The following is a 144,179-nucleotide window of genomic DNA, read 5'->3' as shown; positions in this document are numbered from 1 at the left end:
AATGCATATATGGGATATGGATTTGCCTTCCTTTCCAGTGATGCCACATTTAGCAACACAAGCTGAGGGCTCATAGTCTCTGACTGGTCATCGTGTAGTCATGGGATTTCAAATTGCCCTGGACTAAAGGACATTATATCAAAGGGGTGTGGCAATGGGCATGTGGCCATTAGCTGCAGTACACTGATCCTCATATATGTACATAACATTAGCCATAGCTAAACCCACAGCTAGAGCACTAGTTTAGGAATGACACTTAATGAGATTGAAGAGCTGCCCCTTAAGATGGTGTTGTGTCCCTGTTAGCTGCATGCATGGATCTGGAAACCAAGGGGTAGAAATAGGACTTTCTTGTATGAACTCTCGCCTTTGTGCTTCCAGTTCCCCCAAGTGTGGACTCTGATGGGCTAGAGGTCATGTTTTTCTTTGGGAAATGGAGGAAGAAGGATGTTCCAACCAGGGACACAGGTTTTCATCAAACTAAACGTACCGCTGCCACCTGGAAATTGGGACTCCTCAAACCAATAGAGAAGAAAGCAAAGAAAGATATTATTATACTGGCAGGAACAATTGACTCCAAGAATCCTAAATAGGAGCTGGAAAAATATTTCTAAAACTCAGGGGTCTCACTGAGATGCCTTTTGGTCATTCCAGGCCTAGGATGACTATAAACAAACAAATCATTGTAGCAGCTACGGCCTGACAAGGACAGAATAGCCAGGGGCTAAGCCTCTAGTGGATGAAAGTCTTAATCACTTCCCTGGGGATAAAAACACCCTAGATCAATAGAACTCTCGGCCAAAGGCGAGAAGAATCAAGAATGGGTGGTTTAGGATGTAGATGGAGGGAGACAATAAACATGAATTGTCATCTTGGTATCAGCTGCAGCAACAGTGACTTGTCCCACTAACCCTCCTGTTGTCTTACTTTTTTTTACGAACACACACTGAGTGTCGCCTACTGAAAAACTTGGCAGATTTGAGGACTATTCTCTGGCCAGCGGAGCACATACGGCCCATGGGCAGGGTCAGCCAGAAGTGCCAGGGAGTGAGTGCTCCAGAAGCATCCCTCAACCAGTGCCAAGCAGCAGGGTTTGGATAATTACTCCTGCAACTTCACGCCTCATAGCGGATAACTCCAAAGGACAGAACTCTGTGTTCTATCTGAACTAGGCTTCAGTTACCCACAGGAGCAACTGGCTAAATGACACATCTTGGCTGCCTCCCCTTCCAAAATTCACTTCCCTACTCACCTACCAATATTTCCTAGAATCATCTGACTAATAAGCTACTTACACACAAGGCCTTGGGTTAGGGTTGACTTTTGGGGATCTGAAACCAAAACACATTCCTTCAAATCAAGGGACAAGAATGGAGAGGCTCTGCTTCCATTCCCTTCAAGCTGGACTTTGGATGCAAGGGATGTTTAGTGGCCTCACTAAGTGCTAAACCCAGCTCTCACAGCAAACTGCACATCTCTCAGGGGGAGACTGGGCCGCCTACCTCTATGTTACAAAGAACTCGAGCTCCCTAAGCAGTAGCCAGAATGTAACAGGGCCACTACCCGTGCTCCTAACTTCAGGGACTCCAACTCTTTGGTTACATAGTATCCCTGCCACTCCCTCTGAAAACTCAAAATTCTAATGAATCGTAGTAAGGGTTCTAAAAAGTTCTTTGTTCACAATATTTTCTCAGCTGAAATGAGCGATGGGAACAACCTGTAACATGAGTTTTTGTAGGCAATTCATTGTTAATGAGAACTTCTGCCATAATTATTTCAGAGCTCACTGACACAACTAAAACATGTCATAAAAAAATTTCTCCATCGAAAATATAAGCACAAACACTAAATGCCCTGCTTCTGCTTACCTCTGAATTTGATCAATGCTCTCTTCAATCTAAAAAAAAAAGAAAATTTAAAAATATTTAAAATTGAAAACATTAATATAGCATATGAATTCTCACCACTCCTATTGAATTGCTCACATTTTACCATGTTTGCTTCATCATCTTTATAAAAATGAAAAGAAAAATTACAGACAAAACTTGTCATTCTTGCAAATGAACCCTGTTACTTTTGCCAACCGTAGGAAGTCTCATTCTCATCTCCAAGATTAGTTTTATCAAAGATAAATTTGCCAGCTCTGTTTCCTCTTGAATTTAGTCCTGGAATAAAAAGAAGTCAGAAAACACTTTTCATTTTCATTTGATAGTGTGACTATAGACTTATTTTCTGAAAGCCGAAAAGATATTGGGAAAGCTTTTCTCAAGGAGACATGATGGCCCACCCACCTGTCGCACCATTTCCTGCTCTGCAGCAGGGGTGTCGCTGAGCAGAGATGAGAAGCCAGATTGGAGCGGGAGGCTTTTTACACTGCAGAAGAGCGGCCAGCATGACACCTGTCAGCCTGCTGTGGGTTGTCACGGCCGCCACCTGCCTTGGTAAGAGTGTCACCGGTCTTCCTCTATGCTGGTGCCTAATAGGACTGTGAAGCAGGAGAGGACATTAAGGAACTCCCTTGGCTCACAGGGCCCAGACACTGGGGAGCAGAAAGCTATGATCTGTCTGGGGTTGGAGGAAGAGAAAGAAAGGTGGTGGGGCTGGAAACCAGCCTGTGAGTCTGTCTGCTCTGCTCTCGGCATTGACACCTCACATCGTACTTTCTCTCTCCTCTTTCCCACAGGATCCAGCGTGGCCCGGACAGTCACTCAATCTCAACCACAAATGTCTGTACAGGAGGCAGAGACAGCGACCCTGAACTGCACATACGACACGAGTGACACTAATTATTATTTGTTCTGGTACAAGCAACTTCCCAATGGGAAGATGATTTTCATTATTCGTCAGGATGCTTATAAACAAGAGAATGCAAGTGAGAATAGCTTTTCTGTGAACTTCCAGAAAGCAGCCAAATCCATCAGTCTCAAGATCTCAGACGCACAGCTGGGGGATGCTGCAGTGTATTTCTGTGCTCTCTTGGAGCCCACACCGAGCCAAGCAGCAGGGAGAGGCTTACAGAAACCTCAGACTTCAGCAACTGTGCAAAGTTTAGGGGTGAGGAGTTGGGGGGCTGGGGTAACAGCAACCTAGAGAGGACATCATTGACTTCTCTGGAGAAAAACAAAAAATATTATCCTCTCTGACTATCAGAAACACAGATAGGATGTCTAAACACTGTAAAATCTTAAAATAATAGTAAAATTAATGATAATGTGTAGTGCTTCCAGTTTTACAAAGTGCCTCACACGTATGATCTCATTTAACCCTCATAATCTGGAATTGTCTATGTAACAGGTCAGACTTCCTAAGCATTTTCTCTGTCTTGTGCATCTTTCCAGCTTGCCTGGAAGCTGTTGCCTCCAGGAATCAACCTTTTCCATTTTTAAACTGGAGTTTGTATTTTTAACTGCCTATCCATATACAAAACTGAATTCATTAAATGTTCCAAAAACTTGCTTATCCTCCTTTTGCCCCCCAATTGTTACCCTAATGAAAGCAATTCTTTCCTTAGCCCAATCCAAGAATTCAGGCAGCCAGTTAAAGAACTGAAACAAGTCTCTCCATCTAGGGAACATGTTCATTCTCTGCCTTCCAACCTGGGTTTTGTGTTTGTTTGGTTGGTTGGTTTCGCCCACTTGTTTATTTCTAATTTAAAAAGCTAATTCAGGTTCAGTGCAAAAACTTAGATATTCAAGCCAAGTAAGCATAAAAGATAATTGCAAACATCTCCCATATTCCCAAATCCCAAATAAACCCACTGTTAACATCTTACAGTCGGTCTTCTTGTTATACTATGTATATATACTTATAAAGATGCTATTATGTTTGCACATGCTGTTTTGTAGAGTGATTTCTTTCACTTAGTAGCCTATCATTAATATTTTTCCAGTGAATTCCTATACTTACTGCAGCTTAATTCTGCTGTAACACTCTTATTGGCTACAAAGTATTCCCAGGTAAGTTGTTTAACATATTTTGCTAATATATATAAAACTGTGGTGGGCATGCTTTTATAAACATTTGCACACATCTTGGAATAATTCTTTAAATTAATTCCAGAAGGGAAATTGCTAAGTTGATGGGTACTCATATTTTTAAGGCTTCAATGCACACTGCCAGGTTTTCTCCATATCAGTCAGAGTACCAGTGGGAAAAAAGAAACAACAGTTTCAAATCAAGTAAACTGAGAAGAAATTAATTAGGAGATTATGCATTATGGTGTAGTCAAGTAGTAGGAAAATAAAAAATGAATAGTACAGCACCTCAGAGGTTGGAAACACTTTCTTCTCTAGGGATGAAGGGAAAGCAGTGTTTACTGAAAACAAGACAGAGAAAGCAGTACAGAGAAACTGTGGCTCTGGGTAAAGGAATGCAGCCAGCATGCAGTGACTCTGCAGAGAAGAACCCAGGGGAATAAATACTATAACTTCACTCTCTTCCCTGCCTTCAGCCTCCTGTTACTTTCATCACTTTGGACCAAAGCTGCTAGATACAGTATATGAGCTGACACTGCTATCAAGGGATGTGAAAAAACACCTGCGCCTCCTTACAGAGAGGGGACTTATGGAGGTCAGGAATAAGTGGTATCCTGGCCCAAGTCCATCTCAGAGTGAGTCCACCCTGTCATTTCCCCAGTCCCTGAGAGAATTATTCAAATGAATAAACTAAATTGATGATAAAGCCCTTTGGTTGGTTCCGTGTCCCGAGAAGTGAGCTCCACGTGGACGGAAGGATTACGTGGAAGCCCCTGACAAACAAGTAGTGAATTAGAAGTGATAAAACGACCTTGATCGAGTTGCATGGATTAGAGACACCCTCAAAGACATTCATTTCCAAATGTTTTCCCCCATTCTGAAGATTGTCTTTTTAAATTTAATGGTGAAGTCCATTGACTTTTGTGCATAAAAAACTTTAATACCCAGGATATACAAAGAAATCCTACAACTTTACCACAACAAGACAAATAACCCAATTTAAAAATAAGCAAAAGACTTAACTAGCCATTTCTCCAAAGATGATATACAAATGGCCAAAAAGCATATGAAAAGGTGCCCAACATCACAAACTACCAGGGAACTGCAAATCAAAGCCCCAAAAGAGATCATTTCACACCCAATGGAATGGCAAGTATTTTTAAAAATGAATAAGAGTGTTGGAGAGGATGTGTAGAAATAGGAACATTCCTTCAGTTGTTGGAGAGAATGTAAAATGGTGTAGCCACTGTGGAAGACAGTCTGAAAGTTCCTCAAAAAGTTAAGTATAGAATTACCACATGACCTGGCAATCCCACTTCTAAGTATATACCCAAAAGAATTGAAAGCAGGGACTTGAACAGATATTTGTTGACTAATCTTCATAGCAGCATTATTCACAATTGTCAAAAGATGGAAGCAAACCAAGGTGTCCATCAACTGATGAATGGATAAACAAAATGTAGTTTATTGTTCAGTCATAAAAAAAGAACAAAGTTCTGATACATGCAACAACATAGATGAACCTTGAAGACATCATGTTGAATGAAATAAGCCAGACAGAAAAAGATAAATAGTGTATGATTTCACTGATATGAAATAATTAGAATAAGCAAACTCACAGAGTCAGAATCTAGAATATAGATTACCAGAGGATGGGGTGGGGATAGGAAATGCACAGATTTCCTGTTTGGAATGATGGAAGCGTTTTGGTCATGGATGGTGGTGATGATAGCACAACACTGTGAATGTTATTAACAGCCCTGAAATATAATTTGAATGTGGTTAAAAGGGGAAATGTTAGGTTGTGTATCTAACAATAGAATGAAAAATTTTTAAAAAACCAAATCTATAGAACTGTACTACACCAACAGTGAACTCTAAATTAAACCACGGACTATAGCTACCAGTACAGTTATTAAAATGTGCTTTCATCAGTTGCAACAAATGTACCATCCCAATGCAAGGTGTTAATAAGAGGGTGGTATGTGAGAATCTTGTATTTTATGTATGATTGTTCTGTAAATCTCCAACTTCTCTAATGAAAAAAAAAACACAATATAAGAAAACTTTAACCTATGGAGTCTAAACTCTTTTAGCTATTACCCATAGCTGCCATCCTACTCTGAATCTCTCTCTCTTCTATTGAAACCTCCTTCCTACTTCTTCACAAAGCATGCCTCCCTTCCAATCAGTTTACTCTCTTCACTGACCCAGAAGCACTTCATGCTTATTTCCAGCTCTGGCATTTTTTTCTGTTTGTTTCACTTATCCAAATTTCCCTTCTGTTTTAGTTTGCCAGAACGCAATATACCAGAAATGGGTTGGCTTTTACAACGGGGATTTATTCACTTACAGTTTACAATTCTTAGGCTGTGAAAATGTCCAACTCACGGCATCCACAGGATGTCACCCAGATTCTGAAGATAGGCTGCTGGCATCTGGGATGCCTCTGTCACACAGAAAAGCACTTGGCCAGTGTCTGCTGGTTCATCTCTCCCGGGTTTCATTGCTTTCAGCTTCTGGCTTCATTGGCTTCCTCTGTTTTCCATGGATCCTCTCTTAACTTCTCCAGGGCTTTTCTCTAAACTTCTCTGGTTTTTTCTATTTTTTATCCTCTTAAAAAGGACTTCAGTAAGAATATTAAGACCCACCTTGAATGAGGTGGGTGACATCTCAATTGAAATAAACTTAATCAAAAGGTCCCACTACCACACCTTCTATGTATATTTCCGGCTGTTCAAATCATATCAATACTATAATAATGCACACCTTAAAGCTCTGTCTCTTCCAGGGATTCTTCTCTAATATTTACAGAACCTTGAATTCATTCCCCTCTAATTTCATACAGAACTGGATCTGAGCCAAACAATTTGACACTTAGTGACGTTCTGTATTGAGGCATCTCCTCTTGTTTCCTCCCTCAAATGTTCTACAGCCTCCCTAAGGACAGAGTTTTGCCTTGCACAGTTCAGCATTCCTCACTGTTCTTAGCACAGTGCCAGGCACTTAAGTGCTCGATAAAGCCCTAGGATGATGTTTAAAACTTATTTTATAATCACTCTATATTCTTGAAGGAAAAGAATCATTATGCCCTAACATAGTCATGGAGGTCTTATTCAGGAGATAAAAATAGCTAGTATTTAAGCAAGCCCTAATAAAGGGAAGGATAAAGTATACTTTAAATATCAAGGTCTCTTGATTGAGTGTAAATGCAAATCTGAAACACATTTCAAAGGTTTACGTCCAGAACAGATTTTTTTGTTCTAACCCAACTTTTTAAAATTAAACCAATTTTGTTCTATGTAAAGGAATAGGAATTGTCTCAGCAATGATCTCTATGACCTGAAGAGGGCACTGCTGGCTTCCATTAACAATTATTTGCAGAAACCTTTCTCATGTCTGCTAAGATCCTAACACTTATAAAAGAACTAGGGGAAAAAATTCCTGTATCTGAAAAGTTTAGATCAGACTTCCAAATTTCAGAACCGAATCCTCACTGAATCTGGGAGGGTCAGAGCATGGAGGAACTTCTAGGAACCACATTCATAAGCGGATGGCTTCAGAAGCGATGTAAACTGAAAGAATTCGTGTCATCATGAACCCCAAGGTACCATAAGGCTCTGAAGAGCCTATGGTATATTTTAAGACTATGGTATATGGTACCTATAGTATATTTTAAGACTATGCTTAAAATTTTACAGAAGGGGCTCAAAGGAGAAATGAATGTTTTAGCCCACTCTTTTTTTTTCTAACTTTTTTTATTAATTAAAAAAGTTAACAAACAAAACATTTAGATATCATTCCATTCTACATATACAATCAGTAATTCTTAATATCATCACATAGTTGCATATTCATCATTTCTTAGTACATTTGCATCGATTTAGAAAAAGAAATAAAAAGACAACAGAAGAAGAAATAAAATGATAATAGAGAAAAAAAAAGACTATGCATACCATACCCCTTACCCCTCGCTTTCATTTACCACTATTTAAAACTGAATTTGTTTTAACATTTGTTCCTCCTTTTATTTATTTTTATTCCATATGTTCTACTCTTCTGTTGATATAGTAGATAAAAGGAGCATCAGACACAAGGTTTTCACATTCACAGAGTCTCACTGTGAAAGCTATATCATTGTTCAATCATCATCAAGAAACATGGCTACTGGAACACAGCTCTACATTTTCAGGCAATTCCCTCCAGCCTCTCCACTACATCTTGAACAACAAGGTGATAGCTACTTAATGCGTAAGAATAACCTCCAGGATAACCTCTCGACTCTGTTTGGAATCTCTCAGCCATTGACATAGCCTACTCTCTAACATTAATGTTTTAAGGAAGGATTAGCTACCAAAAGAAGGAAGGGGAAAGTCCTTCCTAACAGAACATCCAAGAAAAAAAGAATCTTATTAACTACCACTATTATTGGAACAATATTTCGGATCCAGGGATCTAGGACATACCCAGTGCCTTTGTTTCTGTTCTTGTTAAATCGGGTTTGGAGGCACAAGGGAAGACGAGCAGTCTCCTTTAGTGCTACTCCAGCTCCGCCAGCCCCTGCACATCAACCGCAGAACTCCTCTGCTGCCTCTGCGCCCAGGAGCCCGCCCGCTGCCCCCGCACCGCGGGCCCCCAATGCTGGTGAACAATCCCCAACATCTCCTGATGACAAAGGAAAGTTGTGATAAATAGAGTGGATCAGAGAAAGACTTTTTAGAAAAACTTGTTAAGCATTCATGTTCGCTCTATTTCCAGATAAAGAATTGTGCATCAGGAGAACATTGAACAGGAGACATCTGAGGGCATTAGGACCCCTCAAGATCCACCCAACTGAGAGTGAATGTCTTGATGTCTGGGACAGCCTAGCCCATTTGTGTTATTAATTGTTGATGTGTCTTAGTGTCTGCATTGGTGGAAGTTCTAACACATGACTAGTTGTGTGATGCTCACACACACACACACGCACACATATATATACGTATGTATGTATGTATTTTAATAATATGGCTAGCTAACTAACTTCTGTGAGAAATCCTATGACATCAGTTGACAGGCAGAGTTGACATGACAAGGGAACACATTGGAATCTCTGTTTGTCCAGAACAGCCTCTGCTTCTGGAAAAAGACAGCTTTCCACCCACTCCACCCCGTATTTGCCCATTGCACATTCCTATTAAAGAACTTTCATATACATGATCTTATTTGGCTGTCAGAGTTCAACACCCTGATTAACTCTCTGTGGGAGCTGGGACTGGATGACAAATATGAGATACTAAAATTCTAATTGGCTGGGCCCAGAGGAACTGGAAAACATCTAAAACAGCAGGATAGATCCTGAGTGCAGATTCCCTGTCAGCATTTCCGGTGCAGTGAGCCCAAGTAAGAGACAGAAAACGTTTCCTACTAACAGCCCGTTATAAAACTTATAGCTTTAACTCGGCTGGGATTGGGAGAAAAGACAGTCTTGCCACCAAGAGTTTCCTATATATACTCAAGAAGAGAAAGGGTATATTGTAGAATAATGGCATATTTACCAATATTCTGTGACCTTGGCCAGAAAATGCTAGATTCAGCAGAAATTCAATCACTGAGCAAACAAGAGAGAGAACTGTGCCAGCTATAGCAACTCATCAAGCTGTCATCTAGGAAGTCCTCCAGAGTTAAAAATCTGTGGTAAAAGGCCCAGTGTTTACCACATTTTTCAAGTGGAATTAATAAATAGGAAGGGAGAGAAAGGCTATGCTCAGTAGTGAGGTCTTCCACTACCCTCTGCATGGCAAAGCAGTTTTTTAATTTGGTCTTTTATTCTCCTTCTATAGGAAAGAAAAAATCCACATCATGATGGACCATAGACATGGCCTTGTCTGAGGTTGGATACCATAAACTCAGCATGGGGAGAAAAGTCACGCAATGAGACCAGTGGTTCCTTGCATTGTTAGTTTTCCTTGCAGCTCAACTGAATCTTCTACGATAGGAGGACAGTAATCCCTCTGAAAAATAAAAGACTTTTTCTTTCTCAGGAGAATGCATGTAAAACAAACAAAAAAATGAGATGCCAATGAAAAGCTTTCAGATTTGAAGTACCAAATGTTCCCAAATTAATTCTATTTTAAGTATTCTTCATTCACAGAGTCATTAATAAACGTGCATGAAATTCCTTCTAGGAACATTTGCCACAGATAACGTAGAGCTCCCTGACACAGCCCCAAAAGCTAAGTGTTCTTTAAAGAGAAAAAAAAAATGTCTTCAAACAAGGCATTACTGCATTTAGATATCAGGATCCTGGTTCTGATTTTCTCTAGGTTATTTAAGTGTCGTGGTTGTCATCTTTTTTATTTTTTAAAGCTTTGAGGAGAGATTGAAATACAGCATCAGTCAAAAAATAATATAACCAATTCCTGTGTTCTCACAATGCACAAACCATTTTATGACATTGGTTTTAAATCTGCAAAAAGAAAGAAAGGCAAAAAGAAAGAAGAAAAAATCTCAGAATAATGAAGGGATGGTCTTTTCCCACCATCCGTCCCATTCTCCTCTCCAAGATTACATCTTTACAAAAAGAATTTACCAGCTCCTTTTCCTCCTTATTTTAGTCCCAGAAAAAAATCAGCACCCTGGCAATATTTTCTTTTCGTTTTTTTCTTTGACATTCTAACCAAAGTTTTATTCTCTGAATCAAAAGACAAAAAAGTTTTGATAAACTCTAAGTGAGACATAATAAATGGCCCACCTGACGTGTCATTTCCTGTTCTGAGGCAGTGATGTAACTGAGCCCAGCTGAGACCCAAGTTTCATATGAGAACAAGAGACTTTTCATCCTGCAAAGGAGAAGTGCCAGCATGACGTGCCCCGGCTTGCTGTGGGCACTCGTGGTCTCCACCTATCTTGGTAAGGAAGGAACCTCTATTTACTTTTATGAGCGGCCAATAGGATGGGAAGGAGGAGGAAGGATTAATGGCACAGGGATCTAAGCTCTTCATTGGGCCCATGTATTGGGACCAGACAGCTGGTGGGTTTTGCCTGAAGTTTGGAAGAAGAGGAAAAGTGGGTGGGTGTGGAAACCAGCTTGTGAGTCTGTCTACTTCGCCGTCGGATTGACACCTCACATGGTGCTTTCTCTCTCCTCTTTCCCACAGGATCCAGCGTGGCCCAGACAGTCACTCAGTCTCAAGCACAAATGTCTGTACAGGAGGCAGAGACAGCGACCCTGAACTGCACATATGACACGACTGACACTACTTATTATTTATTCTGGTACAAGCAACTTCCCAGCAGGAGGATGATTTTCATTATTCGCCAGGATGCTTATAAACAGGAGACAGTAACCGAGACTCGCTTTTCTGTGAGCTTCCAGAAAGCAGCCAAATCCATCAGTCTCAAGATCTCAGATGCACAGCTGGGGGATGCTGCAGTGTATTTCTGTGCTCTCTTGGAGCCCACACTGAACCAAGCAGCAGGGAGAGGCTTACAGAAACCTCAGACCTCAGCATCTGTGCAAAGGTCGGGGATGAGAAGTTGGGGAGCTGGGGTAACAGCAACTTAGAGAGGACATCATTGACTTCTCTGGAGAAAGACAAAAAATATTGTCCTCTCTATCAAAAACACAGAAAGGATGTCTAAATGCTGCAATTTTGAAAATAGTAACGAAGATAATGAATGTGTCCTGTTCCTCAAGTGTTTTCACATGTTAGTAGTTCATTGAACCCTCACATCCCTGTATGTTACATAAGAGAGGTTTGACATTCTAAAAGTCTCTACACTCCAATGAGATTCTGAAAACTATATTCTTTTGGAATCGTACCTTAAACTTTTCACCTTGTTAAGTACTCAAATTACAATCCATCTGAACGTTCCGCAATTTTATCAAAGTCAGCATACAATTAGATTCCCTTTCTTCCCCCTAAATCTCATTTTCTCATTATTTTTCTCTTCTCAGTTTCCTCAAGATTCAGGCACCCAGTACAAATCTGTTATTGTGGTCTTTCCAGTTTGGAGAAGTTCTCTACCTTCTGCCTGGGCTATCTGATTTTTTATGCACATCTTGTTTCTTTCTAATCACAAAACAGTGCAAAAAATTATGTCATGTCCAGCTCACTGTTTTCCTAAATGATCTATCCGTCCTTCATTGTGACTTTAACCTGGTTTCACCCTATATTTCTTAAAGTCCTTAGTGTTCCATTTGTCTGACCTAAGAAGATGAGGAAAGAGAGCGACTGTCAAATAGAATTTCACATGCTGCCAGGGCTCATCAACAACAATTTTTTTTTTAAGTAGTTTCTGGCAATGCTCTAATTGCTTATGATGAGGCAGCTTGGGAAGAACGGACCATTTAGCAGAACCACGTCTAACAGTGGGGCCGAGTAGCTGCCATGGCCAAGGTCTCAGGTTTCACACTCCTGAGAAATGATGAGGCCAGGACTAGGAAAGGATTCCTCCTTGCTGAAGCCAATGGAAAGTTAAAATAAAATAGAAAAATTAGCGCCACCATTCCTTTTTCATGTCCACAATTCCCCCAACACATAGCTTTTACCGTTGACTCTTTGTAGAGCATTTAATTCCATCTGCCCACATTGAATGAGGGAGAGAGAGCTGGGTAAGATACTTCCTGTGGTGATTCAAAACGTATGTACCCCAGAAGACCATGTTCTTAAATCTAATCCATTCCTGTGGGGGTGCACCCATTATGAAAGGATCTTTTCATGATGAGGCTCCTTCAGTTAGAATGAGACCCACCTCATTCAGGATGGGACTTAATCTTATTACTGGAGTCCTTTATGAAAGGAATGAATACAGAGAGAGAAAAAAAAATCCTTTGAAACAAAAAGCTGACAACAATGAAATCAAAAGAAAAGGGAGAGACCAGCAGATGATACCATATGCCTTGCCATGTGGCAAAGAACCCAAGGATTGGTGGCAACTAGTCTTTAGGAAGAAAGCAATGCCTTGATGATGCCTTGATTTGGACATTTTATCAGTCTCCAACTGTTAGTTAATAAAGTTCCGTTGCTCAATCCAAATCATTTCATGGTATTGGTTTTAAGCCGTTTAGGAAACTAAAACACTTCCAGACCTGAAACAGTTAAGTCCCCGGAGTGAAACCAGCAACCATGTTCCAGTTATGTTTAGCATGAGTGGTGGAAGTGACTGGAGTTGGGAGAGGCCAAGGGGAGGCCAAGGTCAGATTGTTAAATCATAACCAAAAATAAGCAATCACAGGAATACTCCATAATCCCTTAGTTATTGGTGTTGGCACGTGGGATTTCCTACCCAGACTCAAATTAGGACTACTTTTTTACCCGAACAGTAGAAGGAACTTTGGTATTTCCTGTGGCTTGTCCACTGTCTTCATTGAGAGCACCTCTACTGCCTGCCTTAGACCTGTGTCCTCATAGCTAAGGGCCTCCCTCTTATACCCTGTCGCTGCTTAGCAATTCAGCACTATTTGCTGCCATTTTCCCACGTCCCTTCCACTCTGCACTCCTGTCATCTCAACACGTGAAGCTGTTTGCTGCCTGTATGTCTTTGTTGACTGTGTTCCTTTACCAGGGAATGCCCATCCCTGCTTAACCACTCGACTACTGCTTAAAATGTGCTCAGCTCCACCTTTCACTGAATCCTCTCTGTGACTCTTTTGCCCAGGCAGAACTGAACATTTTCTCCTTTTATGCCCCTAACTGAAACCCTAACCATATTTCAAGTATAGCATAACTAATACTTTATGGAATTTACATGTTTTTCACTATCTCCCCACTCTGAGCTTCTGTTTTCAGGGACTGTGTTTTTTTTGTTGTTTCCGTAGCAACATTGCCTGCAACATTTCTTAATGCACAAATATGGTTTTTTCAAGTTTTTTTTAAATGAAGTTAGCTAATTAATGACATTTTCCTCATTAAACATGATAAAGTAAAAATTGATATCTTTTCTTTATATTTGTCATCTCCTCTATAGCTTTGTCACCATGGAATTCTGAGCTAACTCAGAGGAAAGCAGAAACCAGATGGTGGGCAGAAAACTAATAGTTATGATAATATAATATTGATAATACTTTACTGATAATATTATATTGATATATGCAAAACTTATTGAGCATGTATGTGTGCCCCATTTTCTGATGAGTTGCATAACATGTATTATTACATGTACTATCAGTAGTCCCAATACTTCTTGCTGTATGCACTATTGATATCCCAATTTTATATAAGAGGACATTAAAGCTCAAAGAGATTAAGTTTGCATAGAAACCCAGTGTATATGGCCCCTTAATCACTGGACCCTTTCACTTCCCAAAGAATGGCAAAATGCTACAGTCTCTCAGTCTCACTAATTTGACAGATAGATAGAATATTAGAAAGAAAGAAATGCATGAAAATAGTGCTATACTGTACCGACCTTTGTAGCCTGTTCTCACTTTTTACAGGGTGGTAATTACAAGATGGGACTGCTATTATTCACTTGTTAATAGAAATTAAAAACAAAAGTAACACTGCTACCATTATTTTTTTTTTACATAGGGAATTTGTGCCTCTTTAACGTTACTGTATAATTATTTGACTTGTGACTATCAATATTTTAAACTTCTTCAATACATCTTTTAATAGTATTTCAAATTTAAATAAATTTTCGGCAGGGTATTGATTAATGCTCCAAATGTCACTTTATACAATGCGATGAAGGATGCAGCATTTTGAAAGGCATATCCAATCTTTCCAAGTTATCACAGAAAAAGATTCTATCTTTGTAACTTTCTAAAGTTTCTTTCAGGTGGTCAGAAGTTTCTGTGAATGTTAGTTTCCAGTTTTTTCCTCCAGTGAATAACTAGTATTAGGGGAACATTTTCCCACATAAATTTACAGTTTTCTATGGCATGAATTCCATGGCAATATATTTTATGTCTTTGAAATATGCCTTAATTTACTCAGTCAACAACTTTTACAACTGAACCTGATAAATATATTGTTTCCAGACTGGGGCTATTATAAATAAATATGAGTGAAGGAAAAAAACGTATACATAAATCTGTAAGCAAGCAGAAAAGATCCCAGATCAAGAAGCAAAAAGATAATTTTTGTTTGCTAAAACAATAGAAAATTCCAGGCTAACTATTTCAGGAAGGGCTGGATTCAATTGTTCCTGTAATGTCACCAATAAAATTTCTCCATCAATTGGCTCTTCTTTACTCTATATTGTCGTTTTAGTTTCTGGGCTGCTAAAGCAAAGCTTGACAGCAGGAATTTATTAGTCACACTCTCCAAAGCTGGAAGGTTTACTTCCTCCCAGGGTCGGTACTTTGGGAGGAACAGGGTCGATACCTCTTCCAGGTTCTATTGACTTCCAGCTTCCAGCTGCGCCCTGAGGCTTCTCTCTCAGTGTCCAATTTCCTTTGCTTATAACAACTTCAGCCCTGTTGGATATATGAGGTCCACCTGCATTCAGTTTGGGCACACTTTAACTAATAACATCTTCAAGGTCCTATTTGAAAAGGGGTCAACACCCGCAGGAAAGGGATTGAGACCTCAGCATAGCTTTTGTGGGGGCCATGATTCAATCCCCAACACTGGCCTTATCCTAAAGCACAGTTCAGCTGAAGTGGTGGTAAACACATGTAGCAGAAGCCTCAGACTTATGTTCTGCTGCTGCTGTTACAAATTACACCGCCCTTAATGGCTTACACAATGCAAATTTATTATCATGCAGTACTGGAGGCCGGAAGTCTCACTGTGCTGAAATCCAGTTGTTAGCAGACTGCATTCTCTTTGGAGGTTCTAGAGAAGACTGAGTGAAACCTGAGCCTTTTCCACCCTCCTGCATGCTGCCTGCATGCCTTGGCTCATGGCCCTCTTCCAAATTCAAACCCAGAAATCACACTTGAAGATGGTTAAAATGAGAAATTTTGGGTTGCATATATGTTACTACCATAAAAATTTTTAAAAAAGTAAAATAAAGTTTTTAAAAGTGTGTAAATAACAAGACATCATTAAAACCAAACAAACAAAAACAAACATCAATCACATCATGCTGTATCAGCACCGCTTCTCTGACTCTGACCTTCCTGTTTCCCTCTTATAAGGATCCTCAAAATTATATTGGACTCATGCAAGTGTTGAAGAATAATCTCCCCACCTCAGGATTCTTAACTTAATCACATCAGCATAGTCTTTTTTGCCATATAAGGTAACATTCACAGAGTCTAGGGGACCCTTCTCCTACCACATCAGGGGCCCCTTCTACCACAGGTGCCGACCACGCCTGCAAACTTAACACCAGCAGAAGGAGCAGACTTCGTCCCCGGCGACTCCAGAAAATACCCCCAGCTGGCTTTGCTTGGACTGCCTTGTGCAGAATTGGGAAATGGAAAGAGGTGGTTCCCCGAGGCAAAGTCAAGGTGCTATCAGAAGAGGAATGAACAATGGAGGGGCAAAAATAAAAGATGAACATAACACTATTTCCTTTCAAACTCCTTTTGCCATAAAAAGCAATAATAAACTCACATACTAATCCCCATAAAATAATTATAATTACTTAAATCTATACTTCAACAAAGCAAGCAAAAACCAATGAAGGAAATTGCTCTGCAAAACTACAGAAACTATATTGACCAAAATTCAACATAGAGAGTTATTTGAGATTATTTTAATGTGTTCATCACTAGGTAAAAGGATGAATAAAAAAAATTAATGGTAAATTTAGCTGAGGAATGTGCTAAATTGTATGTTTGGTACACTGAAACTGAAGAATAAAAGAAATAACCTGATATAATTTGCTATGCCAAACCTGACATGATACTCTAAATCTTCAACTCCAGAAAATGTTCAAAGGCAGCACATATACACAGAAAAATAGAAATGAAACCAACATCACCACTCCCAATTAAACACACACACGTTCATAATCACGGTGTCCAATAAAGCATTTTATTCATCTTTAGCACTAAATAAATACTTTTGCTCGAAAGATCCACTGGTTAAAGGAAACACTGTATTCCAATTCATCCATCTGCCCAAAGGAGAGCTCTACTCATAACACAATCACTGGTGCATTCATTGATCTGCCTTTGGTCACACGTGCAAGTAACACCCAACAGGGAGAAAACAGATAGCAAATGCCAACCTGGTCTCATTTCCATTCCTGCCTCAGGGATCAAAGACTTCAGATTATTCATCAAGCCACACTCCAAATGTGTGTGTTCAGGGCAAACTCAATCTCCAGTTCCCATCCATAGAAGCAACTGAAGCAAATCTGTCCATATCCAGTGTGCCCAAAGGCCACCCTTCTAAGGAACTCTGGGTAGAAGGCTACTTACCCTGGATGGCTGCCCCACTCCTCTCCTTTTATATGTACCATCTACTGAAATTAAGCACCTCAGCACTTTGTCTCAAACAAATCTGTGGAAACAGGGAAAAGAAAGTAAATGATTTCAGGGCTCTCAAATTCATTGTGAAACTTTCTCCCAACATAGAAGCAGAAACTTCTGGTGAGGGAAAGTGGCAGCCATTGAATGTCGGCATAACCTTCAAAGGCAAAGAAGGCGCCCTGAGTTTCACTTCCAACCTCCACCCTCCCAAGGAGCCCTACGCTGGAGACATTCACGGGAATAAGGGGGGGGAAATCAATTTGTTGCCTCCGATCTCAGGTCTTAAGGTCATGGGAATGAGGTGCCAGAAATCTGAGTGAGACTCTCAGAACTGGTCTCTGAAAATATCCCAACTTGAGGCCTAAACAACTTCCTGTCTTATTTCTTCTCGTCTTATAAATCTCTTCTTGAGTAACTTTATTGGATGGAGCCTCATGAAACCTCTGAAAATAGGGAAACAGAGTTATAGAGGTTAAAATTAGGAGGAAAAAAAAAATCCTCATTTTCACCTAAGGTAGTATATCAGTTTCCTGAGGCCACTATGACAAATTACCATGAACTACATGACTTAAAACAATGAAAAATTAGTCTCAAAAAAAAAAAACAATTAGTCTCTTATAGTTCTGGAGGCCTAAATCTAAATTGGCAGGGCCATGCTCCCTCCCGGGGTTCTAAGGGAACCTGTTCCTTGTCTCTTCCAGATTCTCTTGGCCCCTGCTCCTTGACTTGTGGCTGCATCACTCCACTCTCAGCCTTCTCCGTCACACGGCCTTCTCCTCTTCTCTGTGTTTGTGTCTCTTTTTAAGGACACTTGTCATTGGATTTAAGACTCACCCAGATTATCCAGGTTGATCTTATCTAGAGATCCTTAAGTTAATGACGTCTACAAAGACCCTATTTACAAATAAGGTCACTTTCATAGGTTCCAGGGGTTAAGACATGGACATATCTTTGGGGTGGGGGGGCATCACTCAACCTACTTCAGGTCATCAAGATCTAGAGAAGTTCTCTCAACCTCCTCTCTTCCCCGAATCTTCTCTATACCTCAGATCTGGCACCACATATTATGCAAGATTAGGAAAGAGTCAAAATAGCAAAATTAAAAAAAAAAAGTAGTAAAAGAAATAGAAACATTACCATAAGGAGAAGAGGGAGGGAAGATGAGCGGGAAGGTTAGTCTCACTCACTATGAAGTCTATAATGAACCTTGTCATGTCTGGATAGAAGTAGTGATTGATTGAACACCATTCCATAAAAGGTCATCTGTTTAACCAAACAACTCTGTGTTTTGTAAAAAAAAATAATAATAATAATAACAAATAGAAAAGTATGTCAAGCGCACTTAGTTACTCACATCTGGGTACAATGAGTCTAGTAAGGAACTCTTCCACCTGATGGCGAGATTATGTGAATTGCAGGCAGAGTAACTACTAGTCTCAAGGCTGATGTTCTATAAGGATATACACTAAAACCCATATTGGTTGTTAGACAGTGAAATGCTTCCATACTGGTGTTGTCAATTAGCCACTTCCCAAAGTGCTGCTCTCCAACCTTCACCAGGGTGGGGCCCCTGCTCCTCCCCCAGGTTTGCCTGTAATTCAGTAACTAAAGCCTTCATGCCCAGCATGGCAGTGTCCCCACCACAATTCTCTTCTAGCACTATGACCCCTGACCTGTTCGGATGTCCATACCAAATACATTATTAAAATTGAGGCTAAAATTTGGAACTTCATCTCGGCCTAGAAGAAAATAATAAAGTTAGCAACAAAGCAAAAGGAAAAGATAAAAGACAAAAAGCAAAACACCTGACATCCAGAGGTATTCATAAGTCTAATTAAGTAAGTATGCATGTTAGTAGGTATGAGCTAATCTGACCCTCAGGTCAGCTTCAAATTATTTTTTCTGCCCACAGTCTGAGCTAGAATTTCCACTCCCTGCTCCAGCGCCTGTATTAATCTTAATACTTCCCAAAGAATTTAGTCAGAGAGGCACCTTTTGGTGTCAAGACTCCATCAGTTAATCCCTATAGAAATTTGCTTCCTACCAATATGCTTTGCTAACACTTGGAGACTGCTTTGTTGTTAACTAAACCAGCAGTGTGGAGCCGCAGTGCTTTCTCTCCTTCTTTCTCTCTCTCTCTCTGACTTGAGATTTTTGTCTTGACTCTCTTTAGCAGCTGCATTCTCTTTGTGATACCAGATATTAGCATTCTACTTACTGCAGCAACCAAAATGTAAACTTCTTTTGACAGGAGGAAATACTTCTTGCTTAATAGAGGAGCTGAAGCAGATAATCCAGTGAGTATCTACCACAGAGCTCTCCTCTACAGAACTCAGAATTACACAGTTTGATAGTTTCTTACACACAATATCCACAAATTCAGAAAGGTGAGCAATGTTGGATCTAAAGGTCCCTTGTTCCAACTTGCTTCATCTGAATTCAGACCTAAGGGAAACATTCGAGAAGCTGCAGGAATTTCAATTTAGAACTGAGACTTTCCACCAAAGTCTATAAACAATACAAATTCAAAGAGCAGTTAGGTGATTAAGCATAAATATAAATTGACAATTAATTTAATTCTTGCATTGCCATCAAAGCATGTTTATGCTGGTAAGGCAATCAGTGCATTAGAAAAAGTAGTAGTCAGACTCTGGAAAACTACAAAATTTTCACACATTTTCAAGGTGACTTCTAAAATATTTTACCTGTTTAAATGTTTAAATAGCTGTGAAGGCTGTGAATTCCACTTTATTATAAATATTGACATTTTCAAATAAAACTCATGTAATAGCTTTTAAATATATCCAATAAAATCTTAATACCAAAGTATTAAGATTGGATACCCATTAACATCCTATTGAAATTCATGAACAAGCTCTTCATGAATAATTGAAGATTTTATATTGCTCCTTTTATTCCTTGAGATCATATCTCCACTCAACCACTCCTACAGAATTCAGTTCTAATATAATGTATATTTATGTTTAGGAGCCTTTTATCGGCCACCCACATGTCTACAACAAAAATATGTACGAATAAAAATTAATTATATTGTTTCTTCAGACCATACAGTCCTAAGTGTTTAAAAAATGTTCAAGATTGAGTTATAAATATAGTTATTATTAATATACATTTGATCAAACCAAGAAAATATACTATAACGTATAATATGTTTTTAACATAGCAGGCAACATTTTATTGCAAACGCATTTCTTAATAAAATTAATGGGGTCAGATTTGGTGCTTTGATTAAGGAAGGCTTTCTGGTACCTATAAATTGTCCCTCTGCTTAATATCCCGGACGTTTTAAACCTTGGGACAATACTCCTAAAAAGGATTCTTCATTGTGGAACGTTGGAGAAGGGAAATTGTGAAATGAGAGATAGGAAATAAGAAGCATAGTCGGTTGAGTATCTGGAAACTGATACCCTAGAATATCTGTGCTTAATACGCTTGTACACTGCAAGTACAAGTTTCCCAGAATGAAGACCTTCGTATTAAATCACTCTAAAGATTACTGATTCATTTTCATCCCATCTTTATTTGGCGATGAGATTTGAAGAAAGTCAGCAGTTGATTTGAAGGAAAGAGTCTTGAATTTCAATAAACCTGAAAATTTTCCTTTCCTTGTTTGACATTTCTAGCTTGGAGGAATAGCTGCTGATAAGTTAGAAATCCACAGGAGACTGAGCTTTCACATGACGGAGTCCTTTGAACATGTATCCTTATCTTAGAAAAAGCCGTTTATCTTAGAAAAAGTAAAGGAATGTCAATGTCATTCATTAATAACATTGTGGAAGAAAAGAAAATATCCCAAACTTGAAAAAAAAAGAAAAATGATGATTGCTAAATAATTTTCTCTATCATACAAGAGTATTTTCTAGAAAGCAGTTATCTGGCACTCTTGGGGGATGAACTTTTATTATCCCAGCATATTTACCCAGCAATCCATAACTGAGAAAAGGCTCGGGTGGTTTACACTCCTGTGTGTTACGGGTTAACCTAGAGAAACGGAAGAGGTGTTATTAGTACATGGCCCAGAAGAAAAATCAACCCCAAAACTGTTTCATCCAACTACTAACATTTTATTTTACTATCTTCCTTTAAGCACTTGTGGAACTGTAGCGCGAAAACCAGGAATGAGGCTGCAGGCCTCCAGGAACGTTTCGTGAAGTTAGAACAGGCTGAGACTAAGGATCTGTAGTTTCAGGGAGCAGGTTTTATTTGCTATGGCCATAGGGCTCAGCCGAGTAGCCTCTGAAAGTCTGAACCCCGAACAAAAGGCAAGCTTTTATAGACTGTAAGACATGTTAAAGACAAGGTAAACAATTGGCTGATTTAAGTTGAGAATGGCCCAGAGCTGAACCGTTGAGGGGCCCCCACCCCAGGAATGTCTTCTCTTGCCTACCTGCATCTTCACCAGTTCCTGAAGGCTAGGGGAGGGGGGTTCTATCTTGCCTTCAAGGAGAGGGGGTTTGGGGATTTTCCACAGAGAGCACAGCTAAACCAGAAAGAGGGGAAGGCCTGCCTGCTACAGAACCAGTTCTTTTTATTAATGGTTCTCCCCTTGACATCTTCAGTAAGACATCTTGAATTCTTGAATACCAGCTCACTCCCTATTTATATTAGAATTTTGATTTTCGTACATTTAAAGCCCTTCTGGTACTGAACATTGACTCAGATAATTACTTCCTGACAACTAGGCTATAAAACTCTGTTTCCGGATACATCTGGGTTGGGCAGAAAGGTAGTTGGCTGTTATTTATTTATATCCCAATATTTAGGAAGTTTCTTGTCAGAGGAACTCTAATAGACACGATATCTTGAAACATTCCTACTTCTTTTTCAACAACATGAATTTAGCCACAAAGGCAAGCAAAAGTAGGTGATGAGTTCATGTTAAGAGCTTTAATTCCCATGAACTGTAGAAGCTTTCCCACAACACCTGAGCACATTCTGGCTTTGGATACCAGCTTCACGAGAACAGAATTTGTGGGCATGAAGTCGATTTCCTCTAATCTATATCTTCATTAAAAAGTTTCTGATTTCTAGGCCAGAGTCACTACTCGAGATGAAGAAAACCTGTCAAAGGTTAGCGTGAAATTCTCTCCACTGGAAATGGCCTCACTAACCCAAGGTCTTGCGCACAAAACCTGACTCATATAGGAAATAGTAGGGGGTACGTTTGTCGTTAGAATCGTTCAAGAACATGACTTCTCCTCTTCAAAATGATCTTTTCCCTTGGCCTCCAAAACAGCAGTCTATGTTTTCCTTCTACCCCCTTGGCCTCTCCTACTTTCTCTCTCCTTTGAAGGCTCCACCACCTCTATCGATTTCTTGAATGTTGGGTCCTCGGACTTTTGTCCTAGTCCTTCTTTCATGCTATACACAGATTCTAGGCCATCTCATCTACTCCTAAGTCTCCAACAACATTTAGTTGCTCTGGATTAATAAATCAGTCTCTTTAGCCAAGACCTTGCTCAGCACGAATTCTCCCAGACACTTCAACCTTAATATGACCAAAATTGAGCTCATGCTCTTACCATCCAATAGCTCCTTCTCTTCTGGTATCCCATCTTAGAAAAAGGAACCGTTCTTCCCTCCAAGGTATTTTCCCATTAACCTAGCCAGAGTGATCATTTAAAAATGCAAATGTGAACATTTCACTCTCTGGTTAGAACCATTGATGGCTCCCCATTTCCTATAGGGCAAAATTCAAAATCATTATCAAGGCGCACAAAGCCTGCCTTGCCCGGATTACTTCTCTGGCCTCACCTGCCATCTCTCACCTCTCATCCAGACCTGGTGCTGGATTTCTCCTGTTTTGCTTTCCAGGTCAACCTTTTTGTGCCCTGCTCCGTGCCCTACATGGCCGCGCTGGAGTGACCACATTCATAGTTAGCTTGCCCTCTGGTTTCCAGTTGCCTTGGACCTAAAGTGAGCACTTGCAGAGATCAGAGGAAAGGAGGAGAGTAAAGTGAGAGTATTTATTCCCCCTGCTTCTTCTCTGTTGGATTGACACAGGCTGACAGTGACTCTCTAACACAAGGACAGCTTCTTATGACCCCTCTCCAAACAGCCTCTCTGTCTCCAGGTACAGTAACTGCTCCCTCCATTTCCATGTAAGGCCTGGGATAGTGTTAGACCCGGGATATGGCACGAAGTCTTGTATATTCCCTATACCCTGCCTGTAATTTTATTAATAGTACTGTGCTGGTTTAAAAGGATGGATGCCCCCTAGAAAAGCCGTGTTTTAATCAAAATAGCATTTCATAAAGGTAGAATAATCTCTATTCAATGCTGTATGTTTGAAACTGTAATCAGATCATCTCCCTGTATGATGTGATTTAGTCAAGAGTGGTTGTTAAACTGGATTAGGTCATGACATGTCTCCACCCATTTGGGTGGGTCTTGATTGGTTTATTACAGTCCTATAAAAGAGGAAACATTTTGGAGAATGGGAGATTCAGAGAGAACAGAGAATGCTGCAGCACCACAAAGCAGAGAGTCCACTAGCCAGCGACCTTTGGAGATGAAGAAGGAAAATGCCTCCTGGGGAGCTTCATGAAACAGGAAGCCAGGAGAGAAAGCTAGCAGATGATGCTGTGTTCGCCATGTGCCCTTCCACTTGAGAAAGAAACCATGAACTTCACTGGCCTTCTTGAACCAAGGTATCTTTCCCTGGATGCCTTTGACTGGATATTTCTCCTTAGAACTGTAAACTAGCAACTTATTAAATTCCCCCCTTTTTAAAAGCCATCCTGTCTCTGGTATATTGCATTCTGGCAACCAGCAAACTAGAACAAGTACCATGTTAACCTCTCCTCAAATTACCCAATCTGTTTGCCCTACGAATTTTCTGTCTGAACCCTTACTGGTACAGGTTGCTTTCATATTCTAAAATGTGTCACCCTAACTTTAAATGTTCCTTTTCAGGGAGGACTTTCCTAGGCCCCTTGGCTCAGTTGACTTCCTGCTAAACCTCCTACAAGACCCTGTACTTCTGTCCCAACATCCTTCACCCCTAGCAGCAGTCATTGAATGAAGGTTAATGTTCTCCTTCTCTAAAAGACTGCACACACGAAATAAGGAACAGGATCTGCCTTTTAGACTGTGGCTGGAAAGCCCAGGCTGAAATGTGGAACATAATGAGATCTCAATGGTGATTTGTTGAATTCATAAGTGGCTGAGTGAACGAATAGCTACTTTTATTAAACAAACAACTCTGCATCAGAAAAAATGTAAAGCAAAATTTGCTGGAAATAGAATAATAATTTGGCAATATCATATTCTTTGTGGAATACTTTAATATTGGTTTCTCAGTGAGAAAGAGCATGAGAGACAGAAAATAACTTTGTATTAAAGATACAGCCAAGGAATAGTTGACCCCTCCCTCCAAAAAAAAAAAAAGTGCATATGATGCCTCAAAGAAACAGTAGGAAAGAATCACACAAGCTACATTTTCTGACCATAATACAATAAAGCTAGAAATTAATAATTAAAAGACAGTCAATAAATGTGTAGGAAGGAAATTAACCAAGTGCAGTACTATCAATTTTAGGTTAAAGAAGTAAAAGCTAAAATTGTAGGTCATTAAAAATTAACACTAATGATAACATTGCATATAAGAGTCTATGGATTTGTACAAGCAATGCTCACAAGAAAATGCGTAGCCTTAAATTCATTCATTAATAAAGAACAAATAAATAATAAATAAATTCATTAACAAAGTAAGAAAAATAAAGGAACCAAACCTTCAAGGCAAGAAATCCTGAAAAAAATCAAAATAAGCCAAAAGAAAGAAGGAAAAATCAATAATAAAAACAGAAATTAATTTAAAATCAAAACAAAAATAAGAATTTACAAATAAAGCCAGGAATTCTAGAAAATCTATTAAGAAAAAAAGAGAAAGCACACATACACAAGAAAAGAATGAGGAAGGTGATTTATTACCACATAAGGAAGGAATTTTTTAAATCATCAGTTAATATTTTGTGAAAATAGATTTCATTACCTAAATAGAATGGATGTTTTTTTAGAAATACATAACCTTTTCAATTAAACTTTGCAAACTTTTAAAAATTTACATTATTTTATGATTCCAAAGTTATGATTCCATCTATATACATATATATATATATATATACAACACATACCAGGTGTCATATCCCAACTAAACTACATTACCACTTTTTCAAAAATCATATTCATCCCTATTTTGTGCCAATCACTGTGCTAAATGCTGGGAATTCAAAAATGACTAAGAGAAAATCTCTGCCCTCAAAGGAGTCCCTCCAAAAAGATGGCATTAAATCCCTGCAGCCTCCTGTAATCTCCTTCCCTTGTGAATTCACAGAGAGCCTATACCACAGGGGGAAATGCAACCCAATGCTATGTTGTCTTTTAGAGCCCACGTCTGTTCTGTGCGTGTTAGCTTTATCTTCCTAGATAACTCACAAGCCCGTTAAGACCAGGACTAGATCTTGTGAGAATTTTAAATGCCCCACCCGCCATTTATCACAGCACTTGAGACTTGGTGAGTGTTTGGCACACAAAAATCTTTCATTTCTTCTAATGTCTTCCATTTTCTCCTTAAGCATTCTTAAGGAGGAATGTTAGTGTAAGATGGTACTACTGGTAATGGAGAGCTCGTGTATGACAAAGGATTTCAGCGGGGCTTGCTTGAGAAAGTAGAGAATTGAATTCAGCATTGAAAGGTAGAGAAATTACACGTAGAAAGTTGTCCCACACTGGCTGTTGTGAATGTAATGGGTGAAAATTTACTGCCCCCATGAGTCGCCCCCAAATTCTCAGCAGAAGTCTATTATAACACACCTGAAAGCACAGAAAAAAACATCAGCCCTAAAATCAGACACTAGGGTTGAATCTCAACACCACCCCTTCCTAGCTGCATTATTCTGAGCTCCTTATTTACACTCTGAAAGTCCCGGTTTCCTCCTTTGTAAGATATAGATGTTGTGAGAATTAAATGAAATTATGCATGTACCTAGCACAGTGCTTGGCATACAGAAAGGCTCCATGCGTACGAATTATTTTCATAGTTTGTTATTTTTCCTACAGCTTCGGGAAAGAGGTGCTTGAGGAACTACAGAAACTGCAGTGTTGTTCTCTAAGAGTCAACATGGTACAGAAAAAATGCAGTTTATGCCAAAGGACAGGATGATTCACAGACTAAGCCAGTTCGACAAAAATAGCCACTCATGTTTAGAGGAGACCTGAGAAAGTTTTCCCCCATTCTTCATCCCTCTATCGAGTCCACAGAGAGTCGAGATAACCTCATTGTTATTTTGTGTGCTCAGAATAGCAACTCCCTCTGTAAACGGTAAAATCAAACTATGTGGTCGGAACGGGAGCCTTCTTACCTAGCCACCCAGGGAGCTCGTCACATCACTCACACCCCGCACCAGTAACAAATTGCATCCCCTCCCCACCCCCACCCCACCCCGCCACTGCAGGAAACCTCCCTCAGGCTGAGGTCATCAAAGCCCTACCCCGGAATTTCTAAATCTGGGGTCAGAAGGAGGGAGTCTTGGTCCTGCTTTGGTGGCTGCACTGTGAGAGAAGCCCCGGTCAGAATGCATTTGCAATCGCATCTCCTGCTCTGTGGTGGGATCTAGTCTAAGGGACTGAAGCTTATACAAAGGGAGAAGCACAATGAAAGGAGACTCCTCGGAAGAGACAATTCCTTGGTGCTCAGGTCCCCTGTGCACGTGCCAAAGTTATAGGAGAAAATGCATTCTTTTCTTGCCTAAATTTACTGGAATTACATTTCTGTCATTTGGCAAATATCCTGACTAAATCGATGAGATTTTAATTTACTAATAAATTTTGGGGAATACTTTCTTGGCTTACAAGAAGCAAATGTCACCTGTTCACAACACTTGTCTTGGTTAACTTTCTCAGTAGTTTCTCTGAATATCCTCAAGAGGGCACTGTTTCCATTCACAAAAAAAAAATCAGCTTCATTACAAAATCCTTTTTTTTTTTTAAATTTAAATAAAAGGGAGGGACCGAATGAACTACATGAAGTGATTCTAACTGGTTGGGCCATCATGTTAAACGCATTGTTTCTCTAGAGTAAAGAAAAAACTTTCATATTTGAGAGTTCTAGCCAACTTTCCAGGCTCCCAAAACTAAGCCCTCAGGAAACTGGACAGGAACAGAAAAATGAAGACGCTACTTGGAGTGATTCTATGGCTTCAAATGAAGTGTGAGTTGGCAACTTACTGGAAAAGGGAACTGGGGAGGCATAGGAATTGTCCATGCAACGTTCATGGGTAAGAGATGGGATTCAGTCCGACTCATTTGAGGTTCCCTAGGCAGGAACTGAAATACAGATTAATCAGAATTCTCCTTCTGAAATGATCTCTTTGAACAGGGTTAAGGGGAGAAGTGAAGGTGGAGCAAAGGCCTCTGTCCCTGAGCACCCAGGAGGGAGAGGACTGTGTCATCTACTGCAATTATTCAGGAACCACTTCAGCCAGACTGTACTGGTACAGACAGGATCGCGAGAAAAGCCTGGAGTCTCTGTTTTTATTGATATCAAATGGAGCAGAGAAGCAGAAGGGACAGCTAACAGCCTCCCTTGATACCAAAGCTGGTCTCAGCACCCTGCACATGGCAGCTTCCCGGCTTGGACTCACGGCCACCTACTTCTGTGCAGTAGAGACACAGTGCTCCCCCAACGCTTTCCCTCTGTACCCAAACCTGCAGCTGCGGCTCCAGCTGCGCCTGCTGCATGGACTACAGTTGCCAGGGCTCGTTCCCTGTCTCTGCATCTTTTTTCTGCAAGGAAAATTCTGAAACGAATGAATAATACGGTGTTTTTAATTTACACCTTCTTAACTTTATGGATGCATAAAAAAAATTTCTTAACCAAGTTTTTCCTGAGAATATGAGGTCACATCCTTTACTGCTTCATAGTCAAAATTCATTAATTTCCTGTTACAGAATGATTTTGTATTTCTTGCAGCAGTCACAAATAATTCCTATGAAATATGGAATCACTGTTTGTTTTGCATATGACTATAACGTAGCATTTACCAATGGAGAAAAAAAAGAATAAACACTTTATGAAAATATTCTACGAAGGGCTCCTTAACTCATTTTTCCTCTAAAATACTGATGGCAAAAAATAATAATAATAAAGTATTGACTGTTGTAGTTAGAAAATAGCCGAAGTCTGGAGAAATCCTTATCACAGGATTTTAAAAAAGGCTTAATTGAGAAGGCCTGGGCCCACAATATTGAATGACAACTTTATGCACATAACTGGTTTACAAACGCAGGAATCAAATACTCTCTGGTCTCTTATTTTTCCAATTAATTGTTAGAGTCTCTATCTGCCAAATAAGCTGGAAGGTCATTATCTCTACTTTGAGGTCTTCTCCACTTTCATTCTTGACTGGTTTAAGAATTCTGGAGTCAGGCAGTTCAACGGAATTAGTCCAGTCCACGAGTCCCCTGCGGCCTTGTTTCTTGCTGACACCCAGTCTCTCTGCAGATCCGAGAGGGAATGTGAGACCACCACTGATGTAGACTCTTGAAGTGTGAGCTCAAGCCTTGGTGTCAGCTTGGCCAAGGATGCCCCATGCCTGGGATCCTGAGGTTGTGGAAGTCTGAGTTCATCCCCTTCAAAGACACACGGCCACCACCCAGGCCCCAAGTAACCAGCAAATGCTGGGCTGGGATTGGTTGTGGCATCCTTACCCTGGGCCCAGAACAATGGACCCTTTTCCATCTTCTGGGATCCATACCTAGTGACAAAGGTCTTTTATTTTTTCATATATCAGAAACAAAATCTCTGATTACACTCATTTTCTCCTAGAATGACAATAGGGTTATGCACTGTGCTGGTTTGAAAGGATTGTACCCCAGGAAAGCCATGTTTTAATCCTGATCCATCTTGTGGAGGCAACCATTCCTTTTAATCCCTATTCAGCACTGTAGGTTGGAATTTTGATTAGATTATCCCCACAAAGATGCGATGCACCCATTGTGGGGATTGACCTTTGATTAGAGGGAGATGTGACTACACTCATTCCAGGTGGGTCTTGATTAGTTTATGGGAATCCTTTAAAAGAAGGAACATGTTGGAGAGATCCATGAGACCTACAAGAGCCCGTGCAACCAAAGACCTTTGGAAATAAAGAAGGAAAATGCCCTTGGGGGAGCTTCATGAAACAGGAAGCCTGGAGAGAAAGCTAGCAGACGTCGCCATGTTCACCATGTGCCTTTGCAGTTGAGAGAGAAACTCGGAATGTCATCGACCTTCTTGAATCAAGGTATCTTTCTCTGGATGCCTTAGATTGGACTTTTCTATAGCCTTGCTTTAATATTGGATGCTTTCACAGCCTTAGAACTATAAATTTGCAACTTAATAAATTACCCTTTTTTGAAAAGCTGTTCCATTTCTGGTGTATTGCATTTCTGGCAGCTTGCAAACTAGAACATGCACCAATCCTCTTAAGAAAAGAAACTGTTAGTAACCTCTGAGGTCTGCAGCCTCCCTCTGATGAAGACTACCTTCAGTGGCTCAAGGATGATTTGTCCCCAAAGGAGACTTGCCAATGTGATCTATGTCAGTTTTCTAAGAGAAGCCACCAAATGATTTCATGGTGTCAACACTTCCTTTTCTGAAGCATGCTGCCCTCAGTGAGTCTACGGTGATTTCTGGAACTTTCTTACAGAATAACAAAATTAACCCAAACTGTACTACTGGTAAACATCTCGTTATATGTTTTTGATGATATAAGTGAGTTAAACACAATTTAATATCAAAAAATAAAACTGCATACTAAGTCTACTCTCTTTGTTAAGACTTTGGTGAAAACCCTTAGCTTAAGGGCAAAGAAAGTGGCATCAACTTTAAAATAAACTAGATTTATCTTCTTCTAAGTCCTGTTACCCTTCTGTTCATCCAATATCATTGTTGCCCCCAAACAGTTTATAATGGGAGGTCACTCCCTGGTTAAAGGACTTTATGAAACCCCAGAGTGTTTCTGATCTTTGTTTATAAATTTTCTCAACATTATCATATCAATTTATGGATATTCATATCAACTCTTGATTGTGATACAGACTTTACATGTCAATTCGTTATTGTTTTGAGGCTTCTTTTCCTCCAGTTACTTGCAAAATGTTCCTAACTGTATTTCTGCATTGCCCAGGAACAGTGACAGTGCTACATTCAACCCTGCTCGTCTCTTGGACCAGGGCGCTGTGTCCTGAGTCTGCTGATTTGTTCTGCTCCTCTCTTGTCTTTGCAGTAATGCTTGTTGGTGGGCTGAATTGGTTACTAATAGAAATAAAAGCTCAAAACAAACATATCCCTGCACTATGCATAATTGTGGATCTTGTGAGATTTTGGTGAAACCAGTAAAATTCTCATAGGCCACCCAAAGTCAAAGATTGTATTCCTCAGGCATTTCATGCCCCAAAGTGTTTGCGTCTGAAATCGACCGTCCATTTTCTTCATTTCTCCAAAAATATTGAGGGTCAACATCTGGCTATAAACAATAAATATATATGTTTGTTTTTGTACATTTAATTTGAAATTACTCTTCTTGGGTAACACTCAATCTAGGCCAAGCATCAGTGCCTCCACTTTTCTGTTCTTTTCTTTTACTATTTGAAACTCTTAGCAAAGGAACTTTTTTTTTAATTGTGAATGAGGGTGTCTATTCGGTTTATGAATATGGAATAATAGATCAAGCTTATTGACTGGGTAGATAAGGGAAGGAAAATATGCTACAAGAGAAGAGAACTTTTGGCTACAAAGTTCTGGCTGTTCTCCAAAATTCATAAATGTGGAAGCATCATAAATGATATTGCGGCTTCAACTGTGCTGTTAGCTGCAAAGACACACAGCCCAGACCCATTCAGATTAGAAATCTTGTAGATACTATGAAGAAAGAAATCAAGTCAGAGAATGATGCACAAAATCCTTATCTGGGGCCGGCCACAGTGGCTCAGCAGGCAGGAATGCTTGCCTATGATGCCAGAGGACCTGGGTTTGATTCCCGGTGCCTGCCCATGTTAAAAAAAAAAAAAAAAAAATCCTTATCTGACATGTTTGATTGTAGCTTTTGGGAGAGTTACACACAAAAGGAAGCAGAGTTTCCTGTTAAATAGTAATATTCTGCAAAATTACTCAGGCAGCCTTCTAAATAGAATTCCCTAAAACAGGAGGAAGCCTTCACAGCTAATTTGGTATTTTTTTTAAAGAACAAGAATCAAATGGGGGAGGGGAGTAAATAGTGAAACTTACTGTATTATAGCTAATCAAATTTTAAATGTCTTTTTCCCCCTATTTGTATTTTTGGACACAAATAAACAACAACAAAACAGGAGGGCACAGACACACCCTGAGCATGGTGGTGTCTCATTCTGACAGTTGAGATGCAGAACAGGGAGAAATACTAAATGAACACTAGCTGTCTTTGAACTTGAAGTTGATTGCTGTCTCTCCACTATGGCATCCCCATCTATAGCATGGGGTCAGTGAGTGTGCGGCTTTCTCATCCCTAGGAATGAGTTTGGAAAATGAGATGCTCCCTGACACTATCAGACATTCAACAAAACTACACTAGGAAAAGCCAATCTAAATTTGGCTATTTTTTCACCACCCATCACTGGCAACTTTCCCACACAGTCTCAACATTCCCTCAACACAGGAATGCCTCCTAAAGAAAAGTTTCAAGTTAGAATCGCAGGAAATTTTATCCTTTGTATCTTACCTAGATTATCTGAGTCAAAAGATATATAATAATATATTTTGCCAATCAAAATATGATATTTTCCATACAATAATTTCCTATTCTCTCCCTCTCTCTCCATTTTTCTTTGGTTTTATTTTCTTATATTGTGAAATTAATTTACACTTTGCCTTTTGCAGGCTAGATTAGAAAGTTTCACTTTCAAGAAAGTCGTCCTAATAGAAATACCCAAAATGAGCATCATACAAAAAAAATTGAAAATCTGATTGGACAAGAGCTTATCTGTACCCTTAAATACCAGTTTCATCAGATTTTCTTCCCAAACTTTGAGAAAAATAATCATCTTGATTCGGTAGGCTTTTAAATAAACGAAACTATTCCAGCAATTACCATTACAATGTAAAAGCTGACCTCAACATTTCAACATTTGGACCCTCCTAAGCAATAGCACATTTATAAAACTAATCAGAAAAAAAAAAGTTTCTCCAAAGTGCCCTGAGTCTTCCCAGCCTAATCAGCATCTGCAGCAACTTGCTGGCACCATAGGAAAGGTCAGCAGTAGCAATGTACAGACCAAAAAGCTCCTGTCACCACTTGCAGCCTTCAGCACTGACTATAATAACTCCCATATTCAGACAAAATGAAATTTGACATTAAAAAAACTGACTTCGTTCCATCTTCCTTTTAGTCAAGCAGAAGCTCCACTCTTAGAGAGTAGGCTGAGAGAACTTTGACCTTGTATTTATAAATATTCATAATGTATCTTGAATTTTACGTTTCTGAACTGTTACCAAAGAAAGTTTCCTTGCTAGTGACTGCTTGTCAGATTTTTATTTTGCATTTATGACCTCAGTCTCTGTATTGCTACATAATCAGACAATAGGGTTTTATATAAATTTTTCTGTGAGAATCATTTCACAAGGAAATCATTCCTGACAGGAGAAGGCATTGTTCAATCCAATCTAATTTACTAAAGGAACAAATATTCACTCGAATCCCCAGATCTCTTCTCACAGAAGACTTTGGATTCTGAATATTAGGTCCTCACAAAGCCAAGAATACAAATAACCCTAAAACAGATTAAAATGACTCAGACACTTCAAATAAATCCAATAATAAAGTCCAAGTTCCTCCCACCTCTCTTACCAAACCCTTCCTCACTTATGAGTATATAAATTTTTATTTTCTTTACCTCTTTTCTTTCTTTCTTTCCCTGAAAATATGTCACTACACCTCATCCTAAAAGATACAAACAAGTGTTCTGTAAGCTCACTAACTTCTCTAATAAAAATAAAATAAAAAGATACAATCCAGGCATTCGAAACCAAGTCTGTTGATTTTAAGGGTGTGATGACTCAGTAGGGCAATATTATTAAAAGTGATCATTTCCAACACACTAGATCATGTTAAACCAAAGTATGTTCACACAGCAGGACCTGCAGGTATGTTTTCTAGGACATTAAGCCCAGCTTCTGGCAGTTTACCATCAATGATCAGTAGTTTCACTAACCAGAAGTTCCATAAAACACTTGGTGCTTCCACCTGAATCAGATACACCAGTTTCAAAGTCCACTTATTACAAGAATTAGGAAAGGAGAAACTTTTGTCAGTTGTGCTACTTATATTCCAGAAGAGTTACTGATTGGCTAGGAAAAAGTAGTTTAACAGTGTGGGTGATTAAATGAAAACAGGCAGAAAAGGAAGCGAAAACTCACGAAGTAGCCAAGGGGTGTTCAAAGATAAGACAATGTCACGCAGAAAGGGGGGGTAAGATGGCCTTGGCAAGAATCTGAAAAAAAGAGAAGCTCTGGCCAGGGACCAGGTCAGAAGAATCACTGCCTTAAAACACCACAATTGGCTTTCCACTTGGGATGGGAAGAGTCAAATGATATACATTGATTTAATAAGTCATGTGACCCCTGGAATAGGAAGGGATCTGGAGCAAGACCCTGTAATTCATGAAAAGCCTGCAAGACCTGGCTCATCATCATACCATCTTCACAAGTGTCTTAATGTGCAAAGATGCTGTGTCTCAACTTGTGTCTTAATTCACAAAAGTGTAATAAGCCAACAAGTACTGACCTTGGACAGAGGAGTTACACAAAAATCCAATACTACTGGCATTTATATTTACCCTTTACCAGCAATCTCTATTCCTTCCTGTGCTTTTAGTCCACTGTTTAGGGTCCTTTCCTTTCAAACAGAAAAATCCCCTTTAGCATTTCTTGAAAGGCCAGTCTGTTGGTGGTGAAGTCCCTCTGCTTTTGTTTATCTGGGAATGTCTTAATCTCACCCTCATTTTTGAAAAACAGTTTTCCCAGATATAGAATTCTTGGCTGGCAAATTTTTTTCAGCACTTTAAAAAGGTCATCGCACTGCCTTCTTGCCTCCGTGGTTTCTGATGAGAAATTTGCACTGAATCTGGAGCTATTTTTCTACTATATTAATTTCACTTTCTACATTAATTCCCTTTCCCAAGTTTCATTTTGCTTAATTTCTTGTTCATTGTCAATTTTCCCAAGATAAACACTAATTGCTTTAATTCTGATCCCCTTAATAATGAAGGCATCTAAGACTAAAACTTTTCATTTGAATATGCCTTCCACTCTGTCCCATAGGTTTTAACTCTTCTCTTGTTCATTGCCTTCAGCATAGTTGATTCTTTTTCTTTTAATTTTGTCTCTGCTCCAAGGTTTATCTGGGAGTTTGTTTTTAAATTTCAAGAGTTAAACCTGTTTTCATTTTTCCATTATTACATTTTATGTTTATTGGATTATGATCACAGAAGATGCTTTTAAAAGTGCTACTTTCTTAAAAAGTTTAAGATTTACTTTGAAGCCAAGTACACAATCATGATTAATTTTGCTTGAAAGCTATAACTTTTATATATGTGTGAGTCTATGTATTAAAATTTATTGATTATACTATGACTTTTTTATTCCTTGGTTTTTATTCTATTACATCTATGACATTCTGAAAGAGGACTGTTGAAATCTTCTCCTTATTTTTATCAGGTTCTTCTTGCAAATTGTTTTTGCTTCATTTATTTAACTGCAATGCTTTCGATGGGTATGGCTTATGACTCCTAGCTTCATAAAGTTTACCCCTTTTAGCATTACATAATTTCCAGGAAATCATTCATTTCTTCTTGATTTTTATCATTGTACAATGTTCTTCTTTATCCTAGGTGGTGCTGCTTTCTATTTGTCCCTAAAGGTACATTTACCGTCCTTCCCACCTTTATTTTGCCCCAAAATTAAGTCTGTGTTTCCCAGGCTTCCTTGTAGCTCTATGTGGTCGTGAGCCAAGTTTTGATCAATAAAGTGTGAGTATAAATATCATGTGGCAGCTCCTAGGAACTTTCTCTAAGACTCAGCATGCAATTGTCCATAGCTGCCTCTTCTTTGTTCCTTCTTCTAACTGGCTGCTTAGAACACAGATGTTGTCATCTTGGAGAAAAAGCCTGAGGCCACACACACAGTGGGATAAAAAAGTATCTGGACCCTGAATATCTGTCACATGCCAGTCCTGGACTGCCTTCCCAGAATTTACATGAGAGAGACATAAATTCCTGTTATTTCTAGTTTTATATTACTTACAGCTGAATTTCATCATAATGAATACTCCTTGTTTTGTACTTTAAGCCCTGAATTCTACTTTGGTAATATTTCAATTCCTCCTTTTTTGTTTGAATTTTTCTCCATAATTTATTTATCCCATAGATTTCGACTTTTCTTTAGCACTTAGTTTTAAGTGTTTCTAGTGAAAGTACATAGTTACATTTGGTGTCTTAACTCAATTTTCGTGACACTGTCCTCAAGTGAGAGTTCAGGCCACTCACATACAGAAAGATGCTATTTATTTTTAATTAATTGCCTCTCAGCTCCAACCCACCCTTCTATGCTTATGGGGGCTACTGGACTTTGGAAACACATTCTTTTCAGCCAACTGACTCTATATTAGGCTTTATCAACATGGCATCCTGGAGGGACACTGCCAGCCTGGAGGAGGAAGAAGGGATTTGTTTCTTGTTTGGATTTGCCAAAGCCACAGAGGGCTGGCTCTGAGCTGATGGTTCAAGTGAGTAGTCTCTAGCAATGGTTGTCTTGACGGTGGTGGCGGGTGGTGGGACGCCCAGCTGGTCCTCACCATGCCCCTCACAGTAGACAGCTCTGCACGTCAGGGTCCCAAGCAACAGCTGACTTCACCATGGGGGTGTGTGGCTCGGCGTGAAGCTCGTCCCTGCAGCACTATCATATTTCTTCATCTGGTTCTCCCAGCAGGGTTTTCTGGGTCCCCACAAACAGCAGCCAGCATTTCTCCAGCAGCTGGGCCTTCTCCTCGGAAGTCTGAATCTCAGCCCAGAGAGCCCCTTCTCTAAGCTTCTAGGTTTCCCCCCGTCCTCCACCTTCTTCAGCATTAGAGGTGGCAGTCACCTTTTAACTGTGACTCTGTTAAAACTTAGAGTCCTCTTTATACTTTTAATAATTTAACCACAATTCTTCAAATCATATTTTTCTGTTCAAATGGCCACTGTGGTCTCCTGATAGTACACTGACCAAAGCAACGGAGCTTTTAAGTTGAGTTGTTTTTTATGTAGTCCTTGCGTGAAAAAAGAAGAATCTTCTCTGTGTGCTATTGCCAGCTTTCAATGCTTAAGGTCTAGTTGAGTAGTTTTGTCCAGCTTGATGCTGAGTATACCTTTCCGGTCCCTCGTTTGTGTGCTTTGCTGGTCCACTCTGAGAAGTGGGCAGTGGGCAATTGCAGAAGCCTTGAGTCAGTCGTTCCTGTAAAGGCTCTTCAGACTTTCTCAGCTGCTGTGACCCTCACCTACTTTCTTGTAGGAGTTGTTGAAATTCTGGATTCAGCCACATCCTTCACTTCTTCTCTGTACCATGGACCTTCTGTAATGAGGTTTCCTTGGCAGACGTAGCAGTTCTGAATTCTCAGCTACCTTCCATGAACCCCCTCAAGCGAGCAAAATATTTTCAGATATTTTTGGAAAACAGTATTGACATAAACCATAGTGCCATTTCTGTTCTACTATGCCTGAAATATGTGAGGGTTGGGCATTTTGCAAATCTGAATCCTCCCAGAATTCCAGAAGGGAACCTGGCATTAGCTCCCTTGACATCAATAGCCAACCCGTCTTGGTGGTTTTTTATCATCAGCTCTTCCAGCCTGAAGCTTGGGGCTCAGGATCCACAAGGAAAAAAAAAAAATGCCCTGAGACCCTTTGTTCTTGATATACAAATTTGCGAAAGAAATTTTTTCAAATGCCTGGCTTTTACAAATCCTAAGTGCTTTAATTTCTAAGATATTTTCTCCTCTTAAGACTTCTGAAGTTTATTTTGAAAGATAAAGCCAAGAATTTGATTCTTTGGGTCTCATTGGATTTTTTCTAATCTGCTTTTCATGAATCAATAATATTCATCCCCAGAATTTATGGCAAAAAAATTACCAAAAAGAAAAAAAAAGAGTTTTAAAGGATGAAAATAAGTCAGATGATATTTGAAACTAGAGCCCTATTGCATATAGAATTGAAGATTCTGATAATATAATAAAATGAACACCAGAACATCAGAAGGGATTCCTTGATATTAAAATTCTCATTTTTGTGAGCACTATGCCCTTAGGCAAGTTACATAATGTACCTGCTCTCATCTAAAATCGTCGAAAAATAAGTCACTTCACAAAGGTTTTATGATATTTAAAATGAGACAGTATATTTGTCAAGTAAACAGCACACATACCAGATCTTCTAGAATAGGGCTTACTGGAAGAAAATCATACAGACAAGAGAAGAAACAAGTATGTGGTTGTAGCCTGCGGCAGGCTATAGCAGTCTGGCAGAACCAATGTCAAGCTCTGAGACATCAGACTGTGTGCCATGGCGCTTTTAATCAGCATTATTGAGGAAGCACTAAGCCTTAACCCTGACATGATCAGGGGCCTGAGCTCCAAACTGTGTGATTGCAGCAACCAGTAAAAAGTGATGGAATATCTACCACCTCAGCACTCTTACAAAATTGATTGACTTAAGCACTAGTCTAGAGCACTACACAAAACCAGCTCCTTCTCTGGAAGACCAGTTTACAGGAAATCAGTCTTAGACCAATAACCCTTGCCTCTCAATCTGCAAATTTCCACTAGCACAGTGCCTGAAAAACAGGTAGTATAAATGTTGAACAAATACCTGTGTGTATGGTCATGGGAGACAATGTCTCCAGTCACTTTAACAAGAAGAAAGTATTTTTTTTAACTTTTTTTATTAATTAAAAAAAGATTAACAAACAAAACATTAAGATATGATTCAATTCTACATACACAATCAGTAATTCTTAATGTCATCACATAGTTGCATATTCATCATTTCTTAGAACATTTGCATCGATTTAGAAAAAGAAATAAAAAGACAACAGAAAAAGAAATAAAACGATAATAGAGAAAAAAAAAGATTATACTTACCATACCCCTTACCCCTTGCTTTCATTTACCACTAGCATTTCAAACTGAATTTATTTTAACATTTGTTCCCCCTATTATTTATTTTTATTCCATATGTTCTACTCTTCTGTTGATATAGTAGATAAAAGGAGCATCAGACACAAGGTTTTCACATTCACAGAGTCTCATTGTGAAAGCTATATCATTGTTCAATCATCATCAAGAAACATGGCTACTGGAACACAGCTCTGCATTTTCAGGCAGTTCCCTCCAGTCTCTCCGCTACATCTTGAACAACAAGGTGATATCTACTTAATGCATAAGAATAACCTCCAGGATAACCTCTCGACTCTGTTTGGAATCTCTCAGCCATTGACACTTAGTCTCATTTCACTCTTCCCCCTTTGGTTGAGAAGGTTATCTCAATCCCTTGATGTTAATTCTCAGCTCATTCTAGGGTTTTTCTCAGTCCCTTGATGCTGAGTCTCAGCTCATTCCAGGATCTCTGTCCCACATTGCCAGGAAGGTCCAGACCCTTGGGAGTCATGTCCCATGCAGAGAGGGGTAGGGTGGTGAGACTGCTCATCATGTTGGCTGGAGAGAGAGGCCACATCTGAGCAACAAAAAAGGCTTTCTTTTTTGAGAGATGACTCAAAGATGATTTTGGGGATGACTCTTAGGCCTAAATTTTAAGTAGACTTGACCTATCCTTTGTGGGGTTAAGTTTCATATGAACAAACCCCAAGACTGGAGGCTCAGCCTAGCTTTGGTGGTCCGCACTGCTTGTGAGAATATCAAGAATTCAACTTGGGGAAGTTGAGTTTTGCCCTGTTCTCACCATTCCCCGAAGGGGGCTTGCAAATACTTTTCCAGTCACTGATCAAATCACTCTGGGATTCATCGGGGCATCACTCTGGACAAACCAACAAAATCTCATGTTCAACTGAGATTCCAAGTATTTATGACATTCAATCAAACTATCTACATGAGTTATATTAGGAAATGCTCTAGTCAAAATATAAATTTTGTAACAAATAAACATTTTTTGCTTTAGTCTCACACATAAGATGACATTTTAAAGTATTAATTATCATCTATTTTCAGCACCCTGCAATAATGACATTCCTTTGCTCTTCCTCATGCAAAAACATTTTTAAAGTTTGTACATTGTACATTTCACTATTATTATACACTCTAGGCATTCCTAGATTATACCATCTCAATCTTTAACGTCTATCTTTCTTTCTGATTTCATTTATGTCCCCAGCCCTCCTCCCTCTATCATTCTCACATGCAGCTTCATTCAGTGTTTTAACATAATTACATTACAGTTAGGTAGTATTGTGCTGTCCATTTCTGAGTTTTCGTATCCAGTCCTGTTGCACAGTCTGTATCCCTTCAGCTCCAATTCCCCAATATCTTACCCTATTTCTATCTCCTGATGGTCTCTGTTACCAACAACATATTCCAAGTTTATTCACTAATGTCGGTTCATATCAGTGAGACAATACAGTATTTGTCCTTTAGTTTTTGGCTAGACTCACTCAGCATAATGTTCTCTAGGTCCATCCATGTTGTTACGTACTTCAAAAGTTTATTCTGTCTTAAAGCTGCATAATATTCCATTGTGTGTATATACCACAGTTTGTTTAGCCACTCGTCTGTTGATGGACATTTTGGCTGTTTCCATCTTCTTGCAATTGTAAATAATGTTGCTATAAACATTGGCGTGCAAATGTCCGTTTGTGTCTTTGCGCTTAAGTCCTTTGAGTAGATACCTAGCAATGGTATTGCTGGGTCATATGGCAATTCTATATTCAGCTTTTTGAGGAACTGCCAAACTGCCTTCCACAGTGGTTGCACCATTTGACATTCCCACCAACAGTGGATAAGTGTGCCTCTTTCTCCGCATCCTCTCCAGCACTTGTCATTTTCAGTTTTGTTGATAATGACCATTCTGGTGGGTGTGAGATGATATCTCACTGTGGTTTTGATTTGCATTTCTCTAATGGCCAGGGACATTGAGCATCTCTTCATGTGCCTTTTGGCCATTTGTATTTCATCTTCTGAGAAGTGTCTGTTCAAGTCTTTTTCCCATTTTGTAATTGGATTGGCTGTCTTTTTGTTGTTGAGAAGAAAGTATTTTTGTTCTCAAATTAAATAATTGATTCATCCAACGAGTTTTATTGAGTGTCCACTGTATGCCAGGTTCTCTCCTAAGCACTTGAGATACATCTGTTAACAAAATGCACAGATACCTATTTTGGTGGAGATTACAGTCTAATAAGTATTAAACATAATAAATAAGTAAGTTGCATTGTATATTAAAAGATGACAAGTCTATGGAGATGAAAATCAGAAGAGGGAAAAGTAGATAGGGAGTGCTAGGTGGGGCCAAGGAGGGTGGGTCTACCAACTTTAGGTCAAGTGGTCAAGATAGGCTCCTTGAGAGGATAACATTTGAGCAAACATTTGAGGAAGATGAGGGCATGAATCTTCAGGATCCTAGCTCAAGAGTTTCCTGGGCAGAAGGAACAGTCCAGTTCAAAGTCCTAAATTAAGAGATGCCCACCATGTTTAAGGCCCAGAGGAAATGGGGAGCCACAGGAGAGTTGAGCAGATTAATAGGGTCTGACTCCTTTCCAAAAGTTTCACTTTGGCTATTGCATTGAGAGTAGACTACAAGCGGTCAAGACAAAAGCAGGAGGGTAGAATTCTTGCCTGCCATACCAGAGACCAGGGTTTGATTACCAGCCCATGCACTGTAGCAAGCAGCCCTCCCCCCTCTTTCTGGTTTAGCTGTGCTCTCTGTGGAAAATCCCCAAACCCCCTCTCCTTGAGGGCAAGGAAGATAAGACACATTCCTGGGATAGAAACCCCCTCCCCTATCCTTCAGGAACTGGTGAAGATTCACATAGGCAAGAGAAGACATTCCTGGGGTGGGGGTCCCTCAACAGTTCAGCTCAGGGCCATTCTCAACTTAAATCAGCCAATTGTTTACCTTGTCTTTAACATGTTTTACAGTCTATAAAAGCTAAGATTGCCTTTTGTTCGGAGCTCAGACTTTCAGAGGCTACTTGACTGAACCCTATGGTCATAGAAAATAAAACCTGCTTCACGAAACTACGGATCCTTAGTCTCAGCCTGTTCTAACTTCACGGAACGTTCCTGGAAGCCTGCGGCCTCGTTCCTGGTTTTCGTGCTACAGCTCCTCTAAACAAACAATAAGCACTGTGAACAAAATTCCCTATGATATATATATCACACCTCCCTCTGTGTGTGTATGTCTATGTATAAATACAGAAATACACATATGTGGGGAGACATTAAAAAAAAAAGAGAGAGATGAAAGCAGAGAGGATTGCTGCACTAACATCAAAATTGATGGTATCTAACCCAAATCAATAGGCCATGCCCTTGACAATGAGGCTTACTCTTGTGAGGCTTATGTAGGTAGCAGAGAAACTTAGACTACCTGTAGGCATGCCTAAGAGTTACTTCTGGAGGACCTCTGTTGTTGCTCAGATGTGGCCTCAGTCTCTCTAAGCCCAACTCTGCAAAGTGAAATCATTGTCCTCCCCACTACGTGGGACGTGACATCCAGGGATGAAAGTCTCCCTGGCGACATGCGAGAGGACTCCTAGGGATGGTGCCAAACCTGCCACCATGGGATCAATAATTACATCCTGACCAAAAGTGGGAAAAGAAGTGTAATTAATAAAGTATCAGTGATAGAGAGAGTTCAAATAGAGTCGCGACGCTACTCTGGAGGTTGCTCTTACACAAGCTCAGGTAGACCATGCTACCTATCATAACCTGCCAACCCCCAACCAGGACCATTCCAGCCAATCCTAAAGAACACCTAGGGCAATGTATAAGATTCCACAAGGCTTCATGCACTAGAGTAACTTTCCAGAAACCTGCAGCCTCCAGATGGATCCCTGGTCCAGATAAGTATGAAACCTAGCCCATCCTCTCCAGAATATCAAATAGCTCCATCTCCCTACCCCATATTAGTGACAGACCCTTCCAATATCAAAAATTTAAAATTACCATAGCCCAAACAACCCCAAAGAGTGGCATGGAAAGATCTGAGGTGATAATGAAATTATACATAAAGATAGGACTTAACAAATGAATATGAATGCTGAAATCATTAAATTGATATTTCTTTTAGCTTCCAGTATTTTAGAGCAGCTAGAAGTAAAAACCTAAAATTGTGAAATCATAGCCCATGTCAAACTCTGAAATATGTTCTACAATTAATTGTGATGCTGTGCTTTGAAATTTATAGCTTTTTTGTACATATGTTATTGTTCACAAAAAAAGAAGGAAAAAAAGTCAATTGTGATGATTTAAAAAATATCTAATCCCTCTAGCCTCCTGTATTCTGGAGCAGCTAGAAGGAAAAATATGAGAGGATTGTATGGTCGCCCATGACAAACTCTGGGATCTGTCCTGTAACCATTTGTTGAAGAGTGCTTTGAAAACTATCGCTTTTTTTTATTTCTTTGCTTTGTATATATGTTATACTAAACCATAAAAAAAGTTAAAATAAAAAATGATTTAAAAAAAAATCGATGGTATCTAATGTTACTTTGAGCTCAGAAACTTCTTCCACAAGAAAAGTCGATTCAGGAGCAGCTATTGTTTCTGCTCCTGCTGATGGAAGGAGGGGCACATTTGATAGCCTTGCTTGCTAAGAGGACCTGTGAGTTTGGAAGGAAATGAAGACTTCCAGGAGACGGGGGCCTTTACATGTGAAACAGCCCAGAGGTCAAGCCATGATACTGGGCGATTTGAACTGCCGTGGCTCAAGCAAACTGTTCAGATGTAGATGTCATAGACAGGAACTTGAGAAAGAGCTTGTATGAATTTAAAAATAGCTGAACCTAGAGGAATAAGGGGTGAAGGAAATTACACCATTTGGTTAGAAAAGAAGCACATCACCTCCTCTGCCTGCCTCTGAGTATAAACATTTCAACAAGGGTCCCACCAGCGGCAGAGACCTTGAGGCTAGGAGAAATCTATCTGCTGAGACAAAAAAGGCATATGTGTTTAAAGGGGTTATTAGAACTCAGGATGCTAAGGTTCACCACCAGCTCTTTTACAATGCCCCAATAAAGAGCATTCATAGCCTTGATCCAGAGCTGCTGTCTGCAAATATGTCTTCTGGACATGTTACTCAAATTTGTTCTTTCCTGATAACATCTTGGAGTTCTCCCCTCATAGAAGAAATGTCAACATCATTGAAAATCATTTAGCACTGTCAAACTGGGACCTTTTCCCCAGGGCCTTTGTTGGCTTCTCTTTCCACTTTGAGCAGTGTGTAACTTTGGAAAATGTATTTAATGTCTTTTATTATCAGTTCCCTCAACTGTAAAATACGATGGTAAGAGTATTGACACCTACTTTTCATGGTTATATGGATTGATCTATGTAAAGCTTCTGGTTCAATGCCCAGGACTTATTAAGCCTCAGAAAATATTAGCTATCATTATTTTCATCACCAGTGGTATTGATTTTTATTGACACGTGGACACAAAAGGAAGCGTGTTTCTCACAAAGCAAGGCTACTCTCTTCTCACCACTTATTCAAAAACAATTATGAAAGATGCTCCAAGTTTATTCCCTTGCCCAAAGTGCTTTGCTTTGGCAAAGGGTGCCATTGTGCTTTGCTTTGTTTTGCTTTGCTTCTTCATCCAATGCAAAAGCACTTGGTTTTGGTTTATCTAAGGTATGAAAGATTCCTACTACTACATATAAGTACAACAGTACTTACATAGTTCATTTAGTGGTCTAGGTGCCTCACGTTTTAAAAAGAAACTACTGATGAAAAAAAATAAATATATAAGCAAAAACAAAAAAAAAAACAAGCGATCAAAAAAATTCCCCAGAGCCAATAGAAGGGACGTGCTGCATCCAACAGTACAAGTTAGCCCTCACATCTGCTGTGTGTCACTTCTGAGACAGGACAGGTCTTAGGGGACAGCCACTGCAAACCAGGAGGAAGTCAAGCTCACCACAGTCCCTGGAGTAGCCATGGTCTTCACTGTGATTCTTATGTCACTCCTTGGTGAGCAAAGTGACAGTTTACAAAACTTCTGGCTGGTTTTGTAATTTCTCTTACCTCTTTGTTTCATTTATTGTATTCAATGTTCTTTCTATTCAAGCAAAAGCCTTGTTTTCTCTGGAAGAATCACTGGCGACTCAGTGGCCCAGAGAAAGGGCCGTGCAGCTCTCTTTTAAGGGGCATCCGACTTTGAACTGTACATACAAAACCAGTGGGTCCCAACCCCTATGTTTGGTTTGTCCAGTATCCTAAACAGGCACTGAAGCGCCTTCTCGCTGGAGCATTTGGGAAGCATGAAGAAAAAGATCACAGTTTTCAGACTTACCATGTCAGGAGTAAAAGCTCCTTCCACCCCCAGAAACCCTCCATCCAAACACCAGACACCACTGTGTACTTTTGTGTTCCTAGCAACACAGTGGGAGAAGTTGAAAGGGGAGATGAGCGCAAATCCCAAGGGGCACGGGAAGGGGTGGGTGTGAGCAGTCATGGGCGGGAAGTTTCTTTCTCCACTCTAGACAAGCCCTGGAGTGGGAGGGGATTTCTGGGAATGTGGACAAACGTCATGATTTGCTTCCCTAGAGTTTCATAAGAAGCATTGTGATAATGCATCTTGGAAATGGTTGAAGGAAAGATTCATCAAAATCCTGCCTGTTATCAAGCGGGGAACCAATTATCCTCTAATCAGAGCTCATTGATCAAACTTCACAACCTAGTAATACAGTGAAGGAATGTTCTTTTCCATCAGATATTTAAAATATGTTCCATATGATCTTCCAATAATACTATTATTATAATGTCAATAAATCAATAATAGAAACATTAGCACCCTTGGGGAAAAAATGGGCAATTCACAAAAAGCAGTACAAGTGAAAATAAAAATAAATAAATATTCCCGGATCATGCATCCCAAAAAAGAGTAAATAAATCAATCAATAAAAGACAAAAACAAAAGAGGTAGTAAAAGTGACCAGTAAATTTACAGAGGTATACAAATTCTTCAGCAATGAAAGAAACATAAAATATAACCACATAATATATTTTTCTATTTATCAAATAGAAAATGTAGTTAACAAAGATCACACACACATTCATGGAAATCCCTTTTTGGCATTCCAAGGAACTCCCCTGGCCCTTCCCGAATGGACATGGCCGGTCTTGAGTCCCTCACTATGTAACCAGAAACAGGACTAAAATACTCTACTTTTCAGCCCAATCATTTCTGGTCTAAGTGCAAACTTGCACACTTACTGATCAATTTCTCCCAGTTCTGAGAAACTAGATAAAATGATGCCAGGCTGAGGAAGAAAGGAGGAGGCAAGAACACACAGACAAGATAATCAGAACAATATTAAGTGTACAAAATTCCACTTTGTGGGCCAGCTACAGTGAAATGATCACCATTGACCAAAGCATCGTGTCCCAGTTTAAAAAAAAAGGCATAAGTGTATTCTCAGCAGTACCCTATTCTAGATAAGAGAGCTAAAAAAATCTTTCTTCACCAGCATTTTCAGTAGAAAATTTTGCAGATGCAAAGTAGAGTGATAATAAGAGGAAACAACAGAGAGAACTGAAAAATTATTCTTCCTACATTGTAATTAAATTTGAATGATAAGATTTTTAATTATAAAATTTTGTAATAGTTAACCTTGTGATAAAATTTTGGATTTATTCTTGTATTCTAGAAGTTGATTCTATGTTGTTGATATTCAGATTCAGCTTTAGCTTTGGCCAAATATTGACTTTGACATCTGGCATTTGGTCAAAATGTGTATTCAGTGGATCGTATTTAAAATAAATACTCAGATGTATGAACGAGGTTCATGTAAGCCTACATTTATCAAAACATTATTTCTGAAAACTGGAAAAATATAATATTAATTATAAATATTGCATTATTTATTAAAAATGGAAACAATCAAACTGCTTAAAATATTGACATAGTTGTAATGTCAAAGTTCTAACGGGGAGTTATTCTCCTTCATTACACATGTCCCAGAAACACAGACTTATTAGGGATGCAGTAGCTGCCCTTTGCACCAAAGGGCTAACTTGTACCTGTGTCCCCTACAAACGAGAAAAGTAATGAGGACACAGAAGATTAACGAGAAGAAGACTGTTTCATAATTTGTCCATTAGTTTGTCACATGGAAGTGCTGTTCTCCAACACAGTCATAATTGATGCATGAGTTCTGAGCAGAACAGTGATCTCTTTGTGTGTTCACTTTCAACAGTGATCTCTTTGTGTATTCGCTTTAGACATCGATTCCCCCAGTAGACCAGAGGCACTCACAATGACCTTTTATCTGGGCTCCCTAATTCTTAGCTTAGTGTTTGGTAAGTGTGTTTTACTTAAACTTTTTAAATTATTATTGTTATTATCTCAGGAAAATGAAAACTTTCTCCAAAAGATGCAACTTTGTTCAAAACCATGAAGCCTGCACTTTTTCCCTCTACAGATGGAACCAGGGGCGATTCAGCGAACCAGACAGGACCAATTACCACCCTGGGAGACGCGTCTGTGACTCTGAAGTGCACATCTACATCCACAGGGCACCCCACTCTTTTCTAGTATGTCTAATACCCCAACAAAGCTCTGCGGTTTCTTCAGAAAGAGACAAAGGGAGAACAGCAGCAACTTCAGAGGCAGAAAAGTCAAAGAAAAAAACTCCCTCATAGTGAAATACTCAGTCCAGGAGTCAAACTCAGCCATGTACAACTGTCTTTGGAGAGACACAGTGTTAAGAACACAGAGGTTGCTGAACAAAAACCTAAAGAGCCCAGACGAGACATGTAGTGAGGCTGAAAGCCGAGGTTGAGGAGCCTTGTTCTCTTTCCCAGATTGTCCCATTGGGGCATTAGTGGAAGATTGGGAAAAACAATTTCAGCTTCAGCTGTCTCTGACTCCAGAGGCATGAGGGTTTCTTTGGCTAAAAATGGGGTCAGGGGAAAGGGTCTCAGGTAATGCCCCTACTCTCAATCAGGTCTGTCCTCTCTTGTCCTTGAGGCTTCTTTGAACGATGTTGAGAAATTACAATCTAATGACATGGATGCCTGTGCTGGCATTAGTTATGCAATTTTGGCCAGGTTGATTGATGTCTCTGAGCTTCAGCTTTTTCATCTGTGAAGTAAAAATAAAAATAATCACACAAATATAACATGGAGATCAAGTGAGAAAAAAGTAGGCTTAAAGGGGTGAGTTGGGTGTCAATGTCTCCTTAGAACTTAGCAAGCCCCACCAAAACAGTCCTGCCCTCTTAAGGCAAACTTTCTCCCTGATCCTAACCTTTGTAATAGGCCCTTCCCAATTCACTGATTAATCACTAGACGCACACCCTGCCACCCCCCAGTCTGTTAAATTCAATGTATGCTCTTGTTTCTCATTGGCTCTTCTCTAAAAGACCCAATAAAAACTGAATGGAGTTATACAAGATGCATAGGTGAAAGATGATGATGATGATGATGATGATAGATAGATAGATAGATAGATAGATAGATAGATAGATAGATAGATAGATAGATAGATAGATGGATGGATGGATGGATGGATGGATGGATGGATGGATGGATGGATGGATGGATGGATGGATGGATGGATGGATGGATGGATGGGTAGATAGGTAGATAGATAGATAGATAGATAGATAGATAGATAGATAGATAGATAGATAGATAGATAGATAGATAGATGATCACATATTATAAAACTGTCTTCCTTAGAAGAATTTGGTAGTCCATAGAAATTGCAATAGTATTTGACTTCATTTAGCACTCATTTATACACTTAAAAATGAGTTAACCCTCATGTATACTCTCAAAAAATACCTTTTAAAGCAAAACATTCAATATGAATGTTTACTTTTTTATTTTCAAAAGCAACATACACATTGGTATTCCTTCTCGAGCTCACTTGAGCACAGGCTGACCTTGTCTCTCTTTTCTTCTACCTTCACATGGAGATAAAACAACAAACAAATTTTTTTTTGATATTAGAAAGGCTTAACATGAGTATTTCACAGTCATTCTCCAGCTGGTTGAGTGGTTGCAAACTGGCAGAATTGGCCTATACCAACACTTTGGAAGGAGGTCTAGAAAATAAAGTATTATGTACTAGAGAAAAAAACTTATCAGGCTCCTAATTCAAGAAGGGAATTTAACATGTCCCTTTATCTCCTGCTTCTAGTGAGGCTGCAGTAGTACAGGAGGGTAAAAGGCAATAGCTTAGCAGACACATCACACAGCTTAGCACAGAGAGAAGCTGACACAAGTCCCACAATTAAGGCCAGTGCTGCTGTGATGACCACCTCCAGGGGTAGCAAGAGGGACAACTTGGAGTTTCCTGCAGCAAGAATAATTCTGTTTTCTTAATTATGCCCTAACAGACCATGCTGACTTGTTTCTTATCAAGTTATGAAGTACTTCCCAAGTCAACTATCCCAGAATATTTTCCATCACCACTACTATCACCACTATCATCGTTATCATTGATAACATTTCTTGCATTCATTATAAGCTCTGAAAATTTGCATGTATTATTTCATGTGATCTTTACTGCATTTCTATGAGTTGGATGCTATAAAGATTCCCATTTTAAAGATGAGGAAACCAAAGCAAAGAGAAATAAAGTGGCCTTCACAAGACCACTTACCATGAAGAGTAAAATAAAGTCCTGAGGTTCTAGACAGCCTAGCTCACTAGTCATTCATTCTTTGGCAAGTTTTTTTTTAATTCAAATAAATATTAGTTGAACCCCTAAACATTCTTGGTGGTTTCTTAGGCAGTGGGGCACAAAGGTGAACAAGTCAGAAATGGCCCTTGCCCTACTGGAACATATCGTCTAATGGGAGAGAATGATGTTAATCAGTTATGTCAGAAATTAAAATGGGATACCTTATGTCTTAGGTTTGGCTGAGACCTCAGAAAGACAAAAATGAACAACTGGCGGAACATATTCCCATACTGCAACATACAAGGAGCCATCTAACAACAGTTTGGTGACCCCTTAGCCTAACACCCACCTTCAAAATATAGGAGAGTTAAATTTGAGGAAACCCAAAAACTATATTACACTTATGACAGTACATCAAGACTTTCCATGCCCTTTCCTTCCTCCATCCCACCCTGGGGGAACCAGAAGGAGCCTAAAGAGTGAGAGAGAAGGAGGGAAAGCATTTTGAGTATTTAGTTTCCTTGGGCCACTCAAGCAAATACCATAAATGGGTTGGCTAAAACAATGGGAATTTTTACAGTTTTGAGACTAAAAGAAAGACCAAATCAGGGCAAGATCAAGGTGATGCTTTCTTCCCAAAGACTGATGTTCTGGAACTGGCTGCTGCCAATACCTGGTCCTTGCTCTTCTGACATATGGCAAGGAACATGGTGGTCTTTCCCAGCCTCTCGCTTCTCTTCCAGGGTTCATTGAATTTCAGCTTCTGGCTGCAACCTGTGGCTTTCTCTCCTCTCTCTGAATTTCATTCTGCTTATGAAGGACTCCAGTAATAGAACTAAGACCCATCCTGATTGAGGTGGCCCACACCTTAACTGAAGTAACCTCATCAAAAGATACTACTTACCATAGATTCACACTCACAGGAATGGATTACATTTAAGGACATGTTTTTCTGGGGGACATACAGCTCTAAACCATATAATGGGAACTGGACGAGAAAGAAGCCAAGTCGTCTTCATTAACTTCAGGCTCCAACTTGAAATAGATCAGGGTGGGAGAGGGTCAGGAGGCAGAGGGAAATGCTTGGATTCAAGATGAAATTCATAATTTTGATAACTACACAGTCTAAACATTTTAATTGACACAGTGGGATAATTCCTAGAGAAATTATGTTATCCACAAACAACTGTATCAAAGAGAGCAGGGAGAAAGATCTTGTGCTGGTTTGAAAAGATTATGCACCCTAGAAAAGCCATGTTTTAATCCTAATCCATCTTGTGGAGGCAGCCATTCCTTTTAATCTCTGTCCAGCAGTATAGGTTGGAAACTTGATTAGATTATTTCCGTGGAGATGTGACTCACCCAATTGTGGGTATTAAGCTTGATTAGATGGAGATGTGACTCCACCCATTCCAGGTGGGTCTTGATTAATTTACTGGAATCCTTTAAGAGAGGAAGCATTTTGGAAAAAGCTTGAGAGCCACGAGAGAGCAAGAGAGCCAGGAGAACAAGGAAAGCCCATGCAGCCAGAGACCTTTGGAGATGAAAGAATACACGCCTGGGGGAGCTTCATGAAATAAGAAGCCTGGAGAGAAAGCTAGCAGATGTCACCATGTTCATCATGGGTCTTTCCAATTGAGAGAGAAACCTTAAACTTCTTCAGGGTTTCTTGAGTGAATGTAACCTCTTGCTGGTGCCTTAATTTGGACATTTTTATAGACTTGTTTTAATTGGGACATTTTCACAGCCTTAGAACTGTAAACTAGTAATGTAATAAATCCCCCTTTTTAAAAGCCATTCCATTTCTGGTATATTGCATTCCAGCAACTTGCAAAGTACAGCAGAGCTTATATACCAGTTCTGTACGGACAAGTGTGAGAAAAGTTAAAGGTGCTTCATGATTACAGCCTATTGAGCTCTTCTTATCAATGAATAGTTATACAAATAACTATACAGAGAAGGAGTTAATTACAAATGTAATGAGTACTCAGAAGGAGACTTGCAGGTAATTGTTTAAGAGTTTAACAACCCAACCTGGAGTTTGGGAGACCCCATATCAGAGAAGCCCTCATGAGAACCTTGGAGAGAGGACAGTGGAGGCACTGAAAGAAAGCAATTGTGGCTGCAGCCCAGGGAGCTAGGAGATGGGAGGACTTGGAACACATCAGGTATGACTTTATAGGTCACTTTAAGATAGTCCCTACTTTTCATAAAAAGTAATGAATGTTTTAAAAAGATTTTAAGCCAAGAAATGGAACCATTAGAGCTGTGACTTCAAAAGTCCCAGCTCCAGAGCCAAGAAAATTAAATAGAGAAAGAATAATCTTTTCAAAAAATGGTGCTGAGTAAATAGAATGTCCACAGAAGATTGAATTTGGATCCCTCCCTTACACCATGCACGAAACAGATCATAGACCTAAATGTAAGAATTAAAACTATAAAGTCTTTTTAAAAAAAATCACAGGAGTAAATTTTCATGATCTTGGAGTAAACAATGATTTCTTAGATGTGATACAAAAAGCACAAATGATAAATCAGAACATTGATAAACTGGACTTCAGCAAAATTAAATTTATGGGGTCTTCAAAGATCACCATTGAGAAAATGAAAAGGCAACCTGCAAAATGGGAGAAAATGTTTACAAATCAACCAATAGGGGACTTGTGTCCAGAACATATAAAGAACTCTTACAATTCAATAGTAGGAAGAAAAATGGCCCAATTTTAAATTGAGCAAATTATTTGAATTGATATTCCCCCAAAGAAATAAATGAACGGCTAAAAGCACTTTTAAAAGATGCTCATCAATCATCAAGGAAATGCAAGTCAAAACAACAATAATGTACCACTTCCTGCCCACTAGAGTACTATATAAAAAACAACAACAAGAAAAAAACAGACAACAACAGTACTAGCAAGGATGTGGAGCAACTGAAACCCTCATACATCCCTGGTGGAAATGTAAAATGATGCTACCACTTTGGAAAACAGTCTGGCAGATCCTCAAAATGTTAATCATAGAATTACCATACAATCTAGCAAGTCCACTCCCATGTATGTACCCGAGATATATATGTTCATAGGAGAATTATTCATAACAGCTAACAAAATGGACACAACCCAAATAGGCATCAACTGTCAAATGGATAGCCAAAATACGTTACTTCCATATGATGAAATGCTATTCAGCCACAAAAAGGGATGAAGTACTGATACATGCCACAACGTGGATGAATTTCAAAATCTTTATGCTAAATTGGAAAAGATCAGTCACAAAAGACCACAAAATAACACTTTTTATATAAAAATGTCCAGAACAAGTAAATCTGAGGGACTGAAAGTAGATTATAGATTGCCTAGTGCTGGGGTGGGGGGTCTGGGGGGTAATGAACAGTGACTGCTGATGGGTACGAGGTTTCTTTTAGGGATGATGAAAATGTTCTAACCAGAGATTGTGGGGATAGTTGCACAACTCTGTAAAATGATTAAAAACCAACAAGCTTTACACTTCAAACAGGTGAATTTATTATTACATTTCAATCAAGATGTTAAAACAAAAGAAAATTAAAAATTATGGAGGCAATATGGATAAGTTTAAACTAGAAAGGAGCTGTGTTAGTTAGATTCAGTTGTCAACTTGGCCAGGTGAGCATACCTAATCTTGTTGCTGCGGACATAAGCCAACGGTACGTGAACCTCATCTGTTGCCAATTACATCTGCAGTCAGCTAGGAGGTGTGTCTGCTGCAGTGAGTGACGTTTGACTTAATTGACTGGTGCTTAAATGAGAGATCGCAACATAGCACAGCCTAGCAGCTTGGCATTCCTCATCTCAGCACTTGCAGCTCAGCCCAGGTCCTTGGAGATGGAGAAAGAAATCACCCCGGGGAAAGTTGTTGGAACCCAGGGGCCTGGAGAGAAGACCAGCAGAGACCATCCTGTGCCTTCCACGTAAGAAAGAACCTCAGTGGAAAGTTAGCTGCCTTTCCTCTGAAGAACCAACAAAATAAATCCCCTTTTATTAAAAGCCAATCCATCTCTGGTGTGTTGCATTCCGGCAGCTAGCAAACTAGAACAGGAGCCAATTTTTTCACATTATTAGTGACTAATTTAAAGTGTCAGGTTATGTTATTTCTCTCGCGACACTTTATTTTTTTTTCCTCCAAACCAATTATCACAATTTTAAGTGTTGTGATTATTTGTTGATTGGTTTATCTGTCTCTCCCTTTAGAGAGTAAGCTCCATGAAAACACAAGCTGTATATCCTTTGTTCTCTTGGCATAAGTAGCGCCTAGAAAAGTGCCCGCCCCCTGGTGAGTTTTCCATCAATATTTCTGGAGTAAGTGGATGAATTGACGTGTTTCCCATGGTGGAATTAACTCATCAAAGAATATCATTAGCTTTGTCTGCAACCTTTACTTTTATAATATTACTCTCCAAGAGTATAACCAAAATACAATGATCTCAAAGAACTGTCCCAAGTGGTTGCTTCAAGTAATTGTCAAAATTGAAATTTGCCTTTTTATAAATACAGATTAGTGAAGTACAAAAATGTACTTACAAGGTAATAAGATATATTGTTGAAGAACTTGGGCTTTGGGCTTTAGAGTCGGAATGCTTCCTAAAATGTGTTTGATCTTTGGAAATCCACTTGACCGCTTTAATTCAGTTCCTTAATCTGTAAATTAGGGAGAACAACAGTACCTGCCTTAGACGGTTATTACAAATGTTAATTGGTAAAGCAAAACTGTGGGATGAGAGAAATAAATCAATAAGTACAGGTAGATATTTTTAAGCACCCCTTCCAGAAACTGACATTTCAAGGAGAAAAAAAAAATGAGTACATTATCTGAATTAATAGTCTTGAATTAATAGATATCTATAGAACACTACAGCCAAACAAATAGAAAGATAGCATTGTTTTTTAGTATGCATAGACATCCACAAAAATAGATCATGTACTAAACCACAGAGGAAGACTTCATAACTTCCGAAGATTCAACAACAATTTAGACTAGGTTCTCTGATTATAGTGCATTAAAATTAAGAATGAATAAAAAGAAGATAGCTTAAAAATCTCATATGAATTGAAACTAATAACATGTTAAATAGTATATTAAATAACCATTGAGCTTAAAAAGGCATCAGAAAGGATATTATTAAATATTTAGAACTGACAAGCATAAAACCCCTATATATTAAGTATTGAGGAATGCAGATAAGTCAGTACCTAGAGGAAAAATTATAGCTTTAACTGTGTTTATTATAAACAAGAAAATATTTTCTGGCCAGCAGAAATAACTAATTGGTGAAAACTATTCCTATCCAGAACCCTCACTACATGGGAATCTCAGGGAGATAGTTTTTAGCTTTCCAGGCTCTGCACACTGAAAGACACTCTAGGAAGAGCTAAGCTGGATGTTGAGGAAACAAAACCACCATTTGCCCCATAGTTCCTAACTCATTTTACGAAACTATTCTACCACTGAAATCTGCATTAGTTACCCAGGGCTGCTTTAATAAGTTACCATATCCTGCCTGACTCAAAACAACAGGAATTTATCCTTTCATGGTTCTAGATATCAGATGTCCAAAATTAAAATGTGAATCCTAAAATATTCTACCCTATGTTATTTAAAATAGTACATCAATGTCAAACAGAATTTACAGATGGTTTAACATAGAAAATATACCAGTGTAAAGAACCAAGAGCTCATTAGCCCAATGGACATAAAGTGGTTGAGAATGTTCAGCCTTATGATCTAAAAACCAGTTCTTCTCATGTACTAGGAAGAGAGTTTCCTGAACTTGTCAACAGGCACACTTTATACTTAATGGATAAATTTTAGAAGTATTTACTTTTAGTGAGAAATAAAATAAGGATAACAACTATCACCGCTTAAGTCTAATGTGTTACCAAGATATATCAGACCAGCATTTTTTTTTATTTTTATTTTTTATTTTTTTTTATTTTTTTTATTAACGGAAAGAAAAAAAAAGAAATTAACACAACATTTAGAAATCATACCGTTCTACATATGCACTCAGTAATTCTTAACATCATCACATAGATGCATGATCATTGTTTCTTAGTACATTTGCATCGGTTTAGAGGAACTAGTAACACAACAGAAAAATATATAAAATGTTAATATAAAGAAAAGAAATAAAAGTAGTAATAATAATAAAAAAACAACAACAACAAACAAACAAACAAGCAAACAAAAGCAAAAAAAAACCCTATAGCTCAGATGCAGCTTCATTCAGTGTTTTAACATGATTACTTTACAATTAGGTATTATTGTGCTGTCCATTTTTGAGTTTTTGTATCTAGTCCTGTTGCGCAGTCTCAGACCAGCATTTTTAAGACAAATAAAAATAATTAGAAACACATGGAATAAACCAATAAAGCTAAAGCAGTCACTTCTTTGAAGGCATGAGCGCTAACACAGAAAAGTCAACCAAATCAATAACTAATAGAATTAATATGTGAGTTCAGTAAGATTTTTGGAGACAAGATAAACTCAGTAAGACAAATAGAATTTCTGTATTCCATCAACAACCAACTACGAAATATGAGATAATACAATTAAACTAGTGGCAGTGGACCCAATCCACTATGAATTATCTTAAAAATAAAACTCAAGAACCGGATGAAGAATGTTTTAGAAGTCTGTCAAAAGTCACAAAAAAACATGCAAATAAGTAGAGAAATACCCCCAAGCACTTATAGGAGAGGAATTAAAATGTTCTAAGATGTCAGTTGTACATGAAATAAATACAAAGCCATCTAAACTGATTTTCCAGCTGTTTGTCTGAAAACTTCAATAATCTGAAATTTACATAGAAAAATAAATATAAGTGAATAACTAAGTTAACTTTGAAAAAGAAGTACAGAGAAAAAGAAGGTATCCTATGAGATATTAAGACAATTTATATTTATACCAGCAATAGCACTATGGTATTTGTATATAAACAAATGGACTAAAGGAACAGAAAGACCAGAGACAAATCCAGTTATATGAGAACTTGATATATAAGTAACACCTTTACACAGCTAATTACGTGTCAGGCACTGTTGTAAGAAATTTACATATGATGTCACATAATCATCACAACAATCCTATGAGATAATTGCTATTATCACCTTCTTCATCATTATAATTATCCCCACTTTAGAACGATACAACTGAGACAGAAAAATTCAGTAACTTGCCTCAGTTATCCCAGGATAACTGAACCAGGATTCAAACTCAGGCAGGACAGCTTCGGCAATAACCTTAAACAATAAACTTACAGCCTCTTATCACAAGTCAAAGGGAAAAGAACAGACTGTTTAAAAGGCCATATTAGGAGAACGAGATAGTATAGGAGAAGAAATAATGCTGGGTCACTACCTTCTGTCATATACAAAGGTGAAAATCCACTGATTTAAAAGAAGTAAACCTGAAAGATAAAACTATATTTTGAATAGAATAAAATGTAGGGGGATATCTTTGCCACCTTGGAAGGAACAGAACTCTTTGAAAAAGATCTATAAATAAAGCAAAACATTTATGGCTTTCATTACATCAAAATTAAGCTTTTCTGATCAACAAGACACCGTAGGCAAACTAGATAGATGATATAACATTGGAAGAAGTTAAAACCAACAAAAAGCTGATATCTAAAACATAATAGAAACCTCAACAAATTGAGAAAAAAAAAAGAATGGAAAAAACAAATTGACTAACAATCAAGCAATGAAATTCAGAAAGTCACTGGTAAACAGAGAAAAGCAAACTAACACAAGGTTTCCCTGGACACACAGGAAACTTCATGCCCAGGTAGAGAAAAACATGTGGCAGCAGCACTTAGTCAAATTAAGTAATAGGTACACACTGCGATCCAGCAATCCCACACGTGATTATACTTCTTAGAGAAAATATCCCCAAGATTATACGAGTGCATGTGCAAAGATGCTCATTGTGGGCTGGTTGTGGTACCGAAGGCTTGCAGGCGATCTAAATGGGCATCACTTGGGAAAATGGGTAAGTAAAATGTGATGAATACAGCTTGTGGGATATTATGCAGGGGTTAAGAACCAAAAAAAAAAAAAAAAAGACATCACCTCAACAATATACGTACCTCTGAAAGGCTAATGCTGAGTGAAAAACAACAAAACAGAGATAGATACCACTTAAGTGTACAGACAATTTCAAGGATGCATACTAAATGTCAGTGCCACTGCCTGTGGGAAGAGGAGACTATACATGGGGAAACAAAAGGGCATAAAAAATAATCATATTAACAAACCCAGGGAGCAAACTTATTCCAGTCTAAACGCTCCAGGGAGCGTTTGAGTACATGTGAGCGCGTGTTTGTGTTTTGGACACAAGTCTGTTAGGGATCTGCTGAGGGAGGAGTCTACTCTTCATACTTGATCCCTCCACTCTGGGGTCAGTTAAATGCTGCTTCCTGGAGTGGGGGTCTGGCTAACTGAGAGGCTGAATGGTGCATCATGGAATTAAAGGAGAGTTAGCTTTGCAAGGGGTAAATCTTGACCAGTGGGAAATAAGAAGCAGGTGCGAACCAAGCACATAAATCTCCCCTTTCCTGTACTTTATGAGCTGTTTCCAGAAGTCCCATGTGCTGAGCACACACACCAGCAGAGCAACCTGTTGCTTCTCTGGCATTTTATTTTAAAGTAGTGGTCAGCACAGAAATGAATCTCATTGTATTGTTTTACATCTTTCCTTGCCTCACATTCTTTGTCCTCAGCCTCACTTCTGGAGACTTGTATCTTCCTTGGCTCTGTTTCTTAAAGATCTGGGCTAAACAGTATGCCATAAACTAGGTACATGAAGCTTAACAAAAGGCTTAATGTAGAATTCACATAGAGTTATAACTTACCAGCTATGATAATTACTTAAGTTGCTTTACAAGATTGAACATTTTATATTCATGTTTAAATTGTTCATTTCCTTTAATCAAGGAATTGGATATTTGCCTTATGTAATCTCATTGATTGGTTAGTTGAGGAATTGAATATGGCTATATATTCAAGATATTAGAGAAATCGGATATATTTTATTACATAAATGCTTTCTGGTTTTACTGTTTTAGTATTTCTTTCATCATTTTGTTGGACATATTTGTATTCTTTAGCTTAGTCCTGATGTACTCCATTATTTTGAAAGTCAATAATGTATCTTTCCTCCATCTACACTGACTACCAATAAAGATAGGAAAAATTTTTAAATTTCGATGGAGTTCAGAAACAAGAGGTAATTACAAACTTTAATGTTACTGTAGCTAATGGGAAGAGAAGCTCTACGAAATTAAACTTAATGTAAACCAGCTCAATAAGACTATGAAAGATGGACTCATCTAATGAAACCTAGAGCAGTACATGAAGTGCACTAACTCAGATCTTAGTTTTAATTAAATATTATAGAAATACAGAGTCTGACACATCATCAAAGAGGAATGGCAAAGATGGCATGACCTTTAAAGAAAGCATTAGAAAGTTAAAACCCAGAATGAAATTAAAGCTTAAAGAAAATGTGAAGTGCAACACAAAGGGCATTTTAGAACGGTTTGGAGAAAAGTTTGTGGCGGGGGAGGCACTGATTCCCACACTGAAGGCAATAGAATAATGTTGGCAGAGAGCAAAGAAAAGGTGGCGTTCCTCAAGTCCTAATTTCATTCTCTATTCATGATCAAGCAGAACAATTCAATTTAGAGAAATGTCTTTATTATTGTACCTCAGGATTTTGTCCTTCATCCTGGCCTGTTCACTATTCACATAAGGTGTGCCCATCAGATGTGCAAACAGCACAATGCTGAGGTAGGCAGTTAGTGTGTTATATCAGAAAATACAGATTGAAATCCTTTCCGCAAACGGAAAGATGGATTGAAACAACCGAGAGGAAATTTAGTGAGGATAACTATTTATTTCTGGATGTAGTTTTATAAAAATCAATCGCAAACATATCTAGGCATATATATAGAACCTTGGATTTACAGTGCTTAAAAAAAAATGATACAGATATATAACCCACTTGAACTTGCTCAAGGGAAAGGAGGTTTGCTGAAAGGATACAGGTAAGTTTCATAAAATCCATTTTCAAAAAATACAGCTGGACCTCACAGGGAGAAGAAATCATCAATTGACTACTCTTTCTCTCTGAATGCATAATCAGTTTTCTTGTTGGAAGGCCAGATTCTACTGTCAGCCTGTTAGTTTCTATTCCACAATAATTTGAGTTTGTACATGCCCAGCTTTCATATGCCAAGGGGATTCTGGCTCCAACACCACATAGTTTTATAGGGACAAATACTGTCTAGCTAATGTTTCTATATATCTATTGCAAATTAATGAACCAGCTATTTAACCAAATCAAATAAACATGACCCCTAGATTCATCCCTTGAGGGGCACTTCCAAAGGAGGGGGTTGGTCAAGAAAGGAATCCCAAAACTGGAAAATACCAATCAGCTCAAAGTAATTCACCAGTGTTGCAAAATCCCGGAAATAATCTTAGATGACAATCAGAGACAAGCAGAAACCAGATGAAAAAAGTAATATTTGGGAACATTTGAAACATATTTGAGGAGAAATTGGCAAATGATAGCAGGTCCAAAGAGAAAGATAGGATTAGGGAAGGAATCTGAAATAAAACCACAGGGAGAAAAAGGAACATGGAAAAACACTGAGATATTTGCAAGAAACACCTAATAAAGACAACAAAGGTGTCCTTGGGTTCTCTGAAAGGTGCAATGTGAAATATACAGGTCACTATTCTATTTGTCTTAGCATAGCCGGCTGAAGTCAAAGAATCATTGGATTTCTATTCCCTACCCCTACTCCCCAAGACTCCTAGTTGGATAATACTAAACTTGGTTCCAGATTGGTCTTGTTTTTTCATCAGGTTTTTGACCTACATCACCGACGACTGAGCATCCTGCCACTAGGTGGCAATGTGGGCATTTTATTTAAAAGATCAAGGATGGTTCATTTTGCAGATAGCCCTAAGCATACGCTTGTACATTTGTGCAGTCTCTGACTGCTCAGGAATCCCCTTTGAGTTCTAAAGTAAACGTATAGAAGTTATAATAATAAAAGAGTCCTTTGACTAAGTACCATATATTCCAAACCCCATAGCAGTCATCTTTGTGCGCCTCAACTGCGGTAATAACAGTGAAAACCCAGCGAATTTCATTGACTATTTTGTGGCTTTGGGTGGGCTATAAATTTGGGGAAAGGCTGGAGAGGAGAACAGGAAGGCTAAAGGGATATTTTTTCAAAATTCTCAGTAGGGGAAACACTACACATGGCTAATCTGAGGTGTCCTCTGAAAACTGTGTAAAGGAAATACATTTATAGAATTGTTGCAACAATGATAATATTCTGTGTTTGACACTGTTTTGAAGAAGAGGGGCAAAAGACGAAAATGAAGCAGGCAGAGTCCTCAGTACCTGAGTTCCCAGGAGGAGAGTTTCTCACAATCAACTGCAGTTACTCCATAGGAATGACACCTCACAGTGGTGGCGGCAGAATCTTGGAGAAGGCATTGCTTCCCTGTTTATACTGAGCTCAGAGATGAAGAAGAAAGGATGGTTAAGTGCTACAATAAACATCAAGGAGAGTCGCAGCGTCCTGCACATCACAGCTGCCCAGCCTGGGGACTCGGCCACCCATCTCTGCCCCACGACGACACGATGCTCCAAGCACCTGCAGCCTGTACCCAGCACTGCCACTGAGACATTACTGCTCCCCATCCTTGTCTTTCCAGGCTTGTCTGTCTCTATCCTTGAAAAGATGATATAAGTTGTTTAAGTTGTTAAAATTTAAGATTTTTCCTCCTCCAGACCAGCTCTAATAAAGAGTAAAAATCCTGGTTCTGCCATTTATTCAATTATGAGCCTACCAAGTTACTTAACTTTTCTATGCTTCAGTTTCTTCAATTATAAAGAGAAGAGTGATAGTATGGGACCTACCTTCTACCTACGGGGTTACATGAGATAAAGCATACAAATGGACAAAACAGTCCATAGCACATAGTTAGCATTATATAAAAGTGGTAGCTATTATTTGCATTATGATTAGATGCTGCATGAGTTTGCTGATCCTTACTGATGAGTTCAGACCTCACGTTGTTGGAGAAGTTGATGGGATAAGAGTGATAGGCACCTAATAATAATTTTAGTCTTCAAATTCTTTCTTAATAATGCCCAGCAAATAGCTGACTTTTAAAATGGTGTTTAGGTAGAAAAAAAATTAAAAGTAGATTTAGAAAACATGGCAGAGGTCTGACTCTATGGTTTGGTTTATGGTAAGGAAATGAAAGCCTGGTAAGGGCTGTTCTGAGGAAGCTCAATAACTTCTTTAGAAAAAATAATCTATTTCTCACGTGGAGATTTCTAATGAAGACTTGCATTTGCAAAGATTGAACAGAACAACAAATCCAGTTGGATCTAAATCAGCAGTTCTCTACCTTTATATCACCAAAGATTCCTTACGTTATTATTCCTCACCTCTATGGAATTCTTATGTGTGAATATAGGTATTATCATTATCAGTCTTGCTGTTATTCAACGATCTAAAATGCACATATTGAATTACAAGTAAATTTTTGTCTTTTTAAAACCAATGTTCCTTTGTTTTTTATCAAAATACTGTCTGCGCTTATCTAAAACGTCAATACTATTACAAAGGTCTGTTCCCCCATACCCCCACCAAAAAAAACAAAACTCAGTAATATCATGTCCACTCACTATTCTCCACTCCATTTTAGTAATTTCTTTTATCTTTTTTTTATATTTTAATTGAAAAATCTTTACATACATACAATACATGTATGGCGTACAATCAGTGGCTCACAAAGTCATCACATAGTTGTGTATTCATCACCATGCTCATTTTTAGAACATTTACATCACTCCAGAAAAACAAATAAAAGGAAAAACTCATACATCCCATACCCCTTACCCTTCCCTCTCATTGATCACTAGTATTTCAATCTACCCAATTTATTTCACCCTTCATCCCCCCTATTATTTATTTATTTTGTCCATATTTTTTTTTACTCATCTGTACATATCCTGTATAAAAGGAGCATCAGACAGAAGGTTTCACAATCACACAGTCATATTACAAAAATTATATCGTTATACTATCATCTTCAAGAATCAAGGCTACTGAAACACAGTTCAACAGTTTCAGGTACTTCCCTCCAGCCACTCATACACCAAAAACTACAAAGAGATAGCTATATAATAACCCCCAGGATAACCTCTCGACTCTGTTTGAAACCTCTTAGTCACAGAAACTTAATTTTGTCTCATTTCTCTCTTCCCCCTTTTGGTCAAGAAGGCTTTCTCAAGGCCACGAAGCTGGGCCCCAGTTCATCCCAGGAGTTCTGTCCCATGTTGCCAGGGAAACTTACACCCCTGGGAGTCATGTCCCATGTAGTGGGGAGGGCAGTGAGTCCACCTGCCAAGTTGACTTAGAGAGAGAGGCCACATCTGAGCAACAAAAGAGGTTCTCTTGCAGTGACTCTTAGGCATAACTCTAAGTAGGCTTAGCCTACCCTTTGCAAGAATAAATTTCATAGGGGCAAACCCCAAGAAATTTCTTTTTTAACTATTACAATGGTAAATTTTATTTGTCAACTTGGCTAGAATTTAGTACCCAATTATGGAGCCAAACATTAATCTAAGTATTGTTGTGAATTAACAACAATGTTAATTTTAATTCATTGACAAAGTGGATTATTGTGGATTGTTGTGGATTAATATCTACAATCAATTGACTTTAACTAAAGGGGTTTATCTTGAATAATTGGCGTGGGCCTGATCCAATAAACTGAACAGCCTTAAAAGCAGAACAAGTTTTCCCTGAGGAAGAAGAAATTCCACCTGTGGACTGCAGCATCGGTTCCTGCCCAGAATGTTCTAGTCTGGTGACCTGGGCTTTTGGAATTGCCTAACCAACCCCCACAACCCTGTAAGCCAATTCCTTGCAACCTATATAGGTATTATATTATAAATATATATACAAATAGATTCTTATTGGTTCTGTTTATCTGGTGGAACCTTGACTGATATCACCATATCTTTAAATAACATGCTTATATCCTTAATTTATCAATATTAGACATTACTTATCAACTTTCTTTTATGGCAGCACACTACCACTCTCCCCTTCACAATAGAGTGATATTACCACTTGGTGTTAAATCAATAGACAGTGTATATATATATATATATATACACTATATATATATATATATATATATATATATATGGTAATGACCAAGTAAATATTAACACGCCCCGCCAAGATGAGGACTGTGGATATATTTCCTTTCTGGTACAACAGGTTTTGTGGGTATTGTTTTTGTTTTGTTTGTTGTCGTATGTTTGTACATTTTTAGTTAAACGCCTCTTTTTATTTGTCCCATCTCAATTTCCTATTTTTCAGTAGTCTTCAACAGCTTTTTTTGAATATTTTTTAATAATTTTCCCCCAAATTCTTCAAACACATCCAATTCATTGCCAGTTTCTTTGTTTTATTCCTAGAGTCTCCTTTTCCCTAAGTTTCCATTGTTTGCTCGATTTGAACTGGTTGCTCTTTAGCACTGGGGCACAGCTGTTATTCCAGGACTTCCCAGCACCACTCTCCCACGCTGACTATCACAGGTCTCAGATCTTATATTCTCACTTCTTGGTTTATTTTTTTGGGGGGGGGGGGTAAAAAAGCAGCCATCAAAAACTCCATAATAACGAATGAAAGGGATATTTTTTGTCTTTGCATGTCTGAAATGTCTTTGGATATTTTTTGTCTTTGCATGTCTGAAATGTCTTTATTCTACCTACGCACATGATTGATATTTTGTCTGGGTATAGAATTCAGCTTGAAATTCAGTATTTTGGAAAGAGAAAATCATTTCTGAGTGATATTTTTAACAGCAAGGAAATTGGAAAGCACTCAGTTGTGCGTTGTGGTGCTTCCCTCAGTATTTTGAAGTCATCGCTCCACTATTTTCTAAAATCCAGGATCACTTTTTAGAAGTATGATGCCCAAAATTGTATAATGGACAAAATTATACACATACACATGCACAAATAAAATTCTACTACATAGAAATTGGATTCTTTTATACTGAACTTTATGCTCTCTTGAAGATGTTACTTTTAGGTAAGGTGTGGCCCACCTGAATGAGGTTAGGCCAGAATTCTGTTATAAAGAGAAAAATCACATGGTGGAGAAGCTGAACATCCACAGACCCTGGAAGAGAAAGAAGACACTGCCATGTGCTTTACCACGTGACAGAAAAGCCAAGAACCCAAGGATCGCCGGAAGCCAAGTGAAAAAGGCACCGCCTTGCTGACACCTCAGTTTTAGACTTCTCGTAGCCACAGAACCATGAGCCAATAAATTCCTGTTGTTTAAACCAAAAAAACAAAAGAAGTGTGATGTAATTTTTAATTTTTCCCCTTTGTGATATTTTTATTGTTTCTGGATATTATTAGGATTCTTTCTTCCTGATATTCTGAAATTTCAATTCAGTAAACATTTATGAGTAACTAGATAAAAAGCACTTCTAGGTTCTACGGATAAACTCTGCCTGAGACAGAGTGAACAAAACAAACAAAAATCTATCCTCATGGAATTAATATTCTAGTGAATAAATGAACAAAGTAAATCAGGTATGATAAATGATAGTAAGAAAACAAAAACAGATGATATGATAGAATAAGAATGGGGATTATTTAATTAAGAGGCTAGGAAGAAACTTCTCTCAAGCGACAGTTGGGCTGAAACATGAATAGAAAGCAAGTCATGCTAAGTTATGGGCCATGCATTCCAAACATAAAGAATATAAATACGAAAGCCTTAAAGTAGGTTAAAGTGTGGAATATTCCATGAACAGCAGTAAGATCAGGAAAGCTGAAGTCCAGTGAATGAGACAGAAATTGCTAAAAAAAAAAAAAAAAGAGTCCTAGAGGCGTCATCTAGAGCTTTACAAAACCCACAGTAAGTATGTTTGAGTTTTATTCTAAGCATAGTGAGAAGCCACTGGAGAGTTTTAAAGAGAACAGTGATAGGATTTGATTTTCCTTTTTAAAAAATATCACTCACACTCCAGTGTAGAAAATAGAAGAGGGAGTGAGAAGGGGGGAGGCAAAAGACAATAAAAACAGGGAGAACATCTGGTAGACTATTAAAATAATCTAAGCAAAAGAAGATGGTGGCTTGGACTAAAATGAAAGTGTAGAGGAAGAGAAATCTTCATATTAATATTAATTAACATGAGACTTTGCTCATGGATTAAGTATGGGAGGAGGGTAGGACAAAGAAAGGAACCAACAGTTTCTTCATATTTGGCCCGAGCAAAATGGGTACATCTTAAAGTGATTTCCAGAGATGGGTAAGACTGGAGTAGGAATAGGTTTGGGGGAAAAATCAAGATTAGTGTTTTAGCCATGCTGGGTTCATGATACCCATTAGAAATCCAAGTAAAGATGTCATAGGGGCAGTTAGATAAATGAAATTGGAGCTTAATGAAGAAGTCAGGATTAGAAATTAAAATGTTGGATTTTATTAACATACACTTGGTATTAAAGTCAGGGGGCATGGTGAGTTTAGATTTTCTAGAGAGAAAGAGCAGTCAGCAAAGAGATAAGGACTTGGTTCAGAATCGGGCATTTCAACAGGTAGAAAGTGAGCAAGAAGGAAAGGAGAGCGGGAAGAGGGACTGAGGAACAGCCAGAAACCGAAACCAAGAGAAGAGAATGTGTAGGTGAGAGAAGGCAATGTTCTGACAGGCTGAGTAAGATGATAGCAGGGAAGTGATCATTAGATTCACAACAAGGAGGTTCTAGCGAATTTGCAAAAACCGTTGCAGGGAACTGGGAGGAATGCAAACCAATTGAAATTAGCCAATGAGCAAACAGACGGTAAAGAAATAAAAGCAGAAAAAAAAAGGTAATTTGAGAAGTTTTGTTGGGAAGGGGAGCAGAGAAATGTAACAGTAGATGAGAAAGAAGAGAGATGAGAGAACAATTTGTTTTCCTATTCGTTTGTTTGTTTTTGAACAAGAGGCAGCAGAGTATGTTTTCAGAGGGAGAAATAATGGTATTATTACTACTGACAGACGCTCATATCTAATGTATAAAACTATAGATATTTGGCGTTAAATCATCAAATAAACGAAAATGATTCACTTGCAGAAAAACGATCTCTATTGTCTAACATAATTACTTAGAGTTTAAATGTATTCTTCTTCAGCCCTGAGATTTAAGGAATGAAATTTTAAATTTTTCACTTGAATTAGTATATGTCCGGGTTACATTCCTTATTGAGGCAGTAACTACATCTCTTGTAAGGTAACAGATGTATGAAAACTAAACAATGACTGTGGACTTTGTACTTGAATTGGAATTTTGTTTGAATTTTGTATTTTAATTTGGCTAAAGAATAGCCTCTGTCCTCCTGGAGCTTATATTCTCAATGGCAAAGAGACAACAAACAAGTAAGTAAATAACAGGTAAGACATGGAGATGCAGAAAAAAAATCAGAAAGAACAAGTTACTTTTGATGCAAAAGATAAAATAGTATGTTTCCACACAATTTGTTTTTTAAGTGTTTACTATTGGCAAAATACAATGCTATTTGTTTCCCGGTGCCTGCCCATGCGAAAAAAAAATACAATGCTAGTCACATTGTGGATATGAAAATGTACAAAAAATAGCCCCTGTTATTGAGAAACTCATTATCAGAAACAGATGACAAAGTGGGTAGAATCAGTAAGAACTTACTATGAACCTAAACACTGTACATCAGGTCGCTGAAGGCCAGTGATCCCTGAGAGATAAGAAACAAAGCAAGTGTGTACTGCAATCGTCCTGGCTTATTGCCTCAAGAAAGTTTCCAGACCACTGCACAGAGAGGGGAAATTGAGGCAGAGCCCAACGGACTCCCGGAGTCAAAGAGATGAAGCTGAGAGATCAGGGAAGACTAAGGGGCTAGAGATGACAGAATTACAAAAAGGAGAGCGCTGAACAGCACAAGAACCCTGGAAATCTGCAGAGCGTTCCATGTTGTATTCAGCAAATTACTTGTCAGGGCATGGGTGTTGAAACTACCCTGGCTGGGAAAGAACCATCCAGAAGGATTAGAGGGAATAGTGATTCTTTAGGTCTAACCAGAATTTTTTTTTTTTTTAAACTTTTCTAACCAGAATTTGGAAAGGAGCTATGTCATTTAACTAATAATTTCATTTTTCTCTGGCTTTAGTCACTAATGATTGTCGGTCATTTTTAAACAAAGAATTATTGAATATAAATATTAAAGAAACAGTCCTGCCTGATTTAGATAAAAAGTAATGACAAAAAAAGAAAACGTTAGCCATCTATGGCATTAGTAAAACAGTTGTCGGCAAGCCTTATTTAGCTTTCACTGTTCATCCCTGAATTCATCCCCCTAGAAGGTAAAGTTAGGACAAATTTAAAACTTGCTGGCACTTTAAAGAATGTGGCTTTGCATGATGTAAAGCCCCATTTACTTACATCAACTTCACACCTCAGCTATACTCAGTTTTTTAAAAATGTTTTTTATTGTAAAATATAACATATATACAAAGCAAAGAAAGAAAAAAGCAATAATTTTCAAAGCACACTTTCTCAGCTTTTAGTGAGCAAGTTCATTTCACCAGTGTGACAAATATCCAATGTGACATTGTAAGTACTTTCACCATATTTCCTCTCATTCCTCCTAGACTGAGGATTTCTAATTCTTTAGAATCTTGCTCTTATTCCTTTATCATTCTTATTGTGATGCATCTCTGGACATTCTTTTTTTTTTTTAACTTGAATGAACAACTGCCTTTACTGCCTTCCAGAAAGGATTCAAACACCATTTCCACATTGACAATTCTGCATTCCCTGAATCCTGCCTTCCCAAGGCAGAAGTTATTTTAACAACCACATTTCCCAGGCTCCCTTGTAGCGAGGGTGCAGACGTGAGACCTGCTGAGTCTCTGAGTGGGAGCGAGACAGGCAGGGACACACATTTGCTTTGCCCGCAGCATTAGACACCACCTGGTTCCAAAGTCCACAGCTGGGGCGGCTTCTTAATTGGGCCAGGAGCAATAATTTCCTTGGCAGCCCAGCTCAGCTGTGTTCTGTGGCGGGTGGTACTGGGGGCAGCTTCCTGTCCAGGCTTTTTAGCACCACCACCTAGTGGTTCTGTGGTTGGGACAGGGACGCAACCTCCTCACCAGGCCAAGCTCTGTGGGTGATTCTGGAAGTCAGGCCTAGAGTCTGTTTCTCCAGCCTGCCTAATGATTCTCCAAGTCATCTAATATCCCTCCCCACATCCCTATTTGCTTAGACACCTCTTTTATTCTCGTCACTTCGCACACAGCACATCTCACTATTTAGTTTGAAGCCCACCATGGCTTTCATTCTAATATACTTTAAGCTGGGTATTAGAAATGGTTAGCCTCTTTTCCGCAGCACACTTGGCTATTCTCAACAAGGAGTACTCAGGAATTTTTTCTTTTCTTTTTTTTTTTTAACATGGGCAGGCACCAGGAATCGAACCAGGGTCCTCTGGCATGGCAGGCAAGCATTCTCGCCTGCTGAGCCACCGTGGCCTGCCCAGGAATTTTTTATAATGATCACTGGCTCCTTTCCTGGCAAAACTGTGACTAAGCAAGAGAACGAAGTCGGTGTTGATAATTGGATCAAGACATTTCACGGAATGAAAGCTCAATGCATTTCATAAGTCAAATCACACAGACACCAACTTCCTGAGAGATACAAAAGAGCCTTCATTTGCTACTGATATGGGCGTGAGCCAAACTGAAAACTTTCTGAAGACTTGTTCTCTCGGAATGTTTCTTCAAACCTTCACTGGGTTCATTTTGACCCCCAGAGTCATTTGGGACCTTAGACCAGAAAACTTTGAATTTCATAATTAATTAAAGATCATTTTTTTAGTTGTGTGGGAGTGGGGAGGCAGTTCAAAGGCTAAACTCGGGGCTTCCATCATGCCATTCTTACCAGTTTAAATCAAATCCTTACCCATTCTTTAAATATTGTATTAAATGTCATTTCCGCAATGAGAAATATCCTGTCCTCCCAATCTAAATGTTTTTGCCCACCCTTTTTACCGTTTGAAAGAGCCCTATAATTTCCTCTCAGAAGGCAGTCACTTAGAGCTTGTCTCTAATTTTATAGAAAAAATGTTGGTAAACCAGTAGTCCTAATCCCTAAACTGAATTGTCTCTTTCTGTGAACAGATATTTCAGCTGATCCTCTTTTTCCCTATAATCCTTCCCAGATAGGGAGTTCTGACCTCCTGAGCCGTCACAATGAACACAAAGAAGAAAAGAATACCTTCTTAGGTTTCCACTTTCAGAATAAAACATGGAAACTTCCTCTAGAGGCAACAGAATGTAAGAGGAAATGTTTGAGTTTGGATTCTGACTTTTGAGTTCAAAAACAAAACAAATAATCTATACCTTAAGAAGGCATAGACTGGAGAATGTAAATAGAAACAAAGCCAATTATCTATGCTTTCACAGGTCGGGATTTAAGAAAAATCCCGACCTGTGAATTACAAGGAGCGAAGAAGAGGAAAGCAGGAGAGGAAGCCGTGGGTAAAGGTCTCTGTGCCTCCCCTCCACAGCCCATCCCACCAAAGGGATCGGTGATAATAATGGAATCCCAAATAGGTCCTTAGGAATCTGAGAGTAGAAAGGACTTATGACTAATTCTTGTTGGGAAGACTGGGTAATAATAGCCTTGCAGGTTTCTGCCAGAGCAGAGACAGCCATGCTCTAATGTCAATCACCCCAGAGCACTGAGACAGCCTGTTCAGCCAGACCAACATCAGAACAGTAGAATGCTGGCATGGGCCCAAAAAGCATGGAAACGGACTGAAAGAGCCTTAGTGGACCTGGAGGGATCTCGAGTTTAAGATTTAAAAGGACACAGAGTGTACAGATCAACAAGAAAACTTCAGGGACTCAGACATCTGGACACATAGAAACAGTAATTCCCAGACAACCCGAATCACTCCATCCCAGCTGAGGCCAGACAGGCCAGGCGCCACAGCCAATGCCAGGCCACCATTTAAACCCTCTACAATTTAGAAATGGCCTGAAGGACGGGCAAGGGAAAAAACCTGAATAGGCTAAGAAAGCCTGAATTGACTTAGAAAATCATAACTGGGAAGGAGAGAACACTGTATTTGCTCAGAGAAAGTTTTCTGATACCAGGCATAGTAGTTACTACAGTTAGATATTAAGTTTGTTTCAGAAAATAATGCTGTCAGATTTGCGCATTTGAGTAAATTGCAAAATGTTTACCCACCACATCTCTGTTCAGAAGATCAGCGGTAGTCAACCTCTTCTCCTCCTACACACATGGCAAATGACAAAGAAATGAGTTATATACCCCCTCAGTCTCATCCAAGGTGACTGAGGGTTGTGTGCTGCTCCTCAAATCTGGAAATGGAAACATCACAGCTGAGCACCACCACCCTGGATGCTTCCTAAAAGAAATAGCTCAGGTTAATACGAAATAGGGTGTACCGGTAAAATATGGGGATTTGTTACTGGAGGTGCTGGAGGAACGCCATATTCCCTAATAAAGGAGCCTGCTGACAGCATATTACAATAAAGGCAGTGACGGGCAAACAGCAGGTTCAAATAGGCACATAAACAAACACTGAGAAACAGTAAACACATGAGACAATTCATTTGGACACTTTTATATGCCGCATGTAAAGGATTTAAAATAACATTCCCAAGTTAAACTGAAAGCATTACTATGTAAATGCCACTACGAAGTCAAATGAAATAGTAAATAACAGCCTTGCAAATTGGTCTCCCTTAAGGGCACTTGAAGGAGTTAGATTGCATGCTGCCTCCTTAAGGAAAGCCCTCCTTTCTATCCATCATTTCTATTTTGACAGCAAACCCATTGACCAGCATATGTTTTGGAATTTCTGAACAATTGAGTTCCAAGGGCTAAAAAGCATTCATTCTCCACCTTCTTTGAGACCTCATAGGAGCCACTGCTGACAATAAAAAGCCATAATAAATCTAACTCAAAAGCTGAATCCCTTTAAAAGAGGGAATGGATGTCCCCACTCTTCCCATTGTTTGTACACATCTGTGTCGACTCTCCCCCTGCCTCGGCCCACACAGGCAGGAGATCATCCATCACAGGCATCCCTGCACACAAATCCAGAAGGGCTTCATAGAAAAATGGAGTCTTTTTTGTTACTCCCTATTGTTGCCTACTAAAATGTAAGTTGCTTGTTGATCTCATCACAATGAGTTATATGTTTCAGTGAAGTGTTGAAGAGACCCACTCTGCAAATATCCTTGAAGTTGTGAAATAATGGCTCAGGGAACAGATGTATACTTCCTCCCAGCAGCTCTTTGTGGAAATGAATTTTTACGAGCCCAAAATATCCTGAATATGGCCCTGATTAAAAGTCAAGTTAAAATGGATGCAATAATTTTTTTGACAGAACCTTGAGAGGAATTTTAGGCAATTATTGACATAAGGATTCTTGACACGGCAAAAACAGTGGATTCACACTGAGCCTTTGCTTAGAGAAACAAATTAACAGCATAGGACAATGGTAAAAAGCATAACCTCTGGAGCCACACTGTCTAGGTCCAAATCATTGACTTTTTAGCTCTGTGACCTTGAACAAATTACTTGACTTCTCCACACTTGTCTTTTTTTTAAAATATCAGGGCTAGTAAATGATAGCTGTCTTATAGAGGTGATGTCGAAGACGATATGAATTAATTCTGACCTACCCATAGAACAGTGCCTGGTGCATGGTAAGTGTGCAATTAATGTAAACTATTATTTTTATACAGGCAGATGAGAAGCAGTTGATGAATAGTTACATGTCAATCATCACAAAATTTAAATTAAATCCATACTCTATACCTTGTGATGATGAAGTTTTCTGCTTATCACTATTAACTAAAAAGGGCAAGGAACTTTTCTATAATATTGAAGCCTAATGGTTCCCGGGACTTTGAGTAGGAATGTTTGTTATACAAAACCTCATTTATTAGATGTTTGTTACAGAACACTGTAATTACTCATTGTAATTGTAAACCATTTACCATGGAAGGCTGTTCTGACTCACCAACCTTATGATTAGGAAACAGCTAAATGTAGTTTTGCTGATTTAAGTCTAATTTATTCAATCGTTATAAAAGGAATGTGCAGATTCTCCTCAAAGACAACATAACTAAAGGCATTCCTCATTGCAAAAGTGCATTTCAAAAAAATGAGATGTCTCTAACAGATTTACTTTAAAACACACTGCAATATCTCTATTTGAAATGATAGCAATATCTTCTGTCTGACAGCGTTCAGCTTGCTTTTAGATTTATTCAATGTTTCCTCAACTTCAAAAGCATTTGAAAATCTGTAAAGGTGGAAAAAAATGTCTTTGTTTATTTTCAATAGTTACATCAAGAATTCTTTTCCAAAGTCTTTCACATTTATCATGTCTCCAACAAATACCTGTTCCAATACTCTGAGATCTGCCATCATGATAGTGATGATGAATAAGAGAAAAACCAACAACATCATTCCCTTCTCGTCTTTAACCGCATGCAACAATGCAATGCGTCCTTTTCCAAAATCTTCTGGCTCCACCAAGAATGAGGAGATGTGGAGGATGTGGTTGTGGCTGAAGGGATTAGGAGCTCACAGGCCAGAGATTCTTTGCTTAGTTTCCTGTAGCCTGGAGTGCAGGCAGCTAGGTAAGCAGAGGGCAAAGGGGGAAGGAAGGATGGCCAGTGCTGACCACCAGTCCTTTGCCTATTGAGTAGGTGTTTATCAGCTGGACAGGTGTGTTCCTTCCCTCTTCAGAACACTTTCGGCTTAAAGCTCTTAACCCTTACTAAACCTTTATCATAAAAAAGGAACAGAGTGAGTCTCCCGGGTATCCAACAAGCAGGCTCCAGAGAAGAATCTGTGAATGAAGGCTCGTGGATCCCTGGGCAGAAGCCCTGACCCTCCTACAGACCTGGGGACTCTAAATGGGCACAAAAAACAAAGACCTTGAGATCAGTTCAGGCCTCAGGTCAGAACCTGAGATTAAAACTGAGGTTCAAACAGCCCAATCCCTGCATCTTATCCTGAGATATTACTCTCCACTTTTAATCTTGTGTCAGTCCTAAGTAAGGGATGGTCTGTTCTAAGTCCCATCTGTTGGAGGGTGAGTCCCAATCTCTCGGACACTCAACTTCCTTTTCAAAGTAAAACTTTTGCAGATAGCAATGGATTTTCAAAATCCATTGATTGAAAAAATAGTACTATGAAGACAGTACAACTGTTTAATAAATTCAGCTTTTTTTACTAATCACAATGCATCCGTGTATATATATATTTTTGCATGGGCAGGCACCGGGAAGCAAACATGTATATTTTTAAACTAGAACAAAAAATATGTTAAAATAAATTATCACAGTGCCTGACAAAGTATAAGTACTCAAACATTAGCTGTAATCACTGCTGCTGTTAATGTTATTTTATCAACCCATAGATAATATCCATTGCACATATGGATTCTCAAAGCCCTTCTAATAACTCAGTAACAATATAACCTGTACTAGCTTTAAACTTCTAAACTTTCAGTGCCAGAAATTCCACTTGATTCATATCCCCCTCCATAATAACATCTAGCACAGTGTCTTGCTTGTAGTAGATTTTTGATGAATTAATTGAATTGAATCAACTACCCTAAAATGCAGCAAGGGATGAAGGATCTTGGGTCTTCTCCTTGGCATTTTTAAACATTTCCACTGTCTTAATATATATTCGATTCTCCATTGTAAAAAAAAAAAAAAAAGTAACATGATGTTAATGCTATTCATGAAATCCAAGAAGTTTTCTTGGAAAAGAGTAGGTTTAGTAGAGTTTTGCCAGAATTTGTTCTCTGTATGACCAGAGCACAATTTTTATTTTAGGAGCTGGGGTGTTATCTGACAAGGACTCAATTTCTGCCTATACTAGATAACAAAAAGCATTGGCTGACAGCCTCTAGAATAATCTGTCTTTGTCCTCACATAACGGACCTGGTTTATGTCCTAAAAAATAAAGACATTTATGAATGCATAAGAAAATGGAAAAAAAAATCTCAGTAGAACAATGGATAAATGCCATGAGAGGGCAATTCACAAAAGAAAAATTTTAAATGACTAATAAGCATTTGAAAATAAATTCAGCCTCACAAATAATTAATAAAATTCAAAATAAGATAACAAAGATAGAGCCTTTTATATAACAAATCGATAAAGATTTGAGGGGAAAAGTCCTTCCTAGGTTAATGAGTATGTACCAAAATGGACACTCTTATACACTAATGATGAATATGGAAATTAGTGCACATTTTTAAGATGCTCTGATGTTTAAGTTCATGTGTCAACTTGACTAAGATATGTGTCCAGTTGTTTGGTCAGGCAAGCAATGGCCTGATTGTTACTGTGAGGATAGTTTGTGGATTTAAATCATCAGTCAGTTGATTGCATCTGTGACTAATCACAACTACAATCAAAAAGTAGATTGCTTCCAGCAGTGAGAGAAATTTCATCCATTCAGTTGAAGATCTCAAAGGGAGAACTGATCATTTTAGCAGTCACAAGGGCGAATTTCCACCTCTACTTCAGCCAGCCTGCTTCTCCTGGGGAATTCATTGAAAACCTTGGTCAGAATTCCCAGCTTGTGGCCCACCCAATGGAATTCATACTTGCCTGTCCCCAAAGTCCTGTGAGGTAGTTCCTAATTTAAACCTCACTATATATATATATATATATATATATATATATATACTGTTGTTTTTGTTTCTTTGGAGAACCCTGCAGATCCTAATTTGGTAATATTTACTAAAACCCTTAAGAAGGTTGAAACTAATAATCTGGATACTCATTAATAATTGACTGGTGAATTGAATAATGGGATATCCATATGTAGTAGATGCAAAATAAGACACAATTTTCCATGTCTCCCTGTATCCTGCCCTTGGAAAAGTGCCTTGGCAGATCTTCCATGAAGAGGTGGAGTCCATTTCCCCATCTCTTGAATCTGGGCTGGTTTCATGACTTACTTTGGCCAATAGAAGGTGGAAGCAGTAACAGAGTGCAAATTCTGAGCCCAGACCTCAAGAGACCTTGAACTCTTTCTTCTGCCTGCTCTCATGGGAGCTCTGCTTTTACCATGCCACTAGGTCCAGGCTAGCCTTCTGAAAGATGAGAGACCATATGGGCCAGAACCAAATCAGCCCAGTTGTCCCAGCTGAGACCCTTACATGTAACAAATCTTAGCCATTATCAGCAAAGGTGATCTGTACTGATCCACTGTTGACTTCAGATGCATAAGGGAATCTAACTACAACTAAAAGAAATCTTCATTTGAGCCCAACCTAAATTGCTGACCACAGAATCACGAATTCTGTAAGGTTTTGTTGTTTTAATTAATTAAGTTTGGAGTGATTTGTTACCCAGCAATAGCAACTAATTTACAGTATAATGGTTATTATGGAGCCATTAGAATGAATATATTAGATCTATGTGCATTGGCCTGGAAGGAAGCCTATGATATACTGGAGAAGGAAAGTTGAAAAATATTGCTTAGTGTAAGATTCCACTTTCTACGGGAGCAATACAAAATAAAACCAATATAACCACTGGCTCTATCTGGGCAAGACCTATATGTACATGTGCCACTGGTTACTTCAGGAGGGTGGGATTGACAGAAGAAGGAGGAGGATGGAGGGGGGCAGCAGGCAGGTAAGCGAAGAGATCACTAACTTTTGCCTTCACCCATCTCCATATTATATGGCAACAGCCAGCATGAATCACTTTTTTTCTTTTTTTTTTGCATGGGCAGGCGCTGGGAAACGAACCCGGGTTTCTGGCATAGCAGGTGGGAACTCTGCCTGCTGAGCCACCGGGCAAAGTGATATGAACCACTTTTGTAATTTAGAAATGTTGTTTTTAAAGATAGGTTATAAAAGCCAAGCCTAACTGAAGACCTAAGAAGTGTTTTGAAGTACCTAAAGACTTCTGATTAAAGACACAAAGACCCAGTGGTAGAAAGAACATGGATTTTGCTATCACTGAGAGACAAAGCACAAGAGAGCCAGAGAGTTCATATGCTTGTCCCAATAATTCTATTCCTATAAATTTAATTCATAGGAAATAATCAGAAATGTGCATAAATAGTTATATAGAGTTATTTCAATGCATATTTTTTATTATATCAAAAATTGGGGAGACTAACCAGTAAAATGGTTAAATGAATCATGACAATTTCTTTACAAATACAACCATGAAAAACCATACGTAATGATCTGGAAATACTTTCGCTGTTAAGGGGGGAAAATGCAATAAATAAAACTGTCTATAACACATCATTGCAATTGTGAATGTCCATATTTGTGAAAGTAATACACCGCATTGTCAGCAAAACTTATCTCTGTATGTTTAATTTAAAATGTGATTTTTATTTTCCCCTTCATATTTTGTTTCCCCATTATAAATAATAAATGTGCATCTCTTTGAAATAAAAATTAAAAATACTCTAAATATTTCTAAAGAATCCTGGGAGAAAGAGAAGAGGAACAGAGCAGAGAAATTGGTGAGAAAATACAAGAAAACCCACATGATGTGTCTATTCTACTCAGAGCCCTCATTTTCTTGCCTCCTCTGCGACAATAAATTGAGAGCTGTCAAACAGGAGACATTTCATCAGAGGAACCAGACGCTGTGGATGATAGTAGTGAATATTTATATATGCTGAATAGAATGAACAGCAGAGACAGACACTGATAATACAGAGGACAGAAACTGACTTTATAGAGTCCTTGAATTGGCAAAGGTGATGAGGTCTAGTGCATAAATGCAAAGGTTGGCCTTAATACAAGCAGAGACTGTTTATCCATGAAACAAAAAGAAAAGCTGAGAACACGAGTAGAGGTGCAGAAAGGTTGACATATTTGGAACCAGAAGATGATGTTATGTTCCCTGCATCTATTTCATTAGTGAAATGAGAAGTGAGGTTATTAGCTATGAGTGAGAAAAGGAGAAAATAAGGTATGAAACATGCCACCTGGTTTTCCTCTTTCTCACCTCTGTTTGCAATGTAGTGGAAAATCCCACACCCAAACATTTTCTGAACACCCTTAAATGGCTATTCAAAAATATATATATATATGCTGTGGAGAAATAAGGTTATTGAACAAGGTTTCTGGCCACACAGAGTTTACATTTTTGTTGATGAAATAAAACACATAAGAATGATAAGGAAATAATTTAGTCAATAAGAAAATGGTTTGCAACCAAAAGCCATATTAAATAGAAGGTGTACTATTTGTGATATCAGTGAGTACTACTGTAAGGCACTGAAAATATTTATTTCATTTACAGTTGTTCTTGCGAAAGCTTCCACGGGAGAGCCTGCAAACAGAAAAGATTCATGCAGGTAAAGAAACACATTAGACTGGGTACAAGTTCAGAGCCAGGGGACAAGTTAAATGAAGGCTCATGGAGTGAGGCCCACATCTAGGGATAGAAAGTTGTCCTAAGTTAAGCCTATAAGGAAAGAGCCAGGGCCAGATCCTGGAAGATCCCTGTTGGAAAGGAGCAAAACCTTCCAGGGTGGTGGCAGAGCCTGTGCTTGGGAGGCTCAACAACAGTGTAGTCCAGGAGCCCACTGGTGACTCTGACCCTTTTCACATTTATTCTCACAGTCTAGCCCCTTCTCTCTCTAACCAGCACCCTGCCACCGCACTCTCAGCCCACAGAATGCTTGCTCTGATCTGGACCGCTGTGGTCTTCATTTCCCTAGCCAGTGTCAGTGCCAACCTGGGACCGTGTCACCTCTCAGACTCTAGGCCTTGGGAATGGAGGGAGGTTGCATCTTCCCATGGTTTAGGATCATTCAAAGGGAAGCACGGGAAATTGCATGATGGTGCTAAATACCTGGGAGCTCCTACCATCCCTTAGGAAGCCAATCAGAAGACTCATGTCTCTTCTCTTTCTTACAGGTTCCAAAGAAAAGAGAGCTATAATGTCTACAACAGTAGCCATGGCAGAGAGGGAAGCTGTGACTTTAATCTGCGTTACTGATTAATATTTGAGTCTTACAAACAACCTCCCGATAGGAGAAGATTTATCTTATTCATTGCAACTAAAATGATTGTTCGACAAATGGATGCTATTCGGTGAACGTACAAGAGGAAGCCAAACTCATCAGCCTCATCTACTCTCAATTACAGCAGAGGCATGATGCGTCCCTATGCTACAGAGAAAGCATGGAGAGCAGTGATGGTGAAAGATCAACAGAAAAACCAGGAGCCAGCTGAAAAAAAACATGCTGCAGTAGCCAGGAGAGACCCACAAACAGGCTGGGAGTGGCTGGGAACCAGGAGCTGTGAGTGGTACTCCTGTGTCTAGAGAAAAAACTGCTGATTATTTTAGGAAAAACACTCCCACAGCCAGACACAGAGAATAGAGACTGTAATGGCGTCCAAGCCTCGTTCTCAGAAGCGTTCTCCTCCCTGGATCCAGGACCTGAGGTATTTGGGCAGCAGTCAAAAATAGCATTTGCTCAAAACAAAGCAAACTGTTTTAAAAATAGGCTGCTCTCTGGGTTTTGTCCCCCTGTGGAACTCACAAGTCTAGCCAACAACTCCAGCTGTGCTCAGAACAGTGCTGAGTTCATACCCCAATTCCCACATCACTCAGTGAGGGGAGGGGGCCAGGATGAGCAGCTAAGGCAGCAGTTCCCACAGCTGGTTTTACTGCAATGCCCTCCCTGCCCACACATACACACACACACACACACACACACACACACACACACACACACACACACACACACATCACCTTTGGGCTCTGCCTGGCTACTCTAAACTATCCTACCCAGTACAGCCAGGCTGTCGTCTCTCTCTCTCTCTCTCTCTCTCTCTCTCTCTCTCTCTCATCTTCAAAACCATCCCAGGATTTCTCTTGAGACTATTTGTTAGAGCAGCACTAGACTTTTGTCATCTGCTTTTGTTTTGGTATGGGCAGGCGCCAGGAATCAAACTTGAGTGTCCAGCATGGCAGGCGAGAATTCTGCCACTGAGCCACCATTGCACTGTTGCACCACTCAGTTTAGTAGAAAACTAAATCAGTCTTAGTTTTCTACTGCCACATAACAAATTACCACTCACACATTTATTATCTCACAGTTTCTACCAAGAAGGCACATTCTAGAGACTTCCACTGAAGACTCTGAAGACTTGATGAAGCCAGCAGCCATGTTGGTAAAACCCAACAAACCTGAGTGTAAGCAGCAAAATCCAAAATGTGGAGAAATCTACATACTGGATAAGACCAACTTTCTTCAAAAAATACATTTCCAGGGCAAAAAGAAGGAGGAGAAAGTTCTAGATTACCAGGGATTTAAGAGACATATCAAACAAATCCAATGTGTGGGTCTTAAAATCTGGAGATTTTAAACAATGACATATGTTTGATGATATTAAGGAATTACTGTCAGGTTTATTTTTTTAAGTGTGCCAATGGTTGTGGTTATGTTCAACGAGACCAGGAGAGTCCTCATCTCTACGACATTTACTGAACTGTTTATGGATTGAATGATAGGATGCCTTGGATTTGCTTCAAAGTAATGAGAGTGGGAGGAAGTTTATAGGATGGATGAGGATTAAACAAGATTGGCCATGAGCTGATAACTGCGGAAGCTGAGAGTAAGGATTGATATATGAGGTTTCATTACACTATCCTTTCATCTTTTATAAATGTTTGAAATTTTACATAAGAAAAAAGCTTAAAGAGAAAGAAAAGAACCTAGTCATAACACGAAGAAATCATCAGAAATATGAAAACAAATTTACAATACCCACTGAATCTTATTTAAAATAACAAAAACGAGAAACAACATAATGTCAAACAATGTTTAAATAAATTATGACAGACTTAAAGCATGCAGCTATGAAAATCACATTTTCAAATGCAATGGCGTTGATGGCATATCATATATATAATTTCAAACAAAAAAATAATTTTCAGTGTGGTCCAAATTTCTTTAAAGTTTGCATAAATGCATGAAAATACTGAAAGAAATACAACAAAATGTTAACAGTGTTTACCTTTGGGTGATGAGCTTAGAGTTGAATTTTTTTTTTCTCCTTTACACTTTTTGGTAATGTCTGCATTGAGCATGTTTTCTTTCAAAGTTTAAAAAAATGCTCAAGCAGCAGGTCTGAAGGAAGGGAAGCAGTGGGAAGGGGGGCAAACACAGCAGGTGGCGTGACTAAGCTCGAGTAAGCAGAAACCCCATTTCTAACTCTGCAGCAGCAAGGCTACAGCTGTCCAGCCCCAGCCTGGGCCAGCCAGGTGGCAGGTAGAATAAGAGCCACTTTATCAGAGTGGAGAGTCGCCACGATGCAGCACCGACTGCCTGCTCTCCTCTGCATGGCTGTGGCCCTCATCTGCCTAGGTCGGGAACATGCCAACCCTAGATCCTGGGGCAGGAGGAGGTTTGGGAGAGAAGTGGGAATAATATCAGACTGTGCTTTTCTCCACTATATTTTCTGGGTCAAAACCTGGATATTTGCGACAGATTCCTTGTAAGCAATATCAGCAAAGTCTTTTTTTTTTTCCTACAGTTTCCAGCAAGGACGAGGTCAATCAACCATCAAAGGCGATATATAAAAAAGAAGGGGAATCTGTGACCATGGACTGCCATTTCACTGTCAGTTTTTCATATTATTATATATACTGGTATCAGCAGCATACCAGTGGAAAGATGATTAATATCATTTCTCTGTACTCTGAAAATGAGAAAACAAGTAACAGAAGATACTCTGTGGTGTTAGAGAAGACATCAAAATCCCTAAAACTCACCATCTCTGCCTTGATGCCTGGAGACTCCGCTGTCTACTTCTGTGCGCTAAGAGAGTCCACGGTGAAAGGAGTTTCAAGGCAAGCCTTACAAAAACTCCCAGGGCTCAGCATGAGACAGCCACCTGGTCTGGGAGCCTGGGAGAGAAGGTCACATGGACAGGAAGAGGGTAGACACAAGGCTCTGCAGATGCCACTGGAGGGTCTAGACAGGAAGCTAATAAGTGTTCTAGGAGGTCTCCCCGCGTTTGGTAGCAAAGAAAGACATAGTCATGGTAACAAGACCCAACCTCAAGAACTTTTCCTCCCTGAATCTCGTGTACATATATTATTGCTTCTGCCTACTCAATATCAATCCTTCTGGTGGTGACAGTGCCTTGATTTTCCCCTCCTCTTAACCAACTGGGTTTGGATGAGGCTGACCTCTGCTGGGATCCCCGGTCAGTAAACATGGTGCATCTCCCTGATCACAATAACTTGTTCAAAGACAGGCACATGATGCAAGCCCACATCCGAAACATCATTATGGGACTATTGGAAATGCTGCTGGGGCTTGTGAGGGCTTAGGTAGACCTAGAGTTGCCAGAAGCCTCCTTCCACCACGAAGGAAGACCTGAACAGCAGGTGAAACTGAGTTCTGATGACATTGTTGGAGGCCCTGGCCCCACTATGACTAGAGCTGATCAACCTAGGACTTTGCAGTTGCCATGCCAGCTGCCTTAGCTTGGGTCGCCTAAAAGCAAAAGAGGTTCAAGGACAAGTGGTTTTGTTGGGAGGTGATGCCTGAAAGCATGATAGGGGAGAAGAGGAATACAGGATGGGAAGTCAGCCAATAAAGGGTATTTTATCAAGCCCACTATCACTGTGGGCAATTGGAGCTTGATCCTGCCAGAGGAGTGCTGGGAGTCACTGTGAAATACTTGCCTCAAGTTATTTCACCAAAGGGCCCAGGGAACTAGGGCATTGTATCCCGAATCCTGAATGTCATGACTTGAGGGTAGCTCCTGGGTTTGAGTATCTTAATTCCCCTGCACTTAAGACCTAGAAAGCAGGCTGTGGCAGCTAGAGAATGCCCTCAGGCAAAGAAACTTCCAGCACCTGCAGCTGGAAGTAAGGTAGTATGCACTGAAGTAATAAGTATGTAAAGGGATTTAGGTGGGACACCAATGATGCAACACAATTAATTTCTTTTTGTTTCAAGTTATATTGAGCTGGGTTTTCTATCACTTGCAATCAAAAGAGACCTAACTGAAAGTAGTAATAAAGATAACATTAGTAAAATGAAAAAACTAAATAAAATATTATTAGTAGTATTGTTTTATTTACTGCAGTTCAGAAAGGAAACAGCCCTTCAAGCTGTTCAGATTAGATGGGTGATTCAGTTCTTTCTTCCACATCACCCAGTGTGGTAAGGAGAAGGGACAAATTTAACATTTATACACTGAATACTTAACAACTCACTTCTCTTTCAGACTCTTCTCTCTCAAATTCACCCGGCTTAGTGTTGTCAGACTCCTCTCCCCAAAGTGCCCCTCCAAATTAACTTGCCTGATTAAAAACTTTTCTGGATTCCCCCCATGAAACTGTGTTTTCCTAATTCCAAAATTCTGTTCCTTCTATTTGTTTTTCCTGCAATATGCTCACTCCCCATTTCTACATGTTGACGCCTGCCATCCTTCAAAACCTTGTTCACATCTCTCCCATGATGCTTTGGGGATAATCCCAACTTAAAGTTGTTCCTCCCTCCCCTGGAGTGCTGGCCCCAACTGGTGCCTTCTGGGTGCTGATTGTGCACATCTCTTCCCATCAGAGACCTCATGTCAGCAACTAGAATCAGCCATGGTGGGATATTTGAACCATGGAAATCAGCAAATGCTACAATCAGAGATCATCTTATCACTGCCTCTCTCCCTATGCAATTGTGTAACTGTGATTTTGTACCCATTATTACAGTTACCACTGCTTGCCTTTTATTACTCTTCTATTTATATCTGTTTTATCTTCCCCTCTTGCCTGCAAATCCGTTAGAACAGAGACCCTAGTATTTGAATTCTTTTTTTTTAATTCCTCACACTACTTAGAGTTTATATGCCGTAGGAGTTTGATGACTATTGAATAGTTTCTTTTGTTTTGTTTTGTTTTTGTTATTGTCATTGAAATGCCAAGTTAGGAGACATCATTATATATAAAAACAATGGGTAAAATATCCCAACTGAACAAAATGATTTAAAAGGACCTCCAATACTGCAAGGATTCAGATGGGAAACAACTGAAGTACATTGAATAATTGGTTTAGCTCATTCTTCCAAGATAACTTGAAGCAGTTAGGAAAGTGGGAAAGGCTTAAAACTAAGAAAATCTTCCATGTAGCCATCATCAGCGCTCCTTATATCTAATGTCACTTCTTTAATAGTCCACGATCTTCAAATAAATGCTACACCTGCTCACAGAGTCAATTCTCTGCCATATGAATCTGTAAACTTTAACACTGTCATGGTCAGGTTCATGTGTCAACGTGGCCAGGTGGTGGTACCTGTTTGTCTGGTTGGGCAAGTGCTGGCCTATCTGTTGCTATGAGGACATTTCATAGAATTATATCATGATCACGTCAGCTGCACCCACAGCTGATTTCATTTGTAATTAGCCAAGGGGAGTGGCTTCTGTAATGAGTGATGCTTAATCTAATCACAGAAGCAGACTCTCTTCCTGCTTTGGCCAATGAGCCTCTCTTGAGGAGTTGGTCCAGACCCTCCATCAGAATCTTCAGCTTCACAGCCTGCCATGTGGATTTTGGACTCTACATTCCCATGGTCACTCTAGGGCTAATTCATTCAGGAGGAGGTTGGGTGGCCAACTCCTCAAGGCAGGCTGGAGGTGAGGTGGCTATGTCCTCAGGGCACACTATTACAAGGTTATCTAGAGAAGACTCAGCATGACCTAGCATTTCAACTTGCCCCAGACATCATTATCAATCCATATGTCACTATCCCATTTTTCAAGGTCCCATTCCTTTCCAATCAATGCCCTCACTTTAACAGCAGACACCATGCAAGATTGATATTCCAGTTTACATTGTAAAGTTGCTACTCTAACAATAAGATTCTGAGTCTGATTTTCAGAGATCTCAAGTCTACAGCTATAGGAAATGAGATTTTCCTTCAGGACACTCATAGAAACATTTACATCTGTCAGACGGCGCTTAAGCTTCTCATTTGAAGCCTTAAGCAACAATGCAGTCCAGGCAGGACTACCAATGGCTCTGAAACTTTAGGAATGAAGGTTTGGGTCATCTCACCAGGCAAAGAACTATGGCCATCTAAAATGCTTGCTGAAGGTAAAGGGAACGTGGAATAGGTAATGGAAGAAGGTAGTAATAAATATGAACTACGACCACGTGATCAGTTACAAAAACAAGGACTGTAATGCTGTTTTGTTCATGTTATACTATTTAAGTTGTAAGATATCAAGTTTAGGAATGAATATTATCCAAGGACTTGCACCCTATTCTGGAGAGATTTAATGTGTTTCTGGTTATATGAAGACAGTTGATTAATGTTAGGTGAGAAAAAAAATGTGTCTTTTATTGTTTTCTATTTAGAAATTAGATATTGTTTAAGGTGATGAACATAGCTGCCAAGTTGGCAAGGGGTGGACTGTCATGGTCAGGTTCATGTGTCAACTTGGTCAGGTGGTGGTACTTATTTGTGCAGTTAGGCAAGTGCTGGCCTGTTCGTTGCTATGAGGACATTTCATAGAATTAAATCATGATCACTTCTGCTACATCCGCAGCTGATTCCATTTGTAATCAGCAAAGGGGAGTGTCTTCTGTAATGAGTGATGCTTAATCTAATCACAGAAGCCTTTTAAGGAGGATTCAGAAGAGACAGGCTCTCTTCCTGCTTCGACCGGCGAGCCTCTCCTGTGGAGTTGGTCCAGACCCTCCATCAGAATCGTCAGCTTCACAGCCTGCTCTACAGATTTTGGACTCTACATTCCCACAGTTATGTGAGACAGTTTTATAAATTTTATATTTATGAATATTTCCTGTTGATTCTGTTTCTCTAGAGAACCCTAACTAATACAAACACATTATTTTTTTCACTCAAATTGGTGATGGACTTTTTATTTTGTTAATTGTAGAAATAATTCTTAAGTTTTTCTGGAAGAATAAATGAGATAATAGTCAATAAAAATTTAAATACTTGCCATATAAGATATTAAAATGTATTCTACAGCCATGTAATTAAAATAATGAAGTACAAATAGAAAAACCAATAGAACCTAGCATTATGAGTAAAAGACTCGTATAAGAATTTTTCATATATTAAGTTAATATCTCTAACTAGAAGAGAAAGGATAGCTATTCAGTAAATTGTTGGAAGGCACCTGGATAACCACCTGGAAATTAATAAAAGATTCTTAACTCAACAAATAAATTCCAGATTAAAAAGTTTATAACTTTTTAAGGTTACAAAAGTATGAGAAGAATATACGTGTCTATATTATATATAATATAATTTTGGAAAAGCAGAAGTATTTGATGACAAATTATAAAAGGTCAAATTGAGAGATTTGACTAAATAAATTTTTAAACATCTGAATATTCAAAACTATTGTAAACAAAATTAAAAATCTAATGACAAGGTAAGAAAACATTTATAATTCATATTAAAGCAGAAGCTACATAGCACTAGCATAAATATATCTCCAAATCAGTAAAAAGGAGATAAGCACAAATTTTTTTAAAATGTTAGTGGAGGTTAACAGACATTTCACAAAAGAAGAACGTAAATAACAGATAAATATGTGAAAATGTCCAATAATACAACATAGTCCAAGTAGTTTTGAAACTAATTAGGTACTTTTTCCTGCCCATTAGATTGGCAAAGATCATACTGTATTTTGGCAACAATGAAACTAAATAAACATTCTTGAACACTGCTGGTAATAACACAAATTTCTATAACCTTTTTGAGGGCAATTTGGGCAAGAATATGAAAACCTTAAAAATGGTCATACTTTTTACTACACACACTTCATTTCTAGGAATTTTGGCTTAGTAAATATTATGATATATGGTACGGATATACACAAAAGATTGTCTTTCAGAATGTAGAATATAACAATGCAAATTGTAAACAATTTACATATCTGACAATAGTGAATTAGCTAAATACATTTTGACACATCCACACAATGGAGCACAATTTTCAAATCAAGCAATGTAATATTTATTAACATAGAAAGATGCTCATAAATTATAATATATTAGTAAGTGGGAAAAAAGTGCAGAGATCAGTACATACCCATGCTTAGCTTAATACAGATACAGATGGATGTATACAGAAATATATGTATATACAGGTGTTGGTAGACACTCATGTATTTCCCTGCTCTCCCACTTGAGAGCCTCTACAAGTAGTGACACCCCAGTTAGCAATTAGCATACTTAGTTTCCAGATTTTGGTTTCTAATTCCATTTTTCAATAAAAGTAACCAGAGATCCTTGGAAAAAAGCTGATTCTAGGGCTGGGCCAGAAAATATACAAGATGAGCTTGTAGCACTTCGTAGTGCCAAAAGGTAAGCAAGGGGGTGTAAGGCTAGTTCAGTGGTAGAATTTTCCCAACCATGCAGGAGACATGGGTTCAATTCCTGGTCCATGCACTTACCAAAAAACAAGCAAACAAGCAAAGCAAACAATCAAAAAACAAGCAAACAAAAACTCAACAAATGGTGCTGCAATAATGGGATACTCACATGGAAAAATAATGAAATGTGACCCCACCATAGTGTACAAAAAAAAAGCAAGCAAGTGCTTAAAAATAACACATGCATACACACACACACACAATGATACAATGATGGGGTATCTAAGTGGGCCATAGGACCCAACTGAAGAATCTCCCTATGGCCCAAGTTGGAACACTTTATGTAATAAAATAAAAGTAGTATTGGATTTAACCCAAAGTATAAAATAAATGTTCATGAGCCCACAATAATATAAATAAGTGGCTGAGTAAACTAATAAATGGGGAAAATAGATAAATCTCCCATGCAGAAAAACTCCTAATAATTCGTGTGGATTCTCCACATTTAAGGAGGGAGAGCATAATTCCTACTCCTTAACTGTGGGCCACACACAGTGACTTTAAGCATACAGTACAGAAGACAGAGGAGGAGGGAAAGGGAGACCAACTTTACTGCAGAAACCCCTGATGAACTTTACTTCAGCCAGGTGGCCAAAGAAACATCAATGGTGATAAGTCATGTTGACAGTATTATGCTTGATATCATGAGGCTAGAATGGCCCTTTACCTTCTGTTGTCTTCCTCCCCAAAAGCCATACATCCAGAATCGTTATGAAAAAAATCTGATAAGTCATAATTGAGGGCAGTCTACAAAACACTTGACCAGTACTCCTCAAAATTGTCAAAGTTTATCAAAAGCAAGGCAAGTCTATGAAACTACCACAACCAAGAGCAACCTAAGTAAATATGATAACTAAGTGCACTACTATAATCTTCATGGGACAGGAAAATGACATTAGATATTAAAAAAAAAAAACCCTAAGGAAATTCGAATAAACTGTGAATTTTAATTAACAACAATGTATCAATATTGGTTCATTAATTGTGGCAAATCTACCAAACTGATGTAAGGTGTCAGTAAGAAGAGAAATAAGAAACTGGGTATGGAGTATACAGGAACACTGTGTACACTCTGCACAATATTTCTGTAAATTTAAAACTATTCTAAAATTAAAAGTTAATTTTAAAAGGAATTACAAGACTGCTAAGTTTTGTGGAGGGGGAGTTAAGATTTTATGTTTAGCTCTATAGTTACATAGTCATCAAAAAGTGTCTAAAACTAACTATAATATACAAACTCGGAGAGTTGAAGTTGAGAGCAGGGGTTATCAGGTTGGGGCCTATTGTAAAAGGGTTCTAAGATGGTAAACTCTTAAAGCAGTCATATATATTCAGGAGTTGTAACTGGTATTTCTAAATTCAGAGATACTGAGAGATTTGTGTATACGTTTCTCTGAAACTTCAGATATGTTTGTGACACCTGACAGTCTGAGTTAGAGCTCAGAAGCTATGAAAGTCAGCATTATTTCATGCAGCAACTGTTAAAAAAAAGTTGAAAAAATGTTCAGACTTCGACTTGAGAGATGAATGAAGCTGATTTGGATAGGACTAAAGTAAATCAGAATACAAGATAAAGGATGATATGGTCCATATTCTAAAACTTCAACTTGTATATGAGACCAAAGGAAGAGATGTTTATTTGGTGCAAAATATATTTTTGGGGTAGCATAGTATCTCATTTAACCTGTATGGTCACTTTAGTTTCACACCATAAGTACATGAAATCTTGAATAGGGCATTATATCTTGTTGGTTTGTACAGGTTAGTGTGATGCCCCAATATAACCCAGAGTAATTTAGACAGAAAATAAAAAAGTACTTACAAAGTCCCCTTGGGGGACTAGGGAGAAGGGAGGAAGTATTCAACTTCCGCATCTGAGGAATTCCTAACATTTTTGCAAGCAGTGGGGACAACCAATTCAGTGGGCTGAGCACTCAGTCTTGGGGTTCACTCCCTTGAAACTTATTCCTGCAAAGGATAGGCTAAGCCTACTTAGAATTATGTCTAAGAGTTACCCACAGAGAACCTCTTTTGTTTCTCAGATGTGATCTCTCTCTAAGTTAACTTGGCAGGTGAACTCACTGCCCTACCCGCTATGTGGGACATGACTCCCCAGGGGTGTAAATCTCCCTGGCAATGTGGGACAGAACTCCTGAGATTCACCAGGACCCACATCATTGTTTTGAGAATTCATTTCTTTCTTCCCCCTTTTAATCCAGAGGGGAAAGAAAGAAATGAGACAAAATAAAGTTTCAGCTGAGAGATCTCAAAGTCAAGAGGTTATCCTGGCAGCTATTCTTATGCAGTATATAAATATTCCTTTTCAGTTTATGGTATATTGGAGTGACTGGAGGGAAGTACCTGAAACTGTTGAACTGTGTACCAGTAGCCTTGATTCTTGAAAAAGATTATATAATTATATAGCTTTTACAATGTGACAGTGTGATTGTAATAATCTTGTGTCGGATGCTCCTTTTACCCAGGCTATGGACAGATGAGTAAAATAATAGGATAAAAAATAAATAAATAATAAGGTGGTAAAGGGTAAAAAAAATGGGTAGATTGAAATACTAGTGGTCAGTGAGAGGGAAGGGTAAGGGGTATGGGATGTATGGGTTTTTTTTTCTTTTTTTCTTTTCATTTCTTTTTCTAGAGTGATGCAGTTTCTAAAAATGATCATGGTGATGAATATACAACTATGTGATGAAATTGCGAGTCACTTATTGTGTATCATGTATGGGCTGTATGTGTGTAAAGACTTCTTAATCATTTTTTTTTTAAATAAGCACCTCTCTGCAAGTGAAACCATTGCTCTCCCGCCTACATGGGACATGATGTCCAGGAGTGGAAGATGACTCCCAGGGATGAGCCTGGCCCTGGCACTGTGGGATCAACAGTGCCATCCTGACCAAAAGGAGAAAAAAGAAGTGTTACAAATAAGGTATCAATGGCTGAGAAAGTTCAAATAGAGTCGAGAGGTTACTCTGGAGGTCCCTCTTATGTAAGATTCATTTAGAAATTGCTAACTATCATAGTTTGCCAAACCCAATCAAAACCATACCTAGGACATTACATAAAATTCTACAAAGGTCCCATGCACTAGGGTAACTTTCCAGAAAACTTCAACCTCTAGCTAGGTCCCTGGACCAGATAAGTCCTGAAATGCAGAGGAGTCAGCCTCTCTAGAACATCAACTAGTTTCATCCTCTTATCCCATATTATCAACAGACCCTTCCAACATGAAAGAGTTAGACTAGGCATAGCCCAAATACCACTAAAGAGTGGGAGAAAGCTCAAAGGTGATGGTGGAGTTATACAGAGAAAGTAGGGTTTAACAAATGAGTATGATTGCTGAATCATTATATTGATATTTCTTTTAGCCTCCAGTACCTTAGGGCAACTAGAAGTAAAAACCTTAAATTGTGGAATTGTAACTTATACCAAACTCTGAAATCTGTTCTACAACTAATTGTTGCAATGTACTTTGAAATTCATTGTTTTTTTGTATATATATTATTTTGTACAAAAAAAGGAAAAAATGAGGAGGAACATAACAGAGAAGATATGATTTAACAAATGAGTATAACTGCTGAATCATTATATTGATATTTCTGTTGGTCTCCAGTGTCTTGGAGCAGCTAGAAGAAAAAACGAAAAATCGTGGAACTGTAAACTTTAAAATCTGTTCTATAAGTACTTGTTAAAATGTCCTTGGAAATGTATTGCTCTTTTATATATATTTTATATTTCACAATTAAAAAAGTTTTTAAAAAGTGCCTAGAACTGTGCTGTCCCAAGCATAACCACTACCTACATGTATGAACTACTTGAATGCTTGAGTTGTGACTAGTTCAAATTGAGATGTGCTATAAGTTTAAAACATACCGGATTTCAAAGACCTTGTATGAAGGAAAGAATGTAAAAAATCTATTTGGTTTTTTTTATATTGACTGTATGTGGAAATGATAATGTTTGGGTTAGATAAAAATGTATTATTAAGATTAATTTCATGTATTTCTTTATAATTTCTTTTAATGTGGCTATTAAAAATTACATACAGGGCTCATATTTCTTTCTATTGTTAGCAATAGTCTAGAAGGATAGACTCTCCAAATTTTAACAATGTTTTTTCCAGGAATAGAGTTAAGGGCAATATTTTAAGCTTTCACTTTTTTCTAATTTTTCTTCAATGAGTATGTATTCCTTATATAATGAAAAAGTAATAAAAGTAAAAAGATACAAATGACTACTGCTGTGATATGTCACACTAACTGATGAAAGCACCATGCAGATCTTTCATTAGTTAATTTTATCCATTCATTCAAATATACATATATTAAGGGTCTGTCATGTGCAAGGCACTGCAACCATCTATGGATATAAGCACAAAAAGCTGCAGTCATTTCCTTCAAGGGTTTCACAATCAACTTGGGCAGTTTAGCCTGTAAGTAGACCACTAGAATACAATATATGAAGTGTTCTTAAATTATGCTGTGTTCTGGCCCCAAGAGCTTCTCTGCCCACACCTGTGATTGCAATTAATATCTATATGCCAATGATTTGACTCTAAACTTGATTTTTGCTCCAGATCTATACTTTCGACTATCGTTCTGTCAGACAACCTTTGGGCAATCTAAAACACATCATCTCTTCACCCTTCCTTGCTCTAAACTCAGATTCTATCTCTGAATTTCTTCTCTTAGTGACACCACTGTTGAGCTAGCTCCCCCTTGGCTCCATTTAAAATGCAAATTTACTTATATTACTTCACGTCTCAAAATTCTCCAGAGTTTACAAGGCACAAGCCCATGATGTACCCTAAGACATCAAGCCCACCTTATCTCCCAGCATACCTCTTATCAGCACTGATGCTATAGTAAACCAAACTGCCAAACTCAGGAAACATGATTATCACCCTCTTACCTCATCTTTGACTGTACTATTACCCATGCATGCTTGGCATGTCCAACCTCATCACCACCTCTTCCTCATGGTTCCCTGACATCTCTCTGAAACTTTCCTTGATCTTCCAGGAAAATTTAAGCCCTCTCTCTCTGGCTCCTTTTGAACTTTGTACATATCCCCAGAATAGCAATTACCCCAATATATTATAATGCCTATTTCCTCCGATATCGTACTCCTCAAAGGCAGGAATTATGTCTTAATCACCTTGGTTTCCCAAGCATCACGTAGAACATGACATACAGAAGACTCTCAACTTTACTGAACATTTCCGAACTTTCTTCAACTTTATCACCCTACAATGACCACACTTCCCCCTGTCTTGCCCCCAGAATAGTTTAGATGTTCGATGACTGCCCGAAGGAGTCTTCCACCTCTGGATATTTGTACTGGAGTATTCTTACCCCACATGGCTCCCTCTGCCACATCATTAAGATCACTGTCCAAACGCCACCTCATCAAAGAGGTCTTTCCTTCAGTCCTATATAACCCAACCAGTCCCTCTTTCCCCTTACCCTGTCTTATTTTTTTTTTCACAGTGATCATCATTACCAAACATTATATAAAATATTTATGTATTTATTTTCTGCCTATCCGCAAGAATATAAGCAACAAGAAGCCCAGGTATTTTAATTATTCAACAAACAAAATAAAGATCTGATGATGTACCAACAAATGATGTCATTTATCACCTGGACATGACACTGCTTCCCACACCTTTATTTACCCTTCATCTGCTTTCTTCTTCTCATCAAGCCACAATTTTGGGTCAAAAGGATTAAGGCCCAAAGCTCCAAGAATTGGCAAGTATACTCTGGCTGAGTGAGCAATAATATTATAACTTGAGAAAGAGCAACTAAACAGTTCAGCCAACTGTATATTGAATTTGTTTCACAAATGTGTTTTACTTTCTAATTCATTTGTTCAACAAATATTTACATCACCCTTATCATGAGTTCTTTTCATAAAGGTAATGACCATCTCTTACATTTATATCATGGTTTATAGTTTACAAGGTATTTTCTGACACTTATTTCAATGTATCCTCATAAACAATTCTTGAAGGTAAACATCTTATGAAGGATGAATTTGTTACCAGATTAAGATCATTGGGTTGTGAAATGTTTGATCTAGGAAAGTATTACATCATTTTATAGCTGAGACAACTATGTACAGAAGCCCGTTACCAATCTATTTATTTCTCCTCAGAGAGCAATAATACACATTGTCCATCAGTATCAGTACATTAATTCTCACTTCTGAGATTTCCAGCTCCCTCTTAGTTTCAGTGTTAATATGAATATTTCAAGGTAGAATGTACAAACATTGAGGATAAGCACACTGCCTTCTTTGTGTGTCTTCTATTTGTGTGCAGACCCTGCACAAACTGTAGATTCTCCATAAATATTTATTGGGTGAAGAGAACAACTATTAGCATAAGAATCTATTTTAGGGAGTATTCAAGGCAACTGTGCCAGTTCAGCTAGTCTCCAAAAAGAATCCTCCAATGAACCATGCCTCTCATTCTGCAGACTTTTGTGCAATCCTCCTCTTGAACCTAGACTCTCTCCATGATTTGACTGAAACCAAAAGAATGTGGTAGAAATGACGTTTCATAATTTCTGAAGCTTAATTAAAAGCAGCTTTTCAATTTTTCTCTTGGTCTCTTGGAATTCTTGGTCTAGAAGAAGACAGTTATCATGAAGAAATTCTACTACTTTGATACTACCATGCTGTGAGGAAGCTCAGGCAAGCCAAATAGAAAGAGATCCCTAGTCAGCCTCAAGCTGTTCCAGCCATCCCAACCTAAGTGCCAGACATGAGAGTAAAGGAGCCATCTGGAATGTCATGCCCTGTTGAGCTTTCAGATGACCCTAGCCCAGTCAACATCTGACTATAAAAACATGGGAGATGCCAAATAAGAACCACCTGGCTGAGCACAGTCAACCCACAGATCTTTAAAATATGATAATAAAATGTTATTTTATGCACTTAAGTTTGGGATGGTTTGTTGCATAGCAGCTATAATTTTTATTTTTTTCTTTTTATTTATTTTTTGCATGGGCAGGCACCAGGAACAACTATAACTTTTAATTCTATAGGACACTCTCATGTTCTCTGTCATTTTCCTGGGGACTAGGAATTCAACATTGCAGAGTTCACAGTTGTGGGAACAGGAAGCACAAAATCCCTCATAAGTCACTGGGAGCAAGACTTAGAATAAATGAAGCCAGAGCCACCCAGCCTCTCCTGGGGAGTTTATTGAGGACCTTCATTGGAACTGCCAGCTCACAGCCTGCTCTAAAGATTTTGGATTCTTACATCTTCACAATAAACCTATATTGATCTGCCATGGGAGCATAGCTGTCCCACCTTCAGTCTGCTCTGAAGAAAGAGCTTCCTGATTTCTAGACTGCCATGAGGAAAGAACTACCTGAGTTTCACCAAGTCTTGAGGAAATGGCTTCCCTCCCTCCAGTCCACCCTGAGGAGTCAGCCATCCAACCTCCACCTGAAGAGATTAAATCTTCAGTGCCTGGGAGACATGGAACCACCTCCCTGGGAGAAACAGCTCTTGCTTCTCTGTCTGGAGACATTAAACCTCTTTCACCAGATAAAACTGTAAAAGAATGCCCTGAGATAACTACTTGCCTTTTGAGAAACAGCTTTTGTACAACTGTTAGTAGAGACTGAACTCTTAACCACACACCACCAAGTTCTCCTAAGACCTGAGTTGCCTACCATGAGTGGGATGTTGTCTGACCTACCAAGTTGGGCGTGCATAGCAGTACTCCATCATACAATGGAAATGGTATAATTAGCAAAGGGCCAGAGAGGGTTCTGTAGGCACAAGTAAGTTACACAAGGAAGTGGCCCAAATGCCCATGACCCCCTCTCCTGCCACATTAACTTCTCTTTCCAAGCCCAGAGCTATGGCCTCTTTGGGAGTTCCTTACAGTTGGTTGACTGAGGAAGAGTAAATTAGGGCCTTGTTTACAGATAGTTCTGGATGATATGCAGATATCACCAGAAAGTGGACAGCTGCAGCACTGCAGACCTTTTTGGGATCTCCCAGAAGGAGAGTAGTGAGGACAAATCCTACCAGTAAGTGGAACTTCAAACAGTTATCCTGGTTTTTTAATTTGCTTGGAAAGAGAACTGGCCAGAGGTGCTTTTGCATACTAACTCATGAGCTATTGCTAATGGCTTAGCTGGATGGTCAGGGACTTGGAAATTACATAATTGGAAGATTGGTGACAAAGAGTTCTGGGGAAGAGGATGTGGACTGAACTTTGTGAGTGGGCAAAGAACATGAAAATATTTGTGCACCATGTGAATGTGACCTCAGCAGAGGAAAATTTTAATAATAAAATGGATAAGATGACCTGTTCTGTGGATACCAATCAGCCTTTTTCCCCAGTAACTCCTGTCATTGCCTGATGGGCTCAAATACAAAGTGATCATGGTGGTAAGCATGGAGGTCATGCATGGGCTCAGCAACATGGATTTCCACTCACCAAGCCCAACCTGACTACATCTACTCCTGAGAGCCCAGTCTACCAGCAGCAAAGATCCACACTTAGCTCCCAATATGGTGATCTGCCCCATTCCCCAAAGTGATCTGTCTGCTACCTGGTAGAAGGTTGATTACATTGGACCACTTCCATTATGAAAGAGGCAGTGATTTGTTCTAACTAGAATAGACACATACTCTGGATGTGGGTTTTCTTTCCCTACATGCAGTGCTCTTTCCAAGACTACCATTTGTGGAATTATATAATGTCTTGTCCACCATCATGGTATCTCACACAGCATTGCTTCTTATCGAGGAATCTACTTCACAGCAAATGAAGTCTGGGAATGGACATAGAGTCATGGAATTCTCTGGTCTTACCATGTTCCCCATCATTTTGAAGCAGCTGTATTGATTGAGCAGTGGAATGGCCTTTTGAATAATCAATTAGAGTGCCAAGTAGGTGGCAATACCTTGCAGGGGTGGGGTAATGTTCTCCAGTAGTTTGCATATGCTCTGAATCAGCATCCAATATGTGGTGCTGTTTTTCTGATAGCCAAGATTCATGGATCTAGCAATCAAGGCATAGAAATGGGAGTGGCACCACACACTATTACCCCTAGCGATCCACTGGGATATCTTTGCTTTCTTTCCCTGCGACCTTGAGCTCTGCTGGTCTACAGGTTTTGCTTCCAGAAGGAAGAGCACTTCCACCAGGAGACATGGCAATGATTCCATTAAACTGAGAGCTAAAACTGTCACCTGGTCCCTTTGGGCTACTCATGGCCCTGGATAAATGGGCAAAGAAAGGATTACTTTACTGGCTGGGGTGATTGACCCTGACTATCAAGGGGGAATAGGTCAGTAACTACACAATGGAAATAAAGAGTTTTCCTGGAATGAAGGCGATCTTCTAGGGTGTCTTTTGGTATTACCATGCCCTGTGCTTAAAGTTAATGGAAAACTTCAACAGCCCAATCCAGGTAGGACTACCAGTGACTCAGAAACCAGGAATGAAGGTTTGGTTCACCCCGCTAGGCAAAGAACCGTGGCCATCTGAGGTGCCCACTGAGGGTAAAAGGAATGTGGAGTGGGTACTAGAAGAAGGCAGTGATAAATATGAATGACAACCACATGACCAGTTACAGAAATGAGGACTGCAGTGGTGTGAATATTTCTTCCTTGCTTTGTAATGAGTATCTGTGCATTTTTACATAAAGCAAATATTTTTGTTTTCCTATTTTATCCCCTTTATCAGATGACATAATTTATATTGTTCATGTTATAGTATTTAAGTTATATGATATCAAGTTTAAGAGTGAATATTACCCAAGAATTTGCACCCTATTCTGAAGAGAATTGGTGCATTTTTTATTGCACACAGGTGAGGAAAAAAAATACGTCAGGTTACTTGAGAAAAAAAATACATCAGCTATTGTTTTCTATTCAAAGATTAAATGTGATTTATGGTGATGTGCATAACTGCCAAGTTGACAAGTGCTGGACTATGATGGTTAGGTTCATGTGTCATCTTGGCCAGGTGATGATGCCCAGTTGTCCGGTCAAGCAGGCAGTAGCTTATCTATTGCTGTGAGGACATTTCATGGACTTAAATCGTGGGCACATTGGCTGCATACATGGCTGCTTACATGAAGTGTCTTCTGCAATTAGTGACATTTAATCTAATCACCAGGATCCTTTTAAGGAGAATTCAGAGGAAAGAATCTCTTTCCACTCAAGGAGTTCACCGAGGACCTTCATTGGAGTTACCAGCTTGCAGGCTTCCCCGCAGATTTTGGACTCCTAAGTCCCCATGGTTGCATGAGACACTTTTATATATCTCATATTTACAGGTTAAAAAAAAGAATGCTATAATAGAGGATCAAAGATCTAGACTTTAAATCTATCACTAGTGATCACTTTGATCTTGAGCAAGTCATTAGCTATTATGGGCATCAAATTCATGATCCAGTAACAACAAGAAAGAAGCTTTTTGGTACAGAATGCACCAAGCACATAATACATTTTGCTAGCAATCCTAAGAGATAGCTACTATCTTCATTTTACAGATAAGAAAACTGAAGCTGAGGGACATAACTGTCATAAAGGTCAAATTTAAAAATAGAAGTAAAACAAACAAACTAAAAAGAGTAAATAAGGCCACTCATACTTCCACCTCTTATTTTCCAGACCTTAAATTCTTCCTAGTGGCACAGGAAGTCATATAGATTCCTCTGATTTAACATATATATTGAATCCAGAAGGATAGTATGATATCTTCTTAAAGCATGTCCTATGAATTGGCATTTCAGCTTTACTGAGCCATTCCAGTTCCCAGATTTTCCCAACCAAGGCCCTAACCATAGCATAACAGATGTTCCTTGGTTGAGAATTTCAACATATCTGGGGCTCTAAAACTCTAACAAATCCTCTCAGCTCCTCAGCTTTGTCTGTTCTTCCTCTGTAGAAGATAGGATTCTCTCAGTAAACTATCAAAGAGGTCTTTTGGCTCTCACACTTAGCCTTTAACTATTACTAACTATTCTCAGTTTCCAATTTCCCTCTTCAGGGTTTTAATACAATTTAGCAATAGCCAGACCTCTACTCTCCTGGTAAGCATTACTCACCCCATATCTTTTAAATGCCTAAATAACTGTGCCTGCAAGGAATTTCCTTCGCCAGGACCTTTTCCCAGGCTACCACCAGGGAAATCAGCAACTGGGCCTCCCCCTTGCACTGGTAAGTATCAGTGCCTCCAAAACCACTAGAGATAGTTTCTGCCAGGTTCATGAGGAGTACACAAGCCAAATTACCTTAGAGAAATCCTGCATCCTTCAGAAGTGGACTGGCACTCGTGCCCCTTGCTGTGATCAATCATTGGATGAGAGCATCCCTGGAAATGTGAAGTAGATCCAGAGGTATGATAACTGAAGCTGTCCACTAGGCTGTCCAAGGCAGATGCTCCTGAAGGAGACCTGAGTGGCATGTTTCTATAGCTGCCACAAATGGCATATCAGGAGTTCAGATATACTCTCTACTCTCCGCTGGTTGAATACCCAATATAGGCTGTAGCCAGATAGGCTTTGGTTAGTGGAGCCCATACTGATGAGTCTATGTATACTCTTTACCCTGGCCACTCTGTCCTTCAGCCCAGGGAACAAGGACAATGGGGTGTCTGGTGAAATGGGTTTATTAATGTCAATAAAATAGATCATCTTACCTATTTGGGTATTAAGATACTTGTTTTTGGTTAGAATTCACATGGGACTCAAACATTTTCACTCTGTAACCATTCTGAGAGATCTCTCCACATACATCTCTTTCCCAGGTTTCTATGTCACCAATTATCCAATCATGTTCCTTCCAAGCCCCTGATTATATAGTCAAGCTGTTAGTCAAGCCATTAAGTTGGTCATGCACAGCAGTGGGAGTGGTATATATGAAATCAGGCTTGAATACATTCTGAAGGCATGTGTAAATGGCATTAGCAAGTGATTTGGATTACCATAGCTCTTAATTCTGCTACATTACTTCATCACTTTCAGCCAGCACCTATGGTCTCATGAAAGTTTCTTATGGCCAGTTGTCCAAGAAAAAATAATTAGGGCTGATTGACAGATGGTTCTGCACATTATACATAGAAGTAGAAGAAACAGGAGGAGACAGAAAGAAAGAGATCAGCATGTGATATAGGCAGAGAGTACCAGCAAGCCACCCCAGAATGTTACAGACCTCAGAGAAAGCATGGCCTGCTGATACCTTGATTTGGAGTTTCTAGCCTTCAAAAGTGTGGGATAATACATTACTGTTGTTTAAGCCAACCAGGTAGTGATATTTACCCCAGCAGCCTTGGCAAACTAAAATACTAGGCATTTGTAAGTCTTTCTTAATGATAAGAGAGTCAGATGTAGTGACTTGGCCTTCACCTTGGAAGAGATATCCCCACTTGCCCTGGGCCATGAAACCCCAAGAAATTTCATTAAGGTAGCAGACCCATAAATTTTTCTTATTTCTCTCCCACTGGCATACATGTACCTTACCACAGTGTCTAAAATAGTTGCTATTTCAAACTCCCCTAGTCCAATCAATGCTCCCCTAGTCCATCAATGTAGTGGATCAGTGTAATGTCTTATAGAATGGAGAAACAATCAATGCCCTGTAGAACAGATTAGAACTAAGTAAGAGAGTTGATATAACCCTCAAGTGAAACAATGAAGGTGCAATGCCGGTCCTTCCAGATAAAAGTGAAATGCTTCTAGTAGTCTCTATTAACAGGTATATAGAGGAAAAAATGATTTAACCATATCAATAGCTACATACCAGGTGTTAAAGATTGTTGATTTACTCCAGCAATGAAACTACATCTGGAACAGCATCTGTTTAGTATACCAGTATAAATCAATTTGAACCCTTTCAACATTACATTTCCTCCATCCTGATAAAGCACACTTAGTTTCCTTCCAATATATATTCCCTGGATGTCTGTTGATATAAGTTACAAAAACTTTGCGATTCTGTTGGCAAATATGATACTTCCTCATCCTGTCCTGCCGTGATGGGACTTTTCAGGACTTGAGTCTGGTTATAGGTCTAGAAGCAATGAGAGGTGTTGGGCTGACCCTTGAGGAGGCTCAGCATTCTCCTGCATGTTAAGGTATTATTACAGGTTCTTCAAGCGACGAGGAACTAAACTCCTCAAACATGGGAGGAAAGGAAGCCTCTGCAGGCAAAGAAAACTTAGGGGCTTCAAGGTCCTCAGTTTCATTAGAATCTGCCCACATGCAGCCATCTCAATTTTCAAGGTCCCAATTGTATCACAATCAATGCTCTCATTTTAACATAAGAGACCTGGAATAAAATTGGCGATGTAATCCAGCTAACCATCAGATTAGACTTTGGATTTCTTCTTAGAAATATCAGTCCCTACAACTACAAGAGATAAGGCTTTCTTTCAGACTATCACAGAAACTAAATTGTCTGGTTCCTTGCTTGGACTTTGATCTGGGAGTGTAATGCCCTGAGTTCATTATTTTCTTTTTCCAAGTTCTTCATGGCACTTTGAAGCAAAGAACAAATCCCACAGTCCTTATGTCATTTATTTCCACTAAATTGTTCAAAGGCAACAGCCATGTGGTAAGCCAGCACTTTGCCTTCCATAGGCACTTGAAGCTCAGGTCAAGGATGTGCTTTGCCATTGCATGTCAGGAGTCACTAATGTCCCACGTACCATAGGGAGTCCTTCAAAAGACGATAAAGGACACACAGAAAACCCAGAGAAGCTCATGGAAAATGCCCCAGAGAAGCCGAGAGACAAGGACACACCCACAGAGGCTAAGAGAGGAAGCCACTGAAGCCAGAAGCTGGAAGCAACAAAACCCCTGAGAGAAAACCAGCAGACATCACCACACGCCTGATCACATGACAGGAGTCCAGATTGCCAGAAGCCTTTCTCCAGGAAGAAAGTATTTTCCTGTTGATGCCTTAATTTTGACATTTTCACAGCCTTAGAATTGTAACTCGTAAGCCAATAAATCCCCATTGGTAAAACCAGTGCATTTCTAGTATACTGCATTTCACCAACTTTAGCAAATGAAAACAGAAGGGATTCTGGGGAATAGAGTTCTCTGATTAACCTAGTTAACCAGCACAATCCAGCACAAATCTAAAGCTCTTGTCCTTATTCCAGATCTTAGAAAGCAATGAAAATTGGCAGAAAGAAAAGTAGAAAAATGCTTGGGAACTCACTGGTGATATTGTGACTTCAGCTGACCTTGACCTGGGGAGATTCCTGGAGATGGCAATGGAAGCATACAGAGGACAATCCTCTCAAAGGTGAGAACGCCAACCTGGATCGACTGAGACTCCTATTTCGAGGATCGTAAAAATATAAGGATCATTATGGGGCATGATGGACCTAGGACACAGTTCCTGTATCAGATTCTATCTCTCTGAACAGAAAGAGACTGAACAGTGTCTTCAGCTCCTAAATTCTCAAATGTAAAGAACTTCATTTTGAATCGTTTTATGCAGACAGTATTTCTGGAGCCTTTCAATGAGTCAGGCAGGATCTTGTCAAAAGAGAGAGAGAGAAATTTCAGTAAAGGTGCTTATCTCTTCTCCTTGCACATTGTGATACCCAGCTTGAAATCTCAGCCACCTACCTCTTCACCTCAGTAGTGTGACAGCAGTTACACAGTGCTTTTAAAGCACCTGCTTTCTGTACCTAAATTCTGCACACATCTGCCACAGTGACTCTGGCAGCAGTGGTGCAGCCAAAGAGCAGGGGGTGAAACTACTCTGCAAAGGGAAGCTCAGAGTTTCCAGTACCACGTGGCAATGTTTCTCAACCTAAGTCAGACAACAACTCCTTTAAAGGACAATTTTCACAGACCCCAGTATTAACTAGATTACTTTTAACATAAAGTTATTTAGACACATGGAAACATATAAACATAATTGATGGATAAACTCTATGGGCGAATTGTTCTTATACAACTACAAAAAAAAAAAAATACAGAGTAAATGTGCACCACACTTCAAAACAAAGAAAACCCAAATTACTGACTTCAGTTCAATGTAATAAATGATGTTTTGTTGAACCTAAATCACCAATTTTGAGTCTACGGGATGAAAAATATAAGTATGTTTGGGGTTTTCCTTATTTAATCAATTTGTCTGATGGAACCAATCAATTTCTTAGGCACCAATAATATGCTACTGAAATAAATTTTTAAATTTTAATGAAGCATTCTTCACTGTACAATTGCTACCATACCTATTGTTAATCAACTGTAGTCAAAAGGCTCATACAAAACACGAGCCGTATATAGTATAGTCAAGTGAATGGTGAATAGGATGCAGATCATAACTGAGTTCCATGTACCTATAGCATCTAATCTGTGATGATTCCATTTTCTCACAACTGTTCTGTGTTCAAATTTTGTGACATGACTTGGCCTTCACTTTTAATGTTCTTAAAAGGCAAAGGAGGACACTGAATTCCTTTGGTGATATTTGTTCATAAAATAATCACTCAGATAAACCACAAAATGAGCCATTGCATTTTTTTGAAAGACACATAGTCATTAAGACCTTACATAATTCAATTCTGATATTTCCATGGGGGGGGAAATTAGGGAACTGTTACAGATCCCATAAACCTACAACTTTATAGCACAGTTTTGTCTTGATGCTCCTTTTTATCTTCTCAGCACTATCTATAATATTTAGCAACTTCTCTTTTCTGAATGAATGGCAAAGCATGACAAAGCAGTTGTTCGGTTTTTTTCATGGCACTGTAGTATACCTAACATCTGTTTAAAAGTTTTGTATTTGGGCGCACATTTTTCAGCATGAACTTTGGTACCAGCTCTTAATGGATGCTAGCATAAGAGACATAAAATTTGAAGTTGCTTTAAGTGATTGTTAAAATAATAACTTAAAAATAGCCAGGATCCCTTACAAAATTCTCATAAAGCACAAGGTAGAACACTATACCAAGGATGGCCTGTAAATTCCCTTTCAAGCTAGCGTGGTGCCACCATGTGGCAGGAGTAAAAACAAAATTGGTAATTCACTTGGTCCATTATGAAATTATGCAAATATCAATTTGTTTGGTGAGAACCACAATATTACAAGATTTGCTCCTAAAGATGTGGATCATTAATTTTTAAATCACAGTACTTCAATTTCACATAATCTATACTAGCCAACTGTTTATTTTAGATTATCATTCTATTGAAAACACATTTTTAGGTTTTATAAAAACCTGAAGATCTCTAAAAATTCAAGGAATGTACATATTCCACATATGAGAAATATTTTTCAACAAGTTTTCAATATTAATGTGTTTATTTTCTGATGAAAAGAAATTTTCACGTTAGAAGAAAAATAAGTACTACATAGAGTACAGCATACAATAAAAGAAAATTAATGTGATATTTTACCCTGGTAGTGAGGAAAATAAGAGAAATGGAGATATCTTTCCTACCACAACATAAAAATATATATGGATAAATATCAATATTGGAAATGAGCATACCCTATGATACAGCAATTTCACATCTTACTATTAGCTTTATTGTAAGAGAAAGTACGTACAAGGAAGTCATTGAGCAATTTAATATCATAAAAAGCTGAAAACCCCAACATGCAGCAGCAATAAATGGTTTTAAAAATTGTAGCACACCCTATACCATACGGTTAAAAATAATGAACTGTATCTACACAAAACAACAGAAAACAATCTCTAAGATACATTATTGAGTGAAAAAGGCAAGTTGTGGAATAATATACAGAGTATGAAACCGTTTATGCTAATAAAAATATTTGCACAGTGTAAACCCTGACTATTGCACAGTAACAGGACTGTAAGTATACTGACAAAGTCCCTTTCAGTAAGTTACCTCTGAAAGAGAGGATTACATGGCAGGAAGGAAACGACAGTGAATGGAAATTTTAGTTTTAAAGGCAATGCTTTCATTTTTATAATAAGGATATATCTGTATATCACTTTAAAAATTTAAGTGTCCTTTTCTACCTCCATAAACTTGCATACATGCACATATACAAATTACACAATCAGCCTTTATTGGTGATTTATAAACTGAATGGCACTTTTCTAAGCATTTTATGCACATTATCTCCTTTAAACTTATCATTAACCCTATAATGTTAATATATTACTCCATTTTACAGATGATGAAACCTAGCCTCAGAGAAATTAAGCACATTGCCAAAATTCACTGAGCTAATAAGGGTTAGAATCAAAATTTGAACTCAGGTAATTGGCTCAAAGCCCACAAACTGGCTCAGCCTCTTCCATGTCTGACTCTCTGGAGTACCCTTTGGTATCGTCTCTCCGTAACATTCCACAGACCATGGAAAAGGGCTTGCTCACAGGAGGAGTGGAGCAGATCACCTTGCAACATTGATTGCTTTGTTTTGTTTTGATTTTCCTGGTCATGTCTCTCCCTTTAAAGGCTCACAAAGCAGCAGCAGCCAGATGTACTCCTTCCCCGAGTGCTCCACTTGTTAGCTTCATCGGGATTCGCAAATTTTACTTGGTCTTTTTCCAATTCATCAGCATCAGTTCCCTCAGCTGTGGCTGTATCTCTGAAGTAATTGGTCCTCAGTCTATGAAATTGAAAAAGTGGATGTTCTTAGTAATCCCAGAAATGATCTGCCCATCAGTGGCAAACTGATGCTATCTAAATTAAGACAAGATACAAGCTTAAACTCTAATGCCAAGATATTTACATTTTAGTCCCAGTCCAAGGCACCTCTTTCCCTACCTAACACTAAATACTTTGGCATTATACCTTGGCAAAGGGGGTGCCCAAGAAAGCTACACAAAAAAATCACCATTCCCAAAACAAATGCCCTCTGGTGGCATAATTTTCTCTCTCCTCTCTAGATATTAGTGACACTGTCCTCTTGCAACACATTCCCATAGATACATGCTCTTCCGAATTTCTACTTCCTCAGAATAACCCAGGTCCTCAAGAGTACAAGTCCCCCTTAAGACCACATTTTCTTTGCTACATTCTCTTTAGTTGTTAATGTGTGCCCCCAAAAGGAACACCCCACCTCACCCAAGTTTATGATACCTTCCAATTTTTTCTCAGCCTCTGAGTTCGGCTTAGGATCCATCTAGAGTCACTTTCTCTTTCAGTAGCTGGGTGTAAGCTCTCACCTCCCTAGACCAGCTTTGATTTTCCTGGACAGATGGGAACACATGTAGCAACTGGGCTTGAAGTCATTGCTAGCACAGAAAGGGGGGTCTTCATCTCTTTTCAACACATCTAGTGTACCAATAGAGGCCTCTAGCTTCTTCTGAAATATATACCAAAGAGCAAGTGGGTTAACGTCCAGCAAGGGGATTGAGGATCCATTCAGTAAGAGCAAACACTTCTTGCACCAAAAAGAATCCTTGTCCAAGAGATAACTGTGCTCTCTTCTTCTGAGTACAATGACATTCACCTCTCAGGGCCCACGGCAGAGGCTGAGATATGGTGGAAGCTGCTTCTCTGTAGAGGGACAGTGTTATTGATTTAATTAAAAGTTTTCTCTAAAATTTAAAACTCAGAGACAGAGTATGGCTTGCACTTAAAATGTTCTGGAATTCCCAATTTCAGGTCAGGACTGGCCTCACCCACAGGTACACCACTTATGTGGTAAGACGATGCACGCAAAAAATTCCTCCACAAAATGAGTTATAGTCCCACGAGTATGAGGCGATGTCTGAAATCCCAACATTAGTCACCCCTTAGAGTTCAGCCATTTAGGGGTCAGGTTAAAATCCAAATTTATTACTTGGAGGAGCAGGACACAGGACCTTTATCATCTTTTTTTTTACATGGGCAGGCACCAGGAATCAAACCCGGGTCCTTGGGGATGGCAGGCAAGCATTCTTACCTGCTGAGCCACCGTGGCCCGCCCTTTATCATCTTTTAATGCTCTAGTGTTGCTGGAAGTCAGACTAAGAAGTTTAGGTTAAACTCAACATACCAATAAAAGGAAGACTTACTTTATATAACACATGTTTAATTTATGAAGTTGGTAATGCTAAAAGGGGCACAAAAATATAAATAGATTCAAGATCACTTTGGGTAAACTAATGCATGACAGATCTTTGGCATATTATTGATGGAAATGAGCTTGGGGGACAGTTTGACCTTTGAGATGAGCAACAAGATGGAGGGTTACATCCGGCTCACGCTCTCCAGTGTCCAGACCAAAAGCAGAGCCTCAGGGTGAACTCATCATGAATCTGATTCTGTTTAAAATTTGGCACGAAGATTTGGTTCGACTCCACTATACATAAATTGCATAACCTTGGACAAGCTACCCAAGCAACCCAAGCCTCAGCTTTCTCTTCTATAAAATTGTGATATGAAAAAGGAAAGTGAAAATAAGATTTTTGCTAGTAATTCCCTATGAAAGACTCTGTTCCTCCTTTCTCCATTCCCACAGCCGCTGATGGTGCTGGCCAAGGACACTCAGCAGAACTTCCTGAGCCGCCGTTAGCTCGGATTCTGGAGCAGGCTTGTCACTCCAGGTTTAATTCCTTGCTCATCCACCCACTGGTGCTTGTTCACATTCCCAGTGATAAGCATACTTCCTTAATTAATAATCTTTCAATGTTTTCATAATAGTCAGTCTGTCTGTCTGCCTTTTGATAGGTATCACCCCCACTGATTCCAGCAGGGTACTTCAAGCGGGCAGAATTTCTTTCCATTGAATGGACTCAAGATGGTGCCAAACAGAGAACCAATTCAAATGGGAACCAAATAAATTGATGTGGTTGTGATGTCATAGCTATTAAAGGAGATTTCTTACAAAGGAGATACCTTCCTCTTCTGCTGAATCACTAACTCCTTGATCCTATAAATACAAAAGCAAACTGCAAACCCCACCACTGCAAAGGAACCCAGGAGTGCTGGCCAAGTGACAATTCTGTTCATCAGCCAGGGTGATCACAGAGGCTTTTGGGACTGAGGAAACCACCCAGTAACTCCTCCAATAGGGAAATTCAAATTAGGCTGAGCCTCTATATTTCACTTCCAAAAACTTCCGAATTGCCAAAAAGCAGCATGGTGCCTGAGGAAACTGCAGAAAAATGAAGGAGTGGTGGTCCTTCCTCAGGGGATTTTTGCCTCTAGGCACCTGGAGTTGATTTCCAGCTGACCATATAATTTAACCCTTTTATTTTGTAGACCAAGAAAAGGCCCAGAGATGTCTTCACTTAGGCCCAAGTGTAGAAGTGGCAAAATTGGGGTCAAAGAATGGGCTATGCAAGATGCAGACCCCAGTGTGAAGGACCAGATTTTCTTTCAGTGGAAACAGGGAAGCTCATATGACCCTCTCTAGGCTGGAAATTCTGCAGTTATGTGCCCGTAGATGGTGAGCCAAGACTGCCAGGCTTGCTGGAAGGTCCATCAGAAAACCTTCCCACACTCACCAATCAAAGGCTATTTTAAGTAAAATGTTCTCCTTTTCCTCTTCTTTCAAACCCCTTCAAGAATCTGCCAGAAGTGACTGTGACTGACTCACCTCCTATAGCAAGCTTTTGATTGGCTCTATAGGGCTGCTTCGTCCTTGACAGAGCTTAAATCCATTGTAACCAGAAGTCCACTGCACTTGCTGCTTGAGGTTTTTCACCCTTGTCCCAGCTTTATCCTGAGGATGCCTTGGTCTGTGGCTTGTGTTCCGTGGCCTGGGTTTGCCTTCATGTCAGGGCTTCAGGCCTTGTTCCCAAACCAAACAGACTCTGGTCAGTGGGCCAGCAGCCCACACGGAGCCGCTGGGGTGAAGTCAGGCCAGGAATCGGGGAGTCTCATCCATCTTCATCACTATTCCGCTATGATGGGGTGGAAATCCCCAAGGGCTCAGGGTCCACTGGGATTTGGGGGGTTCCCAGAAAGGTGCACACCCACTTCAGAGAAGTCCGAGAAAGTCTGACATAGAACAAGCTGGGGCCATCCTGCCCTCCTGTGGGGAAGTGAAAGGAAGAAGGGGTGTGGGGGATGGAGAGGGGGGGCTCACTCCTGCATTGATCTTTTTCACCCAGGCCCTGACTTTCAGAGAGTGAAGCCCAGCAGTGGGCCTGGGTGTCTGGTTCTCCCCCATTCTGCTCCTCGCAGAGCTGGTGGACCCTGGAAAGGCGACTCAGTTAAGGAACTGCTGTGGTACTGGCTGGTCCTGGCTCTGAGGACACTCGGAGTGGCGGGAGACTCCCAAGGACTGTGCTGTGCCCCATGGTCAGCCCTGCCCAGGGTCACCAGGCTCCTGGGTTCCAAATGCTGCTGAAATGTGGACCTGATGACCAGAGTGGTTGGGTTCCTGACACTTGGCACAGGACCTGTGGTCTTAGGAGTGGGGCTCTGTAGCTACAGGACACAGTGAAGGATCTTCCACTTCCACACATCCCCAGCCCCCAACAAAGGCAAAGGAGGGGTACAGGAGATGGTGGGGGTGGGGGGTGGGAAGTGGCCTGCCCCCTCTTCTTTGCTGTATAGGATACTCCAAATTGCCAAGACCTAGGACATAGTTACAAATTCTGTCTGTGGCACTCAATAGTTACAAAACTTTAGGAAAGTTGTTTAACTTCTCAGGACCTCAGCCATAAAATGGAAATATGACCTGTACTTTGGTCAGATGTGAAAATTAAATGAGCTGGTTTTGTAGCAAGTTGCAGGCATACAGTAAATGCTTGATGAAAATGGGATCCCCTTCCCCATTTCCTGGCTTGGAGTTTTGGGGTTAAACACATTTACTCTCAGAGAAGACCTATTAGGAGATAAAGGAAGAAGTGGAAAGCTCGGGAGCTGTGGTTTCTGCTAATCCACATCAGGCTTTATGTGATGCCACATCCCCATGAAATCATCTGAAGTTCTCTTCTTTTCAGTGACATTGTCAGTAAAAGAGAGGGAACCGAGGCACGGAGACTCTGATCTTTAGGTCCTTTAGTTCCAAGACCAGGAGCTAATGAGGTTTGAAGGGTTTGCCCATCCAGTCAGTGCAGATAAAGCCAAGGTAACCCCGTCCATCTCCAGAACACAGCTGAAGCCAAACAGCTACTGTACCCTGTGTCCCAGCACTGATGGACATGCTCACATTATCTGGTCCTAATTATCTGGTACCCTCATAGTCTTTGGTTCAAATATGAACCCCCCAATAGTAGCAAAGAAACTAGGCTCTGGGATAAGTCTACTTGAGCCCCTATTTCAAACGGTCTGCGAAGAGAAAACTAGGCCTCAGAGTCGGGGGAAGGGTGAAGGAGAAGGGATGCAAGGCCGGAAACAGCATGTCCAAAGTTGTTCTGGCCGAAAGAAAAGACGAGAGAGAGAGAGAGAGAGAGAGAGAGAGAGAGAGAGAGAGAGAGAGAGAGAGAGAGAGAAGTATCAGTTAAAGTAACAAAAGGTTTATGAGTTTATTTATAACTCAAGTACATATTATATTTCTCACGCAAGCTTTCTGAGGATTAAATAAACAATGCAACACTTTTTGAGCTCTCCATTTTCAATTGCTTGGCTGTTAAAGGTTACATTCCTGGGGAGTCAATACCAAAGCTTCTTGCTCCTTGTCAGTAAACATAAAAAGGGGCCAAACCTATGTAAGTTTAAGTCACAAAAAAATCTTCCTAGCTCCCTGAATGTGGAATGTAAATATCTCATCTTAGCAGCACAGGCTTTTTACAAACAGACATACTAGGATTTCATCCTCACAAGGCATATCAAACACCATTGCAACCTAAAGTCTATTTTCCTTTTAACTGAGACTAAATCAAAGGTGTCTTTTCTTTTTCCTTATTTATTTCTGTTCAGGTTTTCTATTTCCACATGACCAATAAAGAGTCCTCTACGACAAATGCTGCCCACTGGAAGGCCAGCCCTCTGAGCCTGCCCTGTCAGCACAGGGACAAGGAAGAAAAAGGGTTGCAAGAAAAGGCAGCTGGGTATTCGGGGTTCCATCTCTGTCTCACTAGTTCTTGCGGGAGCAGGCAGAAGGTGGCGGATGACATGGAGCAGATACCTAAAAGCAACAGAGAATCAACAGGCAATTAATAAATGAAGGAACCCAAGATGGAGAACAAAAACTGACAACGATTTCGCTTGTCTCTGTTCTATGAAGCCCCAGTTCAGCGTCAAGCCGGTATGAACACATGGGAACATTTTTGGATTTAGGCTTGCGTAAGCCCAAATTGGCTAGTACAATGAAGTGTTCCTTATTATGCCCCCTCTTCGAAACCACTTTCTTCTGTAACTGCTGTCACCTTATGCTTTTTTGTTTTTTAATACTAGAGAAGTTGTAGGTTTGCAGAAAATACAGAGTTCTTGTATACCCCCTTAGCACCCCCAACCCCTCCCCACACACACCAAGACTTTCCTATATTAACACTTTGCATTAGTGTGCTAACTTTATTACAACTGATGAAAGAATATTATTATATTGTACCGCTGACTATAGTCCATAGTTTACCTTAGGGCTCACTGCGTTGTACAGTCCTGTGGGTTTTCATATTCAAATACATTATTCATTTGGTACTAATTACATTCACAATGTTATGCTGCCATCATCATTATCAAAACTTTTCCATCACACCAAACAGAAATTCTGTGTCAATTAAGCCTTACTTCTCCATTCCCCCACCACACCCTGATCCCTGGTAACCTGTATTCTAGTTTCTTACTCTATGAATTTGGCTTTCTAATTATTTCATATCCATGAGACCATAGAGTACTTGTCCTTTTGTGTCTGCCTTACTACACTCAGCATGATGCTTTCCAGGTTCATCCACATTGTCAGATATCTCAAAACTTCATTCCTTTTTATATATGAAAAACATTCCTTTGTATGTATACACTCTATTTTGTTTATCCAGTCACCTGCTGATGGACACTTGGGTCACTTCCATCTTTTGGCAATTGTAAATAATGTCTCTATGAACATCGGTGTGCAAACATCTGTTTGAGCCCCTGCTTTCGATTCTTTGGGGTATATACCCCAAAGTGGGATTGCCAGGTTATATACTTCTATACTAAAGTTTCTGAGGAATTCCAAAACCGTTTTCCACAACAGCTCCACTGTGGGAAATTTTACATTCCTGTCGATAATAAGCAAATGTTCCTGTTTTTCCATGTCCTCTCCAACACTTACTCTTTTCTTCTTCTTTTTGAACAGTAGCCATTCTAGTGGGTATGAAATTGTATCTCATCTCATTGTGGTTTTGATTTGTAATTTTTTTTCTTACTGCTCCCCAGACTGAAACATTTCATTTGAATTGTCTTCGAGATCACTGATTTTTTTTTTTTTTTTTTTTTTGCCAGCTCCAATCTGCTGTTGAAACCCTCCAGGGAACTTTTCATTTCAGTTGCTCTAGTCTCCAACACCAGTATTTCTGTTTGGTTTCTTTTTGAAATTTCTACTTCTTTATTGAGATTTTCTTTTTGTTCATTTATTATTTGCCTAATACACTTTAGTTATTTCTCTGTATTTTCCTTTGTCTCCTTGAGCATATTGAGGATCATTTTTAAAAGTCTTTTTCTTATACATCCAAAGTCTGGTCTTCTTCATTGATGGTTTCTGGATTTTTATCTTTTTTTCCCTTGGATGAGCCATCATTTCCTATTTCTTTGTCTTGTAATCATTTGCTGTACATTGTACGTTTAATATTCTAAAGTGTTAACTGCGGAATTTAGTTCCTGGGGTTGTTTGTTTCTAAAGTTTGTATCCAGCTAACAATATAGCAGATTTCTTTGAGTGCCAGGAGATAATCAAAACACACCAAAGCAAAAAAAAAAAAACATCTTTTCACAATCTTTGCAAATTGCCTCTGCCTGGCTGGTGTTCTCAACAGGGTTTAGCCCTCCTGCTCTCCTGTCAAGATCAGCCTGAAGTGAATATGAAGTGAAGAGTCTTCTTTGTCTTTTCTGAGCCTGTGTCTTGTCCTGAGTTTGTGCCTGCTTTGGCTTTAAGAATTCCTCCAGTTACAGGAATTCAAATGCCCTTTCTACTCCTTATAAAATGGACTTTCTCCATCTCTCAGGTTTCTATTGCAGAATTTAAGGCAGGAGATCACTTGCCCCAGGCTGCTTCCTCTTAATTGTTTCTTTCACTGCTTTAGCTGTCTGCAAACTGCTTCTGCCTGCAAGGCAAGCTCTGGGAGACTAAGCCCAAAATAAGTTTCCTAGGCCAGGCTTTCAGGCTGCCACATGATTAGATTGGCACCCACATACACACACTCCAGTATGCACAAAGGGTTACCCTACTCCTCCTGGAACAGGGCCAGAGACTCTCACTTTGAGTATAAACAGACTCCACACCACGCCAAGGGCAATATGAGCTTCTACCCTTTTAAAAGCTGGGTTTTCTTGATTCAGCACTCACCTAGATACTACAACCCTTTAACTGTTTCTGGAACATCTTTGAGGTAGATGGTGCTGCCAATTTTTACAAGTTTTTCAAAGATTCTATGGGGGAACAGCACCCTGAAACATCTTATAGCACCATCGTGGTCCCAGCCTGTGCCACTGTGTGTTTGTTGAATGAATAAATGAATGAATAGTAATATTGAGGAGGAGAAGAAATTTATTACTGTCCTGTGAGTGGAGCTGTGGGAAGATTTCCATTTCTCTCCCTTTGTCTCCTGACCAGCAGCTAGAATAGATGTGCAGCTGCACATCCCAAAGAGCACCGCACCACAAACTGTGTAAAAAAGTAAAAGTAAAAATCATTTACTTCCGTGACACTCTCCAGCCATTGTAACCTCTAGTGACCCATCCCTTCAATGCATCCCTACTTCATATTTTAGATGTTTTTATCATCTGGAGAACTAATCACTGCTACCTTGCCTGTTGTAATTTCTTTCTTACCTCCTTCCCTCTCTAGATAGTAAGACCTGTAAGAATTGAGACTGGGTGGTACACTGCTTTATGTGCCTTCTTCGCTGCCTATCCTCAAGCTGAGAACATATGAAAGAATGACTCAACCAGTGAAATTAATGAGCACGTGCTAAGACTTACCGAGAAGGACATTTACTGCTTGGTTTGACGACCAAAAAACAACATCATTCTTCATGTTTCAGCCCCAGGCCAGATGTAGGTCTCCTTCCTCTTGTATCAGGAGCCCACAGCGGTTTACAGGCACCTGCAGCCCGTGCCTAAACCCTACAGCTGGGGCGGGTTCCATCTGCTCTTCATTCGCAATGCTTGTGAATTCAACCCTTCACGTTGCATCGTGTCTTCCGTCCCAGGGAGGGTTTCCATCCCAGGCGCACCTCCCCACGCTCCAAGCTGATGTGTCAGGCCTGGACACGCGCTCCAGTGCCGTCACAGACGATGGAGTCAATGTCGAACAAGGTCGGCCTTGGGAAAGCGGCTCCTGGACTGTGACCGCTGACCCAGAGCAAGCTTCCACCTCACACGTACTTTGGAAATAGGTGGCGAGCAACTGCAAGAACCTTGCAGAATTCCCCCTGTGCTTTGGGCCTTCATCCATCCCAAACTCCGGGGATCCCTCGAGATTTTAGGAGAGATTTCAGCATGGTGTGTGGGACTCTGTGGTCGCCCTCAGGTCACAGGAATCACCTTGGCCTTTGGCGAGACCTGCCCAGGGTGCCAGGTTTTTGTGATTTATAATTACCGTCCGAAATGTGTGAGAAAGTCAATGGAGGCCATCTCTCCAGACGGGCAAGGGTCCTCTCACGCTCTGAGACCCATCCCGACGTTGTTCAGTTGGATTATCAAAAAATGGGTATCAACCCTCGTGTGAAACCAGGAATCTAAGAATATTATGATTTTGTTGTTTGGGTAGCCGTCTTACTCCTGTCTCCCAGGGGTCAAGGCTCCAGCCCCATGATGAAAACAGCAGCACAGAAAAGAGGCAAGTGGCCACTAGATGGCAGCAGACGGTAAGAAACGTGAACTGCAGGCCAGCCCGGCGTTAAGCTTGAAACCCCTCCATTTTGCTTTACATCTTTAATGAGATATGTGAAGAAAATGAGTCCCTTACATCCCAGGCCCAGATGCCATAGCATATGGAGAGACACTGCACAGCAGTATTTCTCTGGTTATTAAACAGGAGCCATCTAACCAGCCATTCACTGCATCATCACACAGAGTTGTCCTTTGAGTCTCCAGATACTGTTGACAAGGTAAAGGCAGGAGAAACTAGTTGAGAAGATGGATATACGGGCATGGGGCTCTGGGTTCGGGCAGTATCACGGTGCCGGGTGCTAGGAGGATTGCCGGTAAAAGCAGTAGCCCAGCAGGGCCCATTTTGCCAAGGTTCGCTGCAGGCTTGCGCTGTCGGGTTCAGTCCAGGTCTCCCTGGCAGTGCCTGAAAGCTCATTTATTCAGAACCCCAATTACCGCCAGGCAGCCCTATAATCTGGCTTTTCACCACAAACCCCAAATGGGAAAGGGAACTTTGGACATTTCAAAGCGTAACTCATGCTTATTTTTCTGGCAGAGTTGATAAGATAGAGTGTGGCAATTAAAATGCACTCAAGTGCATAGAGATGGGAGGACTCTGTCTCCATGCTGCCCCAGACAACGGCAGGGAGTCCAGTCCTTGCTGCCTGTGGGAAATACTTTCACTGGGAAGCCACAGTTCTTTCTGGGACTGTTACCAGGGCTGGGAGCTGGCAGGTATTTAATGACTGAATTCCACCCACCTTCTCACTCCCTGCAGTTTACCCAACGCTGACCACGTAGTCGGGACATTTCGTATTTAATTCTCCCACTCTCCAAATCCAGGGTCTTCTTAGGGCCTCAGCGGTGGCTGAAAAACTGAGAATAAGTTACTCTTATCCAGTACCCTTCTCCAGCCCAGTAAGAGACCATCCGCTCATCAACCCCAAAGCCCAAAGCTCCTAGGACCTTTCAGAGTCACTAAGGAAACTCCCAACAACCCTAGAACAAAGGTGAATAATACAGCCAACTTCTGTATAGAGAAACTGAGTTGTGAGCCAGATACTGTTCCAGCTCTCCTGGTCCCTATTCTTTTCCTATACATTCAAGCCTCAGAAGCATCCTCTGGTACAAAAGAAATAGCAAGATTCATCCCTCCACCTTTTTGTTAGAAGCCGACGCCCCACATCGGAAATCCTCAGTTATCTGTGTGGCTTTAGTCAAGTCACTTAACCTCTTCTGCGCCTCATGGTCTCATCTGTAATTTGCGAGGCTAGAATTGGGTGATGACCGGGGCCCCGCCCAGCTCTACAATCCCGTGGCTTTAATTCCACAAGCCTTTGTCAGCCCTCAAATGGTGTCACACACAGTGAGCTTTTCAACAACAGCCAAACTCAACAGGAGTGAGCAGAATTTCCTTCTCCAGTTGAGAAGAAATGTGGTCATGGTCGGAGGCTTATTGGCGTCCTTTGTCCTCAGAGCGCGGGAAACAGTGAGGCTGCAGATGTCATTGACACTTACGGCAGGGCCTGGAGGTATTCACACCCCCATGGAAGGACCATGCAGCGCCGTCCCTGTGGGCAGTGGAGCTGTATAGCCAAGACTGGAGGATGTTTTAATAACTATTTCTCAATAAAACGACCCATTTTATTCTGCACAGGGGACCAGGGGCAAATTCAGGTCTCCCAGGAGGAATCTACTCTCACTATAATGGGGGATTGGTTCAGCTCAGCTGCTCCTACAAAGGGCTGAATACAGCAGGCAGTGCTGCCCGCAGCTCTCCGCAGCTCCCTGTGAAAATGACTCACAGCAGTTACAAATATCAAACCTCCTTTGATGTATTCCCAAACAGGAAGAACAGCCGCTGGGGGAGGAGGTCGAGTCTGGATGCTAGAGGGTCTGGGCACATCTGACACCACCCGGAAGCTCCAGGAGAAATTCAGACTGGGCAGTTATCCTAGGACTTCCTAGGATAACAGAGCTCCCTTTCATCCCTCTCCCTCCCTTTCAACCCACCCTCCCTTTCTCTTCCCTCTACCCAACCCCCCCCACCACCACCACCCTGTCTCCCTCTCTCCTTCTGTCTCTAGCTACAGAGGAATTAGATTCTCCAGAAATTACAACCTGTTTTTATACCTTCACCTTTCCCAGGGGGATAACAATTCATGTCCCTGAATAAAAGTGGTTTTATTGAGCACAAAATGAATGCACCCTCCCCCCCAGCTCCAGCATCTGTGCCAATTGCTTTAAAGCCATGGACCTGGCCCCAGTCAGCCAAGCAGAAGGATTTTCCTCTGTAATGGCCATTTCTAGGCTCTCAGCCCTTGAGTGGCTGCGTGGTACCTTGTCCTCCTAATGGGCTCTCAGTGATGATTGAAGACGAAGCCTGCAAGTCCCTCCTGTGTTGGCAGCTCCCGAGACAGGATCAATCAAGATTGGCCAGAGCAGAATACAGAGCTGTGGGACTCTGGATGCAGTGAGCACCCAGCTCTCAATGGAGGGGGAGGTAGCCTGGCTTCTCCTCAACTGAAAGCGTATACAGGGGACGTGATTCCATTCTCAACATGGTTCGAGAGCATGTTGGTCTCTGGAAACTTGGTCAAATTGTCTCTAGCTATAGAAGGAAGTGGCATAGAGGGAGAGAATCTGTGAGACCCATGCCTATAAATTTTTGTTTCCTGAAATGAAAGCTGACTTCATTTCGTAGTTAAATTGGGCTTTGACTGAAAAACTCTCGTACACCCACAGAGCTCTACATGCATGCATGTGGAAATAAAATAAACAGCAGCTATTTACTGAGCACTGCCTCCCTCCTAGGTGCCACACCCAGAGCATCGCATGCATTACCTCCGCCTCTAATTCTTACAGACATTCTGGGTCTGGAAGAACAGGGTAGGTATTATTATCTTTATTTCACATATGAGGAACTTAAGGCTCAGACAGGCTAAAAAAGCTTCCTAAGATTGAATGATTAATGTAAAATAGCTGGGCTTCTGGATTGCTGGATTCTAAAGCATCAACTCTTAACCCCTGCTGCATTATCATCTCTTAACCCCTGCTCATTATCAAGTTCTTACTAAATGAAAGGCCCTAGGGTTACATGGAAGAGCAGGAAAGACACTATCCTTGACCTCATAAAGCTTCAGCTTATTCACACAACAGTGCACACAGAGCTACACACACACACAGAGTTAATGTGACTTTTGGTACTCTCAATACTTGCATGACAAAAGTATCTTGGCTCTGTCCTTCCTTATAATCCCACACTCAGACCTCCTACCTCTGAGTCACAGTTTGACCACCGTTCCTACAGGAAAGCCCAGGGTCTTCTACAGTAGGGCTTCAGCTGCTTGAATTTTAAAAGCAGCTGTGTGAGCAATTCAATCATCGATGACTTACACTGTGGTTCCCCAATGCCTGGGATGGTCATCGTTTGCTGTGCTTTGTTTTGTTTCTTTTTTACCTTGGGCAGGATGGCTCTCAGGGGAGCAGGGCAGGAGAGCAACAGGAGCAGGGACAAGGAGGAATTCAAGCTTGTTGAAAGTTCAGGAAGCCAAGCCATAGGTCAATTCAAAGAAATAAAGTAGGGGAAGATTCAGGGTGGGGGTGAAACTCTAGTGCCTCCCTGACCGTGCTAAGGTGAAACACAAGGCAGCAAACAAATGCTGAACTAGATGTAGATTGTGCCATGACAGACTGTCTGCCCAAGCTACTTCAGCCTCCACACAACAATTCAAGATCTGGGAGACAGGACAGTGTCCTGCTGTGCTGATCATCTTCCAATGATTCTGAACCAAACAGGAGGGAGGAAACGGGGGAAAATTTTTTGATGCCGAGAGAAACTTCCCTCCAAAGCCTAATCAAGGAACCACCTACATGGAAGTACGGGAAACTGAAAACACAAAAGTCCCAGGAGGAAAACCAGGAGCAGACTCACTTTCTTACAGACATAACTCTTTGAAAATCTAATAGGAGAAAAAGTTCATGCACACACACAAGTTTGCATCCAATTTCAGGAGACTGGGGCTGGTCTCTGGGCTGTCTATAAATCCTAGGGTCATAATTCTAGGTCAAAGTCTTCCAAGAATCTTGAAACGGGTAGACTAAGAGGACTGGATATACAGCTCTAGGTAACCACCCTGCCTACCATACTTTCTAACCCTCCCACACACCCAAAGCAGTGTGGTCCTCTGATCAACCAGTTATTTCTCCTGACAAAATCCAATTTGTGAAACCAATATGGTCTTTGCTTCTGGTTCTCTCTCCACAGACCACTCAAGGTCCCCAGTCATTGATGAATCTCAATCCGCACTTTAATGTTTCACCTACAGCTCCCAAATCTTGTTTCCCCAGCTTCCATCTGGGAGAGCCATTCTTGACTCTCCTCATTAATCCACAGACATCCCATTTTGGAGCCTCACTCTAGGAATTCGTTGTTCCCCACATTCATGCATTTGACCACTGGAGGGCAATCCTGGACTGGCCAAATCTTTCTGCCCTGCTCCCATCCTCATTTCTATCCTTGCCCTAGTACTTCAGGATGCAACCTCATGTTGGAAGCCAGAACCAAGGATTGTTAGGGTACCCCTAGGCCAGCAGCATAGCCAGGTCTCTGACAAGGGCTCTCGCTGCACCTGTGTCACCGGAATAAAAGGCAGTTTACTGGAAAGCAGATTTGGCTCATGGGTGACACACAAGAAAGAGACTCAGTGAGGAACTTGACTCATCATGTCATTGACCAGGAACAACGTGTCTCTCTGACAAGGGGACAGAGAGTTCTACCTCTCTTCACCCACCCAGATGCAAGTTACTACCTTTGAGGGAAGTGACTTAGTGTCTCTCTGTTTCTCCCAGTAAGCACAGTGCTTGCCAATAAATGTTTGCTGAGTGAATGAATGAATACGTACATACACACATAATATATGCATAAATTGGAACTGGCCATTTTCAGATTTATTGATGTTTTCCAGCTGGACATTTAAGCCACCCATCAGATGCTGAGCATTCTTAGTCTTGAAGACAGCTAACCATAGTCAGATTGTTAAATAAACAGGAGGCTGTCATTGTCATATTATTACAAATACATTTATACAAAACTTCAAGAGTTTCAGGTCCCTTCCTTTCAGAAAGTTCTTCATTATGTCACCCATGTGTCCTTAGATCTCATTAGCCCGTAGGTTACAAAATACTGACATGATTTCATTAATATCCAACTTACAACAACTACAGCCCCTACCATGTGGAATATGGAGCATCCTTTAGGTTCCCCAAATGATTTGTGGGAATTTTATGACTTATGATAGGTCCAGGTGGGGCTCAAGGGCTCCACTGAACCAAACCGTGCAAGAGAGCTTCTTCACGCCAGCTCATGTGGTCTCATGAGACTCTTCTCCAGCTGCTCTACCCCGAACTCCACCCAATAGATTCCATGGCAGCATGGGTGTGGACACCCCCGGCTCCCTTAATTATTCAAAATGCAGCTAAATGCTGGAGGAGGAGAAGAAGGGCAGGTTTTAAGACCCCAAACCCACAGCCTTCCATATAGGAGGGACCAGCTCAATACTCTCAATTAAAATCTGCAGGTGTCTCCACAACTCCAAGTGCAGAGAGCAGAGGTCTTCTCTTCTCAGTCCAAAGCTAGTTCTTTCCTGCAATGGGAAAAATAATTTCCTTCCAGGAGACTCTCCACCCATTCCTCCGCCCTCTCGGGTGGATTCTAACCTTCATAAGCCCCAGCCAGGCAAGCATGGTGTTCAGCAGAGTCATTAGATCTTAAAATACCATGTGTGTAACATCAATAGGCCTCATTAAATCCATATTTGGGGAAACACATGCCTCTAATTCTAACTAAAAAGACACCAATTTATTTTCTTAGAGCACTTTAACATGTCAGTGTACAACATCTGCATTCAGTTTTATGGTGACTTCATAATCTCCAAAAGAATGGGTGAATATTTGTTTTAGTTGTGAATAAACTCCTTCTCATCCTTATTCTAGTTTTCTAAAACCCATGCAACAGTGCTCTAAAGTTAATCTAGAGCCTAAATTCTATCTACAGAACCCAAATACTGTGGGCAATCTCCAAGGAGCAGTTATCCTGCTAAAGCAAGAGAGAGACAGAGACAGAGAGAGAGAGGAGGAAGGTAGGCAGCCCTTTTTTATAAGATAGCCCTATATTATTATTCCTAACTTAAAATCTCCCCCAACAGGTCAAACCTAGATCCTCGGAGTACAATTTCCTCATCGATATCATTAAAAAAATCAAAAGGCATTTTTCCTAGGAGAAAACAGAGATTGGGAAAAAATTGTTCTATGATATTTTTCTATTACTGTCCATGGAAGATGACTTGATCATCTGTTAAACATATCTTATACTATGTTCTTTCTCAAGATGCCTTCATTGTGATTAAGGGACAGGCCTCAAGGGTAACGTCCTTGTTCTACACAGGAAAGAGCAATGTACAGAAATTTTCATAGCAGAGAATGACAGCCAATACATAAGACTCGAGAGACAAGGAAAGTCTCCAGGGTTAGCGCGCTGCATTCACGTACAGATCTGCCTCGGGGCTCTAACTTCCCAGTCCAGATCTCCAGTGTGTGGATAAAGCCTGGGGCCTTAATATCAGTGACACTGATGGCAAGTCACAGACCTTCCTGCCTTGTGATTTTTGTGAAGCCCAGAAACTTTTTAAGTTTTTAACTTACTGACACTTACCTTGGCCCAGGTGAGACATGTCTGAGATTGTTTCCCTTAACACCATAGTCCATTCTTACAATTCAAAGCCCAGCAGCCCCGATCGTTAACTGGTGGATTTGATTTTCCTCCTGCTGAGTCAGTGTAAGAAATCCTAGTTAGTTTCTCCACGCACACGTTGGCTTAGTCCCAGGGGAGATGGTGAAGAGAGGTACTTTATTGAGCACCAAGGACCCCCAATAAGGCCTGTGGACCCCAAATATTGCTTAGTGTGCATCCCAGGTCATTTGTCACATTCACCAGAAATGATCCAACCAGAAGGTTTTTCTCTCAAGTTCTGTTGAGAGTCCAAAAGTTTACCTTGCAGGATTCAGTTGTACTTAGGCAGAGCACATTGCAATACCTTGAAAATTAACTCCCTAGGAAGCCTACTTTTTCCTTAGGCATATGGACTTTCAAGAGGGACTTTCAAATGGGTAGAAATCAGAGGATGAGAGGGGCACGTATTTTCTAGAGAGATATATGTAGACCCGCATATCACTAATTTCTAAAGTCAGACCAAGATGCATGTTGGTTTGAGTGCAATGCACAGTTGCCCAAAGGAGGGAGAGATTAGTTTGGTTCAGTAGGACTAGGAAAGGCTCCCTAGTAGAAGCTTAAACTATCATTTCAACCAATAGAGAGCTTGGGGAAGGACATGGCAGGCAGAGGGAGCATAGCTCAAGCAAAGTCAGGGAGTTGCATAAGACCACATCTGGGGAACAGGTCTACTCTGAGGCAGTGGAGCCTGCATAAACTGGGGCACAGGAGTGGCTGGAATGGTGGATTTGGGCCTGACCTGAGAAAGGGCTTGTATACCAGGCTAAGGGACATGGATTCTGTCCTGAGGGAAATGGGTAGAAATCAGAGGTACATAGCGGGAAATATGCTTGGAAAACATTTTAGAAAGATCACTCTGGGTGGGAAGATTGATTCTGAGACTGAAAGCAGTGAGATCACATATAAAGTTAATGCAAAAACTGAGGTGGACAATTGAGAAGAACTAGAAATAAAGCCCTGAAATAGAAGAAACCGATTCAAGACACGTCACAGGTAGGCAAATGATAATTGCTTGTGTAGGAAAAGGGAGAAATGGTCCCCTCTTGACATTCTGGTTCTGTCCCATATCCCAGGGCCTTGCCCTCAGAAATTAATCCCTCCTCACTTCTTGGAGCATAGCTTACGATACCAGTCTTCCCAGGATTTTTTATGTTTCTATGACCCAAAGCATTCATCTCCTTTGGTAGAATTTCAGGCACCATGATGGACCAATAAAGGAGATTTGAAGGCTGGGTTTGGTTTTCTTGGGCCCCTCAAAACTCACTGGGTCGTTGACTGCCCACTCCTCTTACTTCTATAGTCAATTGCGAGAGTAAGTACCCAATGGTTATGCCTCCTTAAGCATTTGATTGCCCTTTGCGTGTGAAATCTAAGCTGAACCTCTTCAATAAACTTTTTTTATTCTGAATTCTTTTTTTTCCCTCTCTCCAGTTTGGGTCAAGGAGATGCAGATCCAGGGAAAGTCTGTCATAAGGCATTGACCTCCGCATCCAGTCAGAGCTCCTTCCCTGTAAAATCCCTTTAGATGGGACATTTCCCACACAACCAGGGACAGGCTTACTTAGGAATCTTTGGTGAGTCTCAGGGCCACCATGCAGCACTGCCCCAAACAGTGTCCATTTTGCCAGGGTCAGGCCCCTGAAAGACCTCACCTCCACATGTCCATGTGTGTGTTCATGTAGCCACAGTTGTTCCCAGCTCTCTTTGGTGTAACACTAAGTCCAAGTGTCTTGGGGTGAGTGTGTCTTGATTTCTTTGCTCATTGTCCTTTTGTCCTTTAAAGTTGTTTGTGAGCGTATCTTGGAGAAAGATGAGTTGTCTTGGAAGAGAGTGAGAAGGAAAGAAATAGATGGAGCAGAGGTGGAAGTGAAATTGAAGACTTTGTGAAAGGCAGCAAAAGAGAAGGAATTCTTGACCTCCATCAGCTCCAACGCTCAAAATAAGATTGGCCCTAAAGACAGCTATTATTTATCCTCAATTAAAATTTCCTAGCTCTGCTGTCCTTGTGAACAAAATAAAAAGAAAACCGTCAAACAAAAGACGCAGTTATCCTCACAGTGGGAACAATAGCCAAGCAGATTCTGTTCCAAAAATAGAATAGCATTGCTAAGTCAGGAACTCCAAAACTTTGGAGGGTCAACAAACTGAGTGATTTCTTGATGGGAGAAGTGCTAAAGGAAAGGTGAGCAGAAAAGGGATCCTTCCACTCTAATATGAAGCAGGGCTTGCTAGAGAAAATTCCAGTCGGAACTCCTGTGGGGGGCACTGACAACCAGCTAAGAGAAAGCCCTGTCTGTATCTATGCAGATTCCAGAAGCCCCTTCATCCAGACCCTGCCCAGTTTCATGCATACTGCTGATGTACCTCTTTCCCTTGCCTGAAGTTAAACATCATCAACAGACTTTAAACTCTATTATGGCAAAAATCTTGAAAGTTTTTTGCTTCCATTGTAACCTCAACACTCAGCAAAAAATTTATATAGAGTTGCACTCAAAAAAATACGTTGAATGGATGATTGATAGAGTAATTGGTTAAAAATGAACAAATTATTTCCTCCTGCCTATCTTCTGAAGAATAAGTTCCAGAACCAGAAGCTGCCAGATGGGCAACAGAAGCCACAGTGTTTTCAGAAAAAAAATGACTGTTCCTATCTTTCCTCATCCTTCTGTGCACCTAAGATTCTTGAAATGCAGGAACAAGGACTCAAGAGATCATGACCCATCAAATGTCTTTCAACAAAACACTATTTCCCTGGTTGCTTCCTTTCAAAGAATAAGCCTCCCGGGGCTAATAAGGGAATAGCAGCATTTGCTAAAAACACAGGCCCCAAGTGGTGGAGGGGCTCTGGAGCCTTCTCCAAGGGGCCTATCGGACTGCTGCCTTTGAACAAATCAGAACATGTCTTTCGATAGCGCAAGCACCAACCCACCCCCAAGGACCTCTTTCCTTTATTGCTGCAGCAATGAAGCAGCCACATGGCTGTTGTAGATAAGGTGGCCTGAGTGCAACGTGCATGCAAAATAGGCTGTTTGGTGAACAGTGCTGAGAAGAACCAGCAGTGCACCATGCACCAGCTTCTCTGCCTTGTGTTGTCCATACTCTGTAAGTGGCCCCCAGCTAAATGGCTGAGATTTCCCACCACTTCTCATGCCTCATTTCCTGTCTGTTTTTCTTCCCCAGGCAGTTCCTGCAGGGCTGAAATCAAACAATCATCCAGTGTGACCACCATAATTGGGACAGATGTAACGCTCCTGTGCCACTATGATATCTCTGATGGTAATTATGACTCTGTGTACTGGTATCTGCAGAAAGCTAACCAAAGGCTTACCTATATCTACCATGCCATTAGAGGCACCATGGAATTGGGACATTACCAGTTGTCCGTGGACAGGGAGTCATCCTCCAGTAACCTAACCATTAAGCGTGTGCAGCCAAGAGACAAAGCCATGTACTACTGTGCACTGCAGGCACCATGATGCATGCCGGATATCACACTGAACAAAAACCATAAGACTCAAGCAGGCATAAGGCAGACACAGAGTATTCAGGGTCATCTTGAACTTCCTCCACTCATTCCTCAACTCATTCAATAAAAACTAAGGGGCCTTTATGTTTTGCAAACTGATATACTAAGTGCAGTGGGTGATACAAAGATATAAAACAAGCACTTTTCAAGATAGGATGTATTCAACAGGTAGCACCTTGTAACTTTTATCTTGCTAAGCCATAAGAAGTAAAAATTTTAAATTCTGTTCAATTACTCAAATCTTCCATCTGACAAATAAAAGAACAGTCCCTGATAACCAGTTACAAATGAATTGGCACACATACAAAATCAGGACCTGCAATTAACATTTTAATTACAGACCCTTAAAAACCTACCAACATTTCTAAAAACCTTAAAAATCCTTATTACTTATATATGTGTATATGTGTGTATATACATATTTATATACACACGAATATATGCATGCATGTATGTATGTATATTTATATATGCATGTATGTGTGTATATATATTAAAGCTTAGAAAATTATACTGATAGATTAAGCAGAAGGATAGATGGGATATAGGGAGATGATGATGATAGATAGATAGATAGATGATAAATGATGATAGATAGATCATTTAGATCAATAGATCAATCAATTGGTAGATGTACAATAGTACAGTGAAGGAACTCAAGTAAAGACTCTGAAGTCAGACTAACTCTTACTAACTCACTAGCTAAATGCCCTTGGGCAAGTTTTTTTGTGCCTTACTTTCTTCATCTACAAAATAAAAATGATAACAATAATACCTACGTCATAGGATTGTTGAAAAAATTAGGTGAACTATTATATGCAATGCACTTAGAACAAAGCCTGGCACCTAGGAAGCACTCAGTAAATATCAGCTGCTCTTATTGTTGATGATGATGATGATGATGATATGATGCCAGTGATGATTACTACATTTTCACATCCCTATTATTGGTCTGGTTTGAGCCATTAAAGAAGATGTCGATAAGAAATAAGTCAGTCCTTTGGACAATTAAACATTGTTATCTACAATAATATTCCCTTTAGTAGGCTCTATATAAAAATGGAAATTCAGAGAAATACAATGCAAAAGACCTTCCAGGACCCTTTTCACTAGAGGATGATAAATTATTAAGAGCTTTCTGCATTAAAAAAAAAAAACCAGAGGAAAGTAATTTCTGCTTGACCCTCATAAAACAAGCAAGTATAGACTTTATGAGATATTAAAATACAACAGTAGCCCTATTCATTAAATGGGTAGAGTGCTGGAATAATTTATAAATACAGAGCCAGAAAAAAAACAGAAGTTGTTTATGAACATAATTATAAATAAGGAATTACTTCTGTCAACATAGCAGACATACTCTGTGACCTGAAGACGCTCCCACCTCCAAGGATATTACAAATTAGGTCAAAATATGCCTGACTTTATGGCATACTAAGAAACTGTTAAATGAGGATGAGTCCAAAACTCTGGAAGTGAGTAGACTCTACAAAGACATATCTATACCAGCCTCTGCTTGTTCAAAGAACCACCCGTAGAAGCCCTTTGATGTGAACTGTTATGAGATCTCTCCTTGGTTTCCTCATCTGAATATACGAGATCTCTTGCATCTAGGAATCCTGGGTTTACTCATCAGTGGAAGCTCTAACCCTCTGCTTTATGGCTGACTTTCTCATTTGCAGGCAACTTCTGCACTGAAGCTCCCTTTCCCCAAGACAGCCCTTCTAGAGAACAGGATAGCACAAAATAGCAGAGTTTTCTTGGGTTAGAGAAGTAGAGAAGAGCCCTTTGCAAAACCTGGTTTTGGAGCTAGATTTCAAAGTCTGCACCCTGATAGGACAGGCACAGACCCAGCGAACATTGGTGCATGCCTCTTCCTCCTGGACTTGCTCTTTCCTGGAGCTCCTTAGGGTCATTGGCAACATATACCCTGAAAAGCTGACTGTTAATGTGGGGGACTCAGCTTCCCTTAAGGATAACTATAATTCTGGTAACCCCACTGTGCTCTGTGCCTTTAAGGAACTATTCAGTCATTCCTCCAAAAGCCAAAGTTCAAAGACCAATTCCATGTCACATGTAATAAGGGAAATAGGGGCTTCCATGTAACTCTGTATCCCAGGTCTCCAATTCTGCCATTTATAACTCCATGCTAAGACTCAGAAAGGCAAATAATCTTTTTTCCTTTTCAAACCCCCTACCATAAAAGGTAAAGGAAAATTGGGGATAAGAAGAACAAACTCTTTAGAGAGCTTTGCATTGACTGGAGTATACTGCCCAAGGGTCAGTTTCCTAGTAGTAATTCATAAGCATTGAATAGAAAATTGGGATGGAGCTGATGGAATATCTGAAAGTATCTGTCCCAACCACCTCATCACCTTCCTGAGGGTCCACCAACCTTCCCGTATAATCTCTGAAGGATAGTTGTAGAGGCAAAGGAGAGCAGAAAGGTTAAACCAGTCAACAGGGGTTCAGCAAGTGTCTGCCATTCTGGGGATCCCTTTGTAGGGGGGCTCGCAGCCAAATCAGACACATGTGGAAGCAAGAAAAATACTTGATTGCAATAATTATAAGCATGCTCCAGGAGGAAAGGATGGAGTGGAATTAACATCTTTAGATTTCAAGATAAGTTGGACAAGGGGAACCAGGAAAAGATCTTAAAAGAATTAAACCCTAATCTGGGATTAAATATGGAAAAGTTAATTTATTTCCACCCCCACCGTCCCAAGTCAGTAACAGAAGCAAAATGACAACTCAATAAAGCCCCAACTTGCTTCTATGCTGTTTTGCTCAGCAGCTGCTTCATCCAGTGCCACACAGCTGGGGAAGTGAGCTGCAGATGGAATACTGGCAGCCAAAGTCTTTTTAGAGACAAACGACACTATGATTTTCCTTGACACCCATTGAAATTTCTCATTAATTTCCAAAAATATCTTATGTTTGCTTTAAAACAACCAGTGGGGCCCAGGCATGTCACTAAAACAAATCAGAGAAATCAAGTAATCCCAGGAGTCTGGGTATTCCAAGCCCAAATCATCAGACTGAGAAGAATCAATACTCACTTACTGAAGGCAGCCCTGGGACCTGGCAGCCTGGTCCTCAGCTACTGCGTCCTGCCCAAGGACAATCACAGATGCAGTTTCTTCTCCTTTCATTCACTTCCATTCTTGTTCCTCCTTTGCTTGCCAAACCAACCTGTGCCAGTGAAGGAAAACAAGAGAGCAAAGATAATGAAAAGACAGAAATTAGAAGGGAGGGCAAACAGCTGATAACTGCTGTGACTAAACAGAGATAAATTGTGGGCACACATCAGAGTCTGACTTTGCTGTTACTAACACTTTGTGTGAGAAGTTCAAGGGTAATGATTAAGGGATAAAGCAAGGAAAGGGCTTTTCTTCTCTAATTTTTTTTTTAATCCAAAAACTCAAAAGGCGGTGGGGGCGTGGGGGGAGTGGAGAGTGTGCAATGTTTTCTCAAATCAAAGGCAAAGTAACTTCTGAAGCGTCCAGTAAAAAGGAAAATGAGAAGTTCTGGCACTTGCTTCCACTGATGCTCAAGTGGTCCCATGGAAAAATGTTTGATATCAAAGACTCGAGGGTGGCAGAGGACATCAGAGAGAAGGACATTAGGCTGAGCACAAAGTAGCCAGTATGGCTTTGATATGATTTTGAGGGGTTTTTATTTCTTAGTCTTTCTTCATTCCAGATGGACAAAGACTAGAGCTCTAGATTCTTTCTGGTCTCCATTCTTAGCTGCCAAAAACAATTTTTTTCCTGAGGGTATAGAGTTATTGACACAGCCCAGTCATCTCTGACCATGGCTCCATTCAACTCATCCACTTTCCTTCACGAAGTCCTGTAGACAGCCTAAAGTTGCTCAGCAGACACCTCCTCTCCTCAGAGGAATGTTCTGTGTCAGGCTTGAAATTACCAGCACTGCATTTCCCCTGCTGATGACATCTCAGACTGGGAGCCTACCCCTCCAAGGCACAGCAGATGAGATGAGGAGAAAAACAAAACAATAGGGTGGGCCTACAAAAGTGTGTCAAGCACAAGGATAAGTACTTCACATGCAGTCTCTCATTTCAACCTCACAACATCTTTGCAAAGTGACTACAATTTTCAGATGAAGAAACCAAAACTTGGAGATGCAACTTGACCCATGACTGGTAAGGTAGGTACAAAGGAAGATTCAAACCCAAGACTATTAGACCTGCAAGATCAGTGCTCTTTCTGCATATGGGTAGTGCTAGTAATGATACCAAGGGGTGATAACAGAATTTAGCCACAAGCTATTACAAACAGGTTCTACCCAGGTGAAAGCTTTCTTTCTACTGTAGAGTACCCTGCCTCTCTCTATACCCAGAACAATGTGTAAAAGACTTGGCTTCCCCAGTTTTGGCTGGGTTGCTTCAACCTTCCTTCCTAATCCCAGCCTTCACTAGATGAGCCTCTCTCAAGGTTCCTTGAGAGTCAGGAGGTTCCAGACAGAAATCCTATTGGGACCAGCAAATATCTGCTGAGCTCATAATATCAACAAGCTCTGTGTTGGGAACTGAAAATGCAAATATAAGTAAAATACAGTCTTATCCTAAAGAATCTTCAAGTTCAATGAAAGAAGCAAAAAATTATCAGATAATTAAAATAGAGGTGATAAGTGCCAAGACCCAACAAGGTCAAGAAGCCCAGGGAACACCTCCCCAGGTAGGAGAAGGGAGGTATGATTTTTCCAAGACGGGGGGCAGCCAATACAAAAGTTGGGCATATGGGAGAGTACAGCATAGCCTTGAAACTGCAGCTACTTTTATGTGGTCAAAATAATCAGTGTAGGCAAGGAGATGTCCAAAAATAAGATGGGAGAAGGAAGTGGAGCTGGAGGACATGTAGCTATAACAGAGACTGCATGCTCCCCTAGAGGCCAAGGGGAGCCACTGAAGGAGTTTCAGCAAAGGTGTGACTTGACCCCCTTTGGTTTTATTCAGACCCTTTATTTGGTCTGAATAAAACACATTTGATGGCTGCCTAGAGAATGGATGAGAAGGGCACAAGTATGGAAGCAGGAAGGCCATTGGAATAGTATACAATTGTCCATTTGAAAATGCTCAGGCCAGGGCAGGTAGGGCACAGAGCAGGAGATGTGCATGGAAGACAGCGGGAGGCAGCATGACCATAACTTGCAGAACGGTTTGCTCTTTCATGCACCTGTGTCTTTATTCATGGAATCCACTCTCCTGGGAATGCCCTCATGAAGCATGGTCTGCCAAAGTCCTCTTCAACTTGGAAGACTCAGTTCAGGATTACCTCTTCTGAATATTCCAAGAAATGACAGCTCTCTCCTCCATGCTTTATGGGTACTTTGTATGTACCTCTTTTATTGCACTCTGTCCTTTCTAATTGTTTTGTGTCCATCTCCTAAAAAAACTGAGTTCTTTGAAGAAAGAAACCATGTCTTTTTCACCTTTATGGTTCCCAAATAGTATCTGGTCTGCAATAGATAGTTTGTTGAATAAACAACCAAACCTGTGACCTGTCACATCTTATCTCTGAGGAAGTGACTAACACCAAACCACCTTTCTAACAGACAAGACTTCCCTCATGGGCAGACGGCAAGGGCAGCCAGATGAGCACCAGCATGCTGCAGCCAACCCCCAGGGAAGCCAGTTTGTGGGTCTGTTCCTTCCTCTACCTTGCCATATTCCATTCAGGTAAGGACAGGTCTCTGGGCCTTTTACTCTTGGGGAAGTATGTCCCTAATGCAGTTTGCTGAGTGTCTGAAGGGGAAACCATTGCTATGGTACTGGTTCTAAGAATCTAACCCCTTGAGCAAGAAGGAGTCTTTCACAGCTCCTCTGACTTCAAGCTTTTTCCTTTCAGGAGTCTCATTGGATATCGTTTTGGAACCAAGAGCCAAAACTCTGACGGTTCTAGCTGGGGAGCCTGTTGCCTTTCATTGCAGCATAACAGGAGGGGACTTGAAGAACTATCACATGAGCTGGTATAAGAAGAATGAAAGTAACTCCCTAACTTTAATATACAGACTAAGCAACAATTCTAATGATGTTTTAAAGAATAATTTCAAAGGAAAAATTGATGCTTTCAAAAGTCAATTCATACTTGAAATTCTGAAAGCAACAACAAAAGATGTCGGGACTTACTACTGTTCATCCAATACCCACAGTGCTATAGTTCCATCTCTGATTGCCTCAGAAACCCAAGGGTCGAAACTAAGGTGACAGATTCAAATGGAGACCATCTTTGGCTAAAATGTGCACCACATTTGAGATGAGATCACCCAATAACCTCAACAGTAACATCTGATAAGAGAGGCCAGAAGCTGAGGAGGGACAAGGGCCTTATATTTTAAGCTGATTTAGAGGGACTTCTTTATCAGTTGTGGAGGACAGAAGAGGCTCTTATGATTTGGGCACAAAGACCAAGGATGCCCTGCACCTGTTTCTCACAAAACCTCTGGGGAAAGGTTGGAAAAAATAATAATCTTCTGTACTGAAAATTCCCTCTCATTGTGGAGGCAGGCTGTGAAGGACAGAATTTCTATCATGAGTGCTGTAGCTTATTTCAAAGTCTTTACTGAAAGCATTTGTGTGCACAAACCAGATACAGCAAGGATGGTTTTCCCTTACCATCCTAATCAAAATTTCCAAAGCTATTAGAGATAGTGTTGACTCTCCCTCTCTGTGAAGAAGAATGAATAAAGTCATTTTCTGAAATACTTCCATAGCTATGTCAAGTATTGAAATCTTATACCCTTCCCTGGAGTCCTGGGGACCCACAAGGGAGAGGTAATGCACGGGTTCCCCATGCTGGCTTGTTGAGAGAGATCTTAGAGGCAATATTTGCAATAATGTGGGATTTCTGAGTTAGTCTTGAAACAACTAGATAAAAAAGTAGGTTATCAAAATCGAAGTTGAAATGGATGGGCCAAGAGGCTCTGGGGTGGCAGGGAGCCAAGAATATGGAAGCCAGGGCCTGGAGGGATCTACTGAACAGACTAGCAAGCAGAAGGACTTAAAGATACAAACATTGAATAATCATCAGGAGAGCATTTTTATCCTGTTAACTCTAGTATAGCAGCCAGCTCTGCTTTTCTTCCCAGGTACCCAGAATCCTCTCTCCACATAACACTGAAGTATTAGGATACAGAGTAGACATGGGTGTGGAAAATAAAACTAAAAGCCTTCTATTCAATATTGATGCCTTCTATTCAATACCCCTTCCAATGCACATTGTCTTCATCACACATATATTATAAGGAACTTGTATTCAGGTGTGTATTCTTATCAATGTGTTTTCAATCTATTTTATAAGACATGGCATTAGAAATTACAGAAAAGAGACTACAAAAGAAATTAAGATAGCAGATACTATATAACAATGAGTGCTACTGACTTCATTTGCAGTGCTATGTGAGGTCATGAAAGGATCAATCACCATGAGAAAAGTTTCTTGGAGTAGCAGAGGCTTGAAAGATGTGTGGCTTGGATAAGAAGGAAGGAGAAGAAAGGGTATTTCAGGCTGAGTGTACTAGTTAGCTAGTTTTACATAATAAATTATCTCAAAACATAGAGGCTTAAAACAGTGCTTATTTATCTTACAGATTTTGTGGTTCAAAAATCTGGGTGTGGCTTACAGGGTTCTCTAGCTCAAGGTCTTCCATGAGGCTACAGTTTAGGTTAGGGCTGCAGTCATCTCCATGCTCAATGAGGTTGGATCTATGTCCAAGCTCATTCAGGTGGAAGGTGACCTGGAGTTCTCACATGGCCTCTCCATAAGGTTATGCATAGCAGGGCTGCTTGCTTTTCTAAAGCATGGGCTCCAAGGGTGAGAGGGAGCTCAAGATGGAAAATGCAGTTGGTTTGTAACCTAATCTTAGACATGACATCACATAGCTTCTCCTGTTTGCAATTCGGGAGAAGCAAGTCAATGAAGCCAGCCCACCCTCGAGGGGAGAAGATCACACAGAGCACAATTACAGGGATCACCGAGGTCATTTTAGAGGGTGCCTACCACAGGAGATTAACACAGTAAAGCAGGGAAAGAGAGGGTTGTTAAATTCTAGCTGTGATTGACTTGTTTAGAGATCCCTATCTATGGGCTAAAGAGATTTGATTTTATCTTCTAATGCAGTATTTCTAAAGCTTGAATTGCATACAGATCACCAATAGGGATTGTTTACAATGCAGATGTTATGGTTAGGGACACGTGTCAACTTGGCCAAGTTGTGGTACCTGTTTATCTGATTGGGCAAGCACTGGCCTGTCTGTTGCAGTGAGGACATTTCATAGGATTAGGTCATGATCAGGTCAGCTGCATCCACAGCTGATTCCATTTGTAAATCAGCCAAAAGGGAGTATCTTCTGCAATTAGTGATGCTAAATCTAATCATGGGAAGCCTTTTAAGGAGGACTCAGAGGAGACAGGTTCCATTCCTGCTTTGGCTGGTGAGCCTCTCCTGTGGAGTTCATCCAGGCCATCCATCAGAGTCATCGGCTTCGCAGCCTGCCCTGTGGATTTTGGACTCTGCGTTCCTGTGGTCACGTGAGACACTTCTATAAATTTTATATTTGCAAGTGTTCCCTATTGATTCTGTTTCTCTAGAGAACCCTAACTAATACAGCAGATTCTTGAGCCCAACCCATGAAGATTCTGATCCCCTGTATCTGGAGGCAGTCCCAGGAACACACACTTATAGCAGGTGATTCAGCAAGTAACTCAGGCAACCCAAGATATGCTAAGAGAAACTCTGCAGTAAGCAGAAGAGAAGCTGTTGTTTTTTAATATGAGGAAGATGTGTCCAGATTATCTCCTGACCTGATTACAGAGAAATGGACATTAGACATGGTTAAGGCATCTCTAGAGCAATGTTTCTCAATGTCAGCTGTATATTTGGATCACCTGGAGAAATTCCTTCAAAATGCCAATGTCTGGGAAACATCCCTAGAGATTTTGATTTAACTGATATGGGCAAGGAGCTCTGGCATCAGTTTGTTTTAGGAAGCTCCCACCATGACTCAATACCCATCTGCCCACTCCCACCCTAGAGTCAAAGACCACTGGTCTAAAACCTTGCTAGTCCGGAGCGGTCTGCAGATAAAACCATCAGCATCACCCAGGATTATGTTAGAAATTCAGAATCTCATGCTTTGTCCTAGATGAAATGAATTATAAGCTGCATTTTAACAAGATTCTCTGATGATTTGTATGCATATTAAAGTTTGAGAAGCACTGGTCTAGGGAATCTGTCATTATTGAAAACTGTCATAGAGGTGGAGACATATAAATCAGTTTTTTCCCCAAATGCCATGCAAGAATCCATATTTATAAAAGCACATATGTTATCACCTCAATGAGAATATTTACTATATTAATAAAACAAAAAAATCTGTACCCTGATTTGGAGATGTTTATCAATGAGTCCCAAACCTGGCTGCACATCTCATTGAGGTGATAACTATTTTGTTTGTTCCTTAGAAGAAGGTATTGCTTAAATTCTAGATATGACCATTTCTCATTTAGAACAAGCAAGTCAGGAAATGATTTAATATTTATTGAGCCAGTGTATAGTATATCACACCATGCACCCTTCATGGATTTTCCATTACAACCCAAGACTTGTGCAACACACTTTCAACTCAATGGAACCAGAAAAAAAGAGCATGAGTCATTAGTGCCTTTCTTAAGTCTGATAAGGAAGAAGAGGGACAGACAGTGGGAGTATATGTCTCTAGTGGATCATTCCTCCTGCAGAAGGGATGAGGACATGAAGTTCTAGGTCATGTTGGGGTGAAGTAACTCAGAACCTGAGATGCGCATTATAGTGAGCTTGAAAAACACAGTCAGGGGCCAAAGGAGGAGGACATCTTGGGGGAAAGCCTATTAAGTACCCAGACTGTCCAGTAACAGTCTGAGAGAGTTAGAGCACCAAACAATGAAAAAAGAAACCAGACAAAAATGAAAGTTAAACACCTGGAGAAATTTCTCAAGCCCATAAGCAGATAACTGGGAACACCTTTTATATGGTCCCTGAAGTCTCAGACTTAGGTAGAGACAGGGCCACCAAAACTCTAGCATGATATGGAACCTGCCCAAGTGTCTTCTGCAGAGATCCCAAAGCCAAATGAATGGCATGGGCACCAGCTATTATTTTTGTAATAACCATGTTCTTTTCCATTCCATTACTAGAGGCAATTGGGAGTTGACTAAATTCATATTATTATCATGCCCATAGTTCTGCTATCTGTGATTTCTATCCAGCATGGCAAAGTCTTACCTGAAAGAGTTCAGAGCAGAGAAGTCCCAGAGAATGCCTGTCCATCCTCTAAAGTCTTTGAGTTTAGGGCATGGTTATAGACATCCTCTAAAGTCTTTGAGTTTAGGGCATGTCCATCCTCTAAAGTCTTTGAGTTTAGGGCATGGTTATAGACATGCCACTTCTACCAGGCTCCCAAGCAGAGAAGTCCTTAGGCATCCTGTGTGAACAGTGATGAAGAAGCCAATTGCCCAAAGACAGCCAGGAGGGCACCCTGTCTCCAGGAAGTGGCATCAACTTGCTGTACTTACCAACAGATCATCCAACACTGTGGGAACATGTTATAGAATGAAAGCGGAAGACAAAAGAAGGAAATCTGAAGACATACAAGTACACCTATTCCTCTGCATCAGACAGGAGGCCACAGAGGCCAAGGGAGAAAATGCTGATATCATAGAACACATTGTCTATTCTGAATGTGTCATAAACTTGAAGGACTTCCTCATTATAGCATCCTGGAAATGCCCAGGAAATAGAGAGACAGGGACCAAATAAGGAATCGGACTCCAGAAAATCCAAGTTATGACATTCATTCTGAACAATTAAGATTTTAAACAGAAAATTAGAGTCATCAAATTTTAGAGCCAGAAGTGATCTTAAAGGTCACTCAGAAATCCCTCATTCAATTTATCTGTTCATTAAATATTGATTGTGTTAATGATCTTCTAGTCTCCATTCAAATATTTTCAATGACAGTTCTTATTTTCAAAAATCATTTCCTAAACCAAATTAAAATCTGCCTCCATAACTTCATACGTTGGTATGTGTTATGCCTTCTAGAGCAATACAAAGTTCCTCATTCACATATTCAAATATTTAAGGCAGCTAGTTTGTCCAGTCCCCATGTCCTCATTTATCTATACTCAATACCCTCAACTATTATTCATGACTGACTAATAAATTTTAAGCTACTTGAGAGAAGAATTCAAGTCCAATAGTGGTTTCTCTTCCATAAAATTCTGCCCTATTTATTTTTTAATACATAAAATGCCTGACATATAATATGTAGTCGGTCACTGTGCACTGAACATATGAATTAATATCTATGTGTCCAACTGACTGCTCATCATCTCCATTTAGATGTCTCAAAGGTACTTTAAGTGACCTCCAAGACTAACATCAAGATCTTCTTTCTAAATCTGGTCCTTTTATAAGGTCGCCTCAGTGAATAGCACCATCATCTCATATCCATTCACTTCTCTCCATCCTCAGTTACCACCACCCTGATCCAAACTACCATTTTCCCCCTTGAATTATCTTATTAGCTTTTTCAATGAGACACCTGGCCTCTGATACCTTCCAATCTCTCCTGTCCACAGCAGCCAGAGTGATCTCTTCAAATATATGAATATAAGCATGTCTTATCTCTGATTAAAAAAAAAAAACCCTCCAATGACTTTCCGTTGTTGATAGGCAAAAGACCAAAAATCCTTAAAATGGCCTCTAAAACCCTCAACAGTCTGGCTCCTACTTACCTCCCAGCCACATTTCATACTCTCTCTCCCTCTCCCTCATTTTCAAGATCCTGCCATTCAGGCCTTCTTCCTGTTCTTTGAATGCACCAAGTGCCCTCCCACCCCAGGGCCTTTGCACATATTAAGTCTCTGTGGAGCACTTCTCTGGTCCCCTCATCACCTGTTTAACTCTTACTCATCCTTTGGATCAAGGCTTACACAACAATTCCTCAGATCCTCAAAGAACTCTTGTTTTTCTTTTTTGTTTTTTAAATATGCTTTCACATTTCAGTTTGTAAAGAATAATATTTAATTAATATCTATTTATCATTAGTTTGTAAGCTCTAGAAGATCAAAGAGCATATCTGGTTTTGCTTTCCCTTGAGTCTCACAAATAATAATGTATTTGTATGAACAAATGAATGAATCAGTAGATGAATATGAAAGATTTTCCAGATATCCTGACCATTCTGATTGTTCCTATCTAGAAAGCTTTCATTTGTTTATGGCCTTACTAAGAGGGGTGCCAGGAAAGGAGTGCCCTCACTTGATTTAAGCATTAGTCTTCTATCATTTAAGTCTAAGATTTAATAAAAGCCCCAATATTTATCACACAAATAGTGTGCTACATAGAGTAAGGTTTTTCAAAACTAAATGATTGTATTACTATGAATTTCATTTTTTATATCTGTACCTAATATTCCAGAGCAGATATTTGGGGGAGGGGGGTGCATGGTCTGGGAAGTGAACCCCAGAGCAGAATTTTTAGTCATTACTTTTGAACCAATGAATAGTTAGCTAGCTTTTGCAGCTCTGTGTTATTGACAGTCCTGGTGAGATTACTTTCTATTCCTCCATCCTAGCTGGTATAAATGATTGCTTGAAGTCTGACTTCAGGATGGTTGATCCATTAATCAACTCTTTTTGACACAGTTGCTCAACTCACTATGGATCGACTTCTCTCCTTGGCCTCATTTCTCCACCTTCTCCACACGATATCACAAAAGAACACCCAGCAGAAATCAATTTATGTATGTCTATGGCTCCTCTCCATAAAGGTTGAAGCAACTCCTCTGTCTGTCCTTTGTTAAGTAGCCTCCTTCCACCTTTTGCATGTGTCATTCGAAAAACCAAGGCCATCAGAGAACTTCTTGAGCACCCACACTGGTTTATTCCTTAAAATTGTAATCTTCATCTTTAGAGACTCTCAAGGTGTCTTCTCTTTTAGAATCTCATGCTATAGAGTAATATGTGTCTTCTTCTCTGAATCTTTTTTTAATTAACTTCCCCTTGTTTGATAGCCTATACCTGCCTATGCTTATTATAACTCTTGATTTCATGATCACAGTCTTCTGCGTCTCTATCATTTTTGCTTTAACTAGTTTTCCCTTGTTGGTCAGGAGAGAGCCAAGTGTAGCAATTCTTCCCACTGCTTAGGCTATCTTTCAAGAAACAAAGTTTCTGAAATTCAGATCAAGAATTTATCAGAGGCTCTACTTTGACCAGAATGAAATATCAAGTGAATATGTGATGTTATAGGCCTTCCCCTATAAAGGAACAGCTTCCCTCTAAACTGTAAGAAGTCCCTGAGATAATACTGAAGTCCTCCCAAACCACAGAAATTTCCCAGAATTAGGCAATCCTTTGAAGACTCTGGGATGCAATAGGATCCCAACCTTGTTATAGTCTCATTTTGGGGTGGTCTTGAAGAACCCTAAGAAACCCTGAGCTGGAGGCCAAGGATTCTCAGAGGCCACTGATTTCCACCCATCCGCTATCTGGCACATTCGGGAGCCTAATCTGGGTATGCCTGAGACTCAGCAGGGCCAGAGGGTCCGCCATGGGCCTGAGCCAGTACCCACACTGGAACCTGGGGACAGATCAGCAAAACCTGCCCAGAGATTCTGGCCTGCTCTGAAAAAATTAGAGGGGTGGCCAAGGTGGTTATTAATTGCACAGTGACTCCTGGATGGGCTTATAACGAGCCCTTTTGGGGTTTTGAAGTTTGCATGGATACTCGTGGTTGCTATATTATTACACAAGTCTATAATCATGGGGCTTGAAAGCCTCATCCCTCAAATATGTATGGAGCATGTACAACGTTCCTGTGCTGGACCATAGGCTGAGTTACAAAAGTGACCAAAGCTCAGTTTCTGTCCACAAGGTCCTCCTTCTAGGAGAAGAAGCAGATATGAAAATACAAACTTTACTAACAAAGAGAGGAGCCCAGAGTTTGAAAACATAGACAAGGAAGTGATGGCCTAGGGCTGGGGGAGGCTTCTCAGAGGAGGTGACATGTGCTCATAACAGAGAAAGCAACTGCTTCCCTGAGGTAAGATATGTGTGGAGGTTTCTTAAAATGACCTAGAAAGAAAGATGAACATCTTCAACAGTTCCCACACTCCTTACTCTACAAAACGCACACACACACACGCACACAACCAGGCACATTAACTCACTGATCACAGTTAAAAAAAAAAAAAAGATGAGAAAATAATAAAAACTGGAATAGACATAGTCCCTTTTTGCGGGGAAACTAACGTCTTTCAGAGCTTCCATGGGGCTCCTTAAATCACAGGTATAGCAAATACCCTGCCAATTAAAGTTTAGAGATCTCCAAAATACTGCTATAGCACACACCACAAATCAAGCTACAATGGCATTATATAGGTAGAGAGGATATGGATTAGGGAACGAAAAAGAAGAGGTAGGGAAGAGGGAAAGGAGAACATTATTCCTTGAATGTTGATAACTCCCTTCAACATTTGGTTCATATTAGAGAAGCCTCCGTAAACACAGAGATTTCCAGAATTTGGTGCTGCTGGGGCACTGAGCTCCTCCCCAGCTAACTAATGGGGAACTGGAGAGACTATTAGGAAAGAAATGTGGCCTACATGGAAGCAAATAAAGCCATTGGGATTGTCATGAACTCATGTGTGTTCTTTGGTATATTCCAGTTTGAAATATTGGGATTTCTTCTTAGATTTTCTTGTACCTTATAGCCTACATTAGATTCGTAAGTCTTTATTTGGGACTACATTGAGTTGTTTCCATTCATGAAGTTGTTGTCAGTCAGAGCAAGAGTACAAATATTCTCCTGTGACGTATAAAAAATTCAACTGTTACAACCGTTTTGATTCTTGCTTCTTTTCTGGAGTTATCTTTCTTCTGGGTGCTCTGGAATGAACAGTTCTTATATTCATATCAGCCTTCCATATTTTCTCTTTGTATTGGTGAACTCTACTCTTCTAACAAACAGCCCCAATATCTCAACATTGGATGTTTGTCTTTTGCTCTTGTTTTTACAAAAAATTGGTGACTTCAAGTTAGCACCTGTGTCTTCTCATTCCAGAACCCAGACTGAAGGATAAATCACTATTTGGAAAATGCTGTTCTAACGGCAGAAGGAGAGGAACAAGAGAGCTGTGGAGCAGAAACCTAAGACACCTCATAAATCTTCTGCTCAGATATGGCACATGTCATGGTGACTCACTTTCAGTGGCCAAAGACCCTTACATGGCCAAGACCAAGATCATTTGGGCAGGATTTGTACTTCCCTCAAGAGGCACTGGATACATTGCAATAGGCAGAAACTGATCATCCTACAAGATGAAAGGAGGAAATCACATCCTTCAAAATAATACAACCTACCACTCCTTTTGAAACTACCCATGTAAATTTGACTCCACCATGAGGAGTTTCTTTCCCATGTCAACTAAAAAGGGATTTAATCTGATTTTTTGTATTAGAATTGTTACAAAAGTCAGGGGAGCATTTGCAGATTGTTCTTTAGAATGTCACTGTCCCTCAAGATATTAATAGTTATCACTCAATTATAAAGGATTCCATGGGGGAGTGCAAGGGTTGCAGTGGTAGAATTCTCACCTGTCATACGGGAGACTTGGGTTCAATTCCTGGTCCATACACTTCCCAAAAAACAAACAAACAAAAATTCAACAATTGGTGCTGCAATAACAGGATACTCACATGGAAAAATAATGAAATGTGACCCCACCATATGACATACAAAAAAAATAGGATTCCATGGTCAAGTAACTTTGGGAGATGTTACATATTAATAACACCCTCTTAATAGTCACAATTCTTATTACCATATTAAATGCTCTCAGAACTCCTACTATAAAAAGACCTACTGACACAGAGCTGAGATCAGAGAATTCTTTTTGTAATGGTACAACCATTAACATCACATGAGAGTCAAGTGGCAAACACTACCTGTTCTAGTTTGTTAGCTGCCGGAATGCACCATACCAGCGATGGATTGGCTTTTAATAAAAGGAGGTTTATTTTGTTAGCTCTTCAGAGGAAAGACAGCTAACTTTCAGCTGAGGTTCTTTCTTATGTGGGACAGCACAGGATGGTCTCTGTTGGCCTTCTCTCCAGGCCTCTGGGTTCCAACAACTTTCCCCAGGGTGACTTCTTTCTGCATCTCCCAAGGCCTGGGCTGAGATGAGGTATGCTGAACTTCTTGGGCTGTGCTACATTGAGTCTCTCATTTAATCACCAGCCAGTTAAGTCAAACATCATTCATTGCAGCAGGCAAACCTCCTAGCTGACTGTAGATGTAAATCAGCAACAGATGAGGTTCACATACCATTGGCTCATGTCCAACAGCAACAGAACTAGGTGCCTTCACCTGGCCAAGTTGACAACTGATTCTATCACACTACCCTAAAGGATTATGGGAGAACTCCCCAAACGTAATTCCTGCTGTTTCCTCACTCTGTGCATCCAGATTGAAGGACTCTTGATGTTGAGAGGAAGTATGCATGAGGCCAACAGGTCTATACTGAAAGGAGCTTGTATTTTTGCTAAGACGAAACTCCATGTCAGGAATCTGAGAATGCTATTTAAATAATACTCTTTGCTTACTGAATTAAGCATAAAGAGCTCAGACTGGCTTTTATTCCTTCCTTCCTACTCTGTGCCAAGTACTGTGCCAGGCATTGAGTATACAGGTGTGAGCAAAGCGTATGTGGACTACCCTTATAGACTTATCTGTTTAAGATGAGAGAAAACAGACATAAGACAAACACACAAATAAATATGTGATCATAAGTCTCCCAGCATTGCTCAACACCTGTGGCCAGCCATTCCTTCTTGAAATGCTTTCCACACTATAGCTTTGCAGATGCCACACTTTGCTGATTTTCCTCTACATCCCTGGCCTTTCCTTCTCAGTCCCCTTTGCTGGCTTCTAGTCCTCTATCTGGCTTATAAATATTAGAATACTCAGAGTTCTTGCATGGGCTCCTCTTCTCTTTTTTCTCTCCCTCTCTCTTCCTCATTCATATGAGATCTCGTTCGTTCTCATAGCATCAAAGTCTACATATGTGTTGATGAACTACGGACACATATCTCCAATGCAAAACTCTCCTCTGAGGGTATAATCTCTCCACAATTGAACACCTTTGTGCTTACCTCTCTTGGGTCATTTCATGTGTTCTTTCTTTTGCCATGATTGCTTGGATATTTTCCTTACCCTCCTCCTAATCTATAAGCCCTTGAAGGAAGGTATCTGTGTTCTCTTTCATCTTCAGTTTCCATGGTACATTGCATAGTAAGTGTTAAATATATGATGATTGAATGTAATGTTCAAACTGAATTTCTGCTTTAGGGATCATCGAGACACAGATGGAATGAAAGGGAATATTTTATTTAAAGAAATAAGGCCTCATCCTTCTGTACTTCCAAATGAACAACCACAAATGAGAGAACAGATCTACATGCATTGGCATGAGGTAAATACTTACATTTTAAAATGCTAACTCGAGCCAATACAATCCCTGTGGTCACAGAAGCTACTGCGAAAGCTTTATAGTTTTGCTACATTCACACACCCAATCTGGCGATGCTGTTATTTTACAGCCATGTATGACTCACTCTTTGCAATAGCTCCCTCTTGCATCTACTCACAACTTTAAAATGAAAAGATAAAAAAAAAAAAAAAATGGTGGCAAAGGGCTAGGCTACAACTCTCCCAGCTAACCACGGCAGCAATTCAGCCCCATCGTGCTGACTCCCCCGCTGGATTCAGGGCCAAATAGGAGGTCAAATGAGGAAGACTTCCCAGATTGCAGCAAGATGTTTCACCAATAGCTCTAATGATAGCATGAGGCAATTACACTGTTGGTCCTGCACCTGAATTTTGAACCTGTTATTTTCGACGCCTCTCCTAAGCCCTCTTCTACCAGTCAGAATCAGCTAGGCTTCATACACCAGGTGGGGGGAGGGGAAGGGAGGACTGATAGAATTAAGTAAGTATTGTCTGGAGACGGTCTACGACCTTTTTGGACTGGATGACTTCTGATTGGGCCTGATTACCACACAGCAAATCCCTAATTATAATGTGGACACTGTTTCCATTGCATAACCCCTTCATGCATATCTATGGAAGCTCCTTTTACTCATCTTACTTGTCCTAAAAAATGTTCGTCCTTGGTCTCCACATATTTTTATCTTAGGGTTTAGTCAATCAAAATAAGAGGAAAATTGAATTGCACCCCTTTTTCAAAAATAAACATTTTTCAGCTGTCATAACATTTTAAACTATCTATTTTCTTTTTCTGCTACTGTTTCCCTTCCCTATAACACTTCTCTAGATAAACATATAATTCGTGCTGCTATATTTATTAACAAGGAGCCCTCTGGGACAATGGTGGCATTAGAGATTCTGCTCAACATTTGGTACACTGTCCAGCTGAGTCCCCGCCACATTGTGAGTCAATGCAAACACAGAATCTCTAATTTGTGAAAGAGGCAAACTGTTCATATCCTGGCATCCTGCTGCTGTGACCCTCCATTCAGCCTCTGGGTCACCAATCTGGGATTCGAGAGGGCACATGTAAAAATATGGTCTTCTGACTGACTCGATTGAATCTCCCACCAAATCCTCTCCCCCTGTGCTCTTCTAGCCCACCCTCTCGTCATGGACCTTTCTATATGCACCTATCATTATCCTACAAACTTGATTCTTCACCATAGCCTGGATGCGGCTGTCAGTTCAGACTGATACCTTGTAGTTTGGCATGTACCATGATTTCACTCAGAATGTTATTTCAATTTGATTGATGCTGAAATTGTTTATCACGCAAGGGCAGTCTTACTGCACATAGTATTTCCTTTGTCCTCCTTTGATGAAATCCCACAGTTTCTACTCAGTCATGCACATGTACTAACTCTCAGACAACTTTGCAATTAAAGCCCTGCCAACTGGATCACTTGTAGTTCTGTTCAATAATCTTTTCATTCATTCATACTAAGTATTCATTATGAGGCTCAATGTTAAGTGTGCTTTACCTTGTCATGTGCATGATGTCTATAATAGTATTTGCCTTCTAAACTAGACTTTAATACCACAGTACCATAGGGATTATAAAAGAACCCCTATTTATGATATGTCTAGTCATGGTGTCCTTGTCCCTGTATCTGTCCCACTTTCCGGCAAATTTACTACAAAGTCCACATAACCAACCAGAATTGCAGAGACACACAAGTGACATCAATGGGAAATTAGCTGATGCAAAGTGTGTGAAGTTCCTGGGATGTGACAAGGGCACAGAGTACAGTAAGCTGCATTAGACAAACATCCCATTCACCTATTAACTGTTCCACTTAGTTTGTTTAGGAACTCACTTCTTCTAGTCCCCAAAGCTGCTCCCATGGTCATATTTTTATCTGCACGGTTGTCGGCCCCAAAGTACCTCAGAGTGATTCCATGTTTCTATTCCGTGAGTTCCTCAATCATATCTACTCAATCAGAACTGACCCCGCGTTTTGGTATTCTTTCATCCTCATTCCATTTTTATCCCAATCCATGATAAAAACTAAGCTAAAGCAATAGATGTGTTAGCTCAGAGGCGTTGGAACTGGGTCTGGGCAATTAAAAAGCTTCGAGAATGCACACTTTCTTTGGTAGCTATGGGAGCCCCTGTTGCAGAGGGTCAGGCTGTGCTGGCAGCAGGGCCCATGGCACCCCTATTCTGAGGGAAGGAGAGCGAGACTTCTCCATCTCAGTGTCTCCCTCCTCTGGCTGCCTAGATGTCACCCAGAGGAAAGGGTCATTTCACTTGAGGTAAAGGGAAGGGTCTCATTCCCACCGCTCTCTCCTTCTCCTCTTGACTGGAAGATAAAGGGCTCAAAGGGAGCTTTTTTTTCACTTCCCTGTAAGAGATGAGGCAGGACACGGGAGTGGGGGGTGGGGGGAGGCCAGAAGTAGCGGCTCTAGGAATCTGGGGCAGCCCAGCTCTGTCACGACCCTGCCCCAGGGCACAACTGGCGGGCTGGAAGATATGATAAGACTTTAATTCCACAGCTGCTTAATTCTG

At 40.0% G+C, this 144,179-nt stretch overlaps 1 long non-coding RNA gene across 8 annotated transcripts; it reads right to left on the bottom strand.

Annotated features, from left to right (window-relative positions):
- Nucleotides 1-47,306: 47,306 nt before the first annotated feature.
- LOC143655787 (uncharacterized) lies at nucleotides 47,307-134,790 on the bottom strand. Of its 8 annotated transcripts, none has more exons than XR_013162247.1 (7): nucleotides 134,629-134,790; nucleotides 134,339-134,537; nucleotides 127,110-127,246; nucleotides 120,451-120,563; nucleotides 116,079-116,349; nucleotides 114,500-114,614; nucleotides 109,231-109,857 (listed from the first exon to the last, which is right to left on the bottom strand). It is a non-coding gene; the product is annotated as an uncharacterized LOC143655787 (long non-coding RNA). The 8 variants fall into 8 exon arrangements; XR_013162248.1 differs by having other exon boundaries at nucleotides 114,500-114,606; XR_013162251.1 differs by lacking the exon at nucleotides 114,500-114,614 and having other exon boundaries at nucleotides 134,629-134,789.
- Between the last annotated feature and the right edge of the window lie 9,389 nt (nucleotides 134,791-144,179).

The sequence above is a fragment of the Tamandua tetradactyla genome, chromosome 14, assembly GCF_023851605.1.
Source record: "Tamandua tetradactyla isolate mTamTet1 chromosome 14, mTamTet1.pri, whole genome shotgun sequence".
Classification (NCBI taxonomy): domain Eukaryota; kingdom Metazoa; phylum Chordata; class Mammalia; order Pilosa; family Myrmecophagidae; genus Tamandua; species Tamandua tetradactyla.
The sequence above is the reverse complement of the archived record's forward strand: the minus strand, read 5'-3'. Positions and strand labels throughout refer to the sequence as shown.